The 144,179-nt window shown below is 36.7% G+C and overlaps 12 protein-coding genes, 2 long non-coding RNA genes and 1 pseudogene across 16 annotated transcripts in view; 5 read left to right on the top strand and 10 right to left on the bottom strand.

Annotated features, from left to right (window-relative positions):
• The window catches only part of LOC137729939 (WAT1-related protein At1g43650-like), a 3,214-nt gene extending 2,978 nt beyond the window's left edge, over positions 1-236 (bottom strand). The window contains exon 1 of the mRNA XM_068468989.1: positions 1-236. This exon is cut by the window's left edge and continues 77 nt beyond it. Within this exon, the coding sequence (XP_068325090.1) occupies positions 1-126 (126 nt within the window). The 5' untranslated portion in view covers positions 127-236.
• A 26,382-nt stretch (positions 237-26,618) lies between these two features.
• Positions 26,619-29,228, top strand: LOC137729811 (trihelix transcription factor DF1-like; annotated as a pseudogene).
• A 7,587-nt stretch (positions 29,229-36,815) lies between these two features.
• Positions 36,816-41,249, bottom strand: LOC137729326 (trihelix transcription factor DF1-like). 2 transcript variants are annotated; one of them, XR_011067986.1, is made up of 3 exons: positions 40,677-41,249; positions 38,305-40,068; positions 36,816-37,129 (listed from the first exon to the last, which is right to left on the bottom strand). XR_011067986.1 is itself a non-coding variant. In XM_068468246.1 (2 exons), exons 1-2 carry the CDS (start codon positions 40,961-40,963, stop codon positions 38,385-38,387), a joined length of 1,971 nt encoding a protein of 656 aa, XP_068324347.1. In that variant the 5' UTR covers positions 40,964-41,249; the 3' UTR covers positions 38,015-38,384. The 2 variants fall into 2 exon arrangements, 1 of the variants encoding a protein (XP_068324347.1); XM_068468246.1 differs by lacking the exon at positions 36,816-37,129 and having other exon boundaries at positions 38,015-40,068.
• Positions 41,250-57,132: 15,883 nt separating this feature from the next.
• Positions 57,133-59,369, bottom strand: LOC137728986 (uncharacterized). The gene has a single exon (XM_068467802.1). It carries the CDS (start codon positions 58,843-58,845, stop codon positions 57,502-57,504), a length of 1,344 nt encoding a protein of 447 aa, XP_068323903.1. The 5' UTR covers positions 58,846-59,369; the 3' UTR covers positions 57,133-57,501.
• A 2,194-nt stretch (positions 59,370-61,563) lies between these two features.
• Positions 61,564-63,120, bottom strand: LOC137727522 (uncharacterized). The gene is made up of 3 exons (XR_011067805.1): positions 62,683-63,120; positions 62,508-62,581; positions 61,564-61,617 (listed from the first exon to the last, which is right to left on the bottom strand). It is a non-coding gene; the product is annotated as an uncharacterized lncRNA (long non-coding RNA).
• Positions 63,121-68,752: 5,632 nt separating this feature from the next.
• Positions 68,753-70,679, top strand: LOC137727893 (sm-like protein LSM3B). Its single transcript, XM_068466753.1, has 3 exons — positions 68,753-68,911; positions 69,707-69,802; positions 70,315-70,679. Exons 1-3 carry the CDS (start codon positions 68,795-68,797, stop codon positions 70,393-70,395), a joined length of 294 nt encoding a protein of 97 aa, XP_068322854.1. The 5' UTR covers positions 68,753-68,794; the 3' UTR covers positions 70,396-70,679.
• Positions 70,680-70,907: 228 nt separating this feature from the next.
• Positions 70,908-74,615, bottom strand: LOC137727890 (fructose-1,6-bisphosphatase, cytosolic-like). Its single transcript, XM_068466752.1, has 12 exons — positions 74,134-74,615; positions 73,753-73,800; positions 73,594-73,668; positions 73,444-73,505; positions 73,260-73,326; positions 73,048-73,158; positions 72,774-72,860; positions 72,318-72,388; positions 72,181-72,246; positions 71,809-71,895; positions 71,604-71,679; positions 70,908-71,186 (listed from the first exon to the last, which is right to left on the bottom strand). Exons 1-12 carry the CDS (start codon positions 74,290-74,292, stop codon positions 71,076-71,078), a joined length of 1,020 nt encoding a protein of 339 aa, XP_068322853.1. The 5' UTR covers positions 74,293-74,615; the 3' UTR covers positions 70,908-71,075.
• A 1,636-nt stretch (positions 74,616-76,251) lies between these two features.
• Positions 76,252-84,485, bottom strand: LOC137729036 (uncharacterized). The gene is made up of 7 exons (XM_068467857.1): positions 83,894-84,485; positions 81,113-81,191; positions 79,341-79,492; positions 78,305-78,428; positions 77,976-78,161; positions 77,787-77,858; positions 76,252-77,661 (listed from the first exon to the last, which is right to left on the bottom strand). The coding sequence occupies exons 1-7, from the start codon at positions 84,319-84,321 to the stop codon at positions 76,837-76,839; spliced, it is 1,866 nt and encodes a 621-aa protein (XP_068323958.1). The 5' UTR covers positions 84,322-84,485; the 3' UTR covers positions 76,252-76,836.
• Positions 84,486-86,758: 2,273 nt separating this feature from the next.
• On the top strand, positions 86,759-90,673 carry LOC137729918 (cytochrome b-c1 complex subunit 6-1, mitochondrial-like). The gene is made up of 5 exons (XM_068468971.1): positions 86,759-86,898; positions 87,011-87,042; positions 88,122-88,206; positions 90,319-90,408; positions 90,489-90,673. Coding segments are annotated over exons 2-5 (210 nt in total). The 5' UTR covers positions 86,759-86,898; positions 87,011-87,040; the 3' UTR covers positions 90,522-90,673.
• An 806-nt stretch (positions 90,674-91,479) lies between these two features.
• On the top strand, positions 91,480-99,603 carry LOC137727519 (eukaryotic translation initiation factor 5B-like). 2 transcript variants are annotated; one of them, XM_068466366.1, is made up of 12 exons: positions 91,480-91,598; positions 91,867-94,638; positions 94,730-94,837; positions 94,928-95,028; positions 95,146-95,236; positions 95,325-95,435; positions 95,577-95,642; positions 97,053-97,112; positions 97,206-97,763; positions 98,429-98,548; positions 98,870-98,989; positions 99,066-99,603. In XM_068466366.1, exons 2-12 carry the CDS (start codon positions 91,921-91,923, stop codon positions 99,129-99,131), a joined length of 4,119 nt encoding a protein of 1,372 aa, XP_068322467.1. In that variant the 5' UTR covers positions 91,480-91,598; positions 91,867-91,920; the 3' UTR covers positions 99,132-99,603. The 2 variants fall into 2 exon arrangements, with proteins under 2 accessions (XP_068322467.1, XP_068322468.1); XM_068466367.1 differs by having other exon boundaries at positions 91,510-91,598; positions 91,870-94,638.
• A 3,597-nt stretch (positions 99,604-103,200) lies between these two features.
• Positions 103,201-104,026, bottom strand: LOC137727339 (vacuolar iron transporter homolog 4-like). The gene has a single exon (XM_068466206.1). The coding sequence runs from the start codon at positions 103,972-103,974 to the stop codon at positions 103,288-103,290; it is 687 nt and encodes a 228-aa protein (XP_068322307.1). The 5' UTR covers positions 103,975-104,026; the 3' UTR covers positions 103,201-103,287.
• Positions 104,027-118,076: 14,050 nt separating this feature from the next.
• Positions 118,077-119,402, bottom strand: LOC137729133 (THO complex subunit 7A). The gene is made up of 2 exons (XM_068467976.1): positions 118,681-119,402; positions 118,077-118,567 (listed from the first exon to the last, which is right to left on the bottom strand). The coding sequence occupies exons 1-2, from the start codon at positions 119,272-119,274 to the stop codon at positions 118,451-118,453; spliced, it is 711 nt and encodes a 236-aa protein (XP_068324077.1). The 5' UTR covers positions 119,275-119,402; the 3' UTR covers positions 118,077-118,450.
• Positions 119,403-129,018: 9,616 nt separating this feature from the next.
• On the top strand, positions 129,019-133,170 carry LOC137729529 (transcription factor VIP1-like). The gene is made up of 4 exons (XM_068468503.1): positions 129,019-129,733; positions 130,078-130,210; positions 132,324-132,408; positions 132,505-133,170. Exons 1-4 carry the CDS (start codon positions 129,153-129,155, stop codon positions 132,726-132,728), a joined length of 1,023 nt encoding a protein of 340 aa, XP_068324604.1. The 5' UTR covers positions 129,019-129,152; the 3' UTR covers positions 132,729-133,170.
• Positions 133,171-136,845: 3,675 nt separating this feature from the next.
• LOC137727260 (uncharacterized) lies at positions 136,846-138,852 on the bottom strand. The gene is made up of 4 exons (XR_011067776.1): positions 138,710-138,852; positions 138,547-138,618; positions 137,874-137,924; positions 136,846-136,987 (listed from the first exon to the last, which is right to left on the bottom strand). It is a non-coding gene; the product is annotated as an uncharacterized lncRNA (long non-coding RNA).
• Positions 138,853-140,298: 1,446 nt separating this feature from the next.
• LOC137728791 (serine decarboxylase-like) lies at positions 140,299-142,932 on the bottom strand. The gene is made up of 5 exons (XM_068467556.1): positions 142,450-142,932; positions 142,121-142,352; positions 141,802-141,995; positions 141,554-141,690; positions 140,299-141,076 (listed from the first exon to the last, which is right to left on the bottom strand). Exons 1-5 carry the CDS (start codon positions 142,760-142,762, stop codon positions 140,513-140,515), a joined length of 1,440 nt encoding a protein of 479 aa, XP_068323657.1. The 5' UTR covers positions 142,763-142,932; the 3' UTR covers positions 140,299-140,512.
• Between the last annotated feature and the right edge of the window lie 1,247 nt (positions 142,933-144,179).

Here is a 144,179-nt window from a genome sequence, read left to right as displayed (position 1 = left end):
CATTCCTTTAGAAATTGCTGCCTTAGAGAACAAGGCCATACCTGCATACACAAACTGTATGAAGAGCATTGCAACATAAGCCTTATGCCTCTCCATTACTAAGCACTTCATTTTCATATATGGCATTGGGAGCAAGTCGGATTTCAATATATATAGACAAAGTTGCTTGCTTGAATCTGAAGTCTAAACTTTGTTTTGCTCCAAGGAGCTTTCAGTCAGCTTCAAGGTTTTATTGGCTACTTGCTACTTTTTATGTATACATACATGAAACACACACATATTTAAATTGAATACGAAATTTGGGTCAGTCCAACAAATAATTTCATATTTCAGTAGATAGGTCAATAGACTTTTCACCTTTTTAATAAAGCTCAGCAGCCACAATTTTTCTAGACGCGTGCTAGTGTGAGGTTTTATCTTAAAATGTTTTTATGTTATTAATGATGAACCGTTTATGTAATTTTATTTTATTTGTGGTACTTTTTTCAATGTATGATTAATTCCATGCTTGTACCACGTCACACAACCCAAACAGACCGAGACGAATAATACTTGACTATTCAAGAATGAGTAGAAATTTCTACTCCAAACTTTTTGTGGCCAATTCAAAGAACGTCGAGCTTATGATCAGAACCGATCATATTATAAATCACTCTTTATAGAGATTGTTTCTACAAAAAATCAATTAAAACTAAGGTTCTTTAGTCAATCCACAGTAGTATTACGAACCGTTTATCTAATTTTTATAGTTGATTGATTAAACAACTTTAGTTTTAATTGATTTTTTGTAAACATGATCTTGACAGAGTGATTTATAATAAGACCAGATTTAATCATAAGTACCAAATTCTACGAATTAGCTACAAAGAATCTTGAGTAAAAATTCCTACTCATCATTGAATAGCCAAATACTAGTCAAGCAAGACCAAGGCCAAGTTGACGTCCCCCTTACAACCCTCGCACTTGCAAGAGTGACATGGTTTTTTTGCAACACCACCTCCGATTAGGAGTTCTTAAGCAATGCTCCACCCAGCCAGGAAATTTAACCACCTCTAGGCTCTAGTTTTTCTTGAACATGCTCAACTTAATCAAGTATTTTACTTGAGTCACCAGTAACCTTCTTGATCATTAGCTTGCTCCACCTTGAACCACATGTGTCCCAGCCGAATTGCCTCAGAACTAATTGTTGTGCAATGGACGAGCTCGATAAATACTTAAAATGTGATTTAGCATTAGTGTTCTTCTAAGCTTAAGTACTTAGCAAATGGTGGATATTTTGATGGATAGGGTCATCATTTTCAACTCATCACGTCCCGAATTCACACTCACTTTTCTTTCGTAATTTAAATGAAGTTAATGTAAATTATTACCAGATACTCAAAAAGCTTTGATACACTACTATTTTTTAATTTCCTTTTTTTTTTTTTTTTTTTGTAGGTTTTATATGTCACGCATTGTGTCATGATATGAGCATGCTCAAGGAAGATGCCGGATAATTGATGTGCCTAGACAGAGATGGAAAAAACCAATATTACTTATATAAAATATACAATTAAGAAAAATATTGGTATAATTAAGATAAGCTTGCATAGTCTACATTTCCTCTGCTATTAGGATCGTGAGGCCTGCGAGAGAGATCTCAGGTGTCTTCCAATCAATTTCAAAAGACCATCGTCAAGCATCCCACCTGCCTGCTATTGAAAACCACTCAGACGAGTACGATGGTTGAGTGGAAATGCACTAGACCAAAAATATCCGCTAACTGACAATTTGGTGGAACCGTACCATTTTGTAACATGCAAATCTTATGTGGGATAATACTTTGTTGTTTTCACCTAACCGACTTGTCTATCCGTTTTGTAATAATGTATTTTTATCATATAAACATCATAATCGAAATCATATATTTTCTTGTATTGTCAAATCATTTAATTTAGAGATTGTTTAGTCATTCATCTGTGTCAAACAAATCAATACTTTTAGTCATAATTAAACATTTTCTTCATTTTTTATGCATGTGAATTGGTAAAGGATCTTCAAATTGAATGATTATTTTTATATCATTTGCATAGATAATCTTTAGATGTGATGAAAAGATTGAATAATTCCGATTAGAATATTTGATAGTTATAATGCGTTAGTTATAATGGGGTGGGACAATTGAGTTTTCCTTCCAAAATTTAATGGTATACCTCTCCAATTTGATAAGTGAATGGTTCATCCTGTACTGACGCATTCCCATTAACTAGCTTCCTCCAACTTGGCTGCTGTGATCCAAATGGCTGGTTCTTTGCATGGATGGCTTCTTGATGCCTTTTTTAAGGACCTTCTTTTCAGAGTGGGTATAGTCTTATAGATGGAAGTTTCCGTTGGTGTTATGGGTGGCTTGGTGGCCGGACAGGAGAAATGAGGAGAGAAGCCTGTAGTGGCGGGCAGTGGAGGGGTGGCGGCTGGTGTTATTCCTTCAAAAGTTCTATTTTCTTTTGTTTTTTTTAGTTCGTTGTTTATTATAAGAGAGAAGACAAATTTGGTGCAAATGCAACATTCAAAATACCACAAGTAGAAGGTTAATTGTTTATATAAAATTAAAGAGAATTAGAAGTTGGCCATCCCAGAACCCCCTATTTTCTTATCAATTCTTTTTAAAGTCTGGTGTATTTTATTTCTTCTTATATAATACATATCAGCCTCTTGTCTCATGCGGACGCATGTGTCAATTGGTTTTTTGGGGCTCACACCACATCAAAGTTTAACGATCGAAATCGTCTATTTTTCGTTGCACCTCATAGATTATCCTTGCAATAGATCATCTTTGCAATAGACCATCCTTGTAATAAACCTATATATACATATATATTAAGTATTATAATAATTCTAGATACCGTATCACCTCATGCTTCAAGATATCGCCCATGTGAGACTATACATAATTAAAACGTCTTGACTTCCTCGTCGCTTTTTCAAAAGAAAGGGAGAGGGTGTGAAACCACTTACATTAGCCTTTATTACTATATAGTTGATTATACCCATAAAATGAAAGCCTAACTTCTTTTTTACTGTTTTCCTCATTTTGTTTAATAATTTCTTATTCATCTTAATGACGTGAGATAAAATTCATAATTTATCCTTCAACTTAACAAGTTTATACAATACTGTATATTCCGCAAAATTGTTATAGAGTGGCTCATCATTTCACCAAGTCAAACTTATATAGTGGTAATTCAATAGTTTGGTTTGATGAGCTTCTGGATGTTAGTAGGGATGTGTTCTACTAAGATTTGTACTCTCGTTGAGTTTATTTATCAATAAAGCTATGTTTTCTCTTCAAAAGTAAAAAATTGGTGGCGTCCTTGAAAAGGACTACTAATCTAACGTTGGACATAATTTGAAGACGAGAGCAACTATTACTAGAGTTCATAAACAAAAATGCAAGTCGTGGTATAGCTAAGACCAACTTTACAAAAAAAATTTGAACATTAATGATAAAGTGATTTTATTGATAAGAACTGAAAAATACAAGAGGATGTCATATTAGGTACACATTCTCTAGCGACCAAACCTTGATCTGGAGAGAAATTTCCACAACTAAATTATTAGATAGACCTCCACATAGCTACCATCAAATATTACCACAAACACGAACAACAAACAATACAAATCTAACACAAAGACGATAGAAACGTCATATTTGGTACCGAATGCCCACACAAAGTAATTGCTCAAAAAAGTGAGGCCAACAACCATTGCTAAAATAGTAAGGCCACAACAATTGTTAAAGCAACCACAAAATACATCACAAAACAATAAAAGCAGCTAATTTGAGAATAGAACCACAAATCAGCTCGTCTTCATAGCGAAGGCAACACCGTTTCTAGACAGATTTGTTGCCTCCATCGAAAATACACCACATATATGGCCAAGAAAGGCAGCTCAGCGGCGGGTAGGCTGAGGAGCGCACAACCATCATGGAGAACAAATCGTAGGAAGTGGATCCGACCCACCGCAACCATAAATCTTGCCCATAACCACAAATCAAGGCCATTCGAGGGCCACTTGGGTTTGGAAAGAAAAGTGCAACAAAATTTGGAGGGTTGTTTGCAAAAAGGTAGGAAAGAGGACGAGAGGAAGGACTATATGAGGGTTTACTGGGTTGCCGCCGTCCCCAAGCCGAAGCAAGGGACCAGCGGCTGTCAGGATTTGAGTTATAGGTCTTTTTTTTTTTTTTTTTTTGTGTTGGAGAAGAAGGGTTAGAGAGAGAGCGGTTGTAAAGTTGGCTTCTCAAACCGTATGATTTTCGCTCATAAGAAAGAACGTTGAATTCTTTTACAATTTAGATAAAAGAAAATTAAAAGATTTATCTCCAAAAATATTTCAAGTAAATAGGATAGATTTTATTACAAGTTTGAAAAAGAAAAAAAAAGGTATGACTCTCCCACCTGTTTAAAATATAATGCAGGATTATCTTCATAAAATGATGGAGGTATTTGATCGAGAGAATTCATTCTACATAAGTTATATGTATAGTTTGGCAATCCGGTGCCTACTGTTGGAGTTTCTAGCCTCCTTTAGTCCCATACAGGGAAACTCAAGATCCTTAGAGGTCCTTATATTCGGTTAGTCACTTTCATTAGTGATTAGGTATTTGATCATTTGGAATGAAGTTTGAGTCATTAATTGTGTGAATTAGGCTTGTGATGATTATATCATAAAATTAATATAATATTAATATTAATTAATCAAGACAAGGGCCTTGGAGCCTAAGAAGTTAAAATTAATATAATTTCGAATTAAGTTTTTAATTAAATTAATTAAAAATCATTTTGATTAATAGACATAACTATTTGGAAAGACTTGTGTGGTTTCACATACATCTAAAAGGTATTTGAAAAGTATGAAATAACCTATATAACTAAAGACTCAGTTTCATCGTATCTTATCTTTTTCCTTTTCTATCTCTTCCATACAAAACCTTACAGATAGTAAACACACAAAGCAATTCGCCAAAATTTTATAATCTAATGCAGATTGTAGGATTAGATAGTTGTATGCTGGTCAGACAGACGTCATCGAACCATAAGCACAAGAGTGAAACAAAAATACTATTCGAAGGACATGATTTTGCGCTAGCCTCTATCTGTGGTTTATTCAAATTAGTATCATTTAATTCCTGTAATTATTTCTTTTTTTTTTTTTCATTATGTATTGCAAGTACTTTCATTAATAAAGAATTTAGTATTTCAAGTTCTGTTATTTTTATTTATTTTTAAATTGTCCTCCAACACTTAATTGTCGAAAGGTATTGTTCTACTGTAACATCTCATATCGACCAACGAAGAGGGGGTGATGTGCCTTATATGTACATGCTCACCTCCTATAGCACGATGCCTTTTGGGAGCTCATTGATTTCAGATTCCATCGGAGCTCTGAAGTTAAGCGAGTTTGGGTTAGAGCAATCCTAGGATGGGTGATCAACTCGTAAGTTGCTCGTGAGTTCCCAGAAACAAAGTCGTGAGGGAATGATAAATTCAAATCGGACAATATCGTACTACGACGAAGACAAGACTGGGATGTGACATCTACTGTATTAACTTTGAGGGATGTGACATCTACTGTATTAACTTTGGGGTGGGGTGGAGTTGGGTGGGGGATGAATAAAGTAAAAAAGAATTAAGAAGCAGAAGAAAAAAAAAAAATTAATGAAAAATGTTTGAAAACTTTAAGTTTTAACAAAAATGATAAAATAAAGTGTAAAGTGTACCATGATTGACTTTTAATGTAAAAATGTGATTTTTCGTTAAAATAAATAGTACTAAAAGCTTTTCGTTAAAGTTCCAAAAAAATATGAGTAAAAATTGTTTCTTTTACTTTGACAATCTAGGGGATTTTTTTCTTCTTCTTCTTTTCTCAAGAAAGGAATGCATTCAAGCAAGAAACTCACGAACAATCAGTACTGAACAGTCAAACAAGAAAGTAATTCACTAGGAGTTCACGCTCCCAAACATACATATTAGGAAGAGAAGAGCTAAATTATTCACAGCATCAGCCACAAAATTAGCATCCCGATAAACATGCTTCCAGGTTGCACAGAAAGAAACCAACAATTGGATATCCGCAATCGTGTCTCGAATTCTCCAGGAAACAACACATCTTCCTTCCGCCGCATCTATAACAAGCTTTGAGTCTCCCTCCACTGAGACTTTAAGAACATCTCTGAAAGCAAGAGCTTCAGCCACCGTGACGGTACAACTACCTAATGCACCAGCTCCAGTAATTCTAGGGCAACAATTGTCATCACGAATTATAAACCCAATTGCAAATTGTTTCCGGCCACAGAGCCATACAAAGTAATTTCGACAAAACTTGAGTCAGGAGGATGCCATTTGGTAACTTCATTCACACGCTTCAAATTCTTATCCCATGGACTATTCAAAACATTGTTAGTTGTTGAGAATTTTAATAATGGCATGATATAGTCTGAGGATAGGTAGATGTGATCTAGCATTTTTTTACAAAAAAGAGCTAGCTAGCTAGCAGTAGGCAGTAGCAGCCTAGCATAGAGAGTAATTTGCATTTGAATCCAACAAATCAAGTAGCTATCTCGAGATATTTGCTGGCAAGTAGGGGTCAATAAAATGAATCTGTCATTGCCTTCCATTTCAGATCCCATTAAGGGCTCATGCTTTTAAGGTTTACCCTCTTTTTTTTTTTATCTGCGACTGCAAGGTTGCACTTGTTTTACACAATTCAGATGGCATATACAGTTACTGATTTGCCTAAATTTATACAATAATAACTTGTAAGGAGCGACTAAAATAATAAACGGTTTCAATTGTTGAATTGTATAATTTGATGGCTATGGAAACAATGTTTGCATGTATATTTATATGTGAGTAATTTAAGTAAGCATAATGTGTAGGTTGTAGGTCTGATGTCCTCTTTTAAATGTATTCATTGTGTCTCTTTACTAATATTTTGACGTATGTTCTCTAATTTAACTAAGAGATAACTTCGTCAACTTTTTTGTTTAGCATTTAAAATTAAGAGAAAAATCTAAAATGCCAATTTCACACTAGAAACAAGGTAAAATTCACTTTCTTTTTTTTTTTTTTGAAAACCAAAGTAAAATTCACTTTTGGATCAAAAGCAAATCACAGAATTGATAGTCACTACTTCCCAATCCGTCATAATAATGACAGTATCCCAAAAGAGGACAAATCAATCCAACTTGATCCTCTCTAGATCCTTTTGATAAGAATCCTAAAAATTTGTAAATTGTATATCATGCAGTTAGTTCTTGTCAAGTACTGTTTATGTTTAATTTTAAATAAAAATATGTAAAATAATTTCCGACCGCACAATGTACGATGAACAGACAAAATTACGAATCCCCAGAATCCTCAAAAAGAGAATCTGACGAATATCCGGATTCCAAATCAATGGTCTTTAATAAGCAATACGACTTATTCAACATTAAACTAAATTAAATTGATTTTTAATAAGAAGTATTAAACTTTAGTCCTAAAACAAAGTAAATTCCTTTAGCATTCTTTTCATAGCATCTTGCACTTTCATATCATTGTCATAGCCTTCGTGGTGCTTGTTATTTGACAGCTCATCAAAGCCAAATCCTTCTTTAGTGATAATTGTATGTGCGCCTATGTGCAGATATAATGAGATAAAATTACGTACTCCTTCAAGAAAGAAATTATAACTAGAAAAATAAATAAGTATATATCAACCAATTACAAATTTACAAGGAGTTACTAGCAATAAAGTAACCATGGTTGTTGGATTTTGCGGATAACTGCTTGTAGGATTCTGGGTTCCTAAATAGTATTGATGTATAAATAAAGACAAGTGAAAAAAAAAAAAATATATATATATATATATATATATATAAGTAAACCTAAATTTATATAACCGTCTAGAACTAGATGTTAGTCATCACTAAATGATAGTAAAATAAATCTTCAAAACCATAACTTTCAATTAATTGACAGATCAAAAGGCTACACACTAGTTGCAATATGGTAGTATGAGGTAGAGTTGTTTGTGTAGAACTGACAATGAAGTCAAAAGTTGAATAATGTAGTTTCTGATTTCGAGGCTTTTTCTTTTTTGTGATCTTTCCAGAGCATTTCTTGGCCTCTTAAAACTTCTAGCAACTGTTTCCTTTGTTTTGATTCCTCCAACTTTAATGACATTACCATCAATGCATATAGTCTCACTGAGCTCAGATGCACTCAATTGAGTTGGTTGTTGAGTTGCCTTCTCCTTCAAACATGCATCAATATGTCCCAATGTCTTGTTCAGTCTTGATATAGCACTTTCATGTGCTTTTGGCTACTGTACTGTTCGTGTTGCTAATTGAATATGCAGTCGACATAGTTCTCTATAAGGTCTTAGAATGTTGGCCTTTGAGTCATTTTTATTTGAGATCTTGAGAGTAGCTTTTGCACTCCTGGACTTGATATTTTTTTGTCCATATCTCCAAGATGTACTCAGTTGGAATACTTGTAATATTTATTGTAGAAAGAATCTTTACAGCATGTGCACACAAGATTCCTACAAAATCATACTTATTACAACGGCATAAAATTTTTTTTGTCCATATCTCCAAGATGTACTCAGTTGGAATACTTGTAATATTTATTGTAGAAAGAATCTTTACAGCATGTGCACACAAGATTCCTACAAAATCATACTTATTACAACGGCATAAAAATGTATTATCTATGGAGTCAAATGTGATTTTATGGTGCCAATTCTTCCTTTGAGGGAAGATTTCGTATTTGCTACTGCTTGGTTGTTTCCACAGTCTATAACAGGGTTCAAGTCAATACTCTCGTTTCATAATTTTGGCTTTTCATACGCTTATATCCCATTGGTTTCTCCGGGATTAATTTCTCGCCCATGTCCTCAAGGAAAAATAAAATCACAACATATCTAAGAGTTAAATTTATATATGAATAAGAAGCAAGAAAATTATAAATGATTCAATATATATATACCCCCAATACCTGATTCATATGAATCCTATGTATTGTTATAGGTGGCATTTCGTTGCTTAGCTTCTCAAGGATTGGATCTGTTGAATGAGACGCTACTCGAGAAAGTACGTCAAAATTTCCATATAATTGAGATTTTCATTACTACAGAGAAAATAGCAGTACAACCATGGAGAAAAGATTGGGAAGAGCTTTGCTCACCTTGTTAACCCAACAGCCAAGGAAAAAGAAGTGAAGATTAATGGTGCTAGGGTTTTGCTCGGGTTTGAGAGATGAGAGTTGAGAGTTTAGAAGAATATTGACCGTATATTTCTTCAAACAGCCTACAATGCTAGCGTATTTCTTCGTATATTGGATTTTTTTTTAATTTTTAAATGCCAAATAGAAAAGTAAATAGAGTTATCTCTCAGTTAAACTAGAAGATATGTATCAAAATATTAGCAAAAAAATACAAAAGAGACACATAAAAGGAGACAGCAGACCTGCAACCTATTTTAACGTGGTAACTTTTTTATGTTTCAGATCTCCCACTGATCTATTGACCTATTGATTGCTTGGCCGATGATAGTTGATAGGCAAAACTTTCGAAAACAAATGGGTCATCAGGCTTTTTATGCACCATGTGTTTCTAATTGTAATACTATATTTTGCGTTGTAATTCTTACTATTATTGCTACAACTAATTTCTTCCTCTTAAGCCACCAGGGTTGGCCCAATAATAAGGATGGTAGGGTTCTGGATATGTAAGAGTTGATTAGGCTTAAGTTAGGCACCCTCCAATATAAACAAAACAGAACAAAAATCCTCATCCGTCAAAGAACAAATCATGAATAAAAATGGTGGTTTGGCTTTGATATAAATGGCCAATACTGTTACTATCTCCATTGCTTTCCTAACACATGCTTCTTAGCAATATATACTTTATCTTGACGTAGATTAGTTCATTTTATAACACTGAATCTTTTGGAGTCCACCGCTCTCCAATAGAATGTAGCTTGAAGATCATACGCGTAAAATTTCAAGCCGACTAATATGCATATGTACGTCGTGAACTTTTTTCTCTAATATGATCACAATTTGTATATATGCATCGATGTATGCATATATATATGATCAAAATTTGGAAATGACTTCTGATGATTCTCACATGGAACCCTACCATGCATTATGTAGCAGTGGTAGATCAAGTGGATACATCTACTAATAACCCTTTCCACTTGCTATGCTGACATGTACACCTGCCCACTCGTTTCTTTGATTAGTTACCCTTAACAGTGGTAGAAATAATCAAATGTCAAGTGTACAATATATAACAATTTGCACAGTTTATTTCTAATGGAAAAATTGAACAACAGATACAATATATCAAAATATAATTACTTAATGAAATTGCATATAAAATCACAAATCACTGACTTGTTCTTTGAAGATAGAGGCTCGCAGAAACAATCTCCTAAGACAGAAATTCGTCCCTACACCAGTGCAGCAGTTTAATGAACATCTATCTTGCAGGATACAACTATCTAACCCAAGTTGTTGCACTCGAACTTGGATTTTTGGCGAATTGGTTGTGGTGTTTCTTTGTGAAGTATGAAAGGATGCGATGAAATTGTTTTTTTTTTGTTGGTTTCTAATCTGACGGTCATATATATAATGGCGTAATGGAGCAGTTAAAGCCGTTCATGTTTATCTTTAAGAACGGTTGTAACTGTTCACGTGATCAGTTTTATCCTTTTGGAAAAAACTGAATGCAAAAATAAAAAATGTAATAATAATACTTGTGTTTTTCGTCCATCCAAGCCCCAAGGCCTATCTTTGACATTTAACATAAGGGTGTGCCATCCACACACCTCATTTTATTTCTTACATAATTTTCGACCATCGGATTGGATGAATTGAAGAAAATCAACAGAAAAAAAATTAACAAGGGTGTATAATAAATAAAATAGAACGTATGAATATCACATCCCTTAACGTAAACACCCAAATACTCCATCTTTGGCCCAATTCTTATAAAACATAAGTGAGTGAACTCACTTATAAAGGTGACTTTCAAAAAGATTTTGGGCGATGTGGGACTGGGAGTCCCCCGCAAGTTCCAACAAAGGGGCATTCATGTTGCCTTTTGTTTTCTGACTGTTAGGATATGAATGCTTAAAAATGGCCTAATGCACGATGTATGAGTAATGAAAAAGAAGAAAAATGAAGGGGGAGAGGGGAGGGAGGGAGACTTCAGCCCCCGAAATAAAAGGCGCCGGAGAGAGAAGAGAGAAGGAAAACAGAGTGCATGATAGAAAGCTTTCCCAGCTTCCCATTAAAAAAATGGTACAATATATCCTTTTACTTTGATGAACTGAGTTCTATAGTGGCGCAATATTCGTAAATAATATTGCATTTCGTACATGGTTGAATTTTACCTATAATTAAATAAGAAATATTGTTAGTCTAATTGACGAACATTCAAAAAAAAGGAAGGGTGTCCACCAAAGGGTATTTGTCTAAGTCAGAAAAGTTGTTTGAGAGAAACTATGAACTTAGTAGCAATTGCCATTTTCTTTGTTTCATTTGACTATTTATAGACCTGAATCCTAGAAGGCTGCTGGCTGGGAGGTTCCACGCCATACTAGGTAGTGCAGACTAGTCTCCGCAATTATATCAGCTAGTAATCTTGAAGGTCCTTGTTGGTAAGAGAGCTAGCACACCTGACATCCAAGGGAGACTCGAAGAGTCGGCTTCCTGCCACCATTAGGTTGGATATGGCCCGGTGGTTGGACTTATCATGAGTCCAAAGCACCTGTGATACGTTGGTGGCCTAGAGGCCTAACACTCACAGGATAGGCAGGTGTCACAGTTTCCCATAGAAGACAAACATATATCATGTTCTTTGGATTGCTCTGTGGTCTGCTCATGATGTCAATGATAAAATTATCATAGCGAGCATAAAGTTCATGTGTCATTTTTATATTGGATGTAGTTAATTTTTTATTTTTTTGAATAAACGATATTATCTAACACTAAGAGGAGATGGGGGAGTAGGCTAAGTCTCACAATAGGCTAGCAATAATATGGTTCCAATTCACATTTGGCGAAAATCAAACCTAAAACATTTCATTTACCAATAAAGAAGAATACTACTAAATTGTTGTACTAAGTGACTGGATATAGTTAATTTATGTCTCTACAAATATGTTTCTCTTTTCTTTGGTTTGGATTTGGTAGGGAGTAATAGCTTGACCAGCTAAAATTTCGATGATGCAAATCTATGAACCTAATTGGGGAATTTACAGTACATATCTATAAAAGCACTTTTTTCCGTATTTTTGGGTGGAAAAGTGACAGACTTGGAGCTACCCATGATACAATCTCCAATTAAAGAGTGGAGTGGTGGAGATACATAAAATACATAAAGCTTGTCGAGCTTTGGATTGGCAGCTAAAAGTTTATGCATTGCATGGTCTAACTTTATCTTTATGAATATAAGAGATAAAAAGAAGAGATGTGCTATCTACACATCTTTTTTTACTTCTCACACACTTTTTGTTAATTTCTATCATTTGACATTTTTTCATTCATTCAATCCAACGGTCGAAAATTAAAAAGGTAAATAAGAAGTAAAAAATATTGTGTGAATATCACATCCCAAAAAGAAAACCCTAGCTAACCAAAATATCTCCATCTCGACAAAACAAAAAAAAAAAAAAAAAAAAAAAAAAAAAAAAAAAAAAAAAACCAAAATATCTCCATCCGCATGCAATCATGCACTTCTCCGGTTTTTTTATAATAATTAAATTCCAAAAGTTGGGAGGAAACTGCATTCCGAAGATTGTATCTTGACGTTTTTCGGTGCAAATAACTAGGGGTGGTTCGGTATGGGATCCCATACCGAAACCCTTGTCCCGATTCCCAAACCGAAATTTTTGGGAATCCCAAATTCAATACCAATCCCAAACCAAATTTTCGGGAATCCCAATTTTCGGGAATCCCGAAATAATTTCGGGATTTCGGGACAAATCGGGAATCCCGAAATGTTTTTGGGCTTTTGGACTAAAATTTGACATATTATGTTTTTGGGCTAAAATTAAGTTTCAATCTACCCACTACCCATTAGTGCACAAAGTTTTTGGGCTAATGCCATCTCACCCCACATTCCAACTTTGATTCCTCCTCCACATAGTTGTAATTAAATGAAAATTTTGGCGGCGCCCATGTCTGATAGAACAACTATATTGTGTACTCGAAAACAAAAGAAAAAAATTTGAGCTCAACTAATTGCATGCCCTGTACCCACCTTGTCCGTGTATATATATACAATATATGTATACTGATATGTTCATGCATGCATAATGGTCTTTGCTCCTTTGTTTCCTTGATTTGCCTAGGTATGCAGGAAACTAATATCCACATATTAATCACACTAGTGGCTAGGTATGCAGGAAACTAATATCCAAAGATTAATCACACTAGTGGCTAGGTATGCAGGAAACTAATATCCAAAGATTAATCACATTAGTTGAGACAACTGGAATATAGAAACAAACAAATTGAACAAACAAACATTAGTTATTTAGTTGAGACAAAGATTAATCACACTAGTGGCTACCAATACCATTAATTAAAAAATAATTCTCTTATAATTAAAAAATAATATATATATATAATATTTATTTCTATTCGGTATGGGAATACCGAAAAAATGGAGATGTAATCCCGAATCCCATACCGAAAATTTCGGTTTGGTTTGGGATGACATACCGAAATTTTCGGGAATTTTGGTTTGGGAATTTTTTGGTTTGGGATCGGGATTTTTTCGGTTTGGTTTGGGATTTTTGGGATTTTTTTCCAGCCCTACAAATAACTTCACAAGTGCGTGTGTCTGTGTATTTTGCGGTAATCATGCAACATTTCTCAAAAAAAAGAAACAATAATAATAATGCACCCATTTTCAATTTTATTTCTTATATATTTTTGTGAATTTTTTCTTCACTAATAGTACATAAAACATAAATTTGAGTCCTACAATGCACATGATCCGCGAGGATGTAATAGAGATGAATTGTACCACTGTTTATACGTAGGACCTACTAATATTAGAGTGTGTCATTTTGTGTGCCTAAATAACATTGCTTATTTTTGTTTAAATTTTTTTAGTTTTAATTAGGGTTTTTTGTTTTTTATTATTGTGAGCTAAATCAAGTTATATAATAAATAATTAATCATCATATATTATAAAAACCATTGTAACCATAGAGTCTAGCTAGAATCTAAAATAATTCATAAAGCCCATCAAGAAAAGTAGCAGAAAAATGAAGTAATAAATTTTTAGTAGCAATAAGATAATTATTACTTTACCATACAGAATATGATAAAGTTAGTTCTTACTTAAACTGTTAAATATGATGCAAATTGACGATCTAACACGCATATGAATACATACATTGATGTTTGGATACGTAAATACATACATAATTGCTAACTTGCTATTAGCAAATATGTAGTATAATCTGTATCCATTTTGACATTCATTCTTGTAAAAAATTAGACAAATTTAAAATCATTAAGACATTCATTTGTAGTGAAGAAAATCGACAAATACACTTCTAGAAAGAAATGACTCCCATTGAATCCAACAATCCAATTTTTTTTTTATTTGGGTGATTTTTGATCGATATAATATTCTTTGATTTTGAGAGAAGACCTAAAAGATAAACGGCTTGATCATGATATACATTATGAAGTGGCCTCAACGAATGTGTCTCCCGTTCCTGACTCATGGTTGTATTTTATGTGTGTGCATGTGTACCTGTAGGTATATAATATTGCATCATGTTCTACCATGCATCCCTTAATACATACATGATGTATATGATATGTATTTGTGTGTGCGCGCATGTTGTAGCTAGATAGAAGTGTTGTACATGCATCCACATGCATCTATGTTTCTACATATATATAGAAGGTCATCCCCAGATTTGAGGTCTCTTTCTCCCAAATACGCATGTGTTCTTTGTGCAATACTGTTGATTAATAGCAACTGCCCAATGCTTAATAATAATGACTTGTAAACCCTACAAGTCCACTGTCCACTACTACCACCTCCATCAAAATTGACTGTCAACATATATTGTTTGTGGACATCACTATTCCTACACGAAGATTGTCCAAGCAATGCTAGCCAGGGTAATGCTTAGTAGGGCCATATATTCTGTTTAATTAAGATCGACGAGAAGTCCATTTTTTGCTACTTCTATGAAAGTTGGCATTTGGGAACTTCAAAGTAGGGTTCCCAATTTAGGTACGCGACCAAAAAGTTGCTTTGTTCGTCATCGTTTCCGTCACCGTTTAAAGCTTGGGTATGGACCATGGGATGCCAATATATTGTTGTGGGTTCTGTTCTTTAGGGCTTTGATTGTGGGCTGACATGGAATGTCACTGTCCAACATAATTACGCGACTTGTTCCATTAAAAGTTGCCTTGCTCTGCATATACCAGTTTTGAAAAAGCCCTTACTCTTTCTTACGAAACATCGTTGTCGTGATAGAATTGACACGAACAGCAACAGAACCTAATACATAAAACAATGGGTTCCAGAGTATTGATGATAGTGTCGTGACTCCTATCATTATGGATTATGGGTGGGCATTTTAGTAGATCAATCGATCAATCCAATGGAAACGAGTTAGGTTGAGTTGAGTTCTAAATTTAAAAAAAAACTCAGGTAAAATCTTGATACTCCCATTCACTAGGTAGATTGAGTTGGAGTAGGACTAGGTACGGGCCGGGCCCAAATTTGAAGGGACCGAACTGGACCCGTTTTAAAAGGCAATGGGGCGGGTAATTGAATTTTTGAATTTGAACTGGACCTAATCTAGCCGGTTGAAAACAGGCTGGTTCGGATCGGGTCCACAAATGGGAATAACGTTGTTGAAGCTGATGACTTTTTTTTTCCGAGACGGGTCTCTCTCCGCTTTCAAGCTTAGAGCATTTCCTCTTTGACAACATCATCAAAAACCATCGTTGATTCCTCTATTGAGTCTGGTCCACAGGTCAAAAACCACACATTCCTCTTCAAGTTGACTCCACAGGTCCAACAACCCAACTTTAACACCATCTTCTTCGAAACCGTCACCGGAAAACACGTCTCTCGCTCCATCTTCGTCAATCTGGAGCCCACCGTCATCGACAAGGTTTGCTATCGTCGTAGTGCCATCATCGTCCATCTTCGATCTTTGATATCCCTCAGGTCCCTTAGAGCATCCCCAATTTGGAGCCTCGTGTCATCGTTGATGCCATCTTCGACAGCCGGAGTCGAGAGATAGAAACATCGAGTTAGGATTGGGAGAGATGAGCGAGAGAGATGGGGACAAAGGATGAGCTTGACTGGTTGCGCGCTACATGCTGCAAGTCTAAGATTAAGATTCAGAGAGAGAGAGTGTGTTGTGACTTGTGATAGTGTCACATCCCAGCTTGATTCCGCCATAGCACAATATTGTCCGCTCTGGGCTTACCATTTCCTCACGGTTTTGTTTATAGGTTTCAACACGAGAACTTCCCAGGAGGGTCACCCATCCTATGACTGCTCTCGCCCAAACTCACTTAACTTCGGAGTTCTTATAGGATCCCGAACCAATGAGTTCCCAAAATGCTTCGTGCTATAGGGAGGGGAGCATGTACATATAAGGCACATCACCCCCTCTCCATTGGTGGATGTGGGATCTTACAGATAGGGTTGGGAATCAACGATGTTGATTTGAGTGATATTAAATCAAAGGTGGAAACGGTCTGGGGCGAGGGCATGTTTTCTCAAAATTTTGGACCCACCCTACCCTGCTAATTTCATGAACCCACCCCATCCTGTCCCGTTTTTTATTTAGAATTTTTGGACCCGCCCCGAACCACTTGGACTTGCCCCAACTCGCAAGCCCAAGGCTCGTTTGCCCACTCCTAAGTTGGAGCAATATTATTACCTCAATTGAAATTGACCCACCTTCATGTCAACAATTCCAAAACATGAATACATGAAGCTCTAGTGATGATAACATTTTAGTTTAACGAGTTTAAAGGGGTTGAAACAATTACTTGCGAGTAGACTTTATTCACTCGTTAAGCCTTCACGATCTGAAACGTGACCTTTTTATGTCAGATGATCAAGTCATGCATGATGTTGTCACGTCTACCACACCATGCCCCTGTCATGCCACCACATGATAGAGTTTCACGATTTTGTTATACAGGAGTTCCCAACCAAAAACTATGCAAGCCTTGGAAGGTATGCCCAAGCCGAAGACAAGTAAACCAAAAGCCCCAAATATCAAAACCATTAAATATGCAGCCTCACGTCAGAATCAATCATCACTGCAGTTTGAACATATTTCAATATAATTAAACAGACATGTGTGAGATAAAAAATGTGTGTGTTATTTCTCCAAGAAAAACGGGTAGAAAAAACAATCTACCTCCATGATGGTTCAATCTCAAGGGTAAAGTTTGTCCTAGTGTGTGGAATTGTACAACACTTATATGGTTAGATGCCTTTATTAGGTAGAACATAAATACATTTTCTAAAATTGAAGAAGGAATGCCTCTAGACTACAGTTGTTTAGCGAAATTTTTTAGTAATATGTCTTCATTAGTTCTATATTCTATTTTTTTATTAAAAAAATGATATTTTACACTAATTTATATTAAAAAAAAAAGAAATTATTTGAAATTGGAACGCAATGAGTTAAAAGAAAAATCTTAACCACGAGAGCAATTCACCACAACCAACATGATTCTATTAGTTAGATGATCGAGTTTCAATTTTCCATGCCATCAAGGTGGTTATCACACAATAATGTATATAATTTAGCCCTATGTGCTCACCATTAAGTTTCACGCATTTATATGGGCTTCATGTGTTTTCACGGGCCCACACAAATAGGCTTCTTATTTGTTTATTTCTTTTCCCTCTCTTTCAGACATGTTGTATATAATTTATGACAAATTTACTTACCAGGAATAATAATTAGAATTATTTTGATTCTTGAGTTTTTCGTATTTACTAAAATATAGATATGCAAATCCTTTAACATAATTTAAGGCATATTTACTTACCAAAAATGATAATTAGAATTATTTTGATTCTTGAGTTTTTCGCATTTACTAAAATATAGATATGCAAATTGACACACCCCGATTCGAGATCAGGGCGTGCTGGCCGTCACGTGAGAGTGACGTAACCATGTGCACAGTGCGGAAGCTAATAAAATGATAATGGAAAAAGTAATACGAATAAATAAAAACTAGCATACATAAGGTAATAGAAACAAGTGCTAGCGTAAGTGAGACACGAGTTCAGAGCATAACGCCTAAAGCAGTCCAAACGAAAATGACGCAACAACAGTACACCCGAAGGTGGCCATACGCTGGTGATCGTCTGTCAGAAATGCCGGGAAAGCCCTCTGGGAAACCACCGAACCTGCTAGACAACTAGAACCTGGAGGGGCGCAAAACAAAAGCGTGAGTGGGCAAAAACAAAGCTTTTCGAAAACCATTTAACGAATAAGTTCTAACCCCTCGCCGTAAAACCTGTATACTTCCCAGAAAATAAACATATGTACGTATATAAATATATACCAATCATGCTCAAGAATATGCCATGTCGGAACCTCAGAATGAAATGCAAGTGCTCAGGTATAAATCATATCAATAACATATAGTCTGGCAGCCGGAGTCACCTAACGTGACCTGTACGGCTGCATATAGAGCTCGAATCTCAATCTCAATAACTAAACCTGCCCACGAGTCGGAACCACCTAAAGTGGTCTGTACGACAGGCCTGGGTGTAAAACATATAAACGTTCTAGTGCTACGATCACGTGAAGGCTGTGCGAATAATCGCGGGTCACCTACGAGTCGGAACCACCTAAAGTGGTCTGTACGACAGGACTGTGCACCTAACTTGGATCCAAGCTGAGCGTGTGGTGCGGGAGGTGAACATCACGTGAAGGACTATGCCCTACTCTGGGCGGGAGCACTAACACCGGGGGTGCAGGTTATGAGCTTTCTAAGCATCTCAAATCGCTATTGAATATAAACATGAATAACACTTACCTGGCACTTACCTTTGCGTCCACAGCACCCAATATGCATATGTATGTATATGCAACTAATAATGCGACTAATGATGCACAAACAACGATAATATAATGCATGGCATATGGCAAATGACAATTCAATTCAATTTCTGGGAAAATATAAGTATATAGGTATATACGGAAAACCAAAAGCCCACTCACTGGTATGTGGAAGGGTCGTAGCCCCCCTGCCTCGAGTGACCACGCTCATCCTCAGGATAGGTATCACCTATATGCGAAACAACTACAAAAACGTTAATTTTAAAGCACATAACCAACCTTTTGAAATAACTTCTCATACATTGCTCAAATGGGGTGTATGAATACACTAACGTGATCTACTCAACCTCACGAACATCCCCAAATTTTTAGAAAAATTTTTCACCGCCGCACGCGCCCCCACGCGCCGGCCACGCGCAGGCACATGCCTGGCACGCTGATGGCGTCAACTGACGTCGTAGGGAATATTCCATCAGTTCTAACGGATTCCGTCAACGGCGTCAGGAATATTCCGTCACCTTCTTCGGCGCCGTCGCCGGCGCCGGGAAAATTTTCAAACTTCGATATCTTCTTCGTTTTTCACCCAAATTCGACAAAATTGGTACCAAAATGAAGCTTAGAACTAGAGGAACACAATTATACTACTTTCAAGGGTTAAAAACCACAAAATCTCACCTGGAAAAACAACCCAACTCCGGCCAACTTCGAATCCAGTGATCCCGACATCCAAATCCTTCAAACGAACCACTCCGAGCCTCCTTGGAACCCCACCAAGCTTCCTACAAGCTTGAAATTTCCTAAAACGTGAGAAATCACATGTACATGAATAGTACCCAAATCGGGCTTCGTGGATTCGACGTGAAAACGATGGTGTTCTTACCTGGAAATGGTATAGTTGCACTCCTGCAGGCCTCACGAGCTCGAAAATGTGCTTGGTTTCTTCGATCTGTGGAGGTTTAGTGTGCTTGTGTGTGTGTCCGTACAATGGAGGAGGAATGGGGAAGGGAACTGGGCACGGGATAGGGGGTACAGGGCAGAGAAAGTGTGTAGGTGTAGGTTAGTGTGTGTGTGGCTCACAACAAGCCAACAAAAACCCAAAACAACCACAACACGTAAAGAAAACACACTAGGGGCAATATTGTCTTTTCACACGTACGTTACAATGTTTCTGGGACGGGCTGTCACACAAATCCTTTAACTAAATTAAATGCAAAAAACTCAAGAATCAAAATAATTTACAATTTTTTTTTTAAATGAATCGATACCGAAGAGGGTATAAAAGTTCACCTAAGTCACGCAATGTGTTAGCAATAATTTAGTATTAAACTTGCCAAGAATCTAAACTTCAAATCTCCCACTTAATTACAAATAGAGATGACTACTACTAGACTGATATACTAGTAACAATAGTATATAAGAATTGAGATAATAAACAGACATAACTTATATAATTCAAAGATAAAAAACACAATAACCAGTGAAGATCATATTTATCTTGTTTCCAAGATATGTACACGAACCCATAAACACCAACAGTCTAATGATAGTCTTATATAAAGTTACAAGAAGAAATATGGATAATATATACGCGTATTATTCGACAATTTTTTTAAATAATGCAGTAAAAATCCAGCTATATATAAAGTTTTAGTATTTATTTATTTACTTTTTAACTTGTAAGTAAGAGATTTTAAAATTGATTCTCGTTAACAGCTGATTTGATATAAGTTATGGGCAATATAGTAAATTAAACACAAAATAATTTTACTGTTTTTTTTTCAAAGCCTCATAGTCAGATAACCATATCAGCTGCCCAATTTTCTCTTTTTTTGTTTTTTTTTTCTCAAATAAAACAAATCTTTAATAACGAGATAATTATGAACAGTCACTAAAAATATGCACAACCTCTTCAACAACAAAAAATCGTCTGAAGGTCGTTACCAAAAAGCTTTGGCAATTATTTTATATTTTTCTCTTTGTAAGTTTTATTTTCACAATTTTAATAAGCAACCCTGCATAACATGTGTACAATTGTTAATTATACAATTAAGCTAACCGAGAGAAAGTTTAATATGATTCAAAATCTATAAGTTTAATTAAGCTATGGGGGTTATGAATCAATATTTAATACTGTGAGGCCCTGTTTGGCAGATTAGATAAAGGATCGGATATGATTAGTTATACGGACTCGGGTGTTTGGCGTTCACTCGTACTAAATAAGCGCCGGATTAATTTAACCGGTCGGATAGGATAACACGGTATACACCCGCTTAATAAAACCAACCAAAACGCCCGGATTATTTAGTCGGGGAAGCAGAATATGGGAGAGAAAGGGAGGGAGTTTGGGGGGTGTGGCGGAGAGAGCTGGGGAACAATTATTTGGGATTCTTCTGCAGTCGGGGAAGAAGAAGGGAGAATGAGGGAGGGTGTTTGGGGGGGTGCGGAGATATCTGGGAACAAAAAAATGATTTCACTTTTTTTAATTTTTTTTTTTTTTTTTTTTAAGTTTGATTCCTCCTATCTAGTATAATACTAAATACAATATAAATAATACGGTCACTAGTCCGATATTGCACCAAACACCCGACTAATTTAGTCAGTACTATCCAATGACTATTTATCCTATCCGACAGAAATAGTCAGATAGTCCGAGCTGCCAAACGAGGCCTGATTGGTTCGGTGATTTTGGTCCCACTCTACTTGCATAATGTCCGCTAACCATTTTGTTTCTTCTCAATAATTGAGCTTTTTTATTCGTATGTGTCACAAATAATTGAGTTACTGAGTAGTCTGAGTTGTGGCAAAAATATAACAATACGTACGTCCGTCTCAAGTATGTCTATACTGTTATTTTAATTAACGGAGCCTGAGGATTTGAACTTAATTTTTTTTTTTTTTAGCAAACGATAGTATCTACATTAAAGGGGTGTGATAGTGGGTTAAACCTCACAATGTGCTAGTAATAATGTGTTTAAATTCGTCTTTGGTGAAAATCAAATTTAAGACTTCTCACTTATAAGTAAAGAGGAATAATACTAAATCGTGGTATTAATTGACAAAACAACATTTTGACAAGCTTTTATTATCTCTGTATATAATAACACTGTGTTTGCATAAAGAAATTTAATATTATCAAGAAGTTTCAAAACTATAGAAGAAAAAAATGAGGAATTTTGGAAGATATATTCAATTGGAAGCATGCAAAAGTCATTAAGGATGCGTTTGTTGCACTGAACTATTTCCGATTGGATTAGCTTCAGGAACTAAGTTGGATTGACTTGGCATGGATTAAGCAGTACTAGAATTGTGAAACATTTGGTGCAGTACCGAACTAGCTACGAACTAGCTAGGACTAAATTTTTATTTTTAATTACTTGTAATGAAAACTTCTAATTGAACTCACGAACTTCCAAGCTAACAATCATACTTATTTCAGAAAACCCACATCACACTTATTTCAAAGAACCCAGGTCCTAAAATTAATCAACATTTCAGACACCAAAAATTAAACTTGTTGCCTGCATCCATGAAATGGAAGAACAAGATGAATCAGGAAGATAACTAAGTTTAAATACCATCTCCGTCATCTTCTAAATTCAATGAATTAAAAAAAAAAAATTTCTTTTCTGCTCTTTCTGTTTTTTTCTCTTAACTTGTTGCCTGGAGATCCATGAAATGGCAGAAAGATGAATCAGGAAGAATCCCCAATTTGCACGATGAATCTCCCCTCTCTCGTTGCAAGACGAATCCCCAATTTGCAAGACGAAGACCTCTCTCGACTGCAACACGAATCCCCAATTTCTCTAATATAAAAAGTCATACAGAAGAAGATGACGGAGATTACGAAGCAGCCATGACGGAAATGACCCAGTCGACAAGGAGGCAAGCCGAAGCCAAAACCAAATCAGCATCTTCAAAGCCACAGCCATGGCGATTGTGAAGCAGCGAAGGAGAAGAAGATGACGGAGATGACCCAGTCGACGAGGTCATCGTTGAAGATGAAGCGATCGACGAGTTCATCGTGGGAGATGAAGCCATGCCCGAAGCTTGTGCCTTCAACATCGAGGTCGATGAGGTGATTTGAGCAGGAAGAAGAAGTTCTTAGCCAGTCCCATGGTTTTCGTTGGGACAAGCTAAGACCGGCTAGTGAGGTCGCTAATGAAGGTGAGTCTGGGGAGAAATTTTGGCCGTCACGAGAAGGTATATCACGTATCCTTATATAAATGATGAGATATGTGTATTAAAAGGTTAATAATTTAAAAATTAAAAATTTCCACCACTTACATAAAAACATATAATGTATTATTCGTGTTTTCGTCATAACTAAAAATTTCTCGAGTCTGGACTAATCCCATTAAAACTAGTCAGGTCAAGAAACAAACAACAGACTACTCTAACATTTAATTTAGTCTAATCTAGTGAAACCTAGTGAATGTGAAACAAACACAACGTCCCAGTTGATTAACTGTAAAATCTGAGATGGAAAACCTGCCGCATGTTAAATGCTTTTGCTGACCTAGCTAGTTATTTCGTTCAATTTTTCTTTAAGCAAACGAGATGATAGTTTCAAAGACTTCACAATGCACTATTTAATAAGAAAACTATTTCATCGTAGTAAGACTAAAGGCTGGTTTAGTATTATTTTGCTTTGAAAAAAAAAACTGTTTCTGCTGTGCTGTGAGAATAAATAGCTGTGAAATAAAGCAGCAGAGTGTTTAGTAAACTTTTTTGTAAAAGTACTTTTGAAAAAAAAAAAAACAATATTATAGTGTTTGATAAACTTTTATGTAAAACAGATATGAAAAAAAAAATTGGTTTTTCAAAGCTGGGTTTTGCAGCTTTCTGTTTTTGGCTTTTTTTCATCCAAATCTGTGAAAAAAAGCTGAAACTGAATGTTTACCAAATATAAAAAAGCTCCCAACTTTTTTTGATAGCTATTGTTTTTCAGAATCACTTCAGCCCCAAACTAGGGCTAAGTCTTGGTACCGTCCTCTTCATTTATGTGGATCGGAAACATGAAGTACTTGTTTCTTCGCATAATTTATTTATTTTGTTTATAAAACTGCCTTGGGAAATGACATAAATGGTCCAAAAAATAAATAAATTGTAAAAAACGTGACAGTTTATAAGATCATAGGCTCAGCCATGAAAATTCCAATCCCATTAATATGTATGGCAGGTTGCAACCTAACCAATCTCAATTTCTCAAATTTAAGCCGTTAAATCGAATAAATTTACAAAAAGAAATAAAATCAAAGGCCATAAATTAAGGAGGAGTATGTGAATAGCACCACCCATTATTTTTTGGATGACTTATACTATATTTGAATAAGAAAAAAAATTAAAATTTTGACAAAGCCAGGATTTACAAATTGAATTGTACCAATTCCTTTATTTGGTCATAAAATAGAAATTTAGAATTTCTATGTGGAAAAAAATAACTTGAAATTTGAGACCTTTAATTTCTAAGTTAAAATTTCATGTATATAAGTGTCATTTCCAAATTTTTAAGAAAAAAGTTAAAATAAAAAAAATTTACATTCAACTTTCATTGTTCTTTTAAGTTAACTAACTAAGAAAATTTAAAAATTAAAAAAAAATAAAATTTCTCCATTTTTATTACCTTTATTTTAATTTTTTTTATAATATTAAATTTTCTCATCCAGATATACTGATATTAGTTAGAAGAGAAAATAAAAAGGAAAACTAATAAAAATGGTTTGAAAACTTTGAGTTTTAATGATAAGAACAAAATAAAAGGTAAAGTGAATAGTACCAAGATTGACTTTTTAGTGTAAAAATGTGATTTTTCGTTAAAATGAACAGTACCGTAAACTTTTCGTTAAAACTTTCAAAATAAAAACTTGTCAATGGCCGACTTTTGTCTGGGTCATGTGGTCTGACCACCGCCAAAGTTTCTCCCAAAAGTTGAGGAAAGAAAATGAATAGTTTTCAAAACCAAGGGTAATTTGGGCATCACAAGAAGTACCAAGTAATAAAGAATCTGAATTATTACAGAGACAATATCACAGAATTGATTTGGTCATTTCCGTATTGAATAGTGCCTGCATATTGAATAAGAATCCTCTTTATGAGGATTTAAAGATTAATCAATCGTGTTTGTTCATCATATATCGTATGGTTATTTTTTATTAAATATTATTTATATTCAATTTTAAAATAATTTTAGCCAAACAATATATGATAAACGGACACGATTGATTGATCTTCCAGATATCAACAAAAAGAATCCAAAGAGGATCCTATTCCCTGCATATTAGCCTGCATGATTAAAATGGTCAATGGGTGCCACGTTTGATGGGTGGGGGCAACTCAGTCATTGCAGCTACGTTGTTTACGGAACGACCACCGAATTCCGAAACCGAACCCCCAAGAGGGCAAGAGACAATAGCCAAAGCTGACCTACAAATGGGCCAACTTATTATCCTCTCGGCTCTATCTGCAGCTGTTGATGTCACTCCTACTGATAAATATGATCATTTCAAATAAACAATTTTATTTCTAGACCTTGACTTATTTAATTTGTCTATCGCGATGCCCTCGAGTTTCTGCATTGTAGTTTGGATCTCTCTTCTCATAATTCATTTGAATTTTAATTTTTTAAGACTTTTAAATTAAAATGGTTCATGAAATTATCATAATTTTTCAGTTTGATTCTTAAAATTTAAAATCGATAGGAATGTTTATGAAATTGTTTAGTGTCAATCATTTTGTAAAAAAATCCCATTATGAAGAACCCACAAGTCCAATTGGAGGGGTGATTTGACAAATACCCTCATTTAATGTAAATTTTGTACGAAATTACTAAAGTGATTAACAGTGAATAATTTCATAAATCATTTCTATCAATTTTAAATCTCAAAGGCAAAAAAGATAGACTATTTTAGTTAAAAAGTCTTTTTTAAAGCTAAAAGTTTGATTGATTTAAGTGTAGAATATTTGTTGTATAAAAAAATATACTTTATTCTCATTATTCTATATACTTGAATACGATCGTATAACATGTAAATATATATGTACAAGTATATACAACAAACTTGGGATGCAATAAACTATATTTTTCATATTTTAGTTACATTTACGTTTAATGGTAAACTAAATTATTACTTGAATGTATATTTTGAATTAAGAATTCGAGTGATACAATGTCGTATTTTTATTAATATATGGTAGGTTATACCTTGCTATCACTCGTATAATTACTAAGAAGAACATGTGTGAAGGGAACCAAATGAGCTGTGATGGACATTTTAAACCCACAACAACCAAAAATAACTGAAGAATCCCTAGCTTATGTGCACAATTAAATTTGATAATTGTTAATTGATAAAAAGAATGGATTATTGAGATTGACAGGCAAAAGCCACCACAATAAGTTAATTAATTCCAAAAATGAAACATAGATATATAATCCCTCCTTCATAAAACTCAAGAGAGAATTTCACCTTTCTCTTGTCACATATTTCTCAACTCTGACTGCGCTACGCAGATGCCTGCGCTTCCTGTGCCTGACAACTGATCAACCATGTTAGCATCATCAGGGCGGAGCTCCGGCGGGGAAGCGGGCACCATGGCAGAAGTGGTTCGTGAAGGCAGGCAAGAATCCGAAACGACAGACGTCTTGTCAAATTCAGTTCAAGAGGGAAACAAGGGTCACCGGAGCTTATATGGGCGAAACCGATGGCCTCGACAAGAAACGGTGGCGCTTCTGAAAATACGGTCTCAAATGGATGCCGCTTTTCGTGACTCAAGTCTCAAAGCTCCATTGTGGGAAGATGTTTCAAGGTGAATTTATCTTCTCGATCGAAAAAGTACAAGCTAGCTAGTTTGTGTACTTGTTTAACTTTAATTATTCACCTGAGATCGATCGTCACTCTTCTTCTTTTTTTTTTTTAATGTGTTTTGTTCTTTTCTTTTATAATTTGTTTTTGGGTTGCAAGTGAGGCCAGAGGGTTAGAGCTTTAGCCTTAGAGTCGGAGTAAATGTTCTTAATACTAAAGCTACAAACTTCTACAAATATTTCGATTTTTTTTTATCCATAAGAAGTTCATACGTACTTTTGCAGGCAATCTAGGTATAGCTAGTTTGGTTATTTGTTTTCGGATTAAAGGGTGGTTTTGTTAATTTTTAGGATTTGAATTTCGTATTTTACAGGGGTAATCTGTTTTCTTAAGTCTCCTGTATTTTCTTTTTTGTTAATTGATATTAAAAAAAAAAAAAAAAGCAAATGATGACCCAAATTATGTACAAGGGTTGCCATAGTTTTAATCAGGAGGCTAAGGTAATTTAAAAATAAAAGGGTAGAAGTAGCTTGCAAGGTGGAGATGAAACCAGATTTTGTTGTTTCCTTATGGAATTTTGATCTTATTATTTTAACCAATGTGTTCATATTCTTGTAAATATTCTTTTCCCCCTTGTTACTGAGTTTACGAGATGATCCGACTTAATAAAAAATAAAATTACAGCAGTCCATGAGCTTTTTTCTATCTAATCTTTATTTTTAATCTCTGTAGAAAGCTAGATGAGCTTGGTTATTACCGAAGCGCTAAGAAATGCAAGGAGAAATTCGAGAATGTGTATAAGTACCACAGGAGAACCAAAGAAGGCCGGTCTAAAAAACAAGAAGGAAAAACTTATCGATTTTTCGATGAACTTGAAGCTTTCGATCATCAAAATCATCACCATTCATCAACAATAATACCAGCAAAACCTCAAGTAGTCCTGTGGCCAACCATGAACAATAACCATCCAAACAACCCTAGTCTTGTAGTTCCTCATGTCACCACTACCACTCTTCCTCTTTCTTCAACGCCAAGCATCATGGCCCCAACAAATGGTTCTCTTCCAAATTGTCCTCAAATTTCACCACCACACATTACAAAATCACCTCTCAATCTCTCTCAGCAAAATATTAATGGTTTCAAGCCGAACTCGGCAACAAACAATCTTTTTTTGAGCTCTACTTCCTCGTCTGCCTCTGATAAAGAGTTTCAAGTTCAACCCCGTGACAAGAGGAAAATGAAGTGGAAGTACTTCTTCAGAAGGCTGACCAAGGACGTGCTGGAGAAGCAAGAGAAGCTGCAGGAGAAATTCTTAGAAGCCATAGCGAAGTGCGAGCACCAACGAATGGTGAGAGAAGCAGCTTGGAGGAAGGAAGAGATGGCAAGAATGAGTAAAGAGCACGAAATTTTAGCCCAAGAAAGATCATTAGCAGCAGCACAAGATGCCGCGGTAATTGAATTCTTGCAAAAGTTTTTGGGGCAACAAAACTCGACAAATATTCAAGCACTCGAGGCACCATCATCACGGCCCCATCCACTGCCAGTACTAATGCCACCACCGCTGCAAGCTCCGGTGGCAGTGATCACAAGTAGTACTTTTCATGTTCCGAAACTAAATAACGGTGAAAGTCCGTTTCCTGGAGGATCCACAAGATGGCCGAGAGTTGAAGTTGAAGCTTTGATAAACTTGAGGACATATCTTGACGTGAAGTACCAAGAAGCCGGGCCTAAGGGGTCTCTTTGGGAGGAGATATCGGCGGGGATGAGGCGGCTCGGATACAATAGGAGTGCAAAGAGGTGCAAAGAGAAGTGGGAGAACATCAACAAGTACTACAAGAAGGTGAAGGTGAGCAGCAAAACACGGTCTGAGGATTCAAAAACATGTCCATATTTTCACCAGCTGGACATCTTGCACTGTAAAAAGAACAATAAGAATAATGCTGGTCATGTGGTGAAGCCCAATGCTGAAACAATGCAGCCATTGATCAATGTCCAGCCAGACCAGCCAGCAATTGAAGATATCGAAAGGGAAAATGGGGATCGAAATGAAGACAACGAAGATGGAGAGAGTACAGAGGAAGAAGATCGGAATGATGACCAGATGGAGATGGTAACCAACTAGAAAGAGTCATCAATGGACATGGTGGATTCATGATGAGTGAGATAGAATAACTAAGTCTCTTTGTTTTTACTCTTCAGATCCATTTGACATAAAATGTCAATCCCAAATACTATCCCAACACATGACTGTAAAGGCACATACAAAAAATAAGATAAAAAGGATAGTGAATTATTTTTCCTCAGGTCCCAACTGATCTCAGTCTAGCAATTAACCATCAAGTGGGTTTGCACCAAAATAATGATCCTCTCTAACTAGGTGGATCAGGTTTTAAGGTTGAAAATTTCGAAACCACCACCCAATTAGTTATATATTGTAATACATAAGGTCCTAAAATAGTAACTTTAGCGCGAATTTTATTTTTAGTTTTTTACAAGAAGGTAAAAATTTGGGTCAAGTCACACAATGAATCATTCGTGAAAGTTGAACATAAAACCTCCATTTACACGCAGGGAGAATACCATTAAACAGTGTATTAATGGCTGATTTTATTTTAGTAGGATGAGATGGTTCTTACTTCTTTATGCATTAGTTACCTCTATCTAATTTTTGTGATATACACAATATATCTCAAGAATAAAAGGAGAAGCTATATGCATATAGTTTTTGTATTTGTTGTTATGTATTTTTGTGTTAATAGGGAGGTGGAGCTATATATCCACACCTTTTGACTTTCTCACTTAACCGTTTCCTTGATTATACACTCATCCCACTCATCGTTCAACTTGAAGATGATTCTTCTTAATTAACAAGGGGTGGAATCAAGAAACAAAGAAATGAAGAATTCAAAGGGCATCAAGGTTAAAACATATAATATCTCAAGAATTTTTTTTTTTTTTTGAACAAACAATATTATCTACTATAAGAGAGAGATGGTAGGTTTAGCCTTATAATAGTGTTGACCCTAAAAATTACAAAACCTACGTGGCGCGCAGGCCGAGTAACTAATAAGCTAACTACGTCCTTCGGTCGAATGCGGGGCGTGCCAACTCGTCGGCCGAGCCTGGCCGAGGAGTAAAATTTGTTGATGTAGCTTTGAGCGCGTTGCTGACTTCTTTAACTTGCGATTGCGGCCGAGGAAGGAACAAATCTCGACCTTTGGATTCTCGAGCCTGAAGACAAGGCTGCTAGTTCTACGAAGTTCAATATTAAATTCGGCTCTCTGGGTGCCGAATGTAGTAACCTGGTAACACCTCACTTCGCCGAAAAGGCTAATGAGATGACCTCTGCCAATAAGGATTTGAAAATCCTTCTCGACCGAGACTTGGATAGATAACCAATCGGCCTCGACGCAGTGCTGTTTATCCAAACTGAAGGTGCTTCGAGAACGGCTGATTCTACGGCAACAGTGCTGTTTATCCAAACTGAAGATGTTCGCCGGTTGCCTTCACAGTGCTGTTTATCCAAACTGAAGATGTGTCGGCGGAAAAAAGAAAATAAAAAATCTCAAGGTGTTGAGAGGTTTTGCGCAGGGCATTTATGTGTTGAATTCGAGGTCCTTTGAATGGTGTTCGCAGCCTTGTATTTATAGAAGCAGATGTGTGGTGCGGCTTCACTTGTGTAGAATTTGATTTTAATTCAAACTCATCAGCTAGAGTCTAGGTCAAAGACTTCCCAAGGTAAGCAACAACCTATCTTTTAGATATCATCATTATCTCTTTACTTCATGCAAACAATTAGCATGCATTAGCCAATTTGCTAAGCTTCACGGCACTGCCAAAATCCTTCAAATTCCAAAGGTGCAAGCCATCATGACTCGTGGGTTGCCTTCCACGTGGAGAGCATCAAAATGCTTCCCTTTCTCATGTCGTCTTATCCATGCAAACCATTTGCAAATCAATTGCAAATCCTTTTCTGCCATTATCACAAAGCGCTATTTCACCTTTATCTGATACCAACCCGCTGGATATAGCCTAATATTAGGCTTAGATAATCCAATATATATTAAGAGATAATATTATGATTAAAACCAAAATATTATTCTTTAATAATAATTGAAAAATATCTCAACCACTTCATCATCCAACGGTCTAGAACTTTACTCATCTAACGGCCTTGATTGTATGGGCCGATAGTGTAAATTTGGGTCCAAACAAATAGGCTAGCAATAATGTGATTCAAATTCTCATTTGACGAGAATCGAATCTAAGACCTTTCACTTACAAGTGAAGAGAAATATCACTAGACCGTAGTACTAAGTGACCAAGAAAACTTTGTTTAAATACTACAATTTAGGGGTTTATTCTTCACTTGTAAGTGAGAGGTTTTAAATTTGACTACCGTGGATGGTGAGTTCAATACTAAATTATTAAGGCTAGTCGCTTAGCTCATCCCTTACTCTTTAGTGTAAAAATATCTTTGTATTCTCAAAACTTTCATTCATTGGAGGGAAAACGAAATTTGGCAAAAACACACAAATAGGTCTAATTTTTCCTTTTCAATAAAACTAGAGGTACATGCCGACCACGCCTCCACTGTAAAACGCTTATATTCCTTCGCTAGCGGAAATCGGACATATGAACTGCATGCACCAGAACACCAGACCGAATATGTTTCCCCCTTGTGCAAGGAGTTAGAGGACTATTATCATTCTGCAGGACTGAGCGCTTCGACTAAAGAAGAAACCAGAGTGCTTCACACTTGGCAAAATAAAAAACAACTTTACCTTATATTTTAAGGGAAAAACCGAACGATTGACAGTTCCACGCACAAGAAGAAACCGTTGAACAAGGTGTTGGGGGACTTGAGAGAGCCCACTAAAGAATGAGAAGATCAAGACATTTTGAGCCTAACAAGCCAACCCAAGGAATCCAGTAGACAGAGCGATGTTGCAACAACGAAAGAAGATTGCCATCAACGACTGCTCCTGCCTAGACGTCAACTCTCGAGTTAAGTGCTTTGCAACCACCGTCGTGTGAGCCCAACGCTCATAGCGTATCGACCCGGGGAACCAAGCAAGTAGGCCTAGGAAGATATCACTTATTCTCCATATACTAGTCGAACATTAGAGAAGTAGCCCACACACCCTACCTACTTGTTCCACTCATTTATTGATAAGGTGGTGAGCGACCTCAAAGCCGAAGACTTTTAGGGCTCACTAAGGGCCTATATAAAGGGGCCAAGTACTCCTTATAAGCAATCGAATTCGTGTTAATAGATTTACATTACATCGTCTTGAGAACTATTGTAATCCAAAGCAAATATACGTCAGACCGCTCCAGTGAACGTAGAACATTTATAAGGGTGAACCATTTAGTAGTCTCTGATATAGTTTTATATTTTGAACCCATCAAAGATTGGTCATACTGATTTTGTGTTGACCTCCCAGTTTTGAGTTTTAACAGATTTTTTGAGTTTCAAGCAACACAAGCTCTCGATCGTGGCAGCTCCAGGTAAGTTTATGTTCATATGTTTTATTTGATCCAACTATTTGGGTCAAACAAAATATGGATTGGGAAGCAATATCAAAACGAAAATGCACACTAATGATAAATGTTGAGGCTTCGGGTCCATATAAATATCTTTTTATTACACCATAACCCCTAACCTATTAATTAATTTCTTTGTTCACGATAAGTTTTGTTATACGACTATATACTTGTTGGATATTTATCAACTAGTCACTATTCTAAAAATTTCCGTCTAGCATCGGCCTAGGTACTGGGCCGCTGGTCACCGTCCTAATTAATTCGTAAGCGTCCACCTAGCCCGTCCAGACTCGCCTAGACACCCTTGATCATGACTCTCACTTAGACAAAAAATATATAACTTTCATTTTATATTATATTTTTTTCAATATATAGTAAGAGACTTGTTGAATACTTAGATGAACACACATGATATGTGTGTCTCCTATGTTTTCATTATGTTCTAATATTTTATAATCTATATGTCATTCCATTTTGCAATTTATGTATCCCAATGAAATTATACATTTTAAGTATATTCAGACATTTATTTATAGGATATATAATATAATTTATTTAAATTTGCCTAATCCGCCTAGGATCTTGCCTAGGCCTAACCTAGCCGCCTAAGCGCTAGGCCTCAACTCGCGCCCGACTAGCCTAGCGCCTTTTGGAACCTTGCAACAATTAATGAAAAAATTATCTGTAAAAATAAATTTGAATATGCTAATAAATAATAAATGTGAATCAATAATTTGGGAGATTATGAACAAAATAAAATTAATATAAAATGGACAAAAACACTGATCGAGGCTTGCGTACCGCAATATCCTTAAAACATAATTTCATCCCTACTCAATGCTTGTAGTTCGATGAACGTCTGCTTCACCAAGATTCATCGATTAAACCAGAATTTCATAACTGAAAAACTTGGGTTCTGGCAAATATCTTTGTGGTTCTCTCAGTAAGATGGTTTTGGGATTTTAGAAGGACAACTTTTTTTTTTCTCTGTTCTAAATGCCAGGCAAATAGATGTATGTATAATGCACTTATACCTGTTTGCAACAAGTATAGATATGTGATGCATCGTTTGGGAGACATCTGCTCTGATGGGTGCTTAGCTGTTTGCTGTTCTTTCATCGTCTCAAACTTCATCCAAAAGGATAAGTCTGTTGATTTTAAAAATAATTAATTAAAAAATAATTCATTGATGAATTTAATTATTAGAGCCCGAGCCCAAGATTGATAATTAACTATAATTACTAATTAATTATCACACTCCAGAGCTCAAACTAAAGGTTCAAGCTCAATTTTGCTCTCCAATGTCCAACTCTCCAATCACTGTGTGAGAGGGACAAAGTCTTATAAAATGTGAGAAACTTTTGGTGGTGACCAATATGAGACAATGAACTAGAATAAATTTTTACTCAAAAACTCCGATAATACTTGAACTAAAATGTGGCAAATAGATAGTAACAAACATGTCATTTAAAATATTCAAATATAGGACTACTAAACTATAATGCTAAATGGAATGACAGTATAACTGAAATTGTAAATCTAACAGCAGGTTTGGATTTAAAATTCTTCAGTTAAATTCTCACTCTGTCAAGGGTTTTACTTTCTGAGAAGAAAAAAAAACTAGGAAATAATTGGCCCCAATGAATACGAATAGTTGTACATAGTCGTAATCGCAGATAAACATCAAACATCGGTGGCAGATACGACAGTTGTCCCCACTAAAAATGTCGTCACTAAACCTAGTTCGTTAGTATTTTAACTGCACCTAATTAAAGGGTATTCTGGATAAGCAGAAAGACATGATAGATGCTTTTCTTGTTGTCTGCGTCTTCTACTTGTTTATTATGGCTTGCACCTTACAGTAACTTATCATCATATTATATGCAACCTTGAGAAGAAGGTTTTCTAGTTTCTTTTCACACAAATCTTGAAGTTATAGTATGCTATTAAGACTCGTTTAGAAATGTTTTTGAAATGATCAAATGCGTTTTTTGATCAAATGTTTTGGATGTCTGAAGTGAAATGCTTCTTAAAATAAGCACATCTCACAAAAAGCACTTCAAGTTTTATTTTAAAAACATTTTCACAAAAAACCCTTCCAAGCATTTGAAAAAGTGTTCCGAACGATCATTTAATAATACAAACAAATTAAAGAGAGATATTTAGTTAGTAAAGTCCATCATTCGTAAGCTTCGTTGTGCTGCGATCACAAATAACAATACTAGGTACAATGAAAAGTAATAATAACAGTGTTGTAAAAATCGGCTTAAACAGTGCTTAGGCGCTGGGCGGTGAGATGCCGACCCGACTGGGTGCCAAACGGTGGACAAGATCGGGGAATTATTTAGCGCCCACCTGGGCGCTCCTAGGCGTTCCTAGGCGATGGTGCTAGGCGGTTCTCCCAGTCGCCTTCCACATCCGGTCGCACCAAATAATCGCAGATTCGTCGAGAAATATGACGAGAGAGAGAGAGAGAGAGAGAGAGAAAGGGGGAGAAGGAGAGAGGGAGAGAGCGAGAGAGATCGTGCAAAGAGGCATGGAGGTTGAAAGGGATTATCTGCTGCAGAGAAGGGGACAGTGCAGATGAGATTTGAGAGAAAAATGGGTTTTTTTTTTATTATTAAAAGATTTTGACAATTTATTTTAACAATCATATCAGGCCCAACATCTTTTTTAAAGAATAAGGCCCAACAATAAGTAATAATTTAAATTTAATGGTCTTAACAACACTTAATGTCCATATTTTATGATAAATTTTTATTTTTGTATGTTTTGCATTTTAATTTTTTTTTTTTCAAATTTTATATACAAGCATGGTTTTTTAAGTGTAAACATGCACTTATTTATATATATATTATATAACAAATTTATTTAAAAAATACAAATTCACCTAGCCCGTCCAAATGCCTAGGCGTTAGGATCCAGCTCATCACCTGACTAGCGTTTAGCGCCTTTTAGAACCATAAATAATAATAAAAAGAATTAGTTTAACATCACATGATCAAGTTTCAGGAGTCTCAGGTACCTTATAAAATTCCTTATATTATTGATGTTTACTACTACTCTATCCCATTCTATGGGCATGAAACAAAGTTAATACCAAATGCTTTGGGTTTAAGGCATAAGATAAAATCTACAAATACGCCTCTAGTTACTTTCAAGAAACATTTTAAAAGACGTTACCAAAATATCTTATATGTTATGTTATATGACATATATTTAATGGTTAGATTATGCTAAAAACTTAATATGCGAAAATTCTAGAGTAACCAATATACGACATATTCTTAACGGTTAGATATGTGTTAAAGAATTCCAGCATACATCTCCAAGACCAAAAATAAATTCTTGATGTTTTGTATATATCAAAACTAACTTGCTTAATTACTAATTAAGGTTTAGTTTGAAGACTAGAACTATAATATGCATTAAAGTGAAAATTTTCTCCTCTTTTTGTTTTATACTTTTTTGGACAAGATGCCGTCACTAAAATTCGAGGAGGAAGGAGTTTTATGGATGTATATATATTGATGGTAACATTTGCTTTTATATCTTAGACTGTAGCATTGAGTACGTTTCAGAATATTTATTCGTATACATCCACACAGCCAGGCAATTCAATTTGTGGGGCACATGATCACCATGCATGTGTGTTCAAGAAATTCACTGTATTTTTATATGATGCACAAGGTGATACGGTTTGCACAATCAAAGGAAGTGTACCTTCGTAATAGTGAGTTGACATCCTTTATGGAACTCACTGTACGAGCTTAAGGGCCATTAAATTTGGACTTTTCAAGATAGAAAGAGGTTCAAGTCTTTGATTTGTATGCGGTGAATTATTAGATTGAGTTAATGAAAATCATCAGATTTAATTTGAGAGCTTTAAATTTGTTGGTCCTTGTCCTTCAAACAATGAGATCCGGAAAGAATCTCAATTCTATTATTGTACATCGTTGCTCTTGTTAGGTTTCTGATAAATCAAACGCACATTAGTAAAAGAAATCAATTTTGTATTTTTTTATATACACGCACGCGGCAGCCATATTAACTTTCTAAATAATTAGTAAGCGTTACATACACAAATATTGGATGTTATACCTTGGAAGGGGGAATAGATGAACTTTTATCACAAGTATATGGGATAAGTATATGAATTGACTATACTATGAGAGATTTTTCATTCTCTCCAATCCCAACTCCTCTTTGTTGTTGTCTAGGCTAAAATTTAGGATCTCAAAACTCCTTGGAAACTTATACCCCTCACAAGTTTCACTTATTAAATTAGGTTCGTGATTCTTTTTCACTTATAATTAAAAAATTTCAAGTTCGACTAACATACATAATCAAAATGACGTATAATATTTATGTTGAATTCCATATTTAATTAATTATGACTTACTCATTATTTAGCTTCATCTATTTCACCCCAGTAATGAGGATCTAAGTATTATCGAATATACAAAGGCTTAAGAAATATGAAGATTGCTTTCGGTGGGATCCCTATAAATAAGAATACATGTGATGTTGTGGCATATTGTGGATAGCTCCATCCTGTTGTAAAGGACTAGCAAATTGTCCTCTCATTTTAAGCTGTTGTGCACTAAACGAATCGGAGCCATATTAATAGAGAACCTTCAGTGACCTTCTTGTTTGTCTGCAAAACCATTAATTAATTCAATCCCTTAACATAATACATATATACGAGCTAAACTTTCTTGAAATAAATTTCGCTCCGCTGTTTATGAAGAGGGATAGATAGTGTCCTAGTATAAATGGTTCGTGTTCATGAATTAACTATATAGCACTCTTGCTACATGGTTAATACATGTTCACAAAACAATCGATACGAGGTTACTATCTTATATCACTCCATAAACATTAGAGCAGGATACTTTTTAATGATTGCATTTCAATGGTCCACTGTCAACATTACTGATATGGGTCCTAACTTAACCATCTATTACTAAGTATTGGATTTTATCACAAAATGTCTCAATAGTATTAGAGATGAAAACCTTCATATCTTAATTATACATTTTTTTGTTACATGCCGATGTGGGATCCTATTTTCCAACACATACTAAGTCTAAATGTGAGTGACTATAAATTTCTTAACAAGAAAATTGAAACATTTTAGTTTTCTTTGGAGAAGTATTTAGTTATGTCTAATAATATAAAAATATGTGTACATTTTTTTTGTCTACACCGTATTACTAGCACGAAACATCACAGTAGTGTTGTATCTGTACTCTTTCCTGCCCTAACTTTCTCACTCTCTCTTAATCAACTAATTCTCAGTAGAAGTTCGAACTGAAAGTAAATTTTGATATCAATAGACTAGAACAAAGTAATTCTCAGTAATTATTACTCTTGTTGTTAATTTCTGTGAAAGAAATAAAAAAAGTGGATGTAAACAAACGAAAAACAAATATAAATGCATCCATAAAGATACTAATTTATAACTATCCTCACATTTACACCATCAATCCCAAGAACAAAAAAAAAAAAAAAAAAAAAAAAAAAACATATACAACACTAGTTGAAAACTGTCTATTATTTATTTTTTGGAACTCGAAGTTGATAATCCCTCTTTATCTCTTCCTTCCTCATGACCTTATTTATTTAAAGAGAAATAAATAAATAAATATAAATAAATATTTTATAACTTGATGACTGACTATACCCCTCCTCTCAACACTCAACACTCACCTTCACCATTTGCCTTTCTTTTTTAAATTTCTTCCCAATTTGTGTATATTTTTGCTTTGCATGTTACTCTTCTCCTAACACAAAATTCAGGACCCGCCACATTGTATTTGACCCACTTACCCGTCCGAAAGCCCTGCAAAATCTGACCTACTTTCTTTGAATCCATGTTCTATTGGCCTTTTTCTCAAGTTGTGGCTCACTCACTCAGCTGTTGCTGCACCCACTGGAGCTGGTTTGTTTGCCACTATCTCGTAATTCCCATCACCTTCAGCATAATCCTCCTCCTCCTCTCCATCCTCCTCCTCGTCATCGTCATCACCGATATTGTTCTCCTTATCTTGCTGGTCATGATGATCGTCCCCTTGGTTCTGATGATGGTCAATACCCATCATTAGTCCCTGATGGTCTTGCTGCTGCGGTGACGGCGGCTGAGGTGGCCACTGCTGTTCCGGCCTCACCATCAAAGGCACCGAGTTCTCGGGCTTGAATTGGCTCGAAGAATAATTAGTACTAGTACTATTGACATTGTTCCTCTCTCTATACAAACTATCCAGCAGGTGAAAGTAGGGACATGTCTTCGAATCCTCGGGCCTTCTCTTGTTGCTTTCCTTCACTTTCTTGAAGTACTTGTTAATGTTCTCCCACTTCTCCTTGCACCTTTTTGCGTTCCGGTTGTATCCGAGCTTCCTCATTGCTCCTGAGATTTCCTCCCAGAGTGGCCCTTTCGGTCCATTCTCTTGGTACTTAGAATCAAGGCTGGTTCTCAGCTTGATCAACGCTTGTACCTCCACTTTCGGCCATCTTGATGAGCTTGGTGGCATCATCAAATTATCGTTCTCCCCGTTGTTGTTTGATTTTGGAACAATGTCAATGTTCATCGCGGTCTGTTGTGGTTGTGCTTGTGGTGGTGGTGGTGCAGGCTTCCGCGGCGGAGGAGGCAGTGGCGCTGGTTGTAACCGCAGCAGCTGTGATTGGTTCGGCGTGCTTTGGTGTTGGTTTTGATTTTGCTGCTGCTCAGATACCCTTTGCAAGAATGACATGACCGCGGCATCTTTGGCTGCGGTGATTGATCTTTCTTGGGCTAGAATCTCGCGCTCTCTATTGATTCTTGTCATCTCTTGCATTCTCCAAGCTTCTTCCCTTACCATTCTTTCTTGTTCGCGTTTCTCGATTGTCTCCAAGAATCTCTTCTGGAGGTCCTCTTGCTTCTGGATCACATCCTTCATAAGTCTCTCGAAGAACTCCTTCCATTTTCTCTTCTTCTTGGCCCGCCCTTCCAACTCCTCGTCGGACGAGGTGGAGGAAGAGGTGGAATTGGAAATGATGTCGGTGGGTATGGCTGACAAAGACGTTGGGAATCCAGTGTGCTGCTGCTGCTGATGTTGGTTGGCATTGGTTGTAGGGTTTGCTGTTGGTTGATGCGGCAGAGGTTGTGGCGGTGCTGGAAGAACTATAGGGTTTGTCGGCGGGAATGAACTGGGGAGTGTGAGGTTATTAAGTGTTGGTGTTGCAATGCCTTGAGAGGACACAGTAGTAATTGTAGGGTGCGGTGTAGCTGACGATGGAACAGTAGTACTAGTTGTAGTAGTACTACTATTAGGATGAAAAATTGTTGGAGGGTTAGCCATTGCCGTTGTTGTCACTGTTGCCGCGGCCGCCGCCATAGGCTGATGAGGCTTCCGTTGATGATGATGAGTAGTACTAGTACTGCCAGGGGTCGGAGGTTGATTTTCGAAGGCGTTTAACTGGTCGAAAAACCGATAAGTCTTACCTTCAGACTTGCCGGTGCGGCCTTCTTTGGTTCTCCTGTGGTACTTGTAGACATTCTCAAACTTCTCCTTGCATTTCTTGGCGCTTCGATGATAGCCAAGCGCTGCAAGCTTCCTGAACGATATGAAAACAACGGTTGCACAAAAATCAAAACACAGACAAATTAATAATTAAATATATTAATTGTCTATCTTGAATTCAGCAACAAAAACAAAGCATTTCCACATAAAATTACAGTAGTACTATTCCACTGAGAAAAATTATGATCATTAAATATGTAAGAAATAATTAGCATCCAGCTAACGCTGGGAGGAATATATCAGATATATATACATGCATGTAAGAAAGACCAGAAAGAGATTCATTGATGAAAGACAGAAACCTTTTCTGGAAATTGTATGACCCAATTGGTGAAAGAATTTATTCCATTTGTTTTAAATTTTTCAATATTTTTTGAGGAATTTATTAATATTCCCATTGTTGACACTGTAATTTCTTCAGATGGACCAAGGAGAGGTAGAAATTAAAACCAAATGAAAAGACACAAAAAAAATGAAAAGAAAAACAATTACCCAAAAGAGTAATTAAACAAAGTGAAGGATTTGAAATGGATCATAAGCAAACAAAAAATAAAATTAAAAAGATATATAGTACAAAGAAAATGAAAATTTCTATCAGTCCTCCTCAGATCTCAATTAAAATATATCGTAATTAAAATTAACCTGGAAACCTCTTCCCATAAAGGACCTTTAACACTTGCATCACGAAAGGCGACGTCCATGTCAGACCGTATTTGCAAGAGAGCTAAAGTCTCTTGGCGCGGCCACCGGTTGCCACCGAAGCTCCTCTCACCACCTCCTGAAAGTTCCTCATGACCACCTCTGAACGTTTCTTCACCTAAATTATTATTCGAGCCATCGCCGCCACGGCCTTCAGGAGCTGCCACAGCCACGGCCGCAGCATCGCAGCTGGTGGAGCTCCCTAACACACTAGTAGAGTCCCCCAGCATAGGACCAGCTGGTCTACTTCGCCTTTTTCTTCTCTTATTCCCCTCTGGCTACAACAAAACTAACAATTACGACTTACAGCAGATGGAAGTTTACAACCAAAACATGTCACTCACGAAAGAGAGAGATGGTGAATTCTGTACAGAAGGGTTTTAAGAAGACGGGTGTAGGGTGAAGTTATTAATTTATTTCGGTGGGATCTGCTTCTCGATCTCAAGCAACATGTTTTACTTTTCCCTTTTTTTTATTTTATATATATACATATATATCTTCTTCTTCTTCTTCTTCTTCTTTTTTTTTCTTTTTTGCTGTGGAATCTTTTGGTTTTATTTTTTTCTGTGTAAGTTGGTAAAAAGAAACAAAACATTTTTGGATCATTTTCCTTATTTTTCAAAATTTGAAAAATACATCATTATATATATGACGTGTGGTGGAACCAACATGGGAACATTAGTTGTATTAGATCCCAACAACTTTAAAAACTCCATGTATATTTGTATGTATGATATTTGACTCTTTAAACAGTTACGGCAAACTAAATTACAACATTCTCTGCCTACTTCTTCTATTTTTTCCTAGCATCCTTGTCTTCTCTTTCTCACTTCTTGTGTGTAACTTGGGTGCACCAAATGCTCGATGAAATACTTCAGTTGACAAGTTTTGATAGTCTTCAACGTTACTCAACAGTTTCCTATAGCCACTCTTGACAAGCCTCTCCAGATCATAGTAATTGTTGACATATGTTGTCATAAGCCTTTGACAGATGGTGGCAATAATTGACAAGTTCCTATTAGTTGCTCCACAAAATGGTCCAATAAAGTTTTTTGGTCAAAATCATGACCAATTATTTGAAAATTATGGCTACGCCATTGTATATGGCCTACCAAACAGATCGTGTCGTGTCAAATTCGTTCGCTTAAAGAGTTTTTAATAAGGGATCCAATAACAACGCAGTTCATTAATGGGTCGATTCATTTCGTGTCGAGTTAACGAGTCGTGTAAGTAATTGACATGCCTAATGTCTAGGTCTAACAAACAATATCTTATTGCGTTCTTAACAGGCCACCTGATAATGATCCGACTCATTAATAGGCTCTTAATGAGTGATTTGATAACGACTTGACTTGTTAACGAATTCACTTGAAACTTATTATGTTCGTTTCGGTTCTTGTCAGGTTAACAAATCGTGTAAAAAATTATCAATCCTAATGTATATATACGTAGACAGAGATCATTCTTTCTTCGGTGGTAGCGTTACAACAAACATTTGTTAACAGCTGCGCAAAGAGATGATGATGAATAAGTTGGTTTTCGTCTGTCGAGCTAAATTTAGTTAAAAGCCGACCCATCTAGGTCAGCTTTTTTTCTCTTTCCTTTTTATTTTTATTGTTATCTTTATCTTTTCTTTCTTTCAAGGATATTTTTTAATTTTATATTTATTATATAATATTTTCGAGGCTCATCAGATCAGGCTCGGCAGCTTTGCTTTTTTGGGGGCTGTTTTTGGAGTTCAGTGGCCGTTGGCTACAATTTGGTTGAAATTACTATTTTACTCCCAACGTGTGTCCCATTGAGCTTTAATCATTGAAAGCTAATCTGATGACGTATTTTTTATTGGATCAGTACAATTGCAGATCTAGGTTTTGTTGAAATGTAATTCAGGGTTTTTGTACTTAATTAGGTAAATCTTGGATTTACCAAAACACCCTTGGTTTAGAAAATATACAAAGAGAAGAAAAAGCTATTAGTATCGTATTGTTGACCAGATATAAAACGAGCGAGATTAATGTGAGCAAGTGAATTTCCTGTGTTAAATATCCTTATGTACATTTTTTTTAAGAGTACTTATATACATTTTATGTAACTCGAGATCTGGTTTATAATAAATTAATAAAAATTATGGAGACGGATTTGAACTTGGTTGTAGAAATAAGAGCATATTGTTCTAATCTTAGCTGAACTAACTTTTTCATTTGTTTGACTTTCTTTTAAAAAAAAATTTGGGAAAATTTTCTAAACTCTATTTTATTATTTTATAACCATAATTAAAAGCATGTTATTAAAGAACAAATATATAAGCTAAGACTAGTAAAAGTTATAATTAAATAAATAAAATTAAAATTTAATAGTTAAAAGTTCAAATTATTTATACTCCGGAGCTCTGTAAATTTATGCATATACTACAATTCAAAAGGTAATAACATATAAGAAAAATGGCCTCAAATATTTTTCAACTTGTTGGGTGGAAGTATAACTGTAGAATATGTTGCCCAAGGGGCCTCTTGTGATTGTGACAATCAAAGTTTGACAAAATTTTATTCTCCCAATTGAGCAAAAAAAATATTTTTCAATAATAATTTGTCATCTTAAACATAAATATTAAGGAGATTCTTTTAAAAGTGAGACTTTTCATACTCTTTGTAAACTCACATTTTTTGCACAATGTTTATAATATAGACACGAAAATTGACATAAAACTGTATGGTAACAGAAAATCCCGCTTTAAGAGAGTCCCCTTAGCATTTTTCCATCTTAAAAGAGACATTTTGGAGTGGGATCCACTGTTGGAATTAGTTGAATTAATCTTTCTTTGGTTAGATGTAGGTCATGTTATTAGGCTAAAGCCATTTATGAAGAAGAAGTAAATGGTGGCCAATTTTTCAGTTGGGTTAATGACCTACCATAATAAATTGTGTGGAAATTTCGACGGCCCTGATCTAAACATCACCGATGATGAAATTTTTGGGACCATTAGCTTGTAATTTATTTCCATGTTTTTCTAATTGTGTCATGATCAAAGAATTGTAGCCGTACATACACAATTTGTGCCACGACTGTGTATACTATTACTAACGTTACGTTTCACCTTCGTATTTTAAATTCCACTTAGAAATGGAATATGACTTTTGCTTTTTGGCGATAAGGTTGTTGTGACTTGCAAGCTAGTTTTCTTATCTTTTGCATTTGGTGCGTCAAATATGTGTAATAATGGACATGGTATTAATAATATGGACCATTCATGTATTAAAATGTTATTATTCAATAAAATACTTAGCACATTATCAGGGATGGCGCCAATAAAGGACCAGAGTGGTTTTGAGGTCATTTTAACTACGATGTGAGAAATTTCTCTTTGGTTCCAAGCTTGCACTTGCTGTGAGACATGAGAAAAAAAAAGATGGATTGTTTGTTGTGAAGAAGTTGAGTTGAACCACGTCATTGTTCTCAAAATCTAACAATTTTGTCCTCATATTCTAACAAATATGTTGTTTTTGTCTTTGTAGTTTAATAAAACGGTGAGTTTGTAGATAGGGTTTTATATTTTAAATTTTAATATTATTTCTAAGGCAACTTAATCATCTATTATTTGCAGGCCTCATAAATGCCCTCCTTCTACCAAACGATGCAAACCATAAATTTTTTTTGGGGTGTGCTATCCACACACCCCATTTTACTTCTCACACACCCTTGATAATTTTTGTCCGTTGATCTTCTTCAATTCATCCGATCCAATGGTCAAAAATTAAAAAAGTGTGTGAAAAGTAAAATGGGGTGTGTAGATATCACACCCTTTTTCTTCTTTTTTTTTCTTTTTTTTTTATGTTTTTACTATATTTTAAAAAATAAATTTAGTTGTTTTCCTGCTCTCTACCTCCCACTAAGTTGTTGCACAATTATTTTGATTTTCTCTATTTAGATTTAATAGGTCTTTCACTTTTGTGAATATTGCTTTAATTCCTCAAGTTATGGGTTTAGTTTTTGTTTCATATATATATGAAAGACTTTCCCTCACATAGAATCTTAACTCCACCACTGCATGTTATGCAATCACGCATTTCCGTTGAATAAGACTTGTGTATTCTTTCTAAACTTTCAAGTACAATAACTTAGAGTTATATGTTCCAGTTACAAAGCTCACGAACTTGATAAGTATGTTAGATGCGTGAGATGTTAAACGTTTGAACTGTCCTTTATTGAGTTTATTAAAAAGGTTATTTATTAATATAATTTATTACCATGGTTAGGAATTCCGTGCCAAACAAATAAAACTTCATCTTTGTGCAATTAGTTTGCAACACCATTCACTCTAGACTAAACCATAAGGTCAATAAATGAGTTGACATAGCGGGCTGTGGTTATGGCAGATAGGTCTTTGGGTAGTATTCATTTTCGGAGCTCATCAAAATTTTCGAAAATTCATAACACTCCTAACGTACATGGTGGACTTTTTGGTCAATGATGTTTTATTTTTAACAAACAGTATTTTTTACATTAAGGGGTGGAGAGTGGGCTAAAACCTCATAATGAACTAGCAATAATGTAATTCAAATTCGCATTTGGCAAAAATCGAACCTAAGACCTTTTACTTACAAGTGAAGAGAAATACTACTAGACCACAATATTAAGTGGCGAATTTAAGAAATTGGATTTGCACAAAAAATCAAAGAAAAAAAAATCAACTTATAGGGAAAGGAAAGATAGAAAATGGGAAATAAAATTTTTGAAACTTTACAATTTGCAATCAATTCTGTAACTCAATTATTGAGTTAAAAAAACAAGTGGACTGCCCAACCCATATAATGGAAGGGAGTGGACCCCCTTAATCAATTACTCATTGGTGTTCTAGTTAAAATGATATCTGGAACTATCATAACTTCCCACTTTAATCTTTAACAATGAAAGACAATAGAGAGAATCTTAAGTTTTTTCATTATAAATCATTTTGGTCATTTATTAAAAAAATTTATCAATATCGTTAAGTAGAGTGGTTAGTTTGACAAAAATATTCTTGAAAATGTGGTCACGTGATTGTTCAGTGACAATTTAACAAGAATATTGATAAATTTTAAAAAAAAAACACTAAAATAATTTACAACGAAAATACACATAAACCACTTATATTGATTTCTATTGTCAGATACTAAAATAAAGAATTACACCAATATCAGAACTCCTTTTTAACGAAAAAGCAATAAGCCATAATGTACAAATCATCGAAGATCAACTAGTTGTTCAAGGTAATTATACACGGATTAGTGGCTTCAGTAGCAATAAAAATAGAAGTTAAACCTAGGGATGGCAATTTAACCTGTCAAATTTGATCCCTGCAAGTAACCGATCCGAATGATTTGGTTATATTATTGGGGTATCCATCCCAAATCCATACCCGAAATCGAACCATTTCATTTATGAATAAAAAAAATATAAATATTTATTATATAAAAAGGGGTTGTTAATAATCATGCATTATTAGATATGAAATTAATTATTTACTTTTATATCATTAATAATAAGAATTATATGCTTATAATTTTCAAAAGTGTAAATGTTTTCTTAGTAACATAAATTTTTAATAGTACTTATTAGATGCATTGTATCAATTGTATTAATAATAGCAATTTATTTAATATTGCTTTTTTAATATTCTTCATTTAGTTAATAATATAAATAAATATATAAATATTATAATGAGGAAAACGTTCTCCAACCAAAAATCCGTCACCTGATGGGTTCGGTTATGAGGAAAATCCGTTCGGAAATTTTAAGGGTTCGGATTCGGAAAAAATAAACGAATTCGGATATAAAAATGGCACATCCAAACCCAATCCATCTCGTTGCCATCCTTAATTAAACCCCAAGAACGTGCAGACTGTCTGATGAGGGTAACATTTTTGGGCCAGCCGCCAACCGAATAGCGTAAGCGATAGGTACAACCGAATAGGAAGGATAAGGGAAGGGGGCATATTGGTATATTGAGTACGCGGAGGTGGAGTAGTACCTAAGGTAAACGTGAAAGGATGTTTTTTCCAAAAAAAAGAAACGTGAAAGGATGAGCACCGTCTATTTTTAATCTTTTTTTGGGACAAGGGTGAATCTTACGTATCGGATAATGATAAAATTAGTTACAGTCTCCGTATCTTATCATTTGTTAAAAAAAAAATTAACTTTAAAATATACTTTTACTGGCACCTCCTAGCCTTCCTTTTTCTTTACGAATGATATAGGAATAACCGAATAAGATATGCATAGAAACCATAGCACCACAAACTAGCTAATAGTACTTCTTCTATTTTAATGTTCAATATCGTTGAATAAAATGGATAGGATGTTAACCAAAATCCTTGTTAATGAGACGCAAAACTCATTTTTACCATATCACATTCAACGATAGTTTAGTATTAAAAATCACTACAAATACATTTCTTATGTTCGTGTGAATCAAACTTTGAATATTCGCAAACTAAGTTAGGATTGGGTGCAGCTAAGAGCATCTCCACCTGTTAGTGGAAGGCAAGTGCAATTAGGGAGCAAGGGCAGGATGATTCAAGGTTTAAAGAGCCCGACGGTCAATCAATCACTTGTCTAGGGCCTTTCTCGTGGTTAGGAAACTATTTCCTCCTCTTTGCTTATATGTCCACTATTTTATGACATTGACTTCAATGGAAAGTGGTTCGGAAGCAGCTCTTATAAAAGGGGCACTTACTTTCATTCCTGAAGGCTATCCTAATTTAGGCCTCTCCCTCAAAGGGTTTACCTCGTCATTAGGTAGAGACGCCAGCAAAATATTCAATCATGAACCTAGTCCGTTGGATATCTGCTATTCACAAATTTATTTTTTATTTTTGTAATGTTTTCTTTTGTCTTATCCTCACGTGTCATTATTGTCATAGATTTTGTTTAATTTGTAAGCGCGTTGAACTTTGTAAGATTTTGTAAGTGTGAACTTTATAAGTTTTTTAATTTTTTTGGTAATTTTAATGATTTTTTTTAGAGTTAGCGTAATCCTAGCCTTTGAATTTTTCAATTTTTTAAAATCAGACACTCACAAAGCCCCATATGGTAACACTGCAAAATTTTCGATTTTTTAATCGTCGGGAATCCAATGGTCCTGATCAACATACAGTTGGAAATCCAACAACTGTAATATCACCAAATTTGAGCCTTTGGCTCTAATGGGCATCACGGGGGTGCACCTCTTGGCTGCTGGCGGGCTTCACGCGGGCGCAAGCCCTGGCTTTAGGATGCAGGGCAGCTGCAAGGGCTACTGCCTTTGGTCCAATTGCATCTCCTTTTGTAAATCAGTGGAGGAGATTTTTTGGGGGTGAAGGGCAATTCAACTCAATTGTAAGGGCAATTGGGTGATGTGTGGAGATGCTCTAAACCAATTGGTCATGTGCACACCAACTCGCTTTTGATTCTAATGATCTTCGGCCGCACTTCATTGCATGGGGTAGGTCTCATGTACATATTTTCGCAAACGAGTGAAAATATGTAGGAATCAACAATTTCAATATGACATTTATACAATGAAAATATATTAATCACAAATGAGTGAATAAGGGGGCTGGTGACAAAGTATTGTCCATCTACAAATATAATTTTACTTCAAATCAATATTTTTATAATAAACATACATCACCATAATAGCAGTAACCTCCAGTTAATTAAGTATCAAACACATATATAATTGTATATGTATATATATAACGTCATCATAGCTATGTGAATTAAATTTGGTACCTCTTTCAACTTGTATAGTACATTACTTATCATGTTCAACCTAGGGATATAAAACTTACTATGGGGCTGGGTGGATTGGGGTGGATTGGTTTGCTTGTTTGCTTGGGGGGCAATGGTTTCTACAAACGTTCAATCTAGCGCATAGAATAATATTGATAGTAGCAAAGTCGGCAGTTGTTGATTGTACGCCATAATCGACTAATGAAAATGTCAAATCAAGTTAATATAAGCATATTTGATTAGAAAACAACGACGTGACAGAATCACAACCGAGTGCACAACTTGTGCACCAAATAGTAATTGTTTAGTGTCATTATCTGGTCTCATCAACAAATTAACATGTATATACGTTGCTAGTATTATAAAGCAATAGATTTACAGGGTTATATATAATATATATAGGGGCATGTGCTTAGCTGGCAGAACATATATATCTGGAAAATCTGTAGCTGGATAGGATATATAGATAATAGATATGCCTTGTACTACTTCTGTAAGTTAGCTATCGAGCTCGGCATCGAGTGAGATGCCTTCCTTCATATGCCCACCATTTTGTACATATCCCTACCATTCTGTAATTACAGCTTACTACAAAGTAAAAACTCCCCTCTCTCCCTATCAGAGGAGGAACTCAAATGGCACACACATCGAAATCGTAAAATCTCGTGTCAATAAACAATAATATAAACTTTAATAATGCATTCGTGTTGTGTAAGTTATTCACACGAGACTTTAGACTGTTTGGGTTATTATTTTAATCAAGGCATGCATCATGCAGGTAGTGTATAGCAGGCTGCAGCCATTGTATAAATAAATCACAACGAAATCACATGGCAAAGTAATTAACTAATCATAGTTGTAACAATGTTATCGCGGTGATAAGTTAATAACAGAAAGATAATGACGTCGTAATTATGGTCGGGTTGAGACTATCAAGAATACACATATACGAATAATAAATAATAACATACATATGATATGTCTGCTGTGAGACTCTAAATCTAATCCAATCATCACTTATTTTGATATTTACTTGATAAAGTGATCTAGATTCACAATTTTACAAAAATAAAAATAAAAATTTGTACGATATTTTCAGGTGATAAGAGAATATTTACGTATATATATGCACGCGTGTACGCTAATACTAATGAAATGAATTACTATTTTTGTAGTTGTCTTCTACTGCAACAACTTGTAGGAAAAACCAATCTTGGTGACTTGTGAAAGCCAGATATTCTGGTGCACAACTTTAGCCTTAAAATGTAAGAAACTGAATATAAATGAATAGAAACAGAACCGTTTCGATATGATCCAACCTTTGCGGTTTGTGACCGGGTTTAAATACAACGTATACTTCGTAACGGTAATAATATAAAATATTTGTGGTATCGTACCTATTACCTCACTTACAAGACAAACAAGGGCCTAGAAATAGGAAAGTTTTGGAAATTAATAAAATAAATGTTGGAAAACCTTCAAAGACTAACTAGTTGATAAGTTAATACCGTGTTAATTACATGTTTAGTGCACTCCAAAATGTCATCTCATGCTCTAACTGAGCTAACCCTTGCGAAAATTAGCAGATTTAAAAAAACATTATTTCAATATATAAGAAAACCTTCAAATACTAAGGACTCGTTTGGATGTGCTTTTAAAATGATTAAAAGCGTTTTTAGTGAAAATATTTTTGAAAACAATCCTTAGTGAAAATGTTAGTAAATCCTGGAAAAGCACTTAAAGTGCTTCCTGGAAGAAACACATAATTGGTGCTTCTTATTGAAAGCACTTAAAGTGCTTTCGAAACCTAAAAACATTTTCTCTAAAAGCACTTTCAATCTTTTTAAAAGTACATCAAAACAAACCCTAAACGGTTGATAAGTTAATATGGCGTTAATTACACGTTTGAGTCCACTCCATATTGTTATCTAGTTAAATTTAGTCATTTAACTATAATGAAGTAAATAGATGAACACAATATTGCATGTTAACAATGAAAATTTTGAACAATATCGAAAGACGATTTTTCTATTTGACTAATTCTTTTACTAGGATGATATTTGAACCAATATGTATATACAAATATATTATGAGAAATGATAAACACATAATCTTTTTAATTTATTTCACATCCGTGTTTAATTTCGTTGCTTCAGTATGATTTCTTCGATCTAATACAGCCCATAAGAAAAAATAAAGTTTACATGTAGACAAAAGGGTTTACTTCACATGGGGGAGCATGTGATGTGAATGTACACACATACCTCTGTCTACCATGTGGTTTTAACCCCTTGGATTTTATCTGTCACCAGCTAAGCATATACACACACAATTGATTCCTTTTTTTTTTTTTTTTTTTTCCCCCAACCTCCTTTCATTTTATTTTATTTTTTTATTATTTTCTATGTACCCTCTTTTTTATTTTTTATTTTTTTGTGACCTTTTTATTGAATTAATAACCAAAAAAATTATGCATCACATTAATTTTCAAGGAGCCCACCAAGAACAATTTAAGACTCATGTCAATCAACCTCATGGAATTAATGATTATTTTTTCTCTTTTTCTCCTTTTTCAACTTATTGATTTTTCATGTGGGATCTAGAGGTAATTACCTGAATGTGACCCATCAGCAAGGCTAACTATCTAGAATAGTGTTTTTCAGAATGGTTCCTACTTTTATCACACTTGATCATTTGTGGATATTATTTGCCACTTTTTTCCTTCAAGTTGCACCACTTCATCTTTTGCTAATAGTAATTAAATATGGGTGAATCTGTAGCATTATTTTTTTAGAAAAGTGTTATTAATACTTCAAAAATCTCATTCTACACTCTTCATAAGTGTATTTTTTTTTTCCAAATATAGAAAGTTTGGAGTGTAGAATGAGATTTTTGGAGTGCCAATAATAATTCTCTTTTTTTATACAATTTTTTACACACGTTTTTATGAGTTTTACTCCATAATGTATTTTAAAGATCCAAATAATCTATTTTTTAGGTCTTCCCTTAAAGATTATGTCTACCAAAATCATCCAAATTTGAAACGATGTGGCAGTTAAATTAAGTGTTTAGGGGATTTTTTTTTTTTTTTTTGGTAGAACCACATTCATCAATTTTCTTCACTACAAATGAATATCTTAATAGTTTTGGATTTGTCTAAATTTTTGCAAGGATAACCTATGAATCATGTTATAAAAAATAGACGGTTTGGATCATTAAGATACATTACAGAATAAACTCACACAAACGTATATGAAAAATAATGTCACGGATATGCTCTCATTGAATATATATTTTGCTTCTTTTTCCTTCAAAAGAAAAAGAAGGTATAAAATTAAAGGTGAAAGCAACAAGGCAATAAGCAAATTGGTGTTACAATGATTAATTAGTTGTATTAGTGACCGCCGCCGTTCTTTACCGACAATGTTTAATTAATAATTTACTATATATGGATCTTCCCATTAGAAACTTCCTTCTTGTCCAACCCATCTTCATAATATTCCTTGATAATCCTTTCCCTAATAAGCATATAATAATTAGACCTTTTGAGTTTAGAAGTAATTAAGTGTAGATCATGACTTGAATCGTAGCTAGTGGAGTGAATTGAAAGCCATTGCAACCATGTGCCGAAGACTAGCATACTTAATCATGTTTTATGCAAAGCAAACCCAAATGCTGCAAAAGTTTACATTAATTTGGAACATGAAGTCATGTGCATGCAAATAACTAATTCCTTATGAAAGGATTCCAAGAAATTTATGCTTTTAGAAAGTAACTCACAGCTCAAAATGGTTAAAAGCATTCATCCTAGCCATTGAAGATCTTAATCAAATGACTTCAAATATTTCATGTTTTGGGCAAGCGAAAGGCTTGTAGCTCAAGTAATTAGCCAAAACAAACCCAAATGGTGTGAAACATTTATATCATTGGAACATGAAAGCATGTGCATGCAATTAACATCCATGTTAAAAAATTCTAACAAATCAAGTATTTATAGCAAGCTTGTAACTCAAATGGTTAAAAACATTTATTCTAGCAATGAAACGTCCTAACCAAATAGTTATATTTTGAATGAGTAAAAAACTTGTAACTCAAGTAATTAATCTGAAGTAGTATAATATAGAATTGGTTGTATTACCCTACCCCGATAGTGGGGTTCATTGAGGATGGCCCCCATGTGGCCAAAGTAAAGCACCCCAAAAGCCCATTTTGGGCAAGAAAGAGTGGAAGGACCCCATTTGGCCACAAAGAACAAGTTAACAGTGGGAAAGAAAGGGAGAGTACCAAGGGAAAAATCACGTTCTCACGTTCTCACGTCCACTTCTTTGCTTTTTTTCCCCTTCGTTACTCACGTCCACTTCTTTGATGTAGAGTTTTGACCCAATTGGATAACAGGATAAGCCTTTCCCGATACGCTGTGACCAACAAAAACGTAGTTGATATTTCTAACCCTAGCCCATGACCAACAAAAGCATAAACATCCCGATTATACAATATGCGTAGACGACGTAATTGATATTTTATAAAGTTTTCGGTTATAATATGAGTTTATTGGTAACACATGAGTTTATTGGTAGCACCGTTCTCACAGCGAAAAAGGTACTCAAAAGTGTAGTTGTGAATTGCTAGTAGAAAAACTCAGGTATCTTGGTTGTATGCATCCGAGAGTTCCAACAATCCATTTAGCTAATTTTTCTCCAACTGCTCATAAAAAATATTTTATGAACTAAAAGTGGTAAATTGCTATAATGATTAGGGTATCCCTCTTGAATCCACTACATCTCGGGTTGCTCTTCTCCCTCTGATGCATCACTTTCCATGACTTTTATTTGCATTTGCTATGTCCTATGCAGTCATAGGCCGTATCTTCCTTTGGGTTCAAATGATGACATGAATCTAACTTGGCAACAGCACAAGCACCGAATTTGTAGCCAAAGCTTTTTTGGGAAATGTCTTTTTTCCCATTCCCATCATACTCTTAATTATCCAACAGCAAGAACCTAAAGAGTAAAGAGGTCTTAAATTTAGCACATAAGGGAGTAGAATGAGAACACTAATTATATTCGCATGATAACAACCATATGAGAGATTCAATATTATAAATCATCTAAAGGTACAAGTTAGAGTGCATTTTTCTCACCCCTGTGAAGTGAGGGTGATGTTCACCGCCTCATTGGTTCCGGTTAGAATAGTTTGGTTTAATTGATCTAAGACATAAATCTTAAAATTTAAACCAATATAACGACAACCAAATGACGAATGAGCATTATCCTTACTTTTGGCACTTCGGGGGTGAGCAAAAATATTCTATATGAGTTATGTCAGTTGTTACCTTGTCAAAAAAAAAAAAATGAAATTAATCCATTGAATATATAAATTAGAATTGCGTTGACCCTGTTATCTGGTTATTTTCAAACCATCCAAGGCATTGAACTAGATAGAGAATTTTATATATTTCTAAATATGCATCATCCATAAATTGAAAATCCACCTATTTGAAGAAGAATACACAAACAAAGGGGTGGGGGGCAAAAAAAATTATACATCCTGATTCGACTCTTGAAGTTGGTATATCACACGATGGTGTTCAGGAAGAGACTAAAATGCCTATTTGAATTTTTCCGGCCCACGAAAAGGTAAACAACTACTGGAAAACCACTGTCTCCTCTTTTAAAAAATAAAAAAAAAAAAAAAAAATTCTACTGCAAGGGATTGTGGACCCTTCCCTCCTGAGAATCAATGATTTCTATACAGTAATTTAATAAACAACAAACTTAATGAAGCTAGAAAAATGGGAGGGGTGAAAGTCAAATCCTCCTCTACCATAAATTTGCCAGCATAGAGGGCATTGTACCATATATTAGGGTGTCGATACACAAGCTTTGTTTCAGCTTTCACTACTGCATTTTTACCACAAAGATATAGTTTCAGTTACCTGGGGTAAATTACAGTAAATTAAAATTTCATATCTGTAAGAAAAATAAAACTTCAACTTCTGAGAGAGAGCAAGAATACCAAGCAGGTCCCAGTTAATGACAGTCACAGTAAGAAAGTAAAATTGGATAGTATACAGAACCTAATCTTCTCTCATTTGCAACAACAGTGTCTGCGAAGTAATATTCGGGACGTACCAAGAACTGCATTTACAAGCTAATATCTCAGCATATAAATTCTAAATGAATTAACACCGATTGAGCTGCGGATACCTCTTTATTACAGCGACAGGGCGATTGATAAGGCGGAATAGTTGTTGCACCAACACCGCCAACAGAAGTAGTTGTGAAGACTAACACTCATTGATGTTCAGTTCAGATGTTTTGTAGTCTAAGCACATTTCACACACACTCAGCAGCAATCCATCCAGCATCCATTGCAGTTACAAAAACATAACTAGATTCCGCCTTGACAGCAACGTATTCAGTACTGCACAACAGAAGCCTAGCTTGAAACTTCATCCGAAATGTTTCTGCAATTCACATTTACTGCTATGACGGAGTTTCTTAACTACAGCTACTGTTCTCTAAGCCAGACAAACCAAAATCCCAAAAACCAAGGAACTCAACCCATATACAAACTGAAAACCAATACTTGATGTCGATCAACCGCTGTAATCCTACAAAGATTTGTTTCCTCTTGTTCATAATAGAAAGCACTTAGAAGTTAGACGTTCTTGCTTTCGCACAATTCCCTGTAGCTTCGTGAACTGAGTATAACCCTAGGGACCCAGTAAACTTTCTCTCTTGAGCTTTCAATCGTCAAAATATGACACAGTAGTTACATACGGTCATTGATTCTAGCACTCTCCACAAAAAAAGAGAGACATATCAAGTAAGAGAGCTAAGGAGCAGGATAAAAGTATAGGTCAGGTTGGTCGATGAGCCTACACTGGTGTGAAAAACATTTAGCACTGACTGACAATTGAATTCTTGCTTTCGAATTAAAGAATATCTAAGGCCACCAATCAAGTAACGCTTGATATTCAATCATTTAAGAATAGTATAATCCTTCTTGGAAAATTGGCGTCTCTTCTTCGATTAAAATTTCTGTAAGATCATATACCAACCAGCTCCAATATTTCTTTTCAGCCAGATACAGACATCACTTATCTGTTACTGGCTATGGAGGCAACTGCAATGGCAATTACAGTCCAGGAAGAAATATTGCCATTGCAACTGCAACTGCAATGGCAATATTTCTTCCTTCACAGTTCAAAGCATTTTGGCTAAACTACCACGGTGTGAGGAAGCTCTACATTTCTCATCAAGTCCAATCATGCACTGACCACTGCCTAGCCAAAAGATCTTGACGACAATAACTGGGAGATCTTGACGGGAATGAGATCCTTCCTCACAATATGGGGTAAAAAGCACAGCTACAGCCTGCTGTGAAATCAGCACAGTTCCAGTTCCTAGTTCAGCAGATAGTCTTGCGTATCTCCATGTTAACACAATGACCAATACAGAAAGATCAAGAAAAAACAGAAGTAACAGCATATTATTGATGAGAAATGCTTTAGCCTCTAGTAATAATTTTCTAAAGGTACTTACGGAGACCAAAGATTACATTCTAGCAAATTGTTTATACACTGCCTGATCCTGGTATCAGAATACAGTAGTTTATACCTGCAAATTGCTTGTGATTATTATTGTATAAGTAATATGTGATATCAGTCTAAAAAATAAACTGGTCCTAAAAATAAACTCTTAAACTTGAAGATGAAATATCGAATACCATTTAGCAATATTACAATAAGATCATTTGAGAACATAACAACTCTTGGATCACTAATGGGATATAGGAAAGTTTCAATTTCTACACAAGAAAAACAAGATTACTTTTGCAAGGCCAGAGCCTGCAAAAAATACACCATATATATGAAGCATTCTTGTATATCTAATTCCTACATAGAGAAACTATATATATCCCTTTGGATTTTAGGAATTTTATAGCATTCACTATGATGGTAAAGTAAACTGGCTCATTAATACCTTAACTCAAAACTCTCGTCAAAGTTACAAAATTCTTAAATTAAATGACGGAAAAAACTGAGATGCTGAAGCAAAAAAATATCCTGGCCAAATTAAATTAGTAGGAAGAAAACTAACTGTAGGAATGTTCTGCAAGCTGATAAAATGGTATGGAGAGGGAGTGGACAAACTACTTAAAACATGTAGTGTAGACTCCACCTAGAGAATGAAAGAGACCTATACAAATTATAATGTCTAAGTGAAGCTTTCCCGTCCGAGATTCAGAATATCTAACATAGTTCTATATTAGCATAAGCATCCGAAACTAGAACTTAAGGACATGAAATATACAACAGCTAATAAGCTAGAAATTCATAACCCTTGATCTTAAATCAGGTGTACACTAGAGTAGCTATAAGTGTGTAGTCAAATGACGTGAAGAAAAGAAAGCTCGCGATACCAGTTATTTCTAGCACCGATCATGACATGCATACATATTTATGGAGGGTTTACCGGATGGACTGCAGAACCAGCTCCTAATCACCAATCCACTCCTTTTAGTTACTCAAAAAAAAACAAATATTACTTGGGACGTTGGGACAGACTGAAAATCATGTATATCGCTAGTACAACTTGTTTTGAGAAGACAATAACAATAAAAATAACAAGAAGAACGACTATGACAATGAATCACAATACTTAAAAGCTGCCAGAAAAACATGGAAGATCAAAAGTACAAGAAAAGAAAATGAATGCCAATGGACACCTGAGAAAACCAAAGCACCAGCATACAGTAAGCTATTAAGATCTTGATCATACAACTTTCCTTGAAAAGTTTCAACCATCATTTTATCATATGCAGAATAATTAAAACTAGACATTGATATTGTCAAAATCATAAGTTTCAAAGGGCACATCCAGGTAGAGTCATGATTCCAACAAAGCTCCCCCACAAATGTGATACCTGAACCCACTGCAGCTTACAGAATTCGAGAGAAGCAACATTGCCTGGAAGTCGCACTATTGCAATAAATACTGACTAGAAGAGCCACTTAACTAAAACCGGCACCCATTTCCTTCTGTTTCAATTCTAATGCCATACGCTCATTCTCAAGTTTCATCCTCTCATTTTCCATTCTCATCTTTTCCAGTTCACGGTCCCTTTTCTTACTAAATCTTTGCCACTTCAAACGTTGCTTCTCCAATTCTAACATCTCAACTTGAATTTGTAGCTTCTGTTCTTCTAACTGAAATGAACACGATTCAGCCCACTGCTTCTGTAACCAAGCAGCTTTTGTGCCATCAGGTAAAACTTGATTCATATCTGGTTGAGGAATTTGGGGATGAAAATAAGAACTTTTGTTACAGTCTTGGGAGTTCAAAGAACTACCGAAGTTAAAATCTTCACAGCCCTGGCCTTGTCTCAACCTCTTGACAGAGTCCTCTGAAATGTATATTCCCCTGTTATCTCCACGTAAAGCATTATTTTCCTCAAAGTCGTCATGCTCTTCATTTTCCATATCTTGATCATCTTCATCAAGATCATCATGGTGGTGCCTTCTCAGATCATCGTTGTCAAGATCATCTCTTTTAAGAGCCCGATGTAAAGATTTCTGCAAGGCTGGATCGTGAGGCAGATGCAAACGATTTCCATTATGATAAGAACACATTTCCTCATAAAACAGGTGCTTTGAGCTTAATATTTTCCTGACATCATCTTTTTCTTTCTCCGTTAGGTACTTTATCACATCCAAAAGCGCAGGGTTCTCAACAACCTGGCAAGAAGTGCCCCTCCCAAGCATATCATTAAGTTTCTTATACCTTTTGTTAAGGTCATTGAATTTATCCTCACACTGCTGCGGAGAAACACGATAACTTCTTTCTGCCATGACCTTGGAAACAGATTTCCACTTTCCCTTCTTCTGTAGGACAGAATATTTCCTTCTTCCCCCACCGCCACAATCTGAACTTGTATCCTCACCTATATAAGACACAGCAGTGATCAGAAGCTTCACCATTTGATCTGTCCACTTCACACGCTGCCATGGCGACCCCTTCTTCCCTCTACTAGCTTCAGCATGACCATCTCCCTCTTCCACATAACTCGGCTCATCCTCATCACTTGCCGAGTTCTTGCACCTCTCTCCCTTATTGTAATCCAACATGGAAATGGTTTGATCGCAGTGATGCATGGTTCCCATTTTGAGAGGAAACCCTTCAGGAATCGGCGGGTGGACCAACGACCCTTGACGAGGTTGAGGATGGTGATGGTGTATGGTCTGTGGATGTTGGGGTTGCTGATGGCCCCTCATTGACCCCTGCAAATCAAGCCCCCCATACGAGGCCCCGCCCGGAACCATACCTCCTCCTCCTCCTTGTGATAAATGCTCTTCCATTCCTTAATCCTTACTATTAACAACAATCAGATCAACAACTTCTTATCCTAAAACCACATTCTACATCTAATTTCACATGCCTCATGCACTCATAGGTAAAAATCAATCATATTTCTTATCGATTTTCGAGCTTTTTCAACCCTCAATTCAGCTTTCTGAACCTACTTACAGTCTTACACCATCAAAGTATATGCAAGTCCAATTCCCACAAACACCATAACCAAACAGAAACCCATTGCCTAAAACTCAACACCAAGCACAAATTTTTACAAACTGAATAAAAAATTTGTGCAAAACCCACCAACAAAACTACGCAATTCAGCAGAAGAACAAGGCAACAAATTCCAGTTAATCGTTCTTCAAAGATCAAGAACACAGAAGCAAAGCAACTTATCTGCAAAGATATGCCCCCACAAATCTGAGAAGCTCCCAGTGAACGGGCCGAGATTCCTGGGCAGAAGAATACAGGAGAAACACCTACTATCTGGCTCACACGGACATAAATAAATAAAAGGGATTGGCCCTGTGTAATGTTACTGCTTATACCCCATATAATAATAGTCCCACCAGTACATATACCAATTGTTTTTTGTTTTTTCTTTTGCAATTTGTCCTTTTTTTTAATAAATAAAATTAGATCATTTCTTGATCTATGTGTGTCATTTTCACCCGTTGTAATACTAATCTTCTCTCTACCGTTCTAATTTGTCAAAATAGACAGATATATAATTTTTATTTCTTGGTAAGGTTTTAAAATTAATTATTTTAACCTCATTTCATAACACAAAAAAAAAAATAAATAAATAAACAAGCATATGACTACCCACTTTGTGGCGCGAACATTCTTAATTTTGTTTTTAAAATGGGAAGGAGAAAGGGAAAGAGAACATGAGAGTGCCAGTGGGAAGAGAAATTTTTTTTTTTTTAGTGTTAGATAAATAAAAAACAACAAAATTTGGTTTTGTAAAATTACATTACTGTTTATAATTTTTTTTAGCGTGATAGAAGACTAAATCATTTTTTTATCAATTTTTAATGACAGAAATTTTTTTGTTATAGATGGTTAAAAAATTAAATAATTATTTTAACCTCACTTATTTGAATAATTTTCTCTTCTATTGAGTTCCTTGTTGTATTTTGTATTGGGAAGACGACAACGAAGTTCTTCGGCAGGTTCAATGTATGAGGGATCATTCGGGGACCATTATTGATGCATCGATCAAAGCACGAATCAATTAATTAATAAATCTGGATATTGATCCTCGAATGGAGAACGGATGTTAAAACAAAAACACACAAAATGCGTAACTTTTCCTTGCAGACTTGTTGATTGTCAAAAACAATACCGAATTTCACAAGTCCTAAACCTCTTGTTGATTCACCAAGAATGCCAAGAAGTTTATCAAATGAGCGTTGTTGATTCTCCATACGAGAATGACCAATGATCGTTGGGGTGTCTAGACCTCGTTAATTCTGTTGGAATATCCGAGTTGATAGAACAAGAACAAAAATGAGAAAATGCTCTCAAACTACACTCAATTTTCAATTGAATTCATCATAATCTTTCCCCTTAGAATACAAAATACTCTTAATTTACAAAAACTCTAACCCCCTCTTAATAATTACTGATACATGCATCATTACTAGAGTTAATGAACTCATTAAGATTAACCCCACTTAATCTACCCCACTAACATATATTTATTACATTAAATAAAGATTGAGTCATCCTGCATCAATTATTGAACGATAAAATAATATAAAAAAGGTAACGTATTTAGTGTAGGTACCATTTCAACCTTGTAGTATACTTTGATGACCCATAAGTTTAACGAGTTGAGTTTGAATGATTTGTTGATCTAATGAGTTGGATTAAAACTGACTCAAATTTAAAAACCAACTTGTCTACAAGTCTAATTTGGGATATAAAAGAAAAGAAGGGCAATTCTAATGGATAAGTGAGTGAAGAACGTCATTGTTACAATGACTCTTAATAGCTTCATAAAGAGATATCCTGAACGTGTTGTCATTTTCAGGACCTTGATGACTTTAGTGGATAAAGTGATATCGATTATGATGTAGAGGAATACCTTAAGGTTAGTTTGGTATTATTGTGCTTTAAAAAAAAAACCGTTTATGCTGTGTTATAAAAATAAACAACTGTAAAATAAAGTTGTTGAGTGTTTGGTAAACTTTTTTTTTATATAAAAATGCTTTTGATAAAAATTTATAATAATAATAAAAAAAAGTGTTTGAATGTTTGGTAAACTTTTATATAAATTACTTTGAATATGTTAAATGTCTAAATATGAGATGATATTTAATGTGATATAATCATTGTCAAAGACAATAATGTAGGGGTAAAGAGTGTAATTTTGTAAAACATGTGGGAGTATATTTGCTATTTGAAAATTCCATTAAATGAATATTGATTACTATACTTTGAAAAAAAAACATTTTTTTTAGAAGCATAGTAGATCATTTTTCTGTTTTTTTTATACTCATCTACTTTCATTGACAACAATTTTTTTGTTTTTTTGTTTTTTTGTTTTTTTGTTTTTTTGTTTTACCAAACAAATTTTGACACACCCCGTCCCGAAGGAGGGCATGCTGGCCATCACGTGAGAGTGACGTAACCATTTGCACAGTTTGGAAGCTTTAAAATATACAACTTCTAAAATGAAACACCCGAAGGTGAGTCCTTATTTGGTCTACTCTGTCAGAACACCGTTGAATTTCCTCGTAGTCACCACACCTTTGCAATTCTTGAACCTGGAGGGGCGCAAAACAAAGTTGAGTGGGTCAGTAAAACAATTCTTTTCCAATTCCAAACACTTCTCAAAACTTTGTAACCCCTCGCCGTAAAACAAGTATAATTTCCCAGAAAATAAACATATATGCGTATGTATAGATATGTCAATCATGTTCCATGATATGCCATTCATGCTTGAGAATATGCCACAATAGAATCTCATAATAAATGTAAATGCTCAAGCGTAAATCACATCACAATATATAATCTGGCAGCCGGGAGTCACCTAACGTGACATGTACCGCTGCACCTAGAGCTCCACGCTCAACTCAATCACTGAATCTGCACACGAGTCGGAACCACCTAACGTGGTCTGCACGACAAGCTGGGTGTAATATATATGTATGCTCTAGTGCTACGATCACGTGAAGCTGGCGATAAATCGCGGGTCACCTACAAGTCGGAACCACCTAATGTGATCTCTACGACAGGCTTGCACCTAACTTGGATCCAAGACGAGCATGCGGTGCTGGTGAACATACACGTGAAGGCTGTGCCCTGGCCCTGGACGGGAGCACTAACACCGGGGGTGCAGATTATGAGTTCTCTAATCCTCTCAAACTACTACTGCATAACAACATGAATACCACTTACCTGTGCGTCCATAGCACCAATACACATATATAAATGTATGCCACTACTAATGCATGTGATGATAGTATTTCAATCGTAGCTTACCTGGGCCTCCTCAGCACCATGCAACAGTATGCATAATTATGGTAATGCACATATTCAAATATGATGCATATATGACAGGATAATTAATTCGTATTTCTTTTAAAATACGTTTCTGGGAAATACGTCAAGCATACGTATATATATATATACTGAAAAATAACTGCCCACTCACTGATCACATCGACGTCTCATAGGTCCCTGAACCTCCCCTAGCTTGGTTACATTCTTCCTCTGTATAATTTTCACCTATACAAAAAGTAACCAAATTGACGTTATTTAACGCGCATACACCAAACATTCGTCCATAACTTTTTCATACGTTGCTCAATTTGGGTGTATGAATATACCACGGTGATCTACACGACGTCACGAACGCGTGACAATTTTCAGAATTCAATTTGGAGCTCTCACGCGCCCCCACGCGCCCTGTTCACGCGCTGCCCACGCGCGCGTCTTCTTCCTCGCGTCGCCGGACTGGTTTCGCCGGAAATAGTGTTTTGCCGGAATTTCTGGGTAAATTTCAAAGTGTCATAACTTCTTCATTTCTTAACCATTTTCAACGTACTATATATCAAATTGAAGGTATTGACGAGACGAACACATCCATACCTGTCTCGACCCCTAACTCGCCGTGGTTTCGCCGGAAAAAGCCCCGACAGCTCCGGCCAAACTTTGAACTTGTCGTTCTCCGTGTTCCTACGTCCATTTTTCACGTAATTTATACCAAAATGAAGCCCTAATCATAATCTACCACGTTGGACTAGTTTTATGGCCTAAAAACAACGGAATCAAACTTTTCCAAAAATACGAAAATTCGGCCAAACTTACAGTTCGTGATCCCGATGTCCAAATCCTTCAAACGAAGCACTCCGAGCTTCCTTAGGACCTCACCAAGCTTCCTACAAGCTTCAAAATCCCAGAAAACATCAAGTTTTACGTGTGCATGAACAGTGCACACGCACAGTGAAATTGAAATCCAGGTTTTCCGAAGTGAAACTCACCTGAAATTGGTACCATCGTGTTCGTGTGGTCTTCAGGAGTACGATGGTGGTCTTAGATCCTTCGTTGGTATAGTTTTGGGGTGGTTTGTGGGTGGTCTGTGTGAGTTCGAAGGAGAGAGAGAGAACTCTCAGAGAATGAGAGATTTGTGAGGGAGGAGAGAGAGAGAGACAGGGTACGGGAATGAGGGAGAGATTTGAGGGAGGTGGGATCCTACCCAATCCCCAAATCATCAAGTTACAACATATTTTACGCCCCTTAGTCCCGTTTAAGGGCATTTTCATAACTTCACGTCCTCGGAATTAAAATTCCGGGACGGGTTGTGACAAATTTAATGTTCTAGATTTTTTAATAAGTTTTTTTTAAGGGAGTTTTAATGAAAAAAGCTTCTCTAAACTTTTTATTAACAAAAAATCATCTACTAACTTTATTTGATAAAAATTGCTTAAATTTTAATAAAAATGACTTAAGTTTTAATAAAAAGGACAAAAGTTTAACATAATAATTAAAAAAACAAAAAACAAAATCTCATGTGCGCGTCACATCACACAGTCACACATATTTTCCTTCTCTCTGTCTCTCCCTTTCTCTCTCTCTCACATATTCCATCAAATTTCTCTCTCCTTTCACCTCACCCATTCACATCAATCTTTTTTATTTTCTCTCATCTTTCATATCACTCTACTCTCACTCCATAAATATTACAATTTTTACTTTTTATTTTATTGTATGTTTATTTGACCATTGTTTCATAATTTTTTTTGGAACAAACTGTGACATCTCACATCGGCCAGGAGAGTGATCCTTATATGTATATTCTCATCCCTACCTAGCACGAGGCCTTTTGGGAGCTCACTGGCTTCGGGTTCCGTAGGAATTCCGAAGTTAAGCGAGTAGCGCGCGAGAGCATTCCTAGGATGGGTGACCCATCGGGAAGTTCTCGTGTGAGTTCCCAAAAGCAAAACCGTGAGGGCGTGGTCAGGGCCCAAAGCGGACAATATCGTGCTACGGTGGTGGAGCGGGCCCGGGAAGTGGTCTCCCCCGGGCCGGGATATGACAATTTGGTATCAGAGCCTAAGCCTGGTCGTGGTGTGCCGACTAGGACGCCGGGCCCCTAAAGGGGGTGGATTGTGACATCCCACATCGGCCAGGGGAGTGATCCTTATATGTATATTCCCATCCCTACCTAGCACGAGGCCTTTTGGGAGCTCACTGGCTTCGGGTTCCGTAGGAACTCCGAAGTTAAGCAAGTAGCGCGCGAGAGCATTCCCAGGATGGGTGACCCATCGAGAAGTTCTTGTGTGAGTTCCCAGAAACAAAACTGTGAGGGCGTGGTCGGGGCTCAAAGCGGACAATATCGTGCTACGGTGGTGGAGTGGGCCCGGGAAGTGATCCGTCCCGGGCCGGGATGTGACACAAACTAAGTAATAATATTACAAAACAAAAAATAAAGAAAATTTTTCATTTTTCAGTTTGATAAACAATGCTTATTTTAATTTCGAAATAGTGATTTTATCTTTAGTTTGGACAATTTTTTTAAGTTTGTGTCATGTCATGTTAACACTAGTTATTTTTACAATTGAACATTGATTATTTCTACAATTGAACGTTGATTATATTTAGAACTTAACACTAACTATTTCTCAAACCAAATAATGACTAAATCTTAAACCGAACACTAGTACTATCACTATTTCTTAAACTGAACACTGACTATTTTGTAAACTGAATACTGACTATTTCTTAAATTGAACACTAATACTATCACTATTTCGTAAACTAAACATTAACTATTTCTTAAACCGAACACTATTACTATCATTATTTTGTAAACTAGTGCTATCACTATTTCGTATATTAAACACTAACTATTTCTTAAACCGAACACTTATACTATCACTATTTCATAAACAAAACACTAATTATTTTTTAAACCAAACACTAGTATTATCACTATTTCTTAAATTGAAAACTGGCTATTTCTTAAACTGAACACTAATACTATCACTATTTTGTAAACTAAACATTGACTATTTCTTAACCTAAACAAAAATAAACACTAACTATTTCTTAAATTGAACACTAGTACTATCACTATTTCATTAACCATGGCAGACAAAAACAATGGACAATAGAAAAAACTCAACTGGAAAATGCACACCAGCACCTATGGTTTTGGGGGCCAAGAAATTAGTGGCCAATGGTTTGAAAAATAAACCTGGAAAAGGCATGTCATCAACATTAACTAGATACAAATGATTAGTTTTGTTTTCTGATTAGTTGTTATACTGATTAGTGGATGAGTCTTGAACATTCTAACAATGAATAGCAAACCAAAATAATTATTCTATACAAGAGAATGTCGTCAAAATTATTATGATGGTCGAATATCTTCAGGAAGTGTCATCCAATGCAATTAATCATTTAAGTCTGAGGAGAGCAGGTCTTTCTCTAATTTTAGGAAAGAAGAGAGCCTATTCCATTCTCACAAAAAGTTCAAATAGGAAATCACCAGTTAAGATTATTTTGGGAGATAGTTTATTACATTTTCGTTGAAAATGACGAGAGTGGGAACATGAGTGGAGCATTGAAAGTACTAACTATCATCATTAAAACTCCTAACATGAAATAAAGAAAGAGGACGGAGGCACATGAGGCTATGAGGTTAGGATTTAAAGCTACTAAAGAAAACAGGAAGGGCTGCTGCAATATATATGGTAAGTTTACAAAATTTGCAATGCACGCGCTTTTGTAAGGTTATTTTTTGTTTTTTTATTTATTTATTATTTTTTTGTCCTTATCATTAAATAAAATTATAGGGTAGTTTTTTTTAATTAAAATGCAAACTTTTGAAGTCATTTTCATTAGTTTTTCTTTTTTTAAAGCACCACAATCTTGAACTAAACCTAATTGTCATGCTCAAGGATTACAAAAGACATATATATTAAAAAACAACAAAGCCGCAAGTTTAATGAATGAATTTAAGGGGGGTATATTCAATTGAGAATTTGAGAGACTTTAATGGATTTATAAATCCATGAATTTTTATGGAGTTTAATTGATTTGTAGAGATTATATATAAAATTTTGGTTCAATTCCCTCGAAATCTCATGAATAGCAATGAATAGCAAACCCAAATAATTATTTTATACACGAGAATGTCGTCAAAAGTATTATGATGGTCGAATATCTTCAGGAAGTGTCATCCAAAGCAATTAGTCATTTAAGTCTGAAACGAGCAGGTATTTCTCTAATTTTAGGAAAGATGAGAGCCTATTCCATTCTCACAAAAAGATCAAAAAGGAAATCATCAGTTAAGATTATTTTGGGAGATAGTTTATTACATTTTCGTTGAAAATGGCTAAAGTGGGAACATGAGTGGAGCATTGAAAGTACAAACTATTATCATTAAAGCTCCTAAACATGAAATAAAGAAAGAGGAAGGAGGCACATGGGGCTATGAGGCTAGGATTTGAAGCTACTAAAGAAAATAGGAGGGGCTGCTGCAATATATACGGTAAGTTTACAAAATTTGCACTGCACGCGCTTTTGTGAGGTTATTTTATTTTATTTTTTATTATTATTTTGTCTTTATCATTAAATAAAATTATAGGGTGGTTTTTTTTATTAAAATGCAAATTTTTGAAATTCTTTTCATTAGTTTTTTTTTTTTAAAGCACAATAATCTCGAACTAACCCTAATTGTCACGCTCAAGAATTACAATATATATATATATATATATATATATATATATATTAAAAAAACAACAAAGCCACAAGTTTGATGAATGAATTTAAAGGGGTGACAAAGCCACAAGTTTGATGAATGAATTTAAGGGGGTGTATTCAATTGAGAATTTGAGAGACTTTAATGGATTTATAAATCCATGAATTTTTATGGAGTTTAATTGATTTGTAGAGATTATATGTCACATCCTGGCCCGGGCCCCCACTACATCCCGAGCTCGACTCCACCGTAGCACGATATTGTTCGCTTTGGGCCCCGACCAAGCCTTCACAGTTTTGTTTTGGAAACTCACACGAGAACTTCCCAAGGAGTCACCCATCCTAGGATTGCTCTCGAACGAACTTGCTTAACTTTGGAGTTCCTATGGAACCCAAAGCCAGTGAGCTCCCAAAAGGCATTATGCTAGGTAGAGATAGGAATATACATATAAGGCTTACATGATCCTCACCTCTGGGCGATGTGGGATCTTAGAATCCACCCCCGTTAGGAGCCGACGTCCTCGTCAGCACACTTTTGGCCAGGGATTGGCTCTGATACCAAATTGACACACCCTGACCTAAATCGAGGCATGTTGGCCGTCACGTGAGGGTGACGTAGCCATGTGTGTAGTGCGGAAGTGATAGTGATACAATTATGTGGGTAAATAAAAACCAAACTAGCTACCTTACACTAAGTAAGTATATAAGTACGAGTGAATGTGTTTAAAATAGTAATGCAATTGCTCAGAGTATAGGTAACCTAAGTGCAGTCCAGCAGGCTAAGTATTAATTATACAAGACATAAAAGAAATCCCTACATTATTTAAAATCTTTCAGAACCGCCGTAGAATCCTCGTAAGCCAACACGAACTTCTACCTAGAACTTGGTGGTGCGCAAAACAGAAAGTGTGAGTGGGTTTTTGGTTTATATATATGCGTTTCCCAGAAACTGTTTTTAAATGGAATTTCGTTTAAAATGTCATGTCATGTTCGCTTTATATTTTAGCATATGCATTAGTATAGCTTTGCATAATATTGCATGATGCTGCGGAGGCCCAGGTAAGTTCGGGTGAGTATATATTGACAGTATGGTTGCATGGTAGTTATGAGTTGATGCACTTAGAGCTCAGTGTCCTGCACCCCGGTGTTAGTGCTCCGCCCGTGGCAAGGGCCTAGCCTTCACGTGATTGTTCACCTCCCGCACCGCATGCTTAGCTTGGATCGAAGTCAGGTGCCAGCTTGTCGTACAAACCACATTAGGTGGTTCAGACTCATAGGTGACCTGTGATTCGTCGCACAGACTTCATGTGATCGTAGCACTTGAGCATACTTATTTACACCCAGCCTGTCGTACAGATCACATTAGGTGGTTTCGACTCGTGTGTAGGTTTGGTACCGTACAAGTCACATGAGGTGACTCCGGCTGGATTGATGAGCAATAGGTTCAGCCGTACATGTCACGTTAGGTGACTCCGAATGACATATCATTTTTACATTGATTTATATCACCTGACTTGTATATTTATTGCTAAGATGATGAGATAAAAGTCATTGATTTATATCACCTGACTTACACATTTTTAAATTGATATATATAAAGTTACGATTTTTTTATTACAACAAAATGAGATAAAAGTCAAATTGCAGGAACGTAGCTAAAATAATCCAATTACAAATTACACCCCACATTATAACATAGACCTATTCGATTCGAAGAAACAGCAAAATACAAAAATGGCGAGCGAGGAAGAGAGCGCCGTGAAGGAGCCGTTGGATCTGATAAGGCTCAGCCTCGACGAGCGCATCTACGTCAAGCTTCGCTCCGACCGTGAGCTCCGCGGTAAACTCCATGTACGATTCCACACCCTATCTATCATGTCTCTCGCTCTGCTATAAATTAGGTTTTCTCTGCACTCTGGGCTTTTCTAATTAGGGTTTTAGATGGGGCAAAACTAAAAATAATGGGAAAATAAAATTAGGGTTTAAAGTTTACTACTTCAGTGTTAAGTGGTGAGTGGATATGCGTCAAGGTTTGATTTTCATCTTCTAGTCTCAAACACCAATAACAAAATTGTGATGTATACTCTATAATTGTCTTATTTTGCATCTGTGATAGGAACTCCGGTCTTTCATTTTATTTTAAATTGTAAGTTTTTTGCTTTTATATTTCTCTTCAGATGTTGTTTTGACACTACGATGATTATGGAAATGACAATGGTGTTGGTGGTTACTTTTGCAGTTTATAACTTGTGAAGTGATGATTTAGTTTGCTCTTATCGCGAAATTATACTTGACTGTTTTCTCCGGTTCGCCGAGCTAGGAAAATTGTCTTTATAAGAAATTTGTAGTGAAAAACGTGTAAACGAACAGTATTCTTCTATCAAACGATGAGTGTATACTAAAGAAACGGGAACAAAAATGAGTTCATTGTTTGGTACAGAAATTTGTTGTGTGAGAACGAGTCGTTTGAACTTGATGCAATGACACAAGGGATGGAGGGGTAAAATGGTGGGTGGATGAGGGAGTTTCTTGTATATTACATCATGTCAAGTGATTATGTTAAGTGGTACTTGCTATCATAATATTTGTGGTTATAAAGCTTCCTGGCCGATTCTGATATTTTTTTTTTAAATCTGGCTTTTGCAGGCTTATGATCAACACTTAAATATGATTCTTGGTGATGTTGAAGAAATTGTTACTTCTGTAGAAATTGACGATGAAACTTATGAAGAGATTGTTCGGGTATGTAGCTCAAATTCTTGTCTTTATGACTGTCTATGTATAACAAAAAAATTTGTAAATCAATTGAACTTGGAGTATTGTTTTTCTAGAGGACTAAATTGCATAAATAACAAAATGATCTGTAACTTTGGAATAGATCTGCTGTAGTGACCATATCCTCAGATCGGCCCAGAGGCAATAATCTTTACCGCCTATGGGAAGGCTCCGTTAGATCTGAATGTGTTGAGTGTTTTTCTGTCATTTATTTATCTCATCGTTAAAAGATGACTAAACTGAAGTTAATAGAGGTTAAGTAAACATGGTAACAATCTAACGCGTAAAACATAATTAACAAAGAAGAAGGCAAAAAGGATGATAAATATTTGTCTGGATTTTCTTCACATATGTTTCGCTACATTTGGTTTTAATATGGATCCTTATTTGTTTAGTCTTGTACGTTTGGCTGTCATTACTACCTCTGGTCGTGTATTACATTTTTGGTTTACCACCATTTTTTACTTTTTCCATTGCAGACTACAAAGCGGATGGTTCCTTTTCTCTTTGTCAGAGGAGACGGTGTCATCCTTGTGTCACCTCCTCTAAGGACAGCTTGATTTAGTTACTGGTATTGGGAAATCATCTGTTGATTTAACAAATCTCCCTCTATATGTTATTCTGCTTTTAGATTTCTGAATGAATGAGATTTCTTGTATCCCCAGCTACCTAGGATCAGATTTTTAACTTTATTCGAGGAAACCGAAAGAGCAGTTTTCATATGAATCTCTGTTTGAGGTGCCTAGGAATTGATGGATACAATTCAACGTAATCTTCATGGATGGAAGTTGGAACTCTTGTATCTATGGCTATCTAAGTATTTCTTCATGAAATGTTTTCTTGAGATTGAAGAATGTGTTTTTTTTTCCTTCAATGTTTTGTTATCCGATTTTATATTGGACAACAAAGTGACGATCGAAGAAAACACTTCGCCACCTTTCTCTCGTCTCCCCTTGGCAGCTCGAAGCCTTGGAGGCATCGATGCTACAACGGGGGCTGGCTTCCGCCCTTCTTTTCTTTTCCCCTTAATGAGTTTCTTTAATCGAGTATGGTTGTTTGGAAGCTGAGAAAATAAGGAAAGAAAATAGAGCAGTTTTCCAGAATTTAAGACGACAACCTTGTTTGAGTTGTAAGCGTCAACAGATTATTGTATGCTCTCTTTTCAGATTTCATCTAATAGAGTAGTTCAAGTAGATGAACACTTATGAAATTTACGATGAGAGAACAAGAATTATAGGTTTCATTGCTTTCCTTCAGCTGCATAGAGTGCCTTGATTTCCTCAACGTCGTCGTAGCTGCCGAGGAAGATCGGAGAGCGCTCGTGTATCTTGGTCGGAACCAAGTCAAGGGCCTGCCAAGATGCATGTTAAAATCAATTAACAATCAATGCAAAATCAACTCACAAAAGAAAAGAAACTAATCCTGTTTTATGCTTGCAGGCAGTGTCCAATGTTCTTTGACTTATGTCAACTTCAATCTTAACAACTAACAAGGTGAATCGTTATTTGTAGATGTGATCTAGATTGACAATCTAACAACATAACGTGCTCATCTGACTTAGCATTATAGATTGTCTGACTCAAGAATGTTTGAAGTTATGAGAAATGACTATATTGCATAAAGTATACTCTGTTGGCAAAAAGACAGAGTGCGGATTAGAGTTGTATAATTTCTGGCACAGATAGGCTTTATACACAGATAACTAGCAAGTTATTCAACCAATTTCATTCAGCACATCAACGAAGAAGAAATGTCCAGGAGTCCATACCCGTTCCTTGCCAGTGAAGGACTGACCGCCTGCTTGTTCCAACAAAAACGACATTGGGAAGACTTCGTAGAGAACCCTAGTTAACACAAGTTAAACCAAATGCGTCACATAAGTCCATGAACTTAAACCTGAAACTACAGAAAATGATACAAAGCTTCCATGACTGTTTGAAATGAAGAGAAAGCTATAATTGTGCTTGACATACCGCAGTTTTCCGTTTGGGCTCTTCTTATCAGCAGGGTACAAAAAGATACCGCCATAAAGCAATGTCCGATGAACATCAGCAACCATGCTGTTAACCATGACGATAAAACATAAATATCACTGCTTATTGAAAGAAACAGAACAGCATCGTATGTCAAACACTAGAACCGAAAGAGGATTAAGGAGCTAGAAAGAATCTTTTACTTCACCACCACTTCCAGATTGAGAATGAAAAATATGAAGATGGAGCAGGTAAAACTATGAGTTGAGATAAATACAGTCGGGGGATAAAGATCGGCATTCAAATTCAACAGAGGCAGATGGTTCATATAGAAGAACCAGCTTAAACTTCTAAGACGAGAATCCACGATACCTTCCAATGTATCTTAGAGACTTCGGGGATGAACCATCTTCCGGGTACTTGCACTTTTGCACATACCTGAAGCCAAAAAGGTCAGAAATTTTCAATGATGGACTTCAAATAAGAATCATTAATTGAGCTTGACATACTTGGCCGTCGGGCCATCCCAATTTTTGGCATTCCCTTCATTCACCGAATAGATCTTTCCTTTCTTTGGAATCTGGGGAAAGAAGTAGACATGAACTGAATGTTGGAAACTCCATAGCAAGAAAAAAAGAATTACTAATTACAAAGATAATGTATATCATTTAGTACATTCTCATCAAAACGATATATACATTCACTATATATATGCGCGCCACACGCACACACAATTTTTTGGGACAATAGACGTGAATGTAGTAAGTTATCAAGTAATGCGCACGAATATCAGACCAATATTTAGATATAAAAGAGGTTGAATTCCTTCTGTGTATTTCAGCACGAGATTCTTTAAGTGCAATGATTATAAGAGTTCTCCAAGTTAATCCTCGAGGTGAAATCAGTAGACCGTTACAGAATATAGTACGGATTATGTTGCTGAAGTAGTATAAAAAGAGAAATACCTTGATGTCTGGGTGAGTTAGTATGAACTCCCCGAGAGAAGGATCGAGGGTGAACCCATGAACTCCAGTTCCAGTGCTTATCACGAACTGCGAAATCATTACATTCCCAAATAGTTAAAAGCAGTGTCTTGCAAATCTAGACTGCAGGCAACGAAAATCCTAGATTCTACAATCAAAGAAAGTTTCGAATAAAGATTTACATTCACTAAGGCTCTAACTCAACAGGCATCCGATACATGCATCTAAACCACAAGAAACGTGTTGTTTTATATACCGTGCAAGAGCTTCCATACATGCAGTAGCCTGCTGCAACCATTTTCCTTCCAGGTTGCAAGACATCTTTAAGAGAAGGTTCACCATCTTTAACCACATAAATCCCAAAAATCTGATAAGACAAATGTTTCCCACCACAATATTGAGTTCCTCTGGAACAAATGATTGCTTTACATAGAGGGGATTGCATATGATAAGAATGAGCGATTGTACCGTTCCAATGGAAACACCACAATCAATGTTGGACGAACCGTCCAGTGGATCGAACACAACACAGTACCTGCTCCAGTATGAGTTGAAAGCATTATTCAGACAGACAGCCTTTCAGTTAAATGTCTCAAAAACAAACATTCATTGGAACAAGCTCTAATAACCGGCGTAAAGCATAGACAATTACTTTCCACGCAATTTTGGCTCCACGAAAATCGCCTCTTCATCTTCCTCTGAAACAAGAATAGACTGCCACAAAACCTGAATTGTTAGCACAATATCGGTCCTTCAAGTTCAGCTAATGCAAATATTAAAAAGGAAAATTTGGATGACTTACAGTTCTGCCACTGCTAACCAGAGCCTTAACAAAAACTTCATTTGAAAGAACATCCAGTTTCTTTTGCTCTTCACCCTATAACCGAAAAATCGAACAATTTCACGTTGTAGAATAACCCCAATAGATTATATTCAACATAAACAGATAGCAAACGCATACCTGAACATTGGTCTCTCCAGCAAGCCCGATAAGTTTGGCCAGACCAGCCTGCCCAAGTAAAAAACTTTCCGATTAAAAACCCCATTTCCACAGCACCAATTAATTCCCCAACGCAAAACAGATAAGAACGGGAAATATTTTCTATCATATTCGAGCGATATTCCAATCTAATCCAAACTACAATAGCAAGATTCGAACTTGGGTGCAGAACACTACCACTCTGCTCTAACCAAATTGACTATGTCATGCCAATGATTCGAAAACCTTCATTTCCAATACCCAATTGAATAAAAATCAACAACCAATTTGGCAATCAATATAATCTTTGAGAAAAATGATACAATTAGAGAGAGAGAGAGAGAGAGAGAGAGAGGGAGAGACCTTGTTGACTGCAGAGCAGACAAACTTGCAGCCAAGAACAATATGATTGAGCAAGATGGTGAAGTCACCGCGGGACTCAGGGTGCTTGGACTGCTCATTCAGCACGAACCTCGTTATGGTCATCAAGTCCGTCCGGTGCGCATCGGCTGCGTGATCCATTTTTCTCCGCCGTCCTTCCTTTTTCCCCACAAAACCACCGTCACTAAAAACCTCCAAAAACAATCCACAGCTGACCTACTACTGTATATATTATATACAAATCCACACTCCAAAATAATATATTAAAAAAAAAAAGGAGGAAAAATGTAAGGGGAAAAAAAAGGTCGTTTGGATTTGGATGAGAAGGTGGTGGCGGTGCTCGATTCGAGGAGCTGATGGACTGTGGAAGGGATGCTAATCTGGTACCAACGGAAGTTTCGGAGCACACGTGGAGGGGTTGGGATGGAAGAGTGAGCTAATGTCATATGTGGTTATCACTAAAGATAACGCCTGTCCTCGTTTTCTTCTGATCCGGCGGTTACCAGGTTTTTGTCCCTTCTGTTTCGATCATGGATGACATGGACGAGGTTGCCTTCATCTCAAGCAAACTCTTCACACTTTTCTCAACGAGCTGCCTTTTTGCATAGAGGTTATATTCTTTTATGCCATTCTCATATGCTAAGTTGGACCTTCTCCTTCTCTTACTTTCTTTGTTTTTGTACAATAACGTTGCATGGTGATCTAAATTTACTTTTTAAGTTACTTTCTAAAAATTAAGTATGTAAAATATCATTGTTGAAATATTAAGGCCGTAACGGACAACAACGTGTAATTTATTAGAAGTAATACGAGAAAATTTGGAAATCTTCTCCTGCACGTATCAATCTTCCATTTTTACAATATGATTTGTTAATCTATAAGATATCATTAGATGACTAATAGATTTCAAATTTGGTTAATTTTTAGCTAAGTAATCCATAAAGGGTGATTTAAAAAACAAACGATTCATATCATCGTGCAACAATAAAAAGTGAAAACGAGATTAGCAAAGAGAGAGGGAGAAGAGAAAACGTGCAAGCATTGCGTGTTTTGAAGCGCCCAAGAAACTATACCAACATTTTGGACTGTACTGTTAGCAGATGTGGAGCGTAAAAAACAAATGGGGCATAGTAAACTAAATTAGTGCCTATTAATATAAAGTGCATTTTTGCTACCCACATTCTCTCTCCTGTGTATGATGCCCATCCTATTGTAATTTGTCACTTAAGTCCTACCAATCAATTCTAGTTAAGTCGTTTATTTCTTATTTTTCTGGTGCAATACTTGCGAGAGAGAATTATTATTTTAACATTTTACTTCTATTTTTGCCATTTGGTACTATGCCCTGATGATATTTATCTTCACTTGTAAGTAAGAGGTTTTATGTTCAAATCGCGTGGATAACGAATTCGATATCAAATTAGATTGTTCATGTGTGGCTTAACTGAACTCTCCTCTTCCCTTAATGTAAAATATATCGTTGTATTAAAAAGAAAAATTCTTTTTCAGACCTATGGCGTTGGAGTTTTTGCCCCACAAATCCTCCTACCAATCTTCTACCATTTTCTCATGCTATTAAGTATACGGAATAAAAATATGTTTCGATAAAATTTCCCTCGTACAACACAACGGAAAAGGATCTTTGCCGGATTCTTTTCCTAGGGATTCCGTGATCGTGACCGTTCATCGTAGATTCGACGAGAATCCCTTTCCCAACACAACCATCAGCTGCCTTGCGCCTAAGCGGTGCAACAGCAACTCGAAAGAACATAAGCAAAAGTCAGAAAAATAACCACAACCAACTAGTAGATAATTACGAAATCAGAAATATGCATCAAGTATTATTGTAAACAAGATTTTCGTTTCTAGTTTTGGTAAAAGGAATAGATTCATTAGATAATTTCTACATATAAATGAGACTTGTTCATTCTCTTTATCGTCATTTCTAGGTCGCTTCGAAAAAAAATCATTTGATTTGGAGATCGTTTAACTATCCATGTGTCGAACAAATGGATTGCTATGATAACAAGTAATATCCTCATGATAACCTGTTTAACTTGTTTGATCCAAACTGATGACTAACCGGTCACCAAAATTAAATGAATTTTTCTAAAGATGATCTTTAGATAACAATAAAACATTTGGAGTCACATTCTAATTCAATTGCTGTTACAGTTAACTAATGCACTAGAAAGAACAGTAATACCTCATAGTTCGGAGGAACTAAGTAAGAAAGAAGCTTATAGCTAAGCCCTTAACCTTGCAACAAGGTTCAGGAGAAAAGAACACATATGCAACACATCAAGACCAGGAAAACTTGCTACTGTATAACAGCAGTAATGCAGTAAAAATCATTAGAATAATTTCGACGTCGTCGATGTTTGTTTATTGAAGTCCTTCCCAGGAACTGATAACTCCTCTACTTAACAACAAAGGTGATTATATAAATGAATTTTACAATTTGGATTGACAATAAACTTACACGATCTTTTTCCCCAAAGACCGAATTGATTGCTGAAGCTTCAGCATGCAGAGGACGCCATTGACAGTGTCTGTGTATTGAGACTGACGAAAACAATAGATGAACGCTCCTCGTACCTTAATGGTGGCACTCCAAACCACACAAGCTCATCCCTTTAGCTTGCATCATTAGCTAACGATCCCCAAATAAGATTCACAATCAATTCATACTATGCTAGGCGGGTCACCTACCCAATTGCAGACGGCACGGGGCCAGCGCGTTCTTATGCAGTCCACCAGAGGCGCATGCTGAGCAGGCTCCGGCTTAGCGATTTCTGTGACTTTCCCTCCAGATTCATTACCACTAGAAGCAGAGGACACTACCACATCTGTCATGTATTCTTCAGGAGTCCACCTCGGAGGTACCGACACCCTCAATTTTGTGAGCCTAGGTCTTTGAACTGGCATATCGCCTCCAGAGGTTGTCTGGCTTCCATTCAGGTCAGATTTTGCAATTCCATTAAAATGGTAAAGATCAAACACCTTCTTACCCATCAATCCAGTTGAATCCTTCAGGCCTCCCAAGCTCTTGTCCAAATCCAAAATGACCTGCCACAACTCACTCCATACAATAAATCCTGTGTTGCAGAGGAGGTCAACCTTCTCAGTTGGAAGTTTTACGTTAGTTTCCCTAAGGACTTGATGAAAGCCTTCCACGCTGATAAAACCACCACCGCCACTCTGATCTTGTGCATCAAAAGCTCTCCGAATCTGTGATTCCCTTCCTTCCAATTCATTCTCATCTTGGACAGTGGTATCAAGAGAAAAAAGGACTGTATAATGAGACTCACTCCCAACTACCCAGATTGGCCATTTTGGACTTTTCAAATACTGACCAACCTTACAGAAATTTAGGGATTCTAACAGAGTGAGGAATCCAACTTCCACAGTTTTGGATATGCCCTTTAAAGACATGCCACCACCTAAATCCATCTTTCCATCAAAAACATTAGGGACTGCCTGCCCGCAGAGCAATAAGTTCACAATTTCCTGTACCATAACATACAAGGGTAGAACAATGAACCATAATCCAAAGTTCATAATAAGAACAGCAATTGGATCACGTACTGAAGCACTGGGCCAAAAAGTGAAAACTCGTTCACATGGAACTGTACCTGTGAAGCATGCCCAAATGGAGCAGTTACAAGAGGTAGGCCGGGGTCATCCCTGTCAGATTGTACCAAGTCCTGCAGTAGACAAAGTTCAATAAACTAGTTTAGTTAAAAAAAATAGTGTTGCATCGTTACTGAAGACTCAAGTAAAGTATACGGTTTTCAAAAGAGGTTGCAAGCTTACTAACATACCAGTCCTCGAGAAAGTAAAGCAGAAATAAGGAAAAGCAATGCCCCCATACGACTTTGGAAGACAGGAAGCACTGCTTGGAGCCCCATAAACGCACTTTCTTGTGTTGTGTAAGTGCTAACTCTTAGCACTTTATGCAAATCAGCAGCTGATTCGATTGAAAGACCTTCAAGTGACTTTGTTATTACCTGTCAAATGACAGCACAAACACAAAGGTTGAAAGTTTAATTCAAAGCAAATATACAATTATAGTGCAAGTTAATCATACATTATTCCTATCATGAGAGAAGAAAAAAAGAAGTGTATGATCCACCAGCTCCAGTTCACTTACTTCATCATTCAGGTTGTCGTCAGCCCTCTCAGTTTCATCTCCAATAACACTCAAAGTTGCAATCACCGCCCTTTTATTGCTTCCACATAAGAACAATATCTCACCCATACTTCTAATAAGTACGCTGTCAAAAGGACGAAGTGTTGGTTTCAGCAACGTGAATTCCCATGAGTCAAACAATTTTAATCATCAATCATGAAAAAGATTCTCAAATTGCCAACATGAATCAACATAGTTATTTTCTTATAAATCCTATTTCAAACGGGGTTGAGACACATATCAGGCAGTCCGATTTTTCTTCCTTTCAGCCTGATTTGGAATATAAGATACCATCCAAGGTTATGGTTTTTGGCTTGGTTGATGGTACATGGGAAGGTAACACCAGCAATCTACTCCAAAGACATAGGCCGGGATCCTTTTATTCTCACATTGGTGTATTTATGTAAGAGTTTGGGGGAGAGAGTGGATCGTGCTTTCTTATCTTGCCCTTTTAGTTGTAAGTTAGGGTGCTTTTTATTTGATCAGATTAAACTGATTTTTTTTTTAATAAAACCCCTGCCCAAAATGACGTCGTTTTTGTTTGGGATATTCTTCAAATAAAGAGAATTCAAACGCCCAGGTGGTGCCTCAACAATGCCTCAGGTGCCTAGGCGCGCCTCCCAAAAGCCCTGGCCATCTATAGCCCGCTCCAGCTGGGCAGAGGCGTTTTCTTGGTAGCCTATCCCAAAAAACCGCCCAGGCTAGCCTCCATACTAGTTTGTAATGAAATTAGTGTATGCTTACAAAGGAGGGAAAAGTTTGTAGTGTATTTATGCAAACACACTTTGTAGTGTGTGTTTACAGTGAAATTAGTGAGAGCTTACAAAGGAGGAAAAGTTTGTAGTGTGTGTTTACAGCTAAATAATGTGCCACAGAAGTGAGTAAACCAGAATGGATGTACAGAAAGTGTCTGCGACTTGCGTTAACTGCAAAATGAATAACTTAATGCATATGCATCTTCAACCAACATATAAATTATCATGCAATGATTAATCACCTTGCTTTTGCATCTTCAGTAAGAGAGGCAAAATTATTCGATGCAACACACTGACTATTAGACGGTGTCCTTGAACCCGTATTTTGATGCATGTTTGGTGCAACTTTACCTAATTCAGCTGGGTAGAAAAGGAGGTATTTGAGAACAAATGCCTGCACAACCAAACAGAAAATACTGTTACCATCTAAAAGAGAATCATGAAATGCCTGTCAAGTCAATAATTTTTTTAAAGCACCAAGAAATATTAAATAATAATACTAATAAATTGAAGAAAATATCAATTAAACCTAGGGGTTGGGGGCATGTCTAATTACAATGACAGAAAAATATCTCAAAAGCAACACAAAAAAATAAAAATAAAAAACCAAGTCTTCATATGAAACATAGAAACTAGAAAAAAGGATAAACGGCTTAATACAATCTTTCTGTGCCTCTTGTCGTAATTTCTTTCCATCAATAAAATTGAGTAGTAAAAACTTCTTATGAGAATGCATGAAAAAAATTTAAATATTCAACAAGTCAACTACCACCTAAGTTTTTAACAACCTTCTTATAAAACATGAAAGGGCATCATTACTACAACATAGACCACTAGCCCATCTGCATTAATTCAAGGTTTAAAATTGGAAACTAGTACTATGCTCTAGTGGTATTTCCCCTTCAATTATAAGGAGGAGGTCTCAAGTTCGACTCCTGTGACTGGCGAGTTTGATACTTAATTATGGCTGGCCCATGGTTTGGCTCAGCCCAAATCCCCACCTGCAGTAAGCAAATTTCCTCTAGTGGGCAAACTGACAGACTATTGTTTGCTAACTCAGAAAAGAAACAAAAGAGAAAGATTATCTAATGTTATGACTTGTTTCACTGGGCTGCGTAAGAATCTATCGACCCCAACCACTTTTAATCATTAGATGAGTTACTACCAATTTGCTGACAGTATAGTTGAGCCAGAGCATATTATCACTCCAACTGTCTACCATTTATAACCACTCTTTGTGACTGGGTCCAATAGAGTTTGGCAGTAAACTGTCAACAGTGCTAGCTGAACTGTGATGGTAAAATGAAAATATAAATCCACCAGCAGTAAGTGCAAAATCTTTGTACTAATACACAGAAAAAAAAAATAAATAAATAAAAAAACACACAGTTATCATCTCAGTTAGTCATGTCAAACTTTTGCCAAAACCATAAGGCCTTCAATCTTCCATTAAAAAAAAGAGTGTTACGTAAAAGAAACGGTGTTAAAATGGTAATCAAGAAAAATCGTTATCTTCTACTCCACATCTTTATAACTTCCAATCATTTCCCCTATTGTAGTCTCATCTTCTCCCTCCCTTATTCCACAACTCCTACTTTCTGTCCATCATAACTAGTAACTACGAGACAGACAAATAGCCTACTATTAATTATTTGGTGATATTACCTTAAAAAAGCTTCTCTTTTCGATTAGGCAACCACTGTTGTGTGACAGAGTCTAATGAAAGCTAAAGCTGGTTCCCAAATTATTAAAATAAAATTAATGCCTGAATGCTAATGCCAGAATTTTATAAAATGCACAAGTCAGACTCCACAAATTTTAACTTCTGCAACCAGAAAATAATTCTCAAATAAGAGTTCCAGAAGAGAGTTAGATTCTTCAAAGCACAAAAGGAGTCCTTGATAAAGCAAGACAGATATTGATAGCACTAGGCAGTTCAAATCACATAATTTTGAGCAACACCGCATATTAAAAGGAACACATAACATATTATGTCGAGAAATCAGGAAGTTACTTGAATGGCTGCTAAAACGCCACAGGGCCCACCTTCATGCTGCACTAGACCCATAGATGTTTCTGGATCAGAGCTAAACCTATTAAAGATGTGATGAAATTCAAAATGAGAAGTGATTTCAGTAAACTTGTTAAATATGGAGGCAAAAGTTTCCAGATGTAATTTTAAAATGTCCAAAACCTGTGTCTTACAGAAGCAGTTCCGATAACTTACAAATTATGGTGCCATAATGGGATGATGCATAAAGATTAAAGAAACATAAGTATTTGAGTAGAGAAGCATAAAACTATAAGAATACAGAACTCTTGAGTTGACTCAGAGTAAATTTAAATTGACTGTCTTCTGATGAATAAATTATATTGTAAACCAATCGTGGCAGCATATGTATATTAGTAGGAGAATGACCAGATCTGAAGGTTTTTATCTCCATAACCTGAAAAAATAATAAATAATCCAATGACACACTAGAAACAAACAGGTAGGCCATAGTTTCAGTGAATTGAGTTTTGGAACCAGTATAGAGTTTCTGCTAGCTAGAAAAGAATAACTCGACGAACTAAAATTTCCATCCATTCAGTATTATCTCAGAGGGCCCTTGAAACTTTCCAAGAAGTGTAAAGATAAAAATATTAAAAGAAAAATGAAAGACAAACACTCTGGAAACGCATCGACATGTTTTAGTCATTATATGTCCCTATTAAATTATCAGCAAAATCATAAAACATATCATGAGGAAGATGTATCAGTATCCTCATTCTTAAGTTACTATCTCTGTCTGTTTAACATGAGTCCAACCATATACATAACCAATGCCATGGCCCAACACCCATACTCTATTTCAAATATGAATCTAGCTTTTCAGCTGCTTGGATAGCATGCATACTTTTCTATAGAAAATCTGCCACATCATAAGTTTTAAAGCTTTACTAAAAGTCTACAACCATGTCAGCTTTCTCATGCTATGTGAATATTTTTATCTACTCATTGCCTAAGTATGCGATGGGTGCCATGGGGAAAAGTAACAAAGACCTGTGAGGACGACCAAGTTTTTAACAACAGTCATCACAAGTAAGCTTAAACTTTTTATCAACTTATATATTCCCAACCCTGTTTGTTATATGTGGAATGGTCTACAAAAAGAACAAGTAAATGAGAGAAACAAGTTCCCTCGATGGATTCTGCCACCAAAAGCAATCAAAGACAACCTAAATCCATCAGAACTTGGGGATTTCACTTCTTTGCTATCTTTTCCTAAGGGAATGTATGATTATCTTCTTCTAAATATACTTCTTGCTTTCTTTTGAGAAGATTGTAGGTCAGTCAGTAGAAGGCAAAGACTCTAGATCATATGCATCCAGAGTAAAAATCAGAATATTATGATCTCCACCATTTAAATCACATAGTAGAAGGTGACCAGGAAAAAGAGCCCTGTAACTTCAGGAGAAGGGTCCCCCCCCCCGCCCCCCCCAACCTCCTTTTTCTTTCCACTCACAAAGGGGTTGCAGTGAGCAGGCCGAGGCGACTTTTACCAAAAACACAGGTGTGTACAAAGTCGCACCAAAAACACAGGTGTGTGCAAAGTCGCGAGAGCGTGTATGAGGGTTGAACCCTGCCCAGTGCAGGAAGGTTAAGGAAGGAAGGTTGGAATGCCAACGGGCATTTATTATTCAATCCAATTAACCCAACCCAATAGTACATACCCATTTTGGGAGATAAGAATCTTATAGGCTTTTACTCTGGATGCAACACACAGCCAAGAATGAGGTGGCATAATTTTTGGTTCTTTCGTGTATTCTTTCCATAATTTCCAACGCGCTTCTTTGATTTGGATGGCTAAAACAAGGAAAAAGCTTTATGAAGTTATTGTGTGCCAGTGTTGTTTAAGGTAATTTTAGAGTGAGACCATGGACGGATATGGGAGATTCACAGTGGGCAGAGGGAAGAGCTTTTATGTGATAAAAGTCAGAGATTGGTCTTCACTTTGTGATTCAATGTCCACAGAGTTTCGGGATATTTTGTTTTCTTCTATTTTGGAAGATTCCAAAGCAGCTGTTCGTTAAGAGTCAATTAGCGTGTTTAGAATTATGTTAAATGCAGATTTTATAATAAATACTCTGGCGGTACTTGTTTCTGTTCTCACTAATACAGTTTCATAATAAATAAATAAACGCTATGGGGTGACCTTTTTGTGATAACGCAGCTCCCACCCCTATGCCTGATACATCACATTCCACGTTTACTCCCTTCTGACCTTACCTTTAGGGAACTAATGCCTTCGATGTTTAGGTTCTTTCTAATCATGACCCTTTTCTTGTTTCTTTTGTTCGTGTCTGGTCTGTTGTGTGTTTTTTAAGGCTTGTCCATCCTAATTCTACCTAGTGGCCAATTCAACCAACAGAGAAAGCAACCCTAGCCCTTAGGGCAAGCACTAAGTACGTAAACTAGCTTCTTGAATGAAACAATAACCCATCTCTCTTCGTATGTTTCTGCAATATAAAAGTGACTAAGAGACCCGCTAAAGTTATCAACTTTTTGATATAGCAGCTTACTTTTGAGAAGATATTGCAGCTTACTTGCACATAAAGTGCAAATGAAATGCTTTGAACATCAGAAAACAAGAACCCTAGTGCATTCTACAAAGACAAATCATTTTCGAATTCCCAATCCCATCCCAACTGAACTATTACACTATTGCATCAAAATACACAAACTTTACAGTAAAAGACTGAAACTTCAACCATGAAAGTTAAGCCACAATTACAAGTTGAATGTTATACACACCTTATTCCCTGATTACTCCACTGCACAAGAATGCCCTTTGTAACCTCGGGCCCGAAAACCATCGAAAACAGCTGCTTTGCATCCTCTTCCCTCAACCCCTTTCCCAAATTCACTTCCTCCAAGCTCAATTCCTTATCTTTCGTCGCCACCTTTGGAGCCAAACCCGAAGCGGAACCCGCAGACCCCGACAACACTTTGCTAGGTGAAGCCGAAGCCGAAGGCGGACACGTATTGGTGTCCAGCATTCTCTTCTCAGCAGCAGCAGCCATGAGCTCCCGCTGAAGTCTCCGGGTCTTCACTTCCAACGGCTCCTCAGCCAGAGCTCCGGCGGGTCCGTCCCTGGGCTTGCTACGCTTGGGCTCCGGAGGTGAATTCTGCATACTCATCCGCAGTGCCATTCGGAGGTCCTCCTCCTCGTGATCCACCATTGGAACCCTTTAAGATCCAAGGCTCGATATTTAGGGTTCCGATTCCAAATCGCACAGCAAAGTTTGAGATTTGAAGAAGGCGGAGGAGGAGGAGGAATTGGAATTCAAAACCCTCGATGGGAGGGCTACGCGGTACAAAAGCCAGACACGGAAACAACGACTGAAATTATCAGACAACGAATTCCAGCCCATTTACGATGCGAAACGGTGCGTAGAGGGCAGCAACAACAGCAGTTGATCCATCTAGTAAATTTACTATCAAGGTCTTGAAGTTTTGTTTTACGGTTAATATATATGAGGGTACTTTTGTCAATTTGGAGTGTCGAGTAAAATTAGAAGTTAACAGTAGAGTGGCCAGTGATACCTTTCCTTTCATGGTAGCAAAGCAGAACCCGTTTCCGGTTGAACGAATCTTTTCTACTTGTTTTACCATCTACTTTAAACGTACTTTCGTGTATGCGGAAGGTTTTTTTTTCTTTACATTTGCGACAGGGTATATATTTGCTCTTAAACTTGACTGTTTATATGATCAACAATGACATCTAATGCGATTGATGAAGAGCTTAAAGCATGTATATTGTATCTTTTATCTGACATTTTACATAATCGTTTCATTTTAACTGCAAAATAAATAAGAAAAGTGTATTAAAATCACTACCTCATTTTGTTTTGGAAGGATATGATGAAAGAAACATATAACAGCCCAGTTATTTTGAGGCTCTAGTGTAATTTATCAAACTGTTTGGATGAAACATGAAAGATTTTAGCACAACAACTAGGCACCATTCGTAAAGTTATCCTGTCACCACTTGCTTTAGAGTAAACCCTCACTTGAAATAAGCTGCCTCCTTTTGACAAGACATCCCACCACTCACCACAATTTTCAACTCTCAATTTTAACTTCAAGCACAACAATGTCGTCGACCCCAACAAGTTAAACCACCACCTAGCCGACCAGTTGCAATCTTTCCCGCCATACCACTGCCTCAACTCCGGCGAATTCCGAAGCAGCGTACCGAAAAGTAATGGAAGATGATAAAAGCATTTTGGTAAGGCCTAATCAGATAAATACTCCCCGTAGTCATAAAGTATTCGGAAGATAGCCCTATGGTAAAAAAATTTGGATTTAAACCCTTATGGTCTAAGTCTGTTAGGATTTATACCCAAAATTGAAACTTCCGTCATTCCTCCGTTAGTAGCATGCATGTGAGTCTCATATATGGGATAAGATGGTCATTTCATAGTTAGTAGCATACCAATAGCTTAGCTAAAACCCTCACGTTCCCAATTCTAAAGCACGAACAAAATTCGTTTATTGAAATTGGAGTTTGGTTTGTGTTTGAAAAGCCACATCGATGGCTAAGCGAAGAATTGAGGGAGAAGTCACACCAATATACTCAAGTATTGTTGCAATCTTGATAACTTTAGGTGATTGGTTTATTTTGAAAATGGTTTGTTCGTAATCGTATCCATCATGTGCGGTTTTATGCTTGAAAGTTTTTTCTTTTGTCCAGTCGGTCTCCTCCTTATTACACTTCAAAGGTTTTTTTTTTTTTTTTTTTTTTATAATTTTTTCCAGTCGGTTTCTTCTTTCTTTCCAGTCGGTCTCCTCCTTATTATGCTTGAAATTTTTTTCTTTTTCTAGTCGATCTCCTTCTTAGTGGGGATAAGGCAACAAAAAGGAAACAAAAAGAACAAACTAGAAGGCAAAAAACCAATTAGTTGTTCAATTAAAGAATTCAGTTGCGCACCCGGATGCGATTTTAGTTCTTGATGTCTTTGTTTATGAATGGAGAGTGACCATGGAAGGGATGAAATGGGGGATGAAATAACCATCTTATCCTCACATGCGACACTCACATGCACGATACTAACGGAGGAATGACGGAAGTTTCAATTTTTGGTATAAATCCTAACAGACTTAGATCTCAAGGGTTTAAATCTGAAATTTTTTATCACAGGGGCTACCTTCCGAATACCTTATGACCACGGAGATTATTTATCTGATTAAGCCTTTTGGTAAAATATGTAAACTGTTTAATTGGTTAACGTTATTATGGGTATTTGAAAATTTTATTCATGTGAAAAGATTAAAACGGCGTTACCTATTTGAGAAATCACTTAAATTGTGTAAAGACACATAGAATCTAATTTAATCTAGAAAAATAAAAAATTTAAAGAACCAAAATTTGTAAAAAGTCACTTAATGGTATTCCTTTTTACTCGTATGTGAGACGTGAACGAAGAGTTTTTAAGTTCAATTCTTGTAAATGGTAAGTTTGTAACCAGATTATTATAACCGATTCGTTACTTGGCTTAGCTTTTGTTTTTTAATATAAATATCTTTGTATTAAATATCGTACTCGACCCAGGCCCAAAAAGGAAAAGGCTCGAGTGGGCCACGACTAAATAGTTGGCAAGTGTCGAGAGACACATTCAACAGCTCTCGAAAATCTCAGGTAACGAGGGTCCAAGTTCCAGCTTCCATTTCCTCTCTCGGTTGTTTCTCTCTCTTCTGTTGCGGGATTAGAGTTAAAGCCATTGCTCCGAGGCCGACCTTTCTCTTCCAATCACAAGGTACACTCTTTTCTTCTTGGCCTCGCAATTAACCTGAAATTGTAAACAACTAAGTTCCACTCATTTCATTGTTTTTTTTTTTAATTAATTTTATTTCATTGTTTTTATGCAGGAAATCTGAGATATTTTTCGGTTCTTCTCAATGTGAGTATCTCTCTGGATTTTTTTTACTTCTGCGTTTTTTATAATTTTGGAATTTGGAATTTGGAGAAAAAATTGAAGATTGTATTGTGGAATTTGGATTTTAAGAAATCACATACCAAAGGGATTCCTTGGTCTTCTAAATTTCTAATAATTAATAATTAATGATAATGGATAATGAATGGTTTCTTTTGATGAGGTATTCAATGGTCAGACTGCGCAGGGTAGTGCTATTCACATAACTTTTTTTACCACCCACACACCCTTGTCAATTTTTGTTCATTGATCTTCACCAATGCATTCGTTCCGATGACTGGAATTGAGAGGGTTGTATGAGAAGTAAAAAAATGCGTGTGATTGTGAATTGTGGGTTGGTTGGCACCAGCCCCTTTTCTTGTTCCCCTGGGGAATGATATTAGTTTGATTACAACAACAACAAAAACAAAGCTTTATCCTACTAAGTGGGGTCGGTTGTATGAATCCTAGAACGCCACTGCGCTTGTTTTTGTGCCAAGTCTTCTGTTAGATCCAAGTACTCCAAGTCTTTTCTTAAAGTCTCTTTCCAAGTCTTCCAAGGTCTTCCTCTACCTCTTTGTCCTCGAGCCTCTACCTATGATAATAATTTGATTATTAATGGAAAAAAACACACAAAAAACACACAAAAAACTGAATTTACAAAAATAGGGGTTGGTTAGTCACTTTATTTTGCTTTTTTTGGATTCAAAACATTTTTCGTGGTGGGTTAGCATCTACCTGAACATGTGGATAACTCAAATCCATGAAATTTATGATCCTTTCATTATTTTCACTTTTAAGACATTATGATGCTATTTTCATAAAATGCAGCTATCGAGTTTCGTTGAACAAGTGATTTCATTGCAAATTTGTACAAAAAATTTCTTAATGTAATGTTCATTAGCAATATTTGGTCAGGCATTGTGGCTGTCACAAGATTGTGTTTGTTTTTTTTTTTTTTTTTTTTTTTTTGGTCAGAGCAAGAATGTGTTTGTCAAGGTTATATGTCGTAGTATAAACTTTAAACAGTTATGCTTATTTATCCATCCTTTTGTTTACTCTATAAGGGCGGACGAGGAACTTGTTGATCAAAAGAAGTATCTTGAGGAGTCTTGCCAGCCTAAATGTGTAAAACCTCTGATTGAATATCAGGTAATGTACTGCTGCTATTACAAAAATCTGTCTTGCAACTTCTAGTACCAGGAGTTGGCGTTCGTATGAACTTGAAGTTGGATACGATATTATTTATTAAATTACTAGCTTACTTTTAGCTGTTCATAATTTTCTTCCCAAGATAGTCGTAGCTACTTGTTTGTATTATGCTGTACTTGTTCCACGGCTTTTATCCATATCCATGCTTTCTTCTCTTTAACAATGGGGATTACAAACTAGAAAGGCTTCAAACATATGTTTGCATGTGGTCTGACAGTTAGAATGCGCAAGTGTTCTATGTTTTTCCATTTGTGGAAGCAATTTGGAAATGATATATAAATACCAAATTTAAAGTCAGTAATAGTAAAGTTGTTATATGTATCAGTCTAACATTACAAAAAGTGACTGTGCGAAGGTTATAGCATGAAAGTTGGCTCTCAGATGATCAAGATCCAAATTGTCATAAATCAAGGTTTTAAAAGACGCTAGGCGCTAGTCGGGCGGCGGGTTGGGGCCTAGCGCTTAGGTGCCTAGGCGGACTAGGCGGATTTAAGTAAATCTATTATATTTCGTGTAAATAAGTGTCTGCTTATACTTAAAATATATATACTTTCATTATAAAATACAAAATATAATGACATACATATTAAGAAGCATTGGAATATAATGAAACCATGGGGAACAAAAATATAATGCGTGTTCATTTAAGTATGCAACAAGTCTCTTACAATTTATTGAAAAAAAATAAAATGCAAAATGAAAGTTATTTATTTTCTGTCTAAGTGAGTTGCGACCTAGACAAGTGCCTAAGTGGGTTTGGACAGGCTAGGCGGTCTAGGCGGGTGCCTCAACAAGTCTAGGCACCCTTTCTTAATTTTCAAATGCCTAGGCATTAATCGGGGCAGTGGCCAGCCGCCTAGCGCCTAGGCGGGGATTTTTAGAACAGTGTGATAAATAAGTGATTAAACGAACTCTTTTGACATATTTAATGAGTTTGTTAGGTTATCTTTTTTAATCTTAAGAAGCCAATCTATTAAGAAGAAATTTATGCATTATATAAACGAGAAGATTCAAAAGGGTATATGGGGTTCATTGAAAGATTATGTGTGAGTTGGAAAAAGAGTGAGACAATAAGATATTTATATCCTATGAAATAGAGATTGAAATTTATATTCAATGGAAGGATATTAAAAATAAAAATAAAAGACAGAGCGATGAGTTTACATCATTCATACTCTGAGGATCTTCATAAGCTGCTATATCATTTCGTCCACTAATGAGTAAGCCTGTCCGGGAAGGGACTGCAAAACTGTTTTATTCTGATTATGCATATGAAATTAGTTCAAGTAAGAAAAGGCAAAAGTTATAGAACATATACTACTGAAGGATTTTTGTTATATCTGAAGGGGTGTGGGTTATGGGCGTTTTTTAGATTCGAACTTTACTCAAGGGATCAAGTCTTACATAGACAATGAAGTCCCAATCAAAATCTGTATCACTTGAACCTGTTGATATTAGGACTTGCTATTGAAATTGAATCTTACAATTTTGGAACTTATTGCGCTGTATGAAGCTCTGTGAACATTGTAATTCCGTTTCCATTACCACAGTTATGCAGTGAATATGTGGATTTATAATCAGCAAAATGATTGCCAACATTGGAAAATCTCGAGCTACTTTAACTGTTATACTAGATTTAATAAACTTTTGTAATCTTTGCTTACAAAGAGTAGATGACTAGGCAATTATTTCTATTGCGCACCTGTTATTGTTCAACCTTAGAAATTATGTTGTTAAAAATGTCTTACTAGGGTCTTGATTTCTACCCCTTTTGCACCCTTTTCCCTCCTCCCATAATTGAAGTGCTTTCGACTCTCAGGGTGTCTGTAATAATTTTGAGTTACGAGTTAAGTTTTTGAACTTTTTCTTCCATCTTTGTTTCCTTCTTCAAAATTTGAAAAGGAAATGGACTGCTATGACCATTGGAGGTCTTCGTTTTGATATTCATATGTTCTTCAGCGGGTACAAAAAGAGGGGCTTTTCACATATGGGTTTGAATGGACATAACTTCGTAATCGTACTGAAATATTTGAACTTCTATATTTATTGTAGGCATGTGTTAAGAGGGTTGAAGGTGACGACGGTGGAGACAAGCATTGCACAGGGCAGTACTTTGACTACATATCTTGTGTTGACAAATGCGTAAGTCTCATTTTATTTTGTTATACTATATGAAAATTTTGTTCTCGCTCAGATGATGAGCATTGTTTTCTGCAATGCAGGTTGCGCCGAAGTTATTTCAGAAGCTCAAGTAACTGAGTTGAAGTTCTAGGGTCTCCCCATCCTTTAATTGTTACCCTTTACAGTGGATATGAATTTTTAACTTGCGCTACGATGTTTGTTTCCAGCAACATGATTCAAATCTTGTTGAGAGGTCTTGAATTAGAATAAAAAGATAATTTTGTGAGTTGGTCTTGTCATCCTACCATCAACTTGTACCATTCTTTTACAAATATTGATTGATGAGAGTAGCGGGTATTAGTCGTGCGTGGGCGCATGATGCTATAACACGGTTTATCTTTGCGAGATCTACTATTAGGCCTACCATAATCTAGGGCTATGGTGTCTCGTACACGACTGAAGCTAGTGCAATGTGTGATGTGTGTCGTGCAATATTTTGACAGTTGAGGTCGAAAATATTCACCCCGTTATGCATTCAGTTTCCTCTTTTAAAACAAAATTCCTAGTGTTGCCTGGGAATTTGGAGAAATTTTTGTGCAACTGGGTGTATTGTCTCTTGTTCCAGGAGTAATTTGCATTCAGCTTCCTCTTTTACTATATTGTTTGTATAAAAAAAAACATATAAATTAATTTTAGAAATATTTGACGCGGCAAGAAACGAGAATGGATAGATTGACAAGTGTCAATTACAATAACGTAAACTAAAATGCATATTAGTAATCTGCACAATATGTATTGTTATTCAATCCAATGCGTGTTGTCCTAGTTCTTTTGCCCTATTCTTTCTTAGTTTGTACTACATCAGTATCTATGCCTTAGTTCGAATCTCCTTCTTATAGGTTATAGTAATAGAATAATTAATATAGCCTTAAAAAAATTTGAAAAGCCGGGGTGAGTATTTTCTTGAAAGTTTTGGGCTAAGGCCCAAAGGTGGTGGAAAATTTTTAAAAAGGCCCACAACCGCCTTTCTTTTTTTCTTAGAAAGCCTGACAGACTACACAACCCTAGAAGCTTTAAAAAGAGACAAACACACTTCGCTTTCTTGTTCTCTCTCTCTCTCTCTCTCTGTGGATTGTAATCCATCCGAACCCGATCGTTTTCCTCCGCAATCCGTCAATTCTGTTGCTTTCACTCTCTCCTCACCGCCCCAAGTAAGCTCTCTCTCTCTCTCTCTCTCTCTCTCTCTCTCTAGATACATATAAATATACATACTTATGCGTGTGTATTTTGTTTTCTGTTGTTTTTAGGATCAGATTCTTGCTGTATTTCTTTATGGCTGTGAAAATCTAGATCTATTTCTTTAGATTTTGAAACGCGCAATAGCTATATATATATATTAATGTGTATATATCTGTGCGCGCGCGTTTGTTTCATCTGTGTTGATTGTGATTCTTGGTTTTGCGATACGATTTTTGGAAGGAGGCTTCGATTCAATTGTTGCAACAGATAATATTTGTCGAAACCTAAACCTCGATGGGTCGGAAGAAGCCGACTGCTCGGGACGACGAGAACCCGCAGCAGGCTGCGGGTGCAAAGTCGAAGAAGAAAGCTTTGGTTATTGAAGACGATGAGTATTCTATAGGAACTGAGCTGTCCGAGGAGTCTCAGGCGCAGGAAGAGAAAGTTGCTGTCACGGGAAAGAAGGGTAAAAAGGGTAATTCAAAAGCTTCAAAGCGCAGGGATGATGATGACTTTGATGATGTGGGAAAGGGGGACGAGGGCGAAGATGAGGTTCCCCAAGTTGCCTTCACTGGAAAGAAGAAGGGAAAGTCGAAGAAGAGTGGTGGGAATAGTGCGTTCAGCTCTTCGAGTTTTGGGCTGCTTGGAGACGAAGACGGTGATGATGATGAGAATTCTGGGTTAACTGGTGATGATGATGAGGGTGCTCCAGTGGTGAGTTTTTCTGGCAAGAAGAAGGCTTCAAAATCGTCCAAGAAGACTGGTGGTAGTTTGTTTTCAGGGTCAGCTTTTGATGCGATTGGTGATGAAGGCGATAGTGATGGTGAGGTTGTTGAGAGCTCTGTGGATAAGAGTAAAGAAGATGACAATAGTGAGAATGAAGATGAGCCTGTAATCTCTTTTACAGGGAAGAAGAAGCCGTCTAAGGGTGGGAAGAAGGGTGGGAATGTGTTTGCAGCAGCTAGCTTTGATGCCCTCGATGATGCAGATGAGGATAAGCATGAAAAAAATGATGAGGATGATGAAGTTCCACAGATTACATTCTCCGGTAAGAAAAAGAAGTCATCAAAGGTATCAAAAAAGAGCGGTGCTAATTCTCTTAGCTCAGCTCTGCTTGATGAGGGGAATGATCAAGATACTTCTGTATCTGAACCAACTAGAGTTGGCGATGACACAGTTGAAGATGAAGATGCATCTGTGATTGCATTCACAGGTAAAAAGAAGTCTTCCAAAAAGAAAGGTAATGGTGTTTTTACTGCATTGAGTGAAGATACAGATGTATTTGAACCAGAACAACCAAACACTGAAACTAGTAAAAGCGAAGCTGATGATTCTAAAACTAAGATGAGTAAAGAGGTTCTAGAAACTTCAAAAAGTAAGAAAAAGAAGAAGAAGAGTGGAAGGACTGCTCAAGAAGAAGATGACTTGGATAATATTCTTGCTGAGCTAGGTGAGGGTCCTACTACATCGAAACCAGCTGAGGCTACTGTGCGAGCGGAGAAAGTTGAGGGTCAACCTGATCTGGTTGCCCCGGTTGATGCTTCTGGTGAAAAGGAAGGTGAAGAAGAGACTGGGGAGTCTGCTGCTGCAAAGAAGAAGAGAAAGAAGAAGGAGAAGGAAAAGGAGAAAAAGGCAGCGGCTGCAGCCGCAGCAGGGACTGCTACTGCTCCCGTGGTCACTAAGGATGATAAACAAGAAGAAACCCAAATTGAACCTACGGATCCCAAGAAGAAAGAAGTGAAAGGTAAAGTAGCAGATAAGAAACTTCCAAAACATGTGAGGGAGATGCAAGAGGCTCTTGCTAGGCGACAGGAACTGGAAGAGAGGTTGAAAAGGGAAGCAGAGGAGAAACAGAGGAAAGAAGAAGAGGAGCTGCGTAAGCAGGAAGAACTTGAGAGGGAAAAAGAGGCGGCCAGAATTCTGAGAAAGGAAAGGGAAAAGGAGAAGCTGCAAAGGAAGAAACAGGAAGGCAAGTTTTTAACGCCGAAGCAAAAAGAAGAACAACGTCGGCGGGAGGCAATGAGAAACCAGATACTTGCTAATGCAGGGGGTTTGCCTCTCCCGACGGCAGACAATGAGAAAAAGGCTAAACGGCCCATGTATCAGAAAAAGAAGACAAAAGCAGCACCCATTCATGCAAATGGTGCAGCTTCTGCGAAGCCAGTGGAAAACCTAGAAGAGGGAGGCCAGCTGGACACTATCCCTGAGCCAGAGTCTGGGGAATTTGAAAAAGTAGAAGATGTAGAGTCAGTGGATCTGGAGGAAAAATCTGAAGTTGCTGAATCGGTTAAAGATAATGGAGTGGAAGAAGAAGAAGAAGAAGAAGATGATGATGATGATGATCCATGGGATGTTAAGAGCTTTGATGATGTTAGCCTTTCTGTTAAACGTGGATTTTCTGATGAAGAGATTGACTCTCAACCTGTTGCAAAAAAAGACATAAAGAGTGCAGGTGCCAAGCCATCAGTTTCTGCCCAGAAAACCGTTCCTTCTCAACCAATAAAATCTCAGGATGGTGAAAATAAGAAAAAACAACCTGATAATGATGTTGACAAAAGTAAGAAGAAAGATGTTTCTGTTAAAAAAGCAGCGGCAACTTCTAATGCTGACCCTAAAGAAAGTGGAGATAACCTTCGTTCACCTATTTGCTGCATAATGGGCCATGTTGATACTGGTAAAACTAAGCTGCTGGATTGTATCAGAGGCACAAATGTTCAGGAAGGTGAGGCCGGAGGTATTACTCAGCAGATTGGAGCAACATATTTTCCTGCTGAGAACATCCGTGAGAGGACCAAGGAACTGAAAGCTGATGCGAAGCTGAAGGTCCCTGGTCTGTTGGTCATTGATACCCCTGGGCACGAGTCATTCACTAATTTACGGTCACGGGGCTCAGGTTTATGTGATATTGCTATATTGGTGGTTGATATTATGCATGGTTTAGAGCCTCAGACAATAGAGTCACTCAACCTTTTGAAAATGAGGAATACGGAATTCATTGTTGCGCTGAATAAGGTGAGGTTTATGGTCAAATCTACTGTCCAGATCTCTAATACTGTCGTCTCATAAATGTTTATTTATGTATTCTGGAATATCAAATTTTTAGGTGGACAGACTCTACGGATGGAAAACCTGCCGCAATGCACCAATTGTGAAAGCAATGAAGCAACAATCTAAGGATGTACAAAATGAGTTCAATATGAGGCTCGTACAGGTCTCGTGTACTGCAACTTTGTCTTTTGTTCACTTTATTTGCTTGACCTTTTGTGTTTCTAAAATTTCAATTGTTTGTATGGTTTGCCAGATTATCACTCAATTCAAGGAGCAGGGGTTAAATACTGAATTGTATTATAAGAATAAAGAAATGGGGGAAACATACAGTATTATTCCTACAAGTGCCATTAGGTATGGCTTGTGGAATAACCTTATCTCTTTTACTTTTTAGTCTCTACTGCAAAGGTTTTTTTTTTTTAGTAATTTGCTCTATGCTATGTCCTGAAATTCGGCTTTTGAATATCGCAGTGGTGAAGGAATTCCAGATTTGCTATTACTATTGGTTCAGTGGACGCAGAAAACTATGGTTGTGAAACTCACTTTCAGCAATGAAATTCAGGTTTGATATAGTTTCACCTTGTTTCCAGTAATGTAAAGGTGCTTAACTGTTTATGTGTGAGTTGATGGGGGCTGTTCTTGTGAACCAGTGTACGGTTTTGGAGGTTAAGGTTATAGAAGGCCTTGGGACAACAATAGATGTTGTTTTGGTTAATGGTGTGCTTCATGAAGGAGATCAAATAGTGGTTTGCGGCATGCAGGCAAGAATCTAAAATCTTTTCCGAGACAATTTTTGTAAAGTTTGACGGTTATAAAACTATTTTCAATATTTGCTTTAGAACTGCTTGCAAATGATTGTAGTAGGTCCCATTATTGATATCAATTTTTTTTGTCTCTTTTAGGGACCTATTGTTGCTACAATTCGGTCTCTATTGACGCCACATCCAATGAAAGAACTTCGTGTGAAGGTAGGTTTCTTTCTTTTCTTTTCAACTCTTTTCTGCTTTTTGTTCTGCATTGCAATTAGCTATTTAGTGATTTTAGTGTGAGAATGAAATCTGTTGCTCCCAGTGAAAGTTAGTCGACTGAAGAATAAGTACAACAGCATAAAGTGCTACGTGCACATGTTAGTGGTGTTGGCTGATCATGTATTAAAGAAATGGAAAATATTAATATTATCATAAACATAGAAGGTTCAGAATTTTACATTGGCGAACAAGCAAGACACAAGGTACAGGTAAACCCCATTCATTGAAAGAAATAACAGCCAAACCATTCTGGTGAATCCATCCAAATACATCTCAGGAAATATCAGCCAGCACATCTGCGAAAAACTCGAAATGAATCCTACCCCACAATGGATCTGCTTTATGGTGCATGCATCCATAAAAAATTGTCATGTTCTCTGTTAAAAAACCCTAGGTATTGCCATTGGGGTGCTTTTCCAAAAAAAAAAACAGTAACATTTAGATAATAGTGGCGCAGTGCTACAGTGCTCTTTTTTATGATTTAGGGGCCGCAGTGCTGTATTGCTTTGGATTTCTATGTGATTACAATCATTGCATTATTCCTCAATGCTTGTTTGATGTTGTTTTTTGTTTTCTTTTTCCTTTTCATTTTGTAATTTAAAAAAAAAAAACTTTTAGATAAGAGTGGCGCTATTCCCGCCTCACATTTCCTATTTTCCCATCTACATTAGAATATTATTTATCCCAAATGGACCCTTACATAATAGTACTTTAAAGGGATCACATATGTAAAACTACATAACACAAATAAATAGAAGAGAACCAAGATATTGAGGCCAATATGGCTGCTAGTGGAACCAGGTAATCTTCTAGAAGAGTGGAAGAGAGCCCAGACCGATGTTTGAATGCTTCTTTTCTATTATAAACAAGTAATTTAAAGGAAGAAGGAATTAAGTAATAGCAATAGGAGGGAAGTCCAGCCTTTCCAGATTTGGTCCTGCCCGATTCACAAATTTACTCAAAAAGAAATATAAAGGAGTGACGATTTGATTAGGATAAAGGGAAAGAAAGGAGGCAAGGCCATTTTGGTAATGCAAATAGTAGACTAATATCACTTAAAAACTTGATGGGGGTTAAAAAATATGGAGGTTGGGTTCAGTGCCGTTTTCAGATAATTGTTCTTGATAAACTTAGGACAAAACGATTGTTGGAGCAACTCTACATAGTTTGGAAAATGGTTTATTTTGGATTCTCAATTCAGATAACTATTTGATTAATCTGGTTTATCAAATAGTCGATTTCTTTGATGGTGCAAATCCAATTCAGTGGGATCTCTTATTCACTTATTTTCGTCCATAAACAACATTCCATGTTGAATCAGATGAATGATTCTGTGGGTCTTTATTTCAGGGAGCATATCTGCATCATAGTGAAATCAAGGCTGCACAGGGTATCAAAATCTCAGCACAGGTAATTTTACATTGAAATCAAGGCCAATCCAACTCTATCTATTTGGACTCATGTTGTGGGATTTTCTTGATTTTTGATGTTTGTTTTATGAAGGGTCTTGAGCACGCTATTGCTGGTACTGCTCTACATGTGGTAGGGCCTCATGATGACTTGGACGAAATCAAGGAAACAGCTATGGAAGACATGAAGTCAGTTTTGAATAGGATTGACAAGAGTGGTGAGGGTGTTTGCGTTCAAGCATCTACTCTAGGTTCCTTGGAAGCATTGCTAGAGTTTTTGAAAACACCAGTCGTTAACATTCCCGTTAGTGGTATTAGCATAGGACCTGTGCATAAAAAGGATGTCATGAAGGCCAGTGTAATGCTTGAAAAGAAAAAGGAGTTTGCCACCATCTTGGCATTTGATGTCAAAGTGACACCAGAGGCCCGAGAAATGGCAGATGATTTAGGTGTGAAGATCTTCATTGCCGATATCATCTATCACTTGTTTGATCAATTTAAGGCCTATATTGAAAATATCAAGGAGGAAAAGAAGAAGGAATCTGCTGATGAAGCTGTCTTTCCGTGCGTGCTCAAGATTATGCCCAACTGTGTTTTCAACAAGAAGGATCCAATTATTTTGGGGGTTGAGGTTCTCGATGGCATTTTGAAGGTATTATTATATGCACTCCATTTGGTTTACCTAGTTCTCTTTTAGCGGGATATGATTGTTTACCATCTTAATTTGTCTCTCTTCTTTTAATTTCTCTTATAAGTCCCTTACTAATTCTATGTTTTTTTGGTCAGTATTAATTCTTTTGTTTAATACTTGAATTTAAAATATCTGATAAGAGACTTAAAATGGAATGTTGCTGCAAGTATAAGGATGGTTTGTAATTTTCACCGAAGGAGTTAGCAGGGTTGTTGAATGTATAGCGTAGGTAGTGGAAACAATTTATTTGAAAAACTGTGACAGAGTATTGCTCGGGAACCTGCTAAGGTTCGCTGGGAGCTACTAAATTTGTAATTCTGGAAGTCTGGTAGATTGGTTTAAATGGTTTGCTGTGCCAGCTCGCTCAGTTTTTCTATTCTTGGTTCCCTTCATCATATGAATACTAGTTCTTGTATAGTGCCTATTTAATGTTTGCGAGTTCTGTTTTTGGTTTAATATGAATAAGTCCAACTCCTTGTATGTCTGATTTTTTTTTTTCTGCATCTTTGAAAGTGTTAATATCGAATCAATTAAATGTTTGCTAATTAAGTTCAGCTCCGATTGTACTACAATGCCAGGAATGTTAGGTGAAAGTTCTTATTATTTTTATTGTATGCTCTGTGCAGGTGGGTACTCCAATTTGTATTCCTCAAAGGGATTTTATTTCTATTGGGCGCATTGCATCCATTGAAAATAACCACAAACCTGTTGATACGGCGAAGAAGGGGTCGAAGTTAGCCATTAAGGTATGAATGTGTGATAAGTATTGACATACAAATATATGTGCTAGTTTTGTCGTCTGGATTGGCTTGTCATTGCAGTTGTGGAGTGGTCTTGCTTTTAGTTTGTTTTTTGTTTTTTTATTTTATTTTTTTCATGTTCTGGCCGATCATTTTGTAATACCGTTTGGTCTTGGCTTTTCCTGTTTTCTAGCCGATCACGTAGTTCGTTTGCGTTTCATCTGTTTTTTCTCTTACCCCTTCTCCAACTTATACTTTTAAATAGTGAAATGAAACTTTTACACTTGTCCTCGTGCTTATTGCAGCTTTTTTCTTGCGTTTTTGCAGATTATTGGGTCAAATTCGGAAGAGCAGCAAAAGATGTTTGGTAGGCATTTTGAAATTGATGACGAACTTGTCAGCCAAATCTCAAGGAATTCGATTGATGTACTTAAAGCGAATTACCGGGTAAGATTTATTTCGTTGTACAGTTTACTTCCGGACAATGTGAACCATCGTTATGAACTGTAATTCAAATATGCAGGATGAACTATCAATGGAGGAGTGGAAGCTGCTCGTGAAATTGAAGAAACTTTTCGAGATACCATGAGAAGAGCTAATGCCATGTTTGAGGAAATTCTTTCGTAACACAACACTCGAGAGGCTGTAACGACTTCAGCGGCAAGCAGAAACGATACCAAGGTTCCTTGCGGATCTATTTTTGATCGTAAGCGGCACACAAATAAGTTTCGGCACTCAAATTCAAGTGCGATCGTATGTGTAGGGGGAGAAAAAGTTCCGGTTTGCATCTTCAGGAGGTCCTTTATCCAAGAGAGTGCATTGCATTTTTTGTCCATGCAGTGTCGGATCCAAGTCGATATTGATGGAAGCAAACAGCTTTGTTTAGTCCTTTTGGAAACCTGTTGAGCCAGCGTTGAACGGGAATGATCTGAAATTCGACATTAAAGTTGTACGGTTGTTGGCATGAGTATATGTTATCGTTGTTCTCCCGACGGACACGGTATAGTACCATATATTTCAAGGATACCTCAAATAGAAATTAACGTCTCTTGGTGGCTTCATCTGTTTTTCCATGGTTTGAACCTTATATATTTTCTCCTTATTTTTCTGCACGCGAACGACCACATGACCATCTTGTGGACTTTTCTGACCGAAAAGTACCCAAAGTTAGGTGTGATTTTTCATTTTCCAGAATTTGAATATATATGTTCGACCGAATCAAGGAGGGTTGGAACAAAAGAAACTGGTGTCATAATATGTTTTTACTATAGGGTGAGGCGGAAAATATTGGTATTGAATTTGTCATCGATGAGATTCAAATTTAAAACCTTTCATGTACAAGTGAACAAAAATATCATTGGATTGTACCTCTAAACGGTATATGTTCTGTACTTCGATTCTAAAGTTGTCAAAGTTTTTCCGCTACCAAATCGCAGTTGGTGTTTTTAATTGTGTTTTTGAATATTTGAGTGAATACCAAGTAGAAATTTTGGCAATAGGTTCTATAATTTGAAGTATCTCAGGGCATGCAAAACGAGAATTATAATGTGGAAGTGACCAAAATGCCCTTTCGATGAATCAGAGGTCAAATTTATGCCGCAAACGTTGACTTAATTTGGTGTTCTAGGATGATTCGGGGACATCGATTGGATAATCAATCGTTAGTTTCTTGTGAGCCTTGGTAGGGTTTTGGAAATCATGCGTTAAAAGTTGCAAATAATAGACCACCCATTAACTCATTAATTTTAAACAAATATTTTAATGAGATTCTATACCACTTACGCATGCTTAGAGATGTCAAACGGGCCGGCCCACCATACGCATGCTTAGAGGTGTCAAATAGGCCGGTCCACCATTGCCCATATAAAATCGGTTCACATAGACTTGGGCCGTGCTTGGGCCGACCCCCTTAATAAACAAATCGTGCTTGGATTGATTCACTTAATAAAACATTAAGTCCAATTTAGCTAGTAGTCCTAACCCATTAATACCTAGACTGTTTTGGGCTAGATTAGTAGAACGTGGCGGACTTCAACAAAACAAACTTTAATTATTTTAGAATTATAAAAAATAAAAGAAAACAGAAAAAACAAAAAACAAAAATCTTATTTGACCATGTTATTAAGCTACATATCATTAGTATTGTCTTACTAACCTTAAAACGTATGTTTATGGTTGAAAAATAATGAATAAATGAGCTTATTCATATAAACCGTAGGCCCGGTCTGCTCGATTCTTCCAAATCATGCCATGCCTCGCCTTACCTTACTTAAATAGGCCTAAATCTTTGGTTACAACCATGTCAACATAATTTTCAAATAATTAATACCTTGAATTTCAAAGTTATTCACATGTGGTTCTCCTTTGTTTATCGGTGTTCTCATTTGCAACCACCTGCAAAACTCGTTCGATTATAATATCTTCCCCCCAAGTACCTCACTCTAATGGGGCAGTTATGAAGAACAAAGGAATTGGAGATTTTTTTTTTTTTTTTTTTTTTATTTTTTAAACCTAAGTTGGATATAGAGCAGTGGTGATATTATTATTTTCGATCCAAACCCGACCCGATTATATACGTATATTAAATTATCAATATAATTTTTATGATTTAGATTTGTCAGTCCTGTTTTTTGGTCTTGTAGACTTTATGTTTGGTTCAAAATTGTCTTAAACAAATAACATGGCGAAGATATTATAGTCTTATAATACTTATATTCCGAGTAAATTTGAGAAAATGTTCCTTAACTTTGATTGAATTGTAGCTTTGATCCCTGAACTAAAATTTCATTAGTTTTAGTCCTTCAACTTAACAAAATGTGAAGCATTAGTCCTTGGGTACTAACACCGTGATATTTTCTATTACGATGATGATGTGGTCTTTGTGTGCTCCACATTTTTGTTGATGTGGATGCCATGTGAGCTAAAAAATTTATAAAAAAAATACAAACACAGAGAAAGGAAAATGAAATTACATAAAATAAAAATGGATTAACTTTCTCTTTTCCATCTTCCTTCCGTCCACCTCCTTCTCTAAACCCAGTGGCCATTGTAGCACTCTCCCAACAACCAAACCATAGAAAAGTTCAAATCTAAATTTGGAACACAATCTTCCTTTCCAAACGACTTCACACAATGACCTCCATCCTTGCAGCACCTTAGTCCACGCTGCCTTGACAACTCAATCTCTATTTCCCACCACCTACAATCGAAACCCTCACCGCACATAGGTCGGAACTTTGTGGGCTACGGGTTGGGGATCGGCTGGGTTGTGGGGATGTTAGAGTAAATGTATAATTATGGAGAATAATCCGAATGATGATTTTGAAGTACAACTTGAATCGTTTCCTTAAAGTGTTATTTACCTCCACTCGAATGAGTTTGCTAAAAAGTTCTTGGCAAGTCACTTCTAGGATACAACAAAGTATGAAATATTCGATTTGCAAAACCGAATTGTATTCCCTTAGAAATAACTAGAAAGAAATTATATGAATGTGATGAGAGAGAAGAGAGAGCAAAAAAATTATGTAGACAACAAATTTCTGAATGAATCTTCTCTTATGCTAATGTTACCGATATATATAGAGAGAATTGCACCTTTTAGATATATCTTTTGATTTTGGGTGTGTCCTCTCACCATGAGATACAACTGAACATTGCATCAATATTTCTAATGGATATATCTGATACAAGAGGCGTAAAGGAATGCATATGTACGGGATGCATTATGTCCTTTAGCCAACAGAAATAAAAGTGCAGTGTTTCATATCAAAAGGTGTGATTATTGGGTCGAATCCCATCCCGTCAAACAGCTGCATATATATATATATATATGTATGTATGTATGTATGTATGTATATGTTACATTATATTATATTCTTAAAATATTCAACAGGGGATTGGGAGATGAAGATGGAAGGTAGGCTGGGGAGTTGGTCAAAGACTCAAAGGTGAAGGGGTGGACTGCAAGAGTTGGTGAAGTGCGGGTGGGTCTATAGAATTTTTTTTTTTTAATTTTTTCTTTCCTGCTATTTTTTTTTTTTTTTTTAATATTTCTAATCCAGGTAGCACTGAATTATTTAAGTGTAGGGCCCATAAACCTGCCACTCAGGCACTCTAAGGGAAAATCTAACAAAATTGTGATAGAGGAACAATGCTCCCCATTTTATCAAGTTTAGGGATCAAATTTAATGGATTGTTAGTTTAGGAACTAAAACTACAATTCAACCATAGTTTAGGGATCATTCCTCCAATTTACTCCTTATATTCTCAATGTTATAGAATTGTTTCAAACTGAAATTTTCGCTCACATACATGGAGCCAAATTAAGATGCTATCAATTAACTTATACTTAATACTTTTTTTTAATATTAATAATGTATACAGATGTGATTTATTTACACCATCTTTATGTACATCTTTACTTTTTATCTTCTTTAAATTAAATACATTAAAAATATGCGTTTCATTTCTTTAAGAAGTAAGGTGTACGAAATAGCCAGATGCATGAGAAGTAAAGTGTAAGTAATTACTTCTTATACTACTAATATGCATTTCATTACTTTAAGAAGTTACACCAAGAAAATTAGCAACTTAACTCACTCCCTATGCACATCTTGTCATCTTTCATATTACACAAAACCCAACAGTAAAAAAAAAAAAAAAATATAAGAACAGAAAAAAAAAAAAAAAAAAAAAAAACGAAAAATCTTGCAACACAATATTAATGGGCGTTAGATCAAAGGGTCTCACAGCCCACTTGAGCCAATCAACTTTGTTAACCCAAAGGTAATCGCCATGGCCATCCAACCTCCAACCAGAACCCTCATCACTGATCTCATAACTGGTGCCTTCCCCAACTTTGCTCCCAACAACCCAAACACCACCAAAGCCAAGCTCACAGCCGCGGCCACAACTCCCAACCTCACCTTGTACCCCCTTATAAACGACGCCGCTAGCAATGGAACCATTGCTCCCACTGAAAACGCCAGTGCTGATGCAGCTGCTGCTTGTAAAGGGTTGGGCAGGCTCTCCTTATCATCTCCATCTCCACCATCATCTTCTGCCACGTGAACTTCTTGGTTATTTTTCTTGTTCTGATTGTCTCTTTTCATTTGAGCCACCTCTATGTCCAGCTGGGAGTACACGGAGACAAACTCTCCAATGGCCATGCTACATGCTCCGGCTACTAGTCCGGCAAACCCGGTTAGTATCATGGCCTTAATGTCTTGTCTCACAGCTCCGACTCCCATCATCAATGACGCAGTTGAGATTAATCCGTCGTTGGCGCCTAGAACCGCAGCGCGGAGCCATTGGGAGCGTTTGGAGTAGTCAAACTCCGTTTTGTCTAGGGTTGTTTGGTGCTCGAGGTCGTTTGGGGTGATTATGATGGCACACTTGCCTTCAGCTAGGGAAGTCTGGCTGTTTGGAGCCATGGAAAAAGTAACGAGAAAAATGGAAAATGAGGAATTAGGGTTTATGTGTGTACTGTGGATTGAGGAAGAGAGTAGAGAGAAATTGAAGAAGTGTGGAGGACACACGCTCACAACAAGGGTATTTATGGAGGGAGAGGTTCAATCATGGAGGCAAAGGCGGGGTACACCAAATGGAACAAAGCAAAGTGTGTTTACCTAGTGCCATTGCTTTTTAAAAAGAAAAAATTTATATGAGATAACGCTATCATATTCTTTGCTTATTTAACATAGAATGTTATGAAAACGCTGATATCGAGTGTGTGTGTGTGTACATATATATATTATGTATAAGATACCACTATCATATTCTTTACTTATTTTACATAGAATGTTATGAAAACACTGATATAGTCTGCAGGTTTAGGAATAAATAAAATAAGAAGATGAACAAAGAATTTGACTAATTGGTCTGGTGACTTACATTGCATACCGTAGTTTGGTTGTCACATCCCGGTCCGGGGCGGACCACTTCCCGGGCCTGCTCCACCACCGTAGCACTATATTGTCCGTTTTGGGCTTACCATTCCCTCACGGTTTTGTTTTTGGAAACTCACGAGCAACTTCCCAATGGGTCACCCATCATGGGATTGCTCTAGCCCCATTCTCGCTTAACTTCGGAGTTCCTACAGAACCCGAAGCCAATGAGCTCCCAAAAGGCCTCGTGCTAGGTAGAGATGGGAATATACATTTAAGGATCACTTCCCTGGGCGATGTGGGATGTCACAATCCACCCCCCTTAGGGGCCCGACGTCCTCGTCGGCACACACGCGGCCAGGGTTAGGCTCTGATACCAAATTGTCACATCCCGGCCCGGGGCGGACCACTTCCCGGGCTCGCTCCACCACCGTAGCACGATATTATCCGCTTTGGGCTTACCATTCCCTCACGGTTTTGTTTTTGGGAACTCACGAGCAACTTCCCAGTGGGTCACCCATCATGGGATTGCTCTAGCCCCCTTCTCGCTTAACTTCGGACTTCGGAGTTCCTACGGAACTCGAAGCCAATGAGCTCCCAAAAGGCCTCGTGCTAGGTAGAGATGGGAATATACATTTAAGGATCACTTCCCTGGACGATGTGGGATGTCACATTGGTACAATAAATTCATATATCCATTAATTCAGTATTTGAAATAACGTCCTTTTTTTAAATTTTGTAGCCAAGGGGAACAAAAAAATTTAGAAAGAAAATATAATTTAAAAGCAGATGGGATGTAAAATACTTTGTCCTATAACACAAGTTATCCAGTATAATGCTTAAACTTTTGATGGTGCGCATCCTAGCTAGTAGATGTTTATCACCCTACATTTATATGAATGCATGCTCCATTCTTCGTAGCATGAAAAGAGAAAAGTACATATATGTTGGAGAATATGATTTCACATCCGTTTTATGACAAGATAATGTACAATTAAGTTGAAACAATATTGATGATTTTGTGGTGTACCTATTTTTTTTGTAAAATGTACCAATTTTTTTAACACTATGGATACATTTTTTTTGCCATTTATTATTTCTTATTTTTACATAGTTTTTATCCATTTATTAAATCAAAATGTTTGAATTTTTTTATTGTAACCGTTTCTAATAGTATTATAATGAGGGATTTTAAATTTATAGGATTATAAATCTCATAAAATATCAAACAATTAATGTCAAAACTATAAAAGTATAAATATTAGTAGTAATATAATGAGGTGTACAAAGTCAAGAGACTTTGATTAAACTTTGAATACTATTAATGTTTTAATCAAAGAATGTTAAAGATTGGGAACTGCATTCAAAGTATCCCTTATTAATACAATATATACTCCAAAAAGAAAATAAGATGATAAGCACAATTGTAATAATTAGATCGACTTATAACATGGATGATTGCATACTATTGAAAGCAAATAAAATTAAGATTAATTACTATACATGCATGCATGCATGATCTTGAAGCTTGATCTCGACCAACTTGCCTGTGACCCAATTGTACGAATAAGCTTCAAATTAATATCTGAGCTTAATAAGGAAAATTGGTGATTAGAGCTAACAGTAGAACGTAATCAGCATACCGAGAGAGATTAGTGACGAGGAAGAAGAATAGTACAAAGAACAAACAACTTTATGAACATCAAATTTAAGAGGAAACGTAAGACTTGCAAAGCAGTTACACCGGAAACAAGTCCATAAGCAAAACGTGACACTATCAAACAAAGACAAAAAGTGGCAACACAAATCCTGCGTAACCTTTTTTTAACAAATATGAAAACGGAAGCAATAATTCAAGGCTTTCCCTTCCCTTTGTATCTTTTTCTACTTCTTTCGGTTGTGCTACATTTATTTATTTATTTTGGTTAGGTAGCTTCTTTTGGTGTAACTTTGCACGTCCATGGCGTGCATAAGCACAACTACGTATACCTTCTAGTAAGTAGTAATTGACTCTGATTGGTTTTGAAGTATAGCTAGCCAGACCTAAAATTCCGAAGACATCAAATATTTGGTAGGATTTGCATATGTAAGCTCATAAATAGATGCTGCAGTGCCAACAACAAAAAGGAAGCTCCAATCTGTAACTAAATATGTTTGGACACGCGTATGAAGCAAATGAATGTGAACTAAAGTGTAATGTCCTCAAAGTAAACTGTTTGAAAGATTTGATATGATAATCGATCATGAATCTCCTTTGAGCTGCCATACGGATGCCAAAGTAATCGGAATCATCAAGATGCAAGGTTCTCTATCAATCCTTTTAAGTGGGAATTCTTTGAATCAATTATTTAGTACTATTTATCTTCATGACGTTGCTAGCTATAACTCTTGGGGCCGGTTTTCAGCTTAAATACCAAGTACGAGTGTTTGGACCTTCGTATATCTTTTACATCAAAACCTACTAAATTTTGATAAATATAAACCTACTAAATAGATCAACAATGGATTGCTGAGAAAGAAAGCACCGACTGTGGAAAAGAAAGAGTGGGGATTAGGTAACATAACAAAAAGGAAGGGAGTGTGCATTCCATAAGAATGCCACCACCATCTTGATTTTATATTCACTAAAAAAAACGAATTAGGGTTTCCTTATCCTATCCCCCTTTCTTTTTCAGCATCCAACACACTCCCACTCAAATCACTAATTGGTTTTTTATGCCCTCTAATTGGAGCAATAAATTAAAAATGACTTTTGTGTACGGCTAAATGTCTGGTAAATGGATTGTGTTTGTCGTGTTCGTATTATTTTTGTGTCATACCCATTATCTTAATGGGTCGTGTTTTGTCAAACTCGTTTTCTTAACAGGTGACCCAATAATGATATGATTTGTTAATAAGTCGTGTCATTTCATGTCAGGTTAACGAGTCATATAAGAAATTGTCATGTCTAACATCTAGAAAATAACAAATGATATCTTATCAGACACTTAAGGGTAACCCGATAACGACCTGATTCGTTAAAATGTCCAATATTGATTCAACTCGTTAATGGATTGACCTGAGCTTGTTGTTTTCGTAACGTTTCATGTCCGATTAATGGGTTGTGCAAGCAATTGGCAGCCATAAGCTAAACATACAAAATAAACTTTTGAAAATATGTGCATATTATTTCAATTTTGTTAGTGGACCACCCAATTGTTTTGTCTACTTGAAGCCAAAATCTCCCCGATGGCCAAGCTACAACTTTGGATATTAGGTTGCAGAAAAGTATGGTTTCCAAAGAATGGGTGGATCAGATGAAGATTTTTTTTTTCCCTTCAAAAATTGACATTTCAAATCATGTGTTGTTTGATATATGAATAGATTTTGGGTCAGTTTGGGATTACTATGCTTTTTAAAATAATTACTTTTGTTGTACTTTAAGAATAATCGGTTGCAAAATAAATCAATTAAGTGTTTGACAAACTGTATTTTTAAAGGTATTGTGAGTATGAAAAGCAGTTTAAAAGTGTTTGGTAAATTTTAACGGAAAAGTAATATAATTGTATATAATGACGAAAATGGACATCATAGTTTGGGCGATGACGATGACAACGGTAGCAAGGGCAGTGGTTGTGATGGTGGTTGTGGTGTTGCCAATAAAAAGGGTGTAGTGGTTGGGCTACATAGGTAACAATGGTGGTAGGGGTGGCGACAACAAATGATGGTGGCAATTGTGGTGGCAGTGATGACAGTTGGGATTATGGTGATGGTGGTGGTGGTGGCGGCAACGATGGTAGTGGTAATTGTGGTTGTGGTGGTAGTGGTGGTGTGATTGTGGTGTGTTGGTGATGGCAACAATGGTGGTGGTAATGACAATGGTGGTGTAAGAGGATAGTGTTTGTAGTATAAATAAAATGTGTGTAAAAGGATAAATAATGTCATTTAAAAAAATTAATGAGCGTGTTACAGGAATTAAAAATATTCATTAAAGACTCAACTCCACTTATTTTTAAAATAGCTTTAAAAGCTGTTGTCTAGGTGGTCACACCATCAACATTACCAATATTGTTCTTAACTTAATAACATATTATAAAAGGCCGTTGTGATACTAGCAGTGAACCTCTCACATTTAAAATGTATATGTTTTGTATCCGATGTGGACTATTCTCCACCAATAAAGTCATTTACATTCACTGTCACTAGTAGAAACCTTTAAGCCTCATTTACTGTCTAGAATTAATTTGAATATGATAACTCACTATATTCAATGAATGCTAAATAAAAAAGGATAATGTTTGCATCCCCCTTGGGAGAATAAGCAATTCTGGAAAGGCTTTAGGTGTGTAGGCTGGTTGCTTGGGTGTCTTAATGAGTGTTGGAGTGTTAACTTGACTTCATAACTCCATGCACAAAATTATTTGTATGGTAATTCATCAATTAGACAAAAGCCACTTCGGTTCGGCCTGTATATGGATCTGTCCTTGGTTATTTCTAGATCATAATACCATTATCATATGCACTTGTCATATTGTATGATGTAGTAATATATATTATCCACTCATGGTAAAATCTGGTGGGATGCACACAAAAATTTCTCCTAAAACCTCTTTGAGAGTTACATGCAAGGGTCGCGCACTACGCTCTAATAATTTCTTCCGTTTTAGGTGCATTATCGTAGTATTAGTGGTTCGTGTGGTGCCCGATTTGAATATCGGTTGACTGAATTGGTGTTGCATGTGGAACACGTAACGGTGGATTGAGATAGCATATATGCAATATATGTTGGCCGAAAAGAAAGCCAACCCAAGTCTTTTCGTCTTTTTAGGGTAGTGCTATCTGCCTATTATATTTACTCTCACACATCATTCTTAATTTTCGATCATCGGATCGAATAAATCGAAAAAGATTAATGATAAAAAATTAACAAGATTATGTAAAAGGTAAAATTGAATGTGTAAATAACACTTTCTTTTTGTTATTGCCCCAATTATGTACTGTGTGAGTTTGCTGTACGGGGTGGGGATATACGTTTGCTTCGACATGGAACTACTGTGATGGTGCGTGGTGTTTGTTGGATTGGCCCTGACATATCCATATCAAGTTGAGTTGGATTCCATTGGAATACACGTAGATAGGGAGGAGGGGAGGAGAGAGGAGTGTTTTCGTGTCGTAAACCTTTAAATTAATTATTATGGTCCATGGTGCTAACTACATTGAAGAAGTAACAATCACAAAAACCAGGAGATGGAAGTTTTACAGATAGAAGAGAAATGTGAGAGAAGAATTAGAGAGCCAGTTTGGAGAGAGAAATGAGATTTGTATATTGATTTAAAAGAATGATGATTACATACTTTATTTTTATAATAGAAAGTCTAACAACTATTTAACTAATTATCTAACTAATGATGTGGAACCCTTAATACATGGGATTCCGTAATTTTTTTACACTTAAGATATATTTACACTAAAGAGGGAAAGTTAATAAATTTGTGTCAAACTTACTATTTACGATATTCAAACTTAAGATATTTTATTTATAAGTAAAGACGAATATTATTAGATTAATAATTTACTAAATAAAAAGAAGGATAATTGTTAGCAAAATCATATTCATAGTTTATCTTTCACCTGCAAAGGACCCTTACATAGAAAACTATATTATTCATGCGAACGTTTTTACCGATTTCATACCCATAAATACTATACACGTCGCTAAAATATGTACGTAAAATTACTATTCGCATTAATAATATTGCTGCCCACCAGGTAAACCTATTAGCTCTTAACAACTTAAACGTTGTGACAGAGGAAGTAATCACAAGTGAGTCATGGAGTTAAACAAGCTTTTCCTAATACAATGATATTGGGGCTGGGCATAGTTTGTATACAATTGAATCTTAGACTTCATACTTATACGTGAATTATAATACTATTAAATTTAGCATAAAATTAAAACAAGCTTTCTAACATATATATATACAAGCCATAATAACCCTGCATATGGTCCAATATTTTAATAGATAAGGTGAGTGTCTACCCATGCATTTTGGATTCGAAATCCTCTCTCTTAACAGTTTCGAACCCTCCCCTTAAAATATAAAAAAATTTAAAAGAGAAAGCCTTAACCCATAATGGTACATTGTTTTCAAGGCTTTGTCGATGCCCTTCATATAAACCCAATTCTATAATCTAGGTTTTGCATGCACTCAAACTTCGAATCTCCATCACCATAGTGATACTGTAGACGGTAGAGAGCTTGAAATGAATATCACTAGTCGTAGTGTCTATGCACATTGCATAATAATTAATTATCGACGAGGGTATATGTGGAGTAAAAAATAATCAAGAAAATTATGAAGGCAACACGTGTACTTATGGGTGTAAAAGGACAATATTACCTTCGAGGCACACCGGGATTTTTACGCGCAAGCAGTGGGCAATCATCCCTCAATCAAGTCAAAAGTGCACAAAATAGGTATTTATTCAAAACCTATTTCATCCATCCTCATCAAATCTTCTCCACAAGGTAACCCCCAAATCATTCTTTTCTAATTATATTAATTAGCTAATTAATTGATTTATTATTACCCAATTAATTTATTAATTACCTAACAAATTATGAATCACACCCAAAAAACCATCTAAGTGACCGGTTCCAATCCTCCCAAAGGGGCCGACCATACTCCTATAAATATTACCTCATTTTCTCTGAAACTCAATTCCAACTATCTTGCAAAATTCTCCAAATTTCTCTAAACAATTTTCCCTCAAATTCTCACTTTGGCATTGGAGGTTCTTTGGCCAAAGCCCTCCCCACCCCCCCCCCCAGGGCAATTCATTGTGGGCGCGTGATGTTCTTGGCCTTGACCTAAGGTGTTAATTGTTTTGCAGGTGTATTTTTGTCCAAGAAGAAGGAGGCGGAAATTTGCATCCACAAATTGGTGCTTTCATTGAGAGTCTTGATTAAACGCTCGTAGAAGACTCTCGCATTCAAGATTTTTCGTTTTCTTGTTCACTTGTAGATTTTTTGTACGTTCTTATTCTTGGAATTTTTATTTTTAAAAATTCTTCGATAAAACGTAAAAGAAAAGTAAAATGTTAAGAGATTCGGAAATCTCGACGAACGGAAATTCCAACATTCAAGGATCAGGACCGTGGCGATCTACGAGGCTCAACACAATGATGAGTGGAGCAGTACCACCCCTACGAGGCACCACTGTGGCAACCACCAAGGCAGCCACCCTCGGCAAGGCCCACAACACCACAACCATGGCCCAAACCATGCCATTCAAGCCCACACGAGCCCAAGCCCAAGGCCAGATGGCCCGAGCTACTCAAGCCCGACATGAATCCAACACGTTGCCAAGCCGAGCCCTAGCCTCGCACCCACGTGTGCCACACGCCGAGCAGCCCATTCTCGTGGCTTAGCTTGCTCTCGCAACCCAGCCTACTTTCATGACCCAGCCTACTCCCTTGGCATTCTAAGCAACCCAAATCGGCCCAAGATTAGTTTAACCGTCCCAGCTTCAAATTTCTAGGCCTACGATTGAACCAGAGGCATTTTCACCACATTTCTCCCCAGATTTGACATTTCCCAACTCAAATCTCACCCCTGAAGTCTACCACACTTCCACTGCTCAAGGAGATGCATTCCTTCCAAGCTCTTCCAACCCAAATGGAGAACAACACTTGTCTCAACAAGTCATATAATTGACAAGCGCATTCGCACAGTAGACACCCTTGGTGAATCAGCTCTTGCAACGTACTGAGATGCAACGTGCCCCAGACGAGGTGTCCCGAAGTAGAACAACCCTCAACCAGCCACGATCCGAGCGTTTTAGCAGTTTACGTTCCCGCCTAAGTCCTCAAGATAACGTATACTCTCGTCTTAGCACGCGGAGGAGCGTGCACTCTCGATCAAGCCCACGGACGAGCATACATTCACGGTTGAGGTCACAATCCGATTATCAACATGGACAACCTTCCAGGCGAAGTGTTTATTCATAACTAGGCTCGCAATGAGCATTCTCCACCTCACATCGGAGTAGGCAGCACGACAGATGGAGATAAGCAGTCACTTAATCCGACTCAAGTTCAACCGGCAACCTGCAAGCCGCCCGCTAGCTTGCCAGGAACGTGACACGTGCACCGCAACCACGGCATAGACGAGTTGATCATAGGGAAGAAAGACCTAGACCAATAGGTCATGACCGGGGGCAGCCGAAAGTTCCACTGCCCCAGCAGAGGCAAATTTAAGAATAAGTTAACAGGCTTCTAACTGAACGATTACGCAATTTCCAGCGCAACGAGGTTGTCGACAATGCGCTTCGACGATACATGACCAACATAAGTATGTCACCATTCACGAATGAGATCGAGCAAATACATCCACCTCGCAGGTTCACAATGCCTCACTTCACTCCATATAAAGGAGACGAAAATCCGGATCGACATCTCAAGCACTACCACAGTACTATCATCTTCTATATGAACAACAACATGCTTATGTGAATTTTTTTTGCCACAACTCTACAAGGCGAGGCACAAGATTGGTTTCACACCTTACCGCCACAGTCGATCCAGAGTTTCAACGAACTTTCCTTAGTTTTCACTAAGGAGTATTCATCTAAGCGCTCAATCAAAAAGACATCCGATCATCTTTTCAACATAGTAAAATGTCATTGGGAGACAATTTGCGACTATGTCAAGAGGTTCAAAATAGGTATTTATTCAAAAGTGCACAAAATAGATATTTATTCAAAACCTATTTCATCCATCCTCATCAAATCTTCTCCACAAGGTAACCCCCAAATCATTCATTTCTAATTATATTAATTAGCTAATTAATTGATTTATTGCCCAATTAATTTATTAATTACCTAACAAATTATGAATCACACCCAAAAAACCATCTAAGTGGCCAGTCCTCATCCTCCCAAAGGGACCAGCCATACCCCTATAAATACTACATCACTTTCTTTAAAACTCAATTCCAACTCTTTTGCAAAATTCTCCAAATTTCTCTAAACACTTTTCCCTCAAATTCTAACTTTGGCATCGAAAGTTCTTCGGCCAAAGCCCCTCCCCCCCTCCCCCCAAAAAATTCATCATGGGCGAGTAAGGCTCTTGGCCTTTACCTAAGGTGTTAATTGTTTTGTAGGTGCATTTTCGTCCAAGAAGAAGGAGGTGAAAATTTGCATCCACAATATAGTCAAAGTTGCTCAAGAGACATAGCTTGACATCGAACAACTGATTGCTTTCTCAGGATCAGGTTCTTTAAACATATTTTGCATTGCAGACTTAGGCTTTGCCACTAGACTCCGATACATTTCTCGAATTCCAGATCATACTAGAAGCCGTGGAACTCCAACTTCAATCCCAATTGGGATGTTAAAGTTGTTGAAGATGCTGTAATGCGACAACGCTTCAGGTTCTTTAAACATATTTTGCATTGCAGACTTAGGCTTCGCCACTAGACTTCGATACATTTCTCGAATTCCAGATCATACTGGAAGCCGTGGAACTCCAACTTCAATCCGAATTAGGATGTTAAAGTTGTTGAAGATGTTGTAATGCAGCAACGCTTCAGGTTCTTTAAACATATTTTGCATTGCAGACTTAGGCTTCGCCACTAGACTCCGATACATTTCTCGAATTCCAGATCATACTGGAAGCCGTGGAACTCCAACTTCAATCCGAATTAGGATGTTAAAGTTGTTGAAAATGGTGTAATGCAACAACGCTTCATGGAATTGCACTACCAATAACTTAGCTTAACAGACCCGTTAGTGATAGAATTGTCAAATTCATTTACCTTGCAAAAACTTAACCTCTACTATAACTATCTGAATGGCACACGCTCTACAAATAATGGAAAGCTTTCCAAATTTATGCTTGAAGAAAACATGGAGACATGCATATTAATTTTCAATTTCTAGACAATAGCTGTGACATCCCACATCGCCCAGGGGAGTGATCCTTAAATGTATATTCTCATCCCTACCTAGCACGAGGCCTTTTGGGAGCTCATTGGCTTCGGGTTTCGTAGGAACTCCGAAAGTTAAGCGAGAAGGGGGCTAGAGCAATCCCATGATGGGTGGCCCACTGGGAAATTGCTCGTGAGTTCCCAAAAATAAAACCGTGAGGGAATGGTAAGCTCAAAGCGGACAATATCGTGCTACGGTGGTGGAGCGGGCCGGGGAAGTGATCCCTCCCGGGCCGAGATGTGACAATTGGTATCAGAGCCTAACCCTGGCTTCGTGTGTGCCGACGAGGACGTTGGGCCCCTAAGGGGGGTGGATTGTGACATCCCACATCACCCAGGGGAGTGATCCTTAAATGTATATTCTCATCCCTACCTAGCACGAGGCATTTTGGGAGCTCACTGGCTTCGGGTTTCGTAAGAACTCCAAAGTTAAGCGAGAAGGGGGCTACAGCAATCCCATGATGGGTGACCCACTGGGAAGTTACTCGTGAGTTCTCAAAAACAAAACCGTGAGGGAATGGTAAGCCCAAAGCGGACAATATCGTGCTACGGTGGTGGAGCGGGCCCGGGAAGTGATCCCTCCCGGGGCGGGATGTGACAATAGCGAAGCCAATAATTATTTGGTGGGTGGGCTAAGCTAGAATTATTACTACGAAATCAAATGCTTAAATTTTTTTTTTTTATTACCAACATAAAGTTGTATACTAATAAACCTAAAAGTAATATTTTCAAGTAAAGAAATTAAAACTCTGCATAACTCAAGTTTCAACTAGATATAACAAAGAAATAATTTAAATTTGCAATTTGCAATAAAAAAAAACAAAAAAAAAACATATATCATCAATCTTATTCAAGTTAACAAATAAAAAGAAGAAAAAGTACATATTCAAGTTGTGCCCTTTGATCCTTAACTCCCTTAATATAATTGAAATCATTTGTTATTTCATCTAAATCAACATTTTCGGTAAGCTTTTTTTTAATGTAGACAACTATTGTATCTGCTATAAACTCACCCTCTATCTTGTTACGAAATCTTGTTTTAATAAGATCCATTTCTAAAATAGCTCATTTAGTACTTGCTATAGAAACGGGGAAAGTCAATACAAGCCAAATTGACCTATCAATCAAATAATACCTTTAGGACCTCTTTAATAGATGCAAAAGGTGTATTACTCTCTAATTTATCATCATTATCTCATTTTCTAAAAAATAAATTGATAGGTGTAACTTCTAAACCTCTTCATTAGACAAACGTTGGACCTAACAAATTAAACAATAATAACACAATTGTATATGATAAATTATATCTAACAAATTTCGAGTACGAATTTTTTAAATTCAAACAATAAACAAATAAACAAAATAAAAAATTAATAACAAAGTGGTAAAAAAAACTTTACAATTGATGAGAAAATCAGTAGACTTTCACGCGTGCAGACTTCAGAGCTACCGTGTCTTCGAAACAGCCGAAAATCGTGCTAGGAACGTGTAACTGTGTAAGTAGTTGTTCAAATGAATAAAACAATAAAATAATGAAAACTAAAGCTACTTACTCCTAGAAAATCTAAAACCGTTTGGATTTGAATACAATAAAATACTAAAATATTAAAAGTTGATTATTTATTTCTAGAATCTAAGAATCGTATGGACTTTGAATTGATTAAAATAATGTTAATAATTATATTTTATTCTTTAACAGACTTGTTTGTGTACAGAGTGGATTATAACAATTAAAAATAAAAAAATAGCCCAAACAATTAATATCTTTATGCTTAAAAAACTAAAACTTTTCCTATGCTAGAGCCCATCTTAGCCTTGTTAGTAGCTCCGTCGTTGTTCCTAGAATCAATGTTTATGATCAGGATGCCAACGAGGGTTGATTGAGTTGATAATGATCGTTTTCTTCGTTAGATCAAGGCATAGGTTCAAGTTTTGCTCTTTTTGTCGTGCGATTTGTAAAAACCAAACAAGGGACTAAGACTCCATCTATAAATCCTCAAAAGAGATTTGTGGTATGCCTGCCCTTGGAATGAGGTAGCCTCCCCTGCTCCTGAACTTTTTGAAATCAAAATATGTATGTCCAGGATGAATAGAAGGTTTAGGATCTAGATTGTACTTTATGGGCACGTTTGATACACAAGATTGATTTGGCTCGGACTAACTGTAGGTAATTACTTGAATTGATTTGGTTTGGACTTGGGCTTGTCCCATGTTTGGTGTAACTTTGGATTAGGAGGATAGTGCCAACTAGGGCTGGTTTGGTATTGCTGTGCTTTGAAAAAAAGCTGCTTCTGCTGTGCTGTGAGAATAAGCAGCTGTGAAATAAAGCAGCAGAGTGTTTGGTAAACTTTTTTGTAAAAGTGCTTTTGAAAAACAAAAAAGCAGTATTAGAGTGTTTGGTAAACTTTTATGTAAAACAGATGTGAAAAAAAGCCGGTTTTTCAAAGCTGGGTTTTGCAGCTTCTTGTTTTTGGCTTTTTTTTCACCCAAAACTGTGAAAAAAAGCTGAAACTGAGTGTTTACCAAACACAAAAACAGGTCTAAGTCATATTGAGAACGTCAGTCCCAAAATACAGAAAAACACCAACTCAAATTCAAACTCGAATGGAACCGAAAGAAATCTCAGAAGAAAAATACAAGCAGCATCAGTCCATAGACGGAGAAGTGGCAGGAGAGTATAGACGCTAAACCACCTGAGAATATAGACGCTAAACCACCTGAGAATATAGACGCTAAACCATGTTTGGTCCAGCCTGCTATTGGTGTTACACAGGCACAGCACACACCAATCCCATTCCAAGTCTGGTCGATCAAACACCTCCTAATTTGGTAAATTGAAACTAAACCACGTATATGGACGAGGCATCGTATAATCTCCTTCAACCTTGGCAATTACTAGATATATCACAATCGAAGGCATACGAGTATACAACAAATTCGAATCAAACTAAAACCAAGAAAACTTCGCTCATTTCCGCCTTCTGTGTCTTCAATATAGCAATCCACCTCAACCTGAATGAATAGAACAATCGAAGGCATACGAGTATACAACAAATTCGAATAAAAGTCTTAACGTCACTTACTGAAACTCTGTATATATACACTGTACAAATACCATAAAGAAATTAAACAAAAAAAGAAGTACAAGAACATAGACAAACCCAAACCTAAAACTGACCGCAATTCTCTGCTTGCCTAGCTGCCTATGTCTCAACTCCCAAGCCAAAACACAAAATCTGCATCTTTCCCTTCCGATAACGCATCCACTTTCTATTAGCGTCTATACCCATCTATGAAAATGTGGGACTGAATGCAATAACTATCCAGAAACTTCACTGGAAAATTGAAATATATGTGTAACATGTACTTTACTCACTCAATGGAGATGAAAACGATAAGGAAATCTACAAGGAGTGATCTATTATTTAACATAACATTTAGTTGTCCCCCTACCCTGTTCTGGAAGATCAGTAGTTGAATCTATCACTTTCTAAAGCCAATACAAATACAAGTCATTAATATAAAAGAAAATTCTCTTACAAATGTTGATATATGTGATAACAAATCATATCCGTCCTTTGGCATTGCAAGAGGAATAGCAAATAGTAAAAACTTTGTAATGTATTTTCAATCGAGCAAAGCCAAAAAAGTCAGATTACATGGAACTTGAAAGGCAGAAGCATTTTGTTTATGGTATGCATTTATCTGATATTAAACTGTATAGATAGTATTACACTACTAAAGGGGTAAACTCAAATGCAATGACATCAATGTATCGAACCATAAGGTTTATACGATCAACTACTTAAAAAATAATCTAGGAAAGAGTTATGAGCCTATGGCGATTCTCTTCTCATCAAGTAGACCTGGTAATTCATATATGCAAGGAGAATCGTACAAATGCACAACCATAAAATTTTATAAAATTGCTAGCATCCTGCAACTACAGAGCAATACACTTATACTCTCTTGAGAGCCCCGTTTCTGAAAATCAAGAGACACCAATGCATAACTCGCAATCTTACAACTTGGAAACTGTGAAATGAACTGCATACTCTAATCAACATGCATTGGTTCTGAGCCCCCAGTTGCATCCTCCATTCCATTTTTCTGCTCTTTCTCCTCAATCAAACTCCTCTGCTCTTCCTCTATGGTATTCTGCAGCTCATCCACCTGCCAAAACATACAACAAAACCCGAAAATTACAATACTTTCACAGAGGGTTCTACTACTTAATGCATACAGCATATAACCCAAAATTAGGGAATTCAATATAGCTCACATACCACATGCAGGAGCAGAGCAAACTGCTTCTTCCTCAGCTCCAGCGTCCGCGAACTCGCGGTGTTCTCCGCATCCAATGCCGCAATCTCCTTCTCCAAATCTGATATGATCTTGAGCGTCTCCGATCGCGGCGGCTGCGTAGCAATCAATTTCCTGATCGACTCACACTCCTCCTTGTGCCTTCTTTCGATCTTACTCTCCTCGAGTTGCTTCTTGAGCATCTCAATGTCGGTCTTCGCCTGCACAATCTGCCGGTTAATCTCCTCCCTCAGCTCGTCAAAATTGTGCTTCTCCCGGAGATTCGCATCCACGACGGCTTTGCTCTTGAGGAGCGGAATCTCGAACGTGTTGAGCTCCTGGAGGAAAGCCTTGGCGAGCTTGTCGCAGTCGGCGAAGTTGTCATCGTTCTTGTCGAGCTCGACGAACAGGGACGTGAACTTCTTCTGGAGCTTCTTCAATGGCGGTTCGCCTCTCGTGGTGGTGGTCCGAGTGAGAAGTCTGTGTTTGATGATGACGTCATCTTCGAGTGGCCCGAACGCATAGTTCGCCGCCACGGCCTCTCCTCGCCCTGAAACTTTTCTTCCTTTCGGCAGCATCGGAACTGACCGGAGATTTTGAGTCCGGCGGAAATTCGATTTCGAATTTGACAAACCCTAATCTAGTGTCCAGAAAGAAAACCTCCGTTCACAGCGGAGGATTCAGTATGTGGAATCCAACGGCAAAGGGAGAAGTTTATTGTGTTTGCTCGAGGTTGATTGGACGGTCAGATGTGCTTCACGGGAGACCACTGCTACACCGGACCCGGAATGTTCAAATTTGGGCATTTTGTCAATTGGGCTTTTATATAATGAAACAAATCACGATTCACACGTAAAACGAAAGGGATGTGATATCCGCATCTATCTTTTTATTTATCACACGTATTTTTAATTTTTGATCATCAGATTAGATTAATTAAAAAAATTAAATGATACAAATTAAAAAACGATATGTGGAACCCAAAGCAAAATTATAAGACTATATTTTAAATGGCGATAAAATTTTGATTTTAAGAAGAGATGAAATATATTTATGTGGTACGTGACGGTATAGCTATTTTCAATTTTTTTTTTAATTTTTTGACAAGAAAAACTATTTTTTATTTATTTATAATTTATATTTTTATATGAGAAATGAATTTGTATCTTATTATTCATAGAGTTTTTTTCTTTCCATCTTTTTGTCAAAAAAGAGTTTCTTCTTTATCTCTTCCTTCTTCGTTGTTTTCTTTTTTTCTCTTTCTATCTCTTCCCCTCACACAACCATTACAAAAGGTAAAGCCTTCATATTTCTCTCTCTTTTCTCCTTTTCTCTCTCCTCCATTTGTTAAGCTTTTTTTTTTTTTCAAGTTTTTTTTTTTTTTCTTTGGAGAAAGAGTGATTTGAATTGGATGGTGAGAGAAATAATACAAAATTATGCATGCAAAATGTCTATTTAATTTTTCAAGTGGCCTTTGTTTTACTTTCCATTTTATTATACTAATAGAGTTTGCAAAACCTATTCTACAAATAGTTAAAACGACATTTTTTTTAAAGTATACAAACTAATTTTACTAATAAAGTGAGCTAAATGGAGGAGAACTTGGATAGGGTTACTATTTTCATAGCAGAAGCTTTGGCCTTAAGGGAAGGTCTAAAATACGTCAAACAAAAAGGATTAACAGATTATTGTGGAGGGCGATTCTTGGTTGGTCATTCAAGCGATCTAAGGACGGTGTGGTGTGCCCTGGAATCTTTCATCCATCATTGATGATATCAGGTGATTGATTACTCAATTTGAAACCATCAAGTGGAACCAAATCTTTCGGGAACCAAATTTTGTTGTTGATGCTTTTGCTCATCATAGTCTCACGGTCTCTAATATTCAGATTTGGGAGCATTGTGTTCCAAATTTTGCTAGGGCTACTTGTTTGTTTGATAGTATTGGAAATAGTTGTATTCATGGTTTCTCAATTGAAAGAATATTTTCTTCATAAAAAAAAAATTAATAAAGTAGGCTAATTTTTTTTTTTCGTGGTCTCCATGGTGACACTGGACTTGCAATGTCACCCTCATGGTGAAAAAGCTGTTATTTAAACTCTCATGGTGAGACCCATTAGCAACTGGTATCTAAACCTAAACTTCAGTTAGTCTTTTATTAAATGAACATACGTAAGTCTCATATGAAGAGGTTGAAGTATATGCATCATAATTCATCTAATCAAAGAAGAATAAAAGTATACTGAGATTAATCAATGAAATAGGGAATCATGTTTGTGTTCAAAGGGAAGCTTGAAATTTCACGCTTCTCACTCTTATCTCTATTTCATCTCTTTCATTGTAACATGATAGAACATCTGTAACGATCCAAAAATTAATTTGGAAGCTAACAGCAGTAGTAGGCCAAGAATAAGTCACGGTTAATCTTCATGCTATTAACCAAAATAAATTTCTTTCCATAACAATTATTCACTAAAATTTAATTTCGGTTATTTTATGGTTGCATCTAACTTCCTTGGTAAACTGCCTACGTACCCTCAAAAGAGATCAAGTCATTCGTAGTTCACCATCACATACGTTTACTAATTGTTGACCCTAAAAATTACAAAGCCTACGCGGCGCGCAGGCCGAATAACTAATAAGCTAATTAAGTCATTCGGTTGAATGCAGGGCGTGCCAACTCGTCGACTAAGCTCGACCGAGGAGTAAAATTCGTTGTGATCACGTTGAACGCGTTGCTGACTTCTTAATCTTGTGACTTAGACCGAGGAAGGAACACTCTCGGTCTTTGGGTTCTAGAGCCTGAAGACGAGGCTGCTAGTTCTCCGAAGTTCACAAGTCGTTGGTGCCCGATTCGGTCACCGTGATTATATTCGTAAGAGTATAAGCACGTCAAATCGATACCAGACTATACGGACACAAATATTCAAAGGTGATGTATGTCTTGATGGCGAACGTGGTTCGGCCATCAAAATGCCGAACTCTAAAACTCACTTGTGAATATCAAATCAAAAAATCACTCGGCGTCCGATTCGCCGAATGTCGTAACTCGTAACACCTTACTTCGCCGAGAGGGCTGATAAGATGACCCCTGCCAATGAGGATTCGAAAACCCTTCTCGGCCGAGACTTGGATAGGTAACCAGTCGGCCTCGACGTAGTGCTGTTTATCCAAACTGAAGGTGCTCCTTGGTCGGCTGATTCTACGGCAACAATGATGTTTATCCAAACTGAAGGTGTTCACCGGTTGCCTCCACAGTGCTGTTTGTCCAAACTGAAGGTGTGTCGGTGGAAAAAGAAAAGGAAAAATCTCAAGGTGCTTGAGAGGTTTTGCGCAGGGCAATTGTATGTTGAATCGAAGGTCCTTCTTTGTTGCATGATTTCTTGTATTTATAGCACCCACTTCTTGAGACCGAATTAAACCCTTATTTGGATTGAGAGTCATTGCCCCGTTCCAACTTTACTTCGAACAACCCTACTCCCATTAGGACTTTGAACTCACCCCCATTCGGGGCTTTATTTAACGCTGGTCGAGAATCCTAGTTGCACCAGGACTTCCTCGAACCTCTTTGTTTATCTGGACTACTCATTCTCATCATAGGACTCGACCATCCCTACTAAATGACCCGGAATCAATCAGGCAGCCCATAGTATTTGACACAGCTTTGGGTCGAGCACAAACCTATACTCGGCCCAACAATATTATTTCGGGCCCAAACACTAATAGTATTCAAATGGCTAATACATTCAATACTAGATTCAAACGATCGAATCACATCAAACGAATATCAAATATAATTTCAGAATATTGAAATTAACTTAAAAAGGCAAAGTCGGCCTATTGGCCATGCCGCAGGCGGCGATTTTCGGCGAACGGAAACCCAATTTTTCAATTACATCAAAAAACTACCAAATTTTACAGGCATATAGAGCTCAATGAGAAAACCATTTTTCATACCTGGGCTGAAAATCCAATTCATCGGGAAACACCTGAAATTGCCCTCAATTTGTTTGACACCTTAAAAATGGGTGTTTTCGATTTGATGCAAAACGAACTCCGACGCCTCAACCAGTGCCCCAATTTTTCAATTACATCCAAAAACTACCAAATTTTACAGGCATGTAGAGCTCAATGAGAGAACCATTTTTCATACTTGGGCTGAAAATCCAATTCATCGGGAAACACCTCAAATTGCCCTCAATCTGTTTGAAACCTTAAAAATGGGTGTTTTTGATTTGATGCAAAACGAACTCCGACGCCTCAACCAGTGCACGGGCCTTGTTCTTGACGTTGAAGGGAGTCTATTGGTGGTGGTGGTCAACGAGATTGGATTCAGGAATGGCGGATAGCTGCCATGGATCCCTTTGCACCACTGACGTCGTTCTTCGCGAAATTGGAGCCAAAACTCGTTGGGTTTTAATGTAAATAAAGGAGGGAGGATCGTGGATTTGGTTCTAGGTGGTGGTTCGACATAGTTTTGCCAGAAAAATGTTGAAATCGACTTTGAGGTGTGTGCGGAAATCGGATTGGGAAACTGGGTTGTACGGGTCAAAAAAGATTTGGTGCTTCCCCTTCTCTCTCTTCCTTCATTTCTTTCCCTTCTCATTGGGCACACACTTCTTCCTTTCCCTCATTTATCCTTTTCTCTTTCAATCCTAGCCACACACGTGGCACATAAATCACTGCTTCAGCAAAGCTGGAGCCTTCTAGATTAATGGCATTTTGCCCTTACTTTTGCTCGCGTATATCTCCTTTGTTATAACTCCGTTTCACAAACAGTTTTTGCCTACATGCTCATGGGATCAAGCTGTATCCAAATATGCTAAGAAATACAACAAAACATATAAGAATAAAATACATCCTCATATAATTTCGATTTAGCCAACTAAGGGCATTTTTATCTTTTTCACAGATCGAAAAATTATTCACTATAAATATAAATGTGTCGTAACTACGAATACAAAAAGGAAATATAACATCCAAGAATGGGATTTCACATTTCCCCCACTTGAATTTCATAACCAAATCACATAATTAAATATAATTAGGGTATTACAAATCATACTATACAATCTCATTCACACGCACCACGTCGAGGAGTCATAAAGCAGTCACTACAATAGGTAGCGAACAAGCAAACATTATCTTTTTTCAAGCCTCTTAGATTTCGTCAAATCCCAGAACCATTTCATCCCCACTTTAGGCAATTTGACCTCACACTAGAGGCTCACATGATTTCTTTTAATGAAAGTTTGAACAATGACTATGATTAGTAATTACTAACGAGGCTCACCATTAGTCTTTAATTGACAAGTTTTCAACCATGAATGTCGCATTGAAAATGCAATATCACCACAGGGACTAAACCCTAAACCCTACAATTATTCACGCACTATTATTCACACGCTCCTAAACTCTAAACCCTAAACGTCATGGGCTTCCACTGCTTTTGTAGCACCTTGGGCCTTCTTGAAAACATGAGTTTAGGTTATGGCTACACCTAAGCTTGTTGGGTTTGGGCTACTGTTGCGTCTCTCTGCTTTTAAACCATCAATTTTATTAATTTTACGTATTTTTTAAATTTTCTTTTTTTCCCTTACCATAACACCATACTATCATCTTTATGTTCTATAACATGTATTTTTCGATGAAAATTTCTTATAATCCATGTCACTCGAAAAGGGTACATTCAATACTTTGTTAACAATTGTCCACGCAATAAGTCGTAGAGAGCTAGCGACAATTTTTTTATACCAATCGCTAGCATCATATTGATCCCCCTTTTCATTTTTTTTTTCCTTTTTAGTTTTTTGTTGTTAATTTTTCTTTTATATTTCTTACCATAACAATAAACTATGATATTCATATTCTTCAAATTATATTTTTCCGTGCAAAATCTATTATAATTCATATTTAAACACTAGAAATCAACGATTTAAAACCTAAATTTAAAGATATTTGAATTTAGTAGTGGTTACTCAAATAAAGTGACATATGAAGAAAAAACTCGAAGAAAAAAAAAACAAATAAATAAATTGGAATAGAGAAAGATCGGTACTATGCTACCGATCTTCGCCTAGTCGTCCAGGGCGACACTTAGGTGGTGGGGAGCATCAACTACTGGCTTGTCATTTCCATCAAGAACGAGTCGGTGGTAGATGTCGCTGCTATCATTGCCGCTAATGATTATGAGGGCATTGTGTGTGAGAAGGATTGAGAGCACTTTAGAAATTTGAGCTCATTTGATCAATTGTAAAAAACGAATCATTTTTATGGAGATAATGATTGTATTTTAATTGTTGTCTTTAAAGATGCTCTAATGTACTATGGATTGCTTGAAATTATCATCATCTTTCATTATAATAAAGAAATTAAGTGAAGAGTTGACGTTTAATTCTTAATTTTCTTGATCTTTTATGGGTTCAGTTATTATCTTTTTATCGAGTATGGTCAAATTTCTTACTGAATGTATATGTGAGAATTCCAAACCAAATGTAGAAAATAAATATTTTTAGCAAATAATTCAATAGGGAAAACAATTTTCGGAATTGCCCTGGTCACCTAAATTTAGAAATGGTTTATTGAAAAAATAAATAAATAAACTCCCTAAAATGTTACAAAAAAAGAAGAAAAAAAAAGACTCATTCATAATCGAGTGAAGAAACTTGAACAAAATCACGATTAACCATCATAAAGCATTAATGTAAAGCTTAATCTCATACCACATGTTAGATTGTTAAAGGCGTAATTGCCTTCATATTAGAGTAAGTCCACCCATTTTAGAAGGCCAAGGGCAATAAGAACATTCTCGAGACAGCGTCAAATATGCGGGGACCCTCACCTCGTCAACGACGTCAAACATTCTCGCAACTATGAGCAAGGTTTGCACCAATGTGCCGAAGCAGAAGGAGACAAAGTACCCACTGAAGCGGATATGTGGTGGGCTCTTGAAATCCAAAAGTTTAGTGTTGTGTTCTCATGGTTAGTGAAGGAGGGCCAAAGTAGAAGACGAGAAGAAGAGCGCTCTTGAAATCCAAAAGCTAGGCAGGGCGGGTCTAGGCAAAGATCTATGGCGACTAGGCGGATTTAATTAAATATATTATTTAACATCTAAATAGCTGCATACTTACAATTGAAAAAAAAAAAAACTATACTTGTATTGAGAATTTGGGAAAGTTAAAATTTAAGACATCATGGCCTTAGCAGACTTAGAGGCGAAGTCAAGAGAGAAAGAGAGAAAGAGAGACAAAGGGAAGAGAAACACGAAACGACGAGAGAAATAATATGGGTTCATTTTGGGTAGGAAACCTAGAAAACTCTTTACTTGATTAAAAAATTAAAATTAAAACATTGGAATCCTAAACGTTGAACTACCTAGGCAGCTTAGCCTGCCTAGTCCACCTAGCCCATACCTAATTTTTCTCTACGTTTTGCCCAAACCCCACTAGTCCTACACTGCCAAACGCCTAGGCGCCACCGATTTTAAGAATAGTGTTATTGAAGAGGCTCAATATTTCCATTTTGGTAAAATTTTCTTATTTTTTGCTAAAACTTCTTATTAATTGTTGTGACCAATTTACTGAAGGAAGAAACCAGCTCTCCAAGTAATACAAAATGTAATAGGAAAAAATCACTATATTAAATATGAATCCTAAACCAAACCTACTAAAGAGTTACACAATCACTCAATGTCAAATATTAATTATAAAATTAACAATTTAGTTTTGCCAAACACTTATTATTAACCATTTATTTTTGCATAAAAATTTAGTCTATTGTGTAAACAATTTATTTTTCCAATATATGTTTAGGCTTTACTGTATAAACAATTTATTCGTTTTCTAATTAGATGTTTTGGGCTTTTTTTTTTTTTTTTTTTTTTTTTTTTTGGGAAAAAGGGTGCGAGATTTATTACCAACAAACAACTAAATACAAGAGGTCCAAAACAACTAAAACACAACAAAAAACAAAAGGACCCAAAGATACACAACACAGGGCCCAACACACGAGTAGGAGCCCAAAAACTAACACAGCACAAACAAAGCACCCTAGCCTTCTACATATGCCGCCATCGCCTTCACAGAGCATCATTGTTAGCGCAAACCAACGCCCATACCACCGTCAAGCATCCACCTCCAAGAAACGAAGAAGAAGGTGGCTCCAACAACCTACCACAACCCCTGTGCCGATCGCAAATAGAATACGAAAGAAGCTAGTGGAGAACCCACCAACGATAGTGCCAATGAATGCAAGCAAATAGAAGGTGGTGGTGTGTACACCCGAGTAAAAACTCTACGCACCTTCCAAAGAAACCACAGCCAAGTGCTGTGAAGGATAGATGAAAAAACAGAGTGAGAATGATAGATGAGAGCCATGGAAGTGGAAGGAGAATGGAGGTGAGAGTGGATCGAAAGTGGAGAAAGGGTGGAAGAGCAAGGCGGAAAGGAAAAGTAGGCAGTGGAAATTTGAAGTAGAAAGAAACGAAAAAGAAAAAGGAAAAAAGCAAATGACTGCCACCGACCCTTGCCGGAGCTCGGGCCGGCGGTGGGAAAGAAAAAGCAACGGTGAAAAAACTCACACAGAGAGGTGAGAAAGACTCTCAAGAGAAAGAGAAAGACTCTCAAAGAGATAGAGAACCTTATGTCTAGCTCTGTTTAGTGTTAATTAGATGTTTTGGGCTTAGTAAGGCTATGAACTAAAATTTTGAAATGTTGAATTCTGTATATTTGAGCTAAAATCGTCCATTTATTTTTATTTTTTTTTTCCATTTTGCTAATAATTAAATAATTGTCATCTTTTTAGGTAAGGATTATTGTTGCATGGTCTTCTCAAATAGTTTATAATATAAGTTCTAAATTTATCTTCAAGTTTTGTTCAGAAAAAAAAAAAATATCTTCAAGAAATGGAAAGTTTGCCCCCAATAAGTATTTATACTCTAATTTAGTAGGATTTTTGCAAGAAGGGGAAGATATTAAACTCAAATCACTTATGGAAAGAAGTTTGGAATTTATTAAGAGCAATTTTGCAAGAATGGAAAGCTATTCAACTAAAATCCCTTATGGAAATGAGTTTGGAACTTATTGAGGGTAATTATGCAAAAATGGAAAACTATTCAACTCAAATCCCTTACGGAAATGCATATCTACACTTGGATGCACTTTCCTTAAATGGAAGAAATATTTAGTGTACTCCCCAATTTTCACTCTATTTTACGTTTGATCCCCCAACCAAAACTTCATTAATAAAAATCCCTGAATTTAATAAAAAGTGCAACATTGGTCCTTGTTGTTAACATTGATTTGAAAAACCACCCAGTTGATCTTGGGTTTACTTTTAGAGGATAACTGTTGTGCTCAGTTTAGTGTATGACGGTTTTTTTTTTTCTCTAAACCACCCAATTGATCTTGGGTTGAAGGTCTCGACAACATTTTCTTACTAAGACACACCCCTTGTATTATGTCCTCCTGTGCGGCGTCTCATTCCATCAATGAGTATAACACCTTTCTCTTAAAAAAAATTCAGCTTACCGCTCAACAAATAGTGTTAATTAAAGGATTAATATTTTTTTTTGTTGGATTAGTTACAATTATGGATTGCTCACTCCACGTGCTAGATTTTCGTTGGACTCAAATGTTAGTATATATCTCAACAAATATTGAACACACGTGGATGTAGCCACATTTACTATAACATATATAGTTTTTTTTTGCGCCTGAATTCCCTTTTTCATACAGATTAAATTAGTTTAAAGTAGAATGTCATTAGTATAATTATCGAAAAAATACTCCTTGCCAAATGAGAGTAATTTTTGGTTCGTTTAGATGTGCTTTTAAAATGATTGAAAGTGCTTTTAGAGAAAATGTTTTTGGATTCCAAAATCACTTAAAATGTTTTTTTTTCAAGAAGTACCAATTATGTGTTTTTTTCAGGAAGAACTTTAAGTGATTTTTTAGGATTTACTTACATTTTTACTAAAGATTGATTTTAAAAATATTTTTACCGAAAGTGTTTTCAGTAATTTTAAAAGCACATAAAAACAAACTATTTATCGTTAGGAATAATAATAGTATGGTAGGTGCTATTTGCGAAAGTTCAACAACCTTTGTTGGACAAAAAAAAGTACAAGAATATTTGCAGTTGAAGGACACAACTTCAACTTCTTTCTCAAATAACACCCTTTCATCGTATATGTACGATATAAATAGGACTGAAATGTCCCCTTTCTCTCCACTCACGGCTCAGCAGCTGCTTCTTCAAGTCATACCTGCTTACCCAGTTCCCAAGACCAAAACCAAAAGCACTTCTCTCTCTCTCCCCGTTGCTTTCGACAACCTAAACTCTTGTCAATAAACATTAATCACCTGACCACCAGGCGTCACCACTATCAATCACCGCCCTCCACAGCCACTCACCACCACCAACGGAACAAAAAAAAAAACAGACGGAAAGACAAAAAAATGGATTCCAACAACGTCAACAACAACTTCGGCGCTGCTGCCGGACCCTTCCCGGCATTCAATGACATGGAGCAGATGTCGGAGACCCCTCAGCGCGGGTCCCACCACCGCCGGGCTCACTCCGACACATCCTTCCGCACCCCCAACTTCGACGACCTCCTCCTCTTCGACCCTTCCGACCTCGACCTCTCCTGCCTCGCCTCCCCCAACCTCCCGCCACGTGGCAGCGACAGCGACAACATCGCCATGTTTCTCGAGTCCGACGACTCCTCGGGGGGCCAACCACCCAACCCCTTCTCCTCCACCCCCAAGCCCACCGCTTCCTCCGGCTCCACGGCCACCGCTGCCCACCTCCGGAGCCTCTCCGTCGATTCTGACTTTTTCGACGGCCTGGGCCTGGGGGATTCCGGCAGGGAAGTGACTGGGGGGCAGAGGTCTCGATCCCACAGGCACAGCATCTCGATGGACGGCTCGTCTATCGAGGCGGACTCGTCGGTGATCACCCTGAACGGCTTCAAGAAGTCCATAGCTCCTGAGAGACTTGCTGAGCTCTCTCTGACTGACCCTAAGAGAGCTAAAAGGTTGCTCCTTTTCTTCGCTACTGGTGTTATTTTTTGCAGGTTTTTTCTTCTGCAAATTTCGATCAAATTGTTTGCAATCGAATTAATGTAATTAAACTGAGGGGAATTACATCTTATTTGATATGGAAAATGGGATTTTTTTGCTTAAGTTTTGTGAATTATTTTGGTCTCTCTTAGTCTTAACATAGTTTTGTGGTTGAAGTTTGTGTTAGGAAAGAAAGATTTGCGTTTTTTTATTTGTTTTTTGTGCGTGTTTTTATATTTTGGGTTATCTTTGTGGATATTATTTGATTGAATGAGAAATTGAGGGTTGTTTTTTAATTTTTAATTTTGTGGTTTTGTAGGATTTTAGCTAATAGGCAATCCGCTGCGAGGTCGAAGGAGAGGAAGGTGAAGTATGCGAATGAGCTGGAGAGGAAGGTGCAGACTCTTCAGACCGAGGCGACCACGCTCTCCGCCCAGGTCACCCTTTTACAGGTATATTACCTAAGACCTTGACTTTTGTAGCTTTGTAGAATTAGAAGTATCATTTGGGCTAGATTTTTTGGTATTACATGCTAAACCAATGGAACCCGCAACTTGGCTTGTTAGGACGTTTCATGCATTTTCATTACAAATATGGTATTCTCTGCTTTGTGAGGATCGTCATGAAGTTATTTGTTTATTGATGTGCGTGGTTTGGTTTGAAAATTTTTGCCGTGATTTTTTAATGATCCAGGATAGGAAAATGTGCCGTTATTGTGTTTAGAATGTACTTTATTTAAGTGATAGTTTAACTTTGATTACGATCCTTATTTTGGTATGATTTTGAACTTCCATTAACAACCCAAGAAGGAAACGTACACTTACACAGTACACAACAATAATGTGTGTTGTTCGAGTTTCAGTGGTGATAATTCGCTTTTGTAAATCTACGTCGTTGCATGTTTCTGTGTAGTTATCTTTCCAAAATAAACCCTAAGTTTGACATGCTTAATCCTAACATGCAAAGTAACGTGGTTTTAATCATATGTTCATGGTATGAAGAATCATCTACAAAAACCATCGTTACATGCTAACTATTTGCGTAAGGCATTGCTGCGGTTTTCAATCTTTTTTGGGTTCTATCTCTTTTTGGGTGTCTGCATCTGATTACATTATATTTTGGTGTATCCAAAACAGATCCGGCTACATATTTAGAAGGATGTAAATGGGGACACATTGTTAAGGGGGAAAAGGTGTTATAACCTACAACAAATACTGTACTTTAAAGTTTAAACCAGGATTCACTTTCTTGTTGAAGGTCGTTAAACATTTGGAGTGTGTATTTACCGTAAACCCGAGTTCTTGTGGTACATTAATCGAGTTGGGAATAAGTGCATTGGCCACTTTCTCCGTATGTCTTTTTGACTAGTGAGCTCTATGCAAGTCATATCCAGACCCAGCAGGCCTCTATATTAGACGATGCAGGCTTCCTTGGTAGTAGGTTTCTTAAATGATTCAAGCTTTAATATTAGAAAGTAGGTTCCAGGAACTTCAGAAACTTTGACGCCAATGACATGCTACTGAACCATGAATGCAGTAATAGATGCATACTAGTCAAGGAGAATTGAAGAGTCAAAAGTTACAATCAAATTTGAGCCCTCGTAGATGTCATTGTATGTTTTTCTTAATTTGTTTGATTAGGAAAAAAAACCAAACAAGTTTGCTGAGGGTCATTGTCTGATTTTGGACTCTTGCTTTTTGGCAGAGTTTAAAACCAAGATGTTTCTAAAGGGACTTTGTTGTGTGACCCTAGTTTTAACTTAATAGTATATGTCCTTGCAACACACAGTAAGTTTGTATAGCACATAGTTCAGGGAATTCAGATGTCTCAGTTTAGGATTTTAGTCGGAGAATCAGATCTGATAACAATGTAATTTTTTTTTTCTTTTCCCTAATATAGACGAAGGTTTTTAGTTTAACACTTCACATTATAATGGCATCCTTATCGGTCTATTTAGCAGTGAGAAAGGTTACTAACCAAGATGCCCAAATTCGACATTTTCTCGAATTATATATTCTTCAACAAATTACGCATTGTCACCATAGTTCCTGAAGGCGCAGTAATTGATATGCATGTTTCTGCAGTTGTCTAAATGATGGAATGTGTATCTGTTATTGCTTAATTTTCCATTGTATAAAAGCTGGTACATCTTACGTTTTACATTGTCTCTACTATTTACATGTGCTGTATTCTTTTGTTACGGAAACTATTTATATCGACTTTGCAAACATTTCGGATGTGCCACATGACTGCATATTTCATGTCTCTGCCCTTTAGTAATTGGTTGGTTATTAAGGTTAGGTATTCAATGTTTCTAAAAATAGCCTCTTATTATATCCTACTTCCATCCCTTGTCAATTTTGTAAATAGTCATAACTGATTTAATTTCTTCACGAGCTTTAGTAGTTTGCCGCTACAACCTTAAAACCACAGTTTATCATGTTGTGTATGTTGGTTGAATGTTGGAGTCGCCACAAAACTTAACTAGAAAGACAAATAAAGCAAAGGTTACAATCACAATGCAAAACATTCTCGTCATGCTTATACAACTTATCTATGGTGCAGAGAGACACTACTGTCATAACCGCTGAGAATAAGGAGCTCAAACTTCGCCTACAGGCTCTGGAGCAACAATCACAGCTTAGAGATGGTATGAGTTTATTTTCATACGTTTGTGCTAAATTATAACCGTCTGTTCTTTTAAAATTATGTTATAGTTGCCATTTGCTTTATTTTACGCCTACAGCCTTGAGTGAGAAACTTAAGGAGGAAGCGCAGCGGCTTAAGATTGAAGCCAACCAAATCCTACCCGGGGCTGGGAATGGAAACCCTTTCTACGGAGGGCTCCCCCCTCAGTATGGTCAGACCCAGCTCCACCAGAACCAGACCCAGCACCGGCAGCATCACAACCAGGGCGTCGCCAGTGGGCAGGCTCACCCGAGCTACATGGACTTCAACGGGAGGGCATAGAAGCTCTCCAAGAAGTCATTAACCACAGTTTAGGTATTTCATAATGTTTTTCGAATTAGAGGAGGGTAGTGAATCTCATCAGATAGCTTCATGTACATACTACATACATACAGATCATGTATATGTATGTGGTACGGGACTAAAGGCTGTGAAGATTGCTGCGCACACCAGTACACACAGAACCCCACAGTTCCCTGTATCAGTTAATTTAAAACTATTCTAGCAGATTAGAATATCATTTTCGAGTCCAAATCTTACCGGTGCACCTATTTACCGTCGTTGTGCTTGTCGAACAGCAACCTCTAGGGTTTGAACGGTTGGCTATGCAGCTGTCGTAACATCAAATATTGTGTTGGCCCCTTTTGCTAAGGAATGTCAATCTGTCTTCTTTCTGTCATGATTGATTCGGAAATTGTTGTTTAATGGTTTTGTTTTCTTCTCTCTTCTTTGGGTTTACATTTCCAATTTTCAAGCTTGTCACTTCTAGAAGCGCTTACAAGTGGCGACTCTTATCTCATTTTGTCGCCCCTTGAGAATAAATTTCCCATACATGCGTGGAACCGCATTATGACGTATAATTTGTTTCGATACTGCCACTGTCATATGCCGGGTCGGGATGGAACCAAAACACCTTGTGTATGGAGCGATTCTTCTCTTAGCCCGGTCGGACTGCGTCCAAAAGTGGCGGTGGGATCGAAGGGTGGGGCGGATGGGCCATAAGTGCAGGGAGGGTTTTGGGTTTGGTTGTATTGCTGATGGAGTCTTGGCGGCCGGTGATGAAATTGGGGTTCCACTTAAAACCAATTGGCAATATAGGGAGTAGCCAAGACCATATAAGTACATAGAAAACTTGTCCCCTCATCGATGTGGGACAACTCTCAACAGCCGAACCTGAGAATATGTTCTACGTACGATCGATGCATTTTTGCTTACTACCCTCATGTGATGATAGTGCTCACTACCCTATTTATTATCACTTAATGAGTATAGTGAGATTTGTGTCTATTCACTACACAGATCTCGAAATGATATAAATCTCAAAATTTAAACTCGTTTAACAGTGATAAATAGGATGATGATTATCACTATCACTTGAGTGGAGTCTGAAAACTTAGATTTGTTGTGTCACAAGAAGGATAATAATTGGCGTGTCTTGTCAATGAATGAAATTATTTGTGTTAGTTGATGACTAAAGAATCATTTGAGTCATTATAATGTGTATTAAGTCCATTATATTAAGAAATATCACATGCAAGTTAGGTGCGCATGACATGTTCAACCCTTCTTCCATTGGATAGGACCTATTTTATATTTCATTAACATAAATCCAATTATATAATTAAGTATGTTGTATTATGTACACATACTACTGGACAAGAAAACAATTATTATAACAAAAATCAAAGATAGAATAGTGTGTTATATCATATATATATAGTAGTAGCTTATGTTCCTTTCTAACTGAGTTCTAGGTTTGACTTCTCCTTTTAAAATATTGTTTGTACAAAGTAAAATAAAATAAGAAGTCATTGGTAAATTATCCTAGTGATTAGGGTATTTCTACTCAACTTACTGTATTTTGAGTCTAAACCCACTATCCTATCTTTAATGTAGATAGAATCTCGCTTGTATAAAAAAAATATTGCACAATATATAGACACATTTAGTGGCGAATTTATGATTTGAACTTCGAGGGGTTTAAATAGTAAAGGTCCATGATTTTTAAATAGAAACATACAAAGTTCAGGTTTTATCCATGGAGGTAGTTCAACGAACACTTGGTAAGCTTATTGTCGTTTGCCGAATCATGATGTGCATATGTTAACGTTTGCTAAAGCAATATGATGAGTGCTATCGAGAGCATTTATCGAGTGTTGTCAAAGAAACTTGTCGAATGCATCCGAAATATGTCTACTAGGCATTACATTAAACAGTTGATGGGTACAAAAGAAATTTGTACCAAATATTCAGAGAATCACTGGAGGACTTTCACATGTTTGTTTCTTGATTTCCGAGTAGTCTTGGAACTACCTTGATCCCAATACAAATCCGCTCTTGGACACAGTAAAACTTCTATAAATGAATACTCTAGAGACTAAGAAAAATATCAGTTTAGAGAGATTATTACATCAATGAATCAATACTTTATTTGTTTATCGATATATGAATTCTTAATTTAAAAAGAATTTATTGTTTTGTTTATTTCTTATAATTATGGTTTGATATTAATTATTGTACATTTGCGATTATATAGATTTCTATTAGATTGTATTTAGGATATTAGAAGATCTAATCATTCAAGTTTACTATAAATAAAGGCACTAGCCATGAGGAATAATACATAAAATTCCTCAAGCTCTCCTCTATCCCTGTCTGCCGCTATCTTTCTCAATAAAATAGGTCACACCACTCTCTCTCCCTTCAGTAAAATAGGTCGCACCACGTTATTAACACGCTCATGACACATGCTAAGGAACTTAAGGTTATTTTGCTACAAACCCATTCACAAGACTCACCATCCGCAATCCAAGTTCTTCTACAACTCAATCTAAACATCGATATTTTTTTTTTCAGTCCAGTTGCATGAAACATTCACAATTGAGTATGAACCCTAATTTTCGTTTACAAAATTATATATCTACTAAATTATTATTCGCATTTGTATTATTATATTGCTGTAATAATTGTGGTGAACTGAATCTGTGTGAATAAGCAAAGAAAAAAGAAGAAAATGAATTATATAAAACCATAATCGCATGATTAGCGACCTGCAGACGCCCCGAGCCACGGCCTGAAGCCATGTGAGCCACCAAGCCGAACATATGTCCAAACCCAGCAGAAATCAACAGAACATCATTTTGATGTCGTCCCTTCTTCGTCGATCTCTTCGTCTACTTCGGTCTGCGACTACCTGAAGTCGTCCAAGGACGCATTGTAGCCACCTCGACGATTTGCAGTCGTCCCCAATGACAACTACGTCGTATTTGAAGATGAAACCCGATATTATAGTCGAAATCTTGATGAGTTTTGTGAGATTCTAGTGAAATCTCGTTGATTTTGAATCCCTCTATCGCAACCCATGCATTGAATGAGATGCATGGGATCTCGAGATACCTTAGACGATTCGAGATCCTCTCTTTAAGCTCTAACAAGACGTATTTCTAGCATTCAATAAGAGCCCTTGTGAAGACGGAATGTATTCAAAGTTGAGAGAATCCTAATAGGAAATCTAGAAGAAGATCCTTTCATATTAGGTTAGTGATTACTTGGATGCAAATACCAATTCCCATGACAATAGGAGTTCTCAAAATTCTCTATTAATTAGAATATGGTCATAGATACGTTTTTTGAGGGGCAAGTAGGTCATTCTCTATACAAGCGGACCTTATCTATTGTTTCGGTGCTTATTAGATTGACTTGTTTCGATAATACATTTAGTAATCAGACCATGTAGGTTATTAGAAAAGTATTGATCTAATCGTGTAAGGCTGAGGGTCTAGAATTTGATCTAGGCTAGCCTTTCTAAAGCTCTGCTAATCCCTCTAAGGTCGATCTTCGCAGCTTCCCCCTTGGTCCGATTATCTGAAAATCCTGTTCCCACACAATTTACTAATTACAACCTCACGTAAGCATATAAATACTCTAACTGTGAATAGTCATTATAACTTATAATAATATCTTTAGACTTATAATATGCTTTTGGTAAGAGCATCCACAATGAGGGCTCTATCCTCCTTGAGGCTATTATATTTGAAGCCCTAATAAGAAATTTCATCTCCAATTATCTGTAAAATGGAACTACATCCACCACATGGGCTAGCAACTTCCTTTCTTGGGTAGCAAAAGTTAGGGCAATAATAAAATTTAGTGTGTAATCATATTATTTCATAAATAAATAAAGAGAATTGTTATTAGCACTCCTAAAATCTCATTTGGCACTCCAAACTTTTTATAACTAGAAAGAAAAATACACTTGTTGACACACTTCAACATCGATATCCCCAAATACCAGGATGGGCATGTGTTGGCCGATACTCGAGGGTGACGAAGCCATTTTAAACATGCATACAATAAGATAGGTAATTAGAAAGAAATATGTCGATGCGAAAATATGTTCAGAGCATACAACTAATCAAGGAATATATGAAAGAATTAAAATAAAACATATGAATAAAGGAGTGGATCCTACGCTGAAAAGACTCGTAGATACCTACGTAAAGGTGCCCTGACGCTGGAATTGAATACCTCGATTCAAATTCCTGAAGGGGGCGCAAAACAAAAAAGTGAGTAGACCAAAGTTTATAATAATAATACTAATAATAAGAAAACCGTTTTATTTAAGAACATACTAACTCCCTGTTTTGAAAACATATAATACTACATATAGTAAATTTTTTGAAAACTCTAGGATGCCATGAAATCATTCGTAAAAACAAGTACGAGAAAAACAATGCTTAAAAATGGTGCTATCGTCGCCCAAAGGCAAATCCATAAATCTCATCAATACTGTACTCTCGAGGGGTATCATAGTCGCCCAAAGGTAGTACTTGTCCATCACCCGAAGGTGAAGTTGTACGACACTGGGTCACGCTAGTGAAAAAACATGGTAGGCCCCATCACCCGAATGTGAAATTGTACAACTCTGGGTTACGCCAGAGAAGAAATATATTTATATGTAGCATAACACAATGACACTAGCCGTGGCTAGTGTAGCTGTCCAACACTGGTTCGCCAATAAAGCTAGGGGTATAACATAACTATCATCAATTGTGTCCTATGGCCATAGACTACATACATGTGTTGTGTGTATGTGCCATATGATAACCCACTAGATAATCACTGAAAACATATCTCAAAAACTCATGCCAAAACACCAGAGCTCAAAAGCTAAAAACCTCATCAAATAAATCCATGCTAATTCATATTAGTAAATCCACCGAATTTTACATATGAATCCAATAATTCATAATCTTTAGTAGAATGTAAATTCAATAAATCATAAATATTTCATAAGGTAATTTAAATAAATCATAAATTCTCTGCAAACCAAAAATATGGAAATCCGTAAAACATACTTTAAAACATGGTGATATGCATGCAATCCTAAGATTTATAAAATATTCATTTGAGAAGGAGTCCACTCACAGTTATTCCGCTATCGAGACGTCGCTCGAATGAGGAAGGATACCAATGCACCTAACCACAATTAGAGACCAATTAATAAAACTCTACCAGAACGATAGAATTTAGAAAAACGGACAGCGAATTTGGATTCGACACATCGAAAAACTTAAGGAGGGACATCAAGTTCCTCCATGCGCGCCACAGGGTGGCGACTCGAAAAGCCATCCGCCGAGATGGGTCACTAGAAGTTGGTTGGAAAAGTCACCGACGCCATCGTGAACATCGGCGAAGGCGCGTGTACTCCACTTGCTAGCCAGGGCAGCGGCCACGAACTGCCCACGCCCTGACCATGAAACTGGGTATCAGACTCTGGTCGGGTCAGATTTGGGTCGAATCTGGGTTATGGGTCTGATAGGTTGGACCAGGTTGGGGTTATTAAGCCAAGGCTTTGGGCCGGGTAATAGGTTGGATTTTGGGTTGGATAACAGATTGGACTTGGGCCAGGATTTGAGTTACAAGTTGGGTCAACCCAATTGGGCTCACGGGTCATCGGACCCAACGAAGGAGAAAACTGGAATTTAAAGATTTTGGCCAGGAAACTTCCCCAGCTCCGTTTTGGGGTCAAATCTCCACCATTTCCAATGATTAAAAATAAAACAAAGTGAAGCTAAGGAAGAGGAGAACAAGGATTTACCAACTTGAGGGCTAACCGTGGTTGGAACTGGCCAGAAATTAGCTTGTAAGCCGGCGAGTTTCGCTGGAAAAACTGGGGATAGAAAAGCATCCACGGACAAGGTTAAAACCTTCGATTTTAAACTAAAAAAATCACCCAAACAACCTAAACACATCGAACTCACCTCTGTTTCGTCGGATTCCAAGTTGAGTTGCCGAAGAAATGCGTATTACTACAAAGTTGATAGGGACGAGATGGAGGATATGGAGTGATGCTCTGGGGTGAAGTTGGCCTCTTGAGGCTTGATGGTCTCGGATTGGTTTGAGAAAAGAGAATGAGTGAGCTGAGAGAAAAGTGTCGAGCTAGGTGGGAGAGAGAGAGAGAGAGAGGGAGAGAGGGAGAGGAGTGTTCTCGAGAGATGTCACGGGAGTGGAAAAAAAAAAGAACTATGGCCGAGTTGAGGTCGGTCCCACACGTCAAAGCATGAACATCAACGAAAAAGAATAAACCATTTCGTCAATAGGGGTAATTTCATAAACTTACACATAATTTTTAATACAGATTGTTACACTTGTGAGGAGTGTAGAATGAGACTTGTTAAATATTTGGATGAACACTCATTATATACTTGTTAGCCATGTTTTCAGTATGTTTTAATATATGTCATTTTATTTGAAATTCATGTTCCTAATACAATTATGTACTTTTTTAAGTATAAGTATGCATTCATTTATGTTATTTAATAAATTTAATTCAAATTAAAAAAAAACTGCATGGGCCCGTCTAGACGTCTAGACGTTAGGACCCTGCTCGACGCCCTATTAGCGCTTTTTAGAACCTTGGTTCCTACATTTCAAATCTTTTCCTTTTGGGTATGGTTTAAATGTAAAGACTAAAAAGAAAAAGCATGTAATGCACAACACAATCCGCGTATGTTATATTATGTTAGAATGTGAGCATACAATCCACGTAAACAATACATTAAGTAATGTGTAAGCACATTAGGCGCCATTGGGCGCAACACTTGGACAATCTGATATTACATAAAAATAGTAAATTAACCAGCTTCCGAAAACCTTACAAGATGTACAATATGTGATTTATTCTAAGTAATATTACCATTAATTATTCCATTCCAATGCCGATTCAGTGCATGCTTACTTACAATACATGAATTTGTATGGAATGGATATCATTTTCATTCATATTATTTTGCACATCTACTAAGAATCAATTAATGAACAAGTAAGCGGGCCTTGAATTGATTTTGGGTATGAAATACCTGATTGGGATCACCAAAGGGCGGGGTTGTTAACCCATACCCATTCATTCGAATCCTTTTAATTAAACACAAATAATATGGTTTGTAACTAAATCTGCAAAAGCCAGAGACCAAGCCATTCTTTCTAGAATACTGGTTCATGCGGTATCCTGCTAACAAACTTCACAATAAAATTGTAATGGCAAACATTTGAATGGGTTTTTTAGCCAAAATGGTCCTTGAGATTTTTCATAACTCATCACTTTGCTTCCTGATATTTGAAATCAATAAAAATGGTCTCTGAGTTTGTTCACCATCAATCATTTCGGTGTGTCACCCAATTAGCCCCAACAACCAGAGAAAGAACTGTAAACGCAAATGCCGATGGGACCTAAGTATTTGGTTTCTTACCTTAAGATTTGATGCTGTGAGATAATCCGCCAAACAAAAGTAACAAGGGAATGTAAAGGAAATGAAACCAGTTGGAGCCACCTTGAAGTTCTTTAACGGCCTTAAAAAAGTGGACATTTTCACAACAAAAGCAGTGTCCTGATACAGGAATTTTCATTTTCAAAAGCGTTCTAAGGCAAGAACAGAAATCCGACGAATCGATTAGCATTCTACGAGCCAAAGGGCGAAAACCCTTCGGAACAAAGCACTAGAATCTACGAGATCCAGAAGTTAAATCAAAACAACAATACAACAGCTCAGTGCGAAAACTTAAAATCACTTGTGCTGCCCGCAGGAACAATTCTCAGTTCCTACATCAGCAGCAATACATGGAGGCTGAACTTTCTCGTCGTACCAAGTTGAGCGTTTTTCAACTAGTTCACTCAAGAAATCGTCCAACTTTTCGATGTTGACACTCGGCATCACCACAACATGCGCAATATTTCCTTGGCACGCCAACTGCCACCTACGAACAAACTCTTCATCCTTAGGCCGCTCAAACACCACTGTGCTACTTAGCTCATTCAGCATGGCACTGATTCCAGCATCACGAAGGCGGCCCTTCAGGTAGTGAGCATTTCTAAGACACCTCTGGACCTCTTTTTGGAACCCCGAGTAACCTTTTTTGTTGAGCGTGTACCATAAGAAAATTGGAGCATGACCGTTCCGGCTTCCCATGATTGTGGCATCCCTCGAAGCTAGGTATTCTACATTCCTTGAAAGGGCATTAATGTGCTCCAGCCTTGTTATCTGAACACCACAAGGCATTGGACATCCAACAAACTTGTGACCAGAAACGCTGACACTCCCAATGGGCTTCTTGAACGAAACTTTTGGTGCCTGCCCATCACCAAGCATAGTGAGAAATGGGAAAGCATCGATCAATAACAGAAAAATATGCGCATATCGTAATTAGGACGCAAAACAAAATATTACTACAGCTATTTCAGACTAGCTTTTTAAATACAAGCGGACTCTAATCCATCATGAACTTATCAAAAGTTTCATCCTAGAAGTCACAAGATGATTCACTAAAAGTAGACTATGCTAATTAATTAATGCTATCCAATCAAAGATATCAGTGTCATTCAACTAGCCAAACATGAAAAGAGATTATAAACAATCAAGATCAACCAGAGCCAAATCAAAAGCATTCCCAACAAAATTGCAACGGGGAACAGCTTGGAACGCAAAAGATTATAAGCAACTTTGTACGAAACGCAAAACAGCTTGGAACCAAATGAATTAAAGGGAATAAGCATAAGAGACATGTTCCTAGTCACAACAACAAGAGTTGAAATGAGATGACAAACATACACGTTTGACAAAAGGCATCATAAGTCCAAATAATGCTCCGTCGCAGTGAATGTAGAAACGATCTTGCTTGTATCCACATTCTTCAAGGGTCTGTATGACGAGATCCAGGTCGTCAACAGCTCCTTTGACAGTTGTTCCTGCAATTCAAGCAATTCAGTAAACCAACCGACCAATCGGAGTACAGAGGTGCACATAATATACAGCTGAGTTCAATTTGTGTCGATGCGTGTCTCAAATCTTACACATACCAATATTAACGTTGATGATGGCGGGTTTATCCTGGTGAGCAAGAAGTTTAGTTTTAAAATCCGCACAATCAATCTCACCAGAGATCAGACAATCAATCTTTTCGCATTCCATTCTATACATTCTGGCAGCTTTAAATATCGAATAATGCGATTCTCGAGAAGCATACAGAATCCCATCTGGAAATACTTCTCTCCTGCAAGAATTCAATTGCATCATACATCACATCCAATTGTTTTAGCTCCGTCATTACTCATTAGCATATGTGCTGATAAATTAAGAGCAGATTCACACAAACAATTAATCAAACACTTAACATACCCAACTAAGACTCCGTGAAGATTGCCTTCCGTGCCGCAATTGGTGATGTATCCCCAATACTCATTCTTCTCAATCTCCCACAACCGAGCAAACCAATCGAGAACACCGACCTCGAACTGCCTTGAATGGACACCGTAGTTGCTCTCGATAAACGGATCGCCCAAATTGTTGATGGAGAAATGCTGAAGCTGCGTCAGAGCACCATAGTCGAAGTCCAAATTGTACGGATAACCTGCATTTCCAATTCCAATCAAAACCCACAATTCAGATTCAATATTTTTGCTTCGATTCCAAATTTCAATCGAAAAAACGCACAAAAAAAAGCTTACCCAGATGGTGCTTGGTCCTCTCGATAAGGGTTTTGCGGTAGCGCGCGAGGACACTGGCCATGTACGCCTCCTTATCGCCAGTGAAATCGTCGTTGGATTCGGGCTCCGTCACGGCGAGGCACGTGGTGTGCACGTTCCGGCCGAGAACCATCTGTTTCTCCCGACTACCTTTGTGGTCTTCGGCCAATTTTCCGAGGAGATCGCAGTCGTCGGTGCTGGTTACAACCGGAGGCAAAGGCTCCGCAACCACAGCCGTGGGATCGAAATCATCGGATAGCATCTCCACCGCCACAGCTCCGTTCTCATGATCCATGAATTTTGTAATGTTGAAAGATCGAACGGTCGAGAGTTGGCCGAGCTGCAACACAAAGGAGGAGGCGGAAGGAGAGTTCAGAGAAAGAGAGGAGAAAGCGTTGGTTTCTATTTATAGTATTATTTTTCTGAATTTCTGGCGGTTCTGGTTTTGCAATAAATATCGACGAGATTTAGAGAATTTTGTCGTCTGAATTTTTGCCACGTATGAAATAATCAGTCTGCCTACTTTTATGTTTGCTTACTTATTAAGTTTCAGACCAAAAGAACAAAAATAGCGTGTGGAATACATCGTAAATCGGTCGATAGATATACAAGTGATGATGCTCTGATCAAATTTCACATGATAGTAACATGTATGTGGACCCAAAAAACCACCCCCAAAACCCAACCACCACCACCACCACCACCACCACCACCACCACCACCACCCCCCAAAAAAAACAAAAAAAACAAATGTTTATTAGGCCATCTCCAACCGATGATTGGTCAAAAGACTCGTTTTAGCTCTCTGGCCTTCTAAGATTCTTCAAGATATTAATATTTTAATGAACAGTACATGACCATACTTGCTTCTGTCTCCAACCGAGGGCCAAAGGGTAAGAGGACTTGTTTTAGCCCTATCACAAAAAACCACCTCCAACTGAGGGTCATAGGGACAAACATAATTTATTATTTAAAAACTACAACTTAAATGTTGTTTAAGTTTCATGTTGTTAAATATTTTTTTTAACAAATATGAAAATCTAGAAATGTTTTTAATAATTTGTTAAAAACTACAAATTTTGTAAAATAAAAGTTATAGGGAAAAAATAGAATTTAAAAAAAAATGAAAAATAGAAGTTATAGAAAAAAATTCGTAAATAAAAAGTAATAATAAAACTGTAAAAAAAAATATTCAAATCAATCATCTCGGTTAAAATCGACAGGAATACAAACCGACAGTAATACATTTATACTAAATAATATGAATGTATTCCTGTCGGTTAAAACCGACACGATTGATTTGAATTCTGGCCAGCCCCGGGCTAGCTAGCTGGCTGCATGCAGCCAGCCCTTCAACCCTCTCCGATTCGGTGGGGCCCTCTCAGATTCCACAGCCCGCTGGCCTAGCTCTCGGTTGGAGACGGTTTTCGAGCTATTTTCAGCCCTCTAGACTCTTCGATTGAAGATGGCCTTAGGTTTCCCCTAGAGATGATTTAATCATCAAATTTTGTTTAGGCGCATGTCGATTTTTTTTTCAAATTTGTAAAGAACTGTCATTTTTTCTCTATAAATTTTAATTTAAATCATTATTTTTTTGGTTTCTTTAATTTTTATAATTGGTTAATGTCTTTTTAAAATTTTAATTTTATAACTGAAAAAAAGTTATTTTATTCTTAATGTAAACAATATATTGTTCCTTCTTCTTCTTCTCT

This window comes from Pyrus communis, chromosome 3 (genome assembly GCF_963583255.1).
Source record: "Pyrus communis chromosome 3, drPyrComm1.1, whole genome shotgun sequence".
Taxonomy (NCBI): domain Eukaryota; kingdom Viridiplantae; phylum Streptophyta; class Magnoliopsida; order Rosales; family Rosaceae; genus Pyrus; species Pyrus communis.
The sequence above is the reverse complement of the archived record's forward strand: the minus strand, read 5'-3'. Positions and strand labels throughout refer to the sequence as shown.

Bases quoted from the DNA above. Each gene is read 5' to 3' on its own strand.
- LOC137729326 (XM_068468246.1), bottom strand. From the start codon at position 40,963: ATGCTGGGGGACTCTACTAGTGTGTTAGGGAGCTCCACCAGCTGCGAT. The intron at 40,069-40,676 runs GTTAATTTTAAT...CATATCGTTCAG, and splicing joins TTATGGGAAGAGGTTTCCAG to GAAGCTTGCAGCGCTTGGCT.
- LOC137728986 (XM_068467802.1), bottom strand. From the start codon at position 58,845: ATGGAAGAGCATTTATCACAAGGAGGAGGAGGAGGTATGGTTCCGGGC.
- LOC137727893 (XM_068466753.1), top strand. From the start codon at position 68,795: ATGGCGAGCGAGGAAGAGAGCGCCGTGAAGGAGCCGTTGGATCTGATA. The intron at 68,912-69,706 runs GTACGATTCCAC...TGGCTTTTGCAG, and splicing joins AGCTCCGCGGTAAACTCCAT to GCTTATGATCAACACTTAAA. The intron at 69,803-70,314 runs GTATGTAGCTCA...TTTCCATTGCAG, and splicing joins CTTATGAAGAGATTGTTCGG to ACTACAAAGCGGATGGTTCC.
- LOC137727890 (XM_068466752.1), bottom strand. From the start codon at position 74,292: ATGGATCACGCAGCCGATGCGCACCGGACGGACTTGATGACCATAACG. The intron at 72,389-72,773 runs GTATTTCTCTTT...TTCTTTCCCCAG, and splicing joins TAACTCACCCAGACATCAAG to ATTCCAAAGAAAGGAAAGAT. The intron at 71,680-71,808 runs GTATGTCAAGCA...TGTGTTAACTAG, and splicing joins AGCCCAAACGGAAAACTGCG to GGTTCTCTACGAAGTCTTCC.
- LOC137729036 (XM_068467857.1), bottom strand. From the start codon at position 84,321: ATGGTGGATCACGAGGAGGAGGACCTCCGAATGGCACTGCGGATGAGT. The intron at 79,493-81,112 runs GTAACTTCCTGA...TTGGTTGTGCAG, and splicing joins GCGTTTTAGCAGCCATTCAA to GCATTTGTTCTCAAATACCT. The intron at 77,859-77,975 runs GTATGTTAGTAA...TGTCTACTGCAG, and splicing joins CTTTACTTTCTCGAGGACTG to GACTTGGTACAATCTGACAG.
- LOC137729918 (XM_068468971.1), top strand. The intron at 88,207-90,318 runs GTAATGTACTGC...TATTTATTGTAG, and splicing joins AACCTCTGATTGAATATCAG to GCATGTGTTAAGAGGGTTGA. The intron at 90,409-90,488 runs GTAAGTCTCATT...TCTGCAATGCAG, and splicing joins TATCTTGTGTTGACAAATGC to GTTGCGCCGAAGTTATTTCA.
- LOC137727519 (XM_068466366.1), top strand. From the start codon at position 91,921: ATGGGTCGGAAGAAGCCGACTGCTCGGGACGACGAGAACCCGCAGCAG. The intron at 94,838-94,927 runs GTCTCGTGTACT...ATGGTTTGCCAG, and splicing joins TCAATATGAGGCTCGTACAG to ATTATCACTCAATTCAAGGA. The intron at 95,237-95,324 runs GTTTGATATAGT...CTTGTGAACCAG, and splicing joins CTTTCAGCAATGAAATTCAG to TGTACGGTTTTGGAGGTTAA.
- LOC137727339 (XM_068466206.1), bottom strand. From the start codon at position 103,974: ATGGCTCCAAACAGCCAGACTTCCCTAGCTGAAGGCAAGTGTGCCATC.
- LOC137729133 (XM_068467976.1), bottom strand. From the start codon at position 119,274: ATGCTGCCGAAAGGAAGAAAAGTTTCAGGGCGAGGAGAGGCCGTGGCG. The intron at 118,568-118,680 runs GTATGTGAGCTA...ATGTTTTGGCAG, and splicing joins TTGCTCTGCTCCTGCATGTG to GTGGATGAGCTGCAGAATAC.
- LOC137729529 (XM_068468503.1), top strand. From the start codon at position 129,153: ATGGATTCCAACAACGTCAACAACAACTTCGGCGCTGCTGCCGGACCC. The intron at 130,211-132,323 runs GTATATTACCTA...TCTATGGTGCAG, and splicing joins CCCAGGTCACCCTTTTACAG to AGAGACACTACTGTCATAAC. The intron at 132,409-132,504 runs GTATGAGTTTAT...TTACGCCTACAG, and splicing joins ACAATCACAGCTTAGAGATG to CCTTGAGTGAGAAACTTAAG.
- LOC137728791 (XM_068467556.1), bottom strand. From the start codon at position 142,762: ATGGATCATGAGAACGGAGCTGTGGCGGTGGAGATGCTATCCGATGAT. The intron at 142,353-142,449 runs GTAAGCTTTTTT...TTGGAAATGCAG, and splicing joins GAGGACCAAGCACCATCTGG to GTTATCCGTACAATTTGGAC. The intron at 141,077-141,553 runs GTATGTTTGTCA...GGTGATGGGCAG, and splicing joins TGATGCCTTTTGTCAAACGT to GCACCAAAAGTTTCGTTCAA.